At 41.6% G+C, this 144,179-nt stretch overlaps 1 protein-coding gene and 1 long non-coding RNA gene across 6 annotated transcripts; one reads left to right on the forward strand and one right to left on the reverse strand.

The window, feature by feature from the left end:
- Positions 1 to 30,650: 30,650 nt before the first annotated feature.
- Positions 30,651 to 119,935, reverse strand: KLF7 (Kruppel like factor 7). Of its 4 annotated transcripts, none has more exons than XM_032354575.1 (4): positions 119,225 to 119,932; positions 76,662 to 77,090; positions 43,165 to 43,288; positions 30,651 to 35,941 (listed from the first exon to the last, which is right to left on the reverse strand). In XM_032354575.1, the coding sequence occupies exons 1-4, from the start codon at positions 119,324 to 119,326 to the stop codon at positions 35,904 to 35,906; spliced, it is 693 nt and encodes a 230-aa protein (XP_032210466.1). In that variant the 5' UTR covers positions 119,327 to 119,932; the 3' UTR covers positions 30,651 to 35,903. The 4 variants fall into 4 exon arrangements, with proteins under 4 accessions (XP_032210466.1, XP_032210463.1, XP_032210464.1 ...); XM_032354572.1 differs by having other exon boundaries at positions 76,457 to 77,090; positions 119,225 to 119,927; XM_032354573.1 differs by having other exon boundaries at positions 76,460 to 77,090; positions 119,225 to 119,924.
- Positions 76,376 to 84,177, forward strand: LOC116597194. Of its 2 annotated transcripts, none has more exons than XR_004288489.1 (4): positions 76,376 to 76,463; positions 77,267 to 77,399; positions 78,890 to 78,941; positions 84,061 to 84,177. It is a non-coding gene; the product is annotated as an uncharacterized LOC116597194 (long non-coding RNA). The 2 variants fall into 2 exon arrangements; XR_004288490.1 differs by having other exon boundaries at positions 76,384 to 76,463; positions 77,248 to 77,399.
- Positions 119,936 to 144,179: the final 24,244 nt, after the last annotated feature.

Consider the following 144,179-nt stretch of genomic DNA (forward strand, 5'->3'; position numbering starts at 1 on the left):
TAGATCGAGCGATCAATCTCCATTATCCCGGGCTTTTTTTCATCTTCATAGTGCTATTTTTCTTCCTATGAGACATTTCAGTTCATTTCCTTGAGCCTTCTCCAGTTTAATGGCTGATTTTTAGACCAAAAAAAAGGGGGGGAAAAATCCCCCTTCCTCTAGAGGGAATGGGAAAACAGAGGAAGGAAAAAATTTTCAGAAGGGCATGTCTTAATTCTGTGTAGTGAAGAGAAGGGAAGAGGATACAGTATGAGAAAAAGATAACAGGGAGATAAATAATGTGTGTTATAGCTTGTTTCTAATGTTAAATGTTAACAGGTGCTGCCTCCTGACACTATAAAAAGATCAACTTTTTGTCTCCTTTGTAATTTGTGAACAGGTAGGCCCTGAGGACTTGAATGAGGTCATGCCAATTAACTCACCGATTCCTGCAATCAGAGTGATAATGACATCCTTAGCAACCATCCTATCACTATGGCACCAGCTTGCTGCTATAAAAACCCTTTTCATCGACACTAGTTTTAGGTTAGGTGGCCAAAGCTGTGATCCTGAAATCCACAGACTGAAAATGCACGTTAACACTCACCCCAGCCCCATCTCACTCAGGGGCAGGAGATCTTTCTTTCTCTAAAGAGGAGCCCTGAGAACGACATTTTCACTGGCTCCAAAAGCTGGGGACTGGGGCTTTCCCCAAACATCGTATAAATCATTGGTTGGTTCATTGGAAGCATCTCCTATTAAAAGAAGCTAATGAGCTTTACCTTTCAATTTCATCTTGCCTGATTACACTGTACTTACATATTTGCTACCTAAAAACTGCTTGTTACTGGATTCCCTTTATCAATAAAGACTTTATCCGTTACTTTACAGGGTGAGAACTGATACTCTAAACACAGCTAAGTGAAAATCATTGGCAACATCTAAGGGTTTCTTCCCCAGAACACTTTGAAAATTTTTAGTTCCTTGGCGATTAACTGAATACCTGTAACAAACAGACAACAGATCAGGAAGATAGAGTCAAAAAGATGTATTGGGTGGGCAAATTTATCTCAAGAAGCTTCTCCAACTCTAAGCATTTTAGTTTGAGCCAGCATTTTTTATACTGGGCCTATCCTATATGGTCCTTATTAAATTGGATGCTTTGGGAAATCCATAAAAAATCTGATACTTGTGTGTGTCCTTATTTCAAGAAACTTAAAATCTATTTGAAAAGAGAGAGCAGGGCATCTGAAAAAGAACACAGTTCTATTTCAGAAAAGAAGTCTTTACGGTGTGAGGTCTTCATAGTCATTAGACACTCTTAAAAGACCTCTGGGAGTATAAATAATAGATAAGTTTTAACATGAAAGAACCAAGGATAAAGAAGAGAAAGAAGAAGCAAAGAGTCTGATAAACAATCAGAGACTAAAGAACAACTAAACATAACAGGAGAGTAAAGAGAAGGCAGGTCAATAACCTCAGGGTCTTTGCATTGCTGTCCCCTAGGTGGAATACTCTTACTCTTCTCAAATCTTCACGTGACTCCTTCATTTTTACTTTTATATGAAAGTGTCTCACTTTATACTTTTCCATGGTTTCCATCTGCCCTTCTCCCCCCTGCAAAAACCCCTAGAACCAGGAACTCTGTCTCATCTAAAGTAGTGTTAGCACAAGGTAAGTTCTCAACAAATCTGCTGAGTGAATGAATGAATGAATGAATTGGAAGAATTAGTTGCAGGGGATGGAAATTGCCCATCAGGGAAGACAGTGTTTGATAAGAGCAATGGGAAGCATCACTGAAGTCAGCTATGTTGTCAGACCAATTCCCTCAACATCAATGACAGTGTGGGGTAGGCCTATGACTTCAGAGATGATCTGCAGAGCGGATGTTATCTGTAATGTCAGCAGTTACCATATATTTCTCATTGGAGGATATCAATTCTCCGTTTTCCTAATTGATTCCAGTAACATAGATACCCTGAGTGCTGTATACAGCTCACTGATTGCTGGGCAAACATTATTGAAGTGTCAATATTTGTTCTTTTTCCTAGAGCATCATTTTCAAAAAGACTGCAATTCATTTGGGGACACTTCTCTTATATTTAATGTACAGGGAGTGCCGGTACAAACTAAATCTTCATTTTATTATTCTTTACCCTTGCTCTGGTTACAGGAATGGCTTGACATACCAGCCACCATAGCTGTCCTTAGGCAGTTCCAGAAATGTTCCCATTGGATGCTGCTATTGGCAACTGGTATACAATGATACTTCCACCTCCTCTGACGAGCTTTGCAATTTAGAAAAGGATAATCTGGAGTGGTTTGGGCCACTGATGGTCAAGGCTCTTGATCCTTCTCTTTTAGATAGGTAGTTGACTCTCCTGTGTGACTTCTTGGTTCTCAGCCTTTTAGGTTCACCTGAACAAAGCTTTGGCCCGAAGTTCAGACTGGGACAAACAAAGGAATCATTCTGCCATTGTGCAACTGCATGATTGCAAGGCTTAACACATGCAACACACTTTGGAACATTCTCTTCCATTGTGGCCAGCAAATCTGCAGCCCCTTTTTGGTTTGCTTATTTTGCCTTAAAGAGGGGAGACTTGGCATTGGTAGAGTCAGTGACCTTGAGGCTAGGTTCTTGTAACTCATATGGGGGTGATTTTTCCTGTATTTATTTCCAGATGCAAATAGAGCCATACTCTAGCACTTTCTGTCTTCTGAGAAATTCCGTAGCATGTTTCTCCTGGAGCATGTGCCCTCCTACCTTGTTAGATTAGGGCGCTCTCTTCTAGCCTTGAACAGTCCAATTTTTCAGGGTGACATTTCCCCCTGCCTCACTGGGTGAGAATTCCAGACTTAGAATCACACTGTACCAAATCATTACTTAGAAAATATTTTGACCCAGGCCTTTGATCTTGATGTCCCTCGACTTGTGTGCTTCCATTCCTTGATACCTAAGTTGAAGAAATTAATAATTGCTTCATACATTCCAGCAACATTAATGGTAATCGAGGTGCTCTCAAAAATGAAAACAACCTGTAATGATCCCAAGATATGATCTGGTGTGGTGTGCCAGGCAGTCATATTTCTGATTAGTCATCACTGACCCACCTAGAATTTCAGTTTACTTCTAATTGTGTTTCAGATAATGCTATTCCCAGTTAGGCAGATGATCACTGTAATTTCTGGTAATGAAATGGCTAGGGAGCCCATTCTGTGCTGGGAAGAGAGCCAGAATCTGGCACTTTATAAGAAACAAGTGTTATGGTCTAGAATGGAGAGATGAAGCCAAGGTATTAGTTGAGCATTTAGAGCATGTATGAGATTGAATCTATCTAGTGCCCTCTCTCATTCTTAAGACTAATACATTTTCAAAGGGACATACCTCAGCCTGAAAGCAAGATGCTAACAGTTCTCCAGAAAGCAAAGACACTAAGAGTTTTTTCTTTTCCTTTTGCATCTTTTAATGTGCCAAAGAATCATCATTGGCCTTCCATGAAGGCAAGTCATTTTCTTGCCATGGTCAATAGTGGTTTGATCAATAACATATACAGATGGCATGGGTAAATATAATAGAGCTTTTTTTTTTTTTTTTGGTGAAAGTTATTGAAAGATTGTGGGTAAGGGTTTTCTAGATGAGGGAAAAATAAAAAGCAGCTTCCCAAAAGGTGTGGGATTGTCGTCCCCCTCCTTTTCCTGTGTTTCTAACATCTTATGCAACAGGTACACTTGTAACAAAATTATCACCTGGCTTCACATTTCTGGGTCTTTAGTCATTCCAGCTAAATGCTGAGACCCAGAACTGAAATGGCTTCTTTTCAATCTATGAAGCAGTTCCTCAGTCAATATACCTCATAGGCATGAAGATTTCTTTTTTCCTCTGAGGTTGGACTACATCTCTGTTGATGAGTCTGCAAACCTCATTTCCCAGATTGCCTCATCAACAGGCTTCTGGCCAGGTTCAGTCAGTGGAAGGGTGGAAGAGGGCAGGAGGAACAGAGGACTCAGGGTAGCTCTGTCAGCTTCGGGGGACAGTTGACAACAGTGCTTGAACTCTGTGGTTCAAGCCATCCTCCTCATACCCCTTTCTCTTATGTCCTACTTTCTAGAAGGCCGTCCCCGGCTTCTGGCCTCTGTAACATCACCTTGGACCTGTATTTCTTCAATCCTAAGCTTGGCAGCAACTTCCTGCTTTGCTGACCTCTGGGCAGCTCACCATCTCTTGTTTGGCTTCTCATCCCTTCCGCCACCTTCATAATCAATTCTTGTATTAAATTCCTTCCCTCCATTTAAAATACTTAGAAAGGAGTACTGTTTTCCTGACTTGGTCCTGCCTATCAACCCATTCTATTCTTTTCTGAGACACTTTACCGGATACAGATACAGACTACACATTTATTCAGATTTCAGATTATCTTGTCAATAATTAAAATTAGTAATACAATCACAACAATAATAGTAGCATCTCTCGCTACTCAACCAGAGTGTGTGGTGTCCGTAGAGGCAAACAGTACCATACCAAGCACATCATTCACATCATCTCATCCAATTATCTCAAAGCATTCCGAGGTGAGTAGTAGTTTTATCCCCCCATTCTCTGGATGAGAAGACTGAGTCCAAGAGAGTATAAGTAACTTCATCAAAGTGAGAGAGATAACAAGAATCAAACATTGATTTGAAAATATGTTCCTTTCAAGCCCTTAGTTTTCCAGCCGTGTGACAGTTTTGATGACCAACACTACACCCAGAAGACACAGCAATTCCAGAGCATAGTCATTAAGGTTTCCAAGTAGCGTGTCTCTGAATAACACTGTCCATTCCTTATTTTAACCTTTGAGTGTTATTCCTTCTGCTTAGAGGCATTAAAATGAGTATTTTCTATACATCAAGGACATAGAAGAAAAAAACAAAAGCCCAACACCGAGGATGGCGATTAATGGTCCTCAGGGTGCTTGTGGGGGATGAGGAGACTATCTTCTTCTCAGGGAGGGAAGCCTGGGAGCCTGCTGGATGCCTGCTGGTCTCAGCTGCCGAGTGTGCGCTCTAAGCTCCCTGCAGGCTTGGCTGTCCAGAGTTCTCAGGCTCTGATCTTTCCTTACCTAACGGCTAAGAGATAAGCTGCAGAGAAAAATTAATAAGAGTAAAGGAAGAAACAGTCCTAAGAGGAGGAAGGGAGGCTTTGAAAACAAAGGGGGATTGTCCAGACACATGTTACATCTTTCCTGCTGGTTTTCTTTTTCCCTTCCTCCTTCTGTTTGTTTTTTCTAAGCTTTGTTTCCAGACTGATTTGACTAAGCATTCCTTCCCCTTCCATGCCTAAATATGGGGGGGTGAGGGACAGGAAAAAGAGCCAAATTAGCCAAACATTTTACCTTTGGGACTGAATGATAAAAATAACAGCCCTGTTTCAGCTCTCTGAATCATTTCAACAGCACTGGAAGCATGTGGAGGACCGCCACAGGAGAGGGGCTAGGAGGAGAAGGGTTAAGGCTCTCACCCTGTATTAGAACTTGATTTATTGCAGGGATCAAGTTCGTGTTCCTCTCAGGGTCTGGTTTTGAGTAAAAGCAATGAAAACCTGCCAAGTCGGAAGTCCAAGATGGTCACGCGGCCTATGAACATGCTACATTGGCCTCTGGGAAATAGGCGCTGGTGAGAACCTGCAAGCCCACAGCTTCTTGTGGAGTGGACAAAACATCTCTGGTCGTTCCGCCCAAGGGTATGTCAAGAAATAAGGGCAGTCAATTTTCTATGATTTGAGGCTGCTTACCCAGTTTGTGATTGGTAAAAATTTCATTTTCCTGTTCTCCCCGCCTAGCTACTTGCTTCAATACTCCTTCCAAAGAGGCAGGCAATGGGAAAAGCCTGAGTACACTAGTAGATTGGCCAATGTGATTGCTTGCTTCTAAGCAACACGGGGATTGTTTCTTCAGCTGTCCTTTCCCCCCTTCCTTCCTTCCTTCCTTCCTCCTTTTCTTCCCCCTTTCTTCCTTTGAATGCACAAACATGTTTTGAATATCAAAAGATTAGGATAACCCTTACATAAAATCTAGTTTAGATCTCACTATCTAACAGACAGCAGATTTTTAATGTAACTGTGTGAAGGGGAGAAAAAGGATGATTCTTGCTCACCTTCTTGCCCAAATTGGTACACGGTACACGGTACACCGTACACGGTACATGGGTGTTAGTGCTTGAGTGGCTGCATACACACAACATCTTTTTACACCCAAAGACAACAACTGCCACAATGATTTAACACTGCAGTCAGAAAAGCTATTGAGAATGCAGCTTTTATGAAAGGGGGACACTTTTATATAAATACAAGGATGATGTGAAATGAAAAATGCAAACAAATCCAGAGATACTTCCCATAAAAGATAAGTGTCTGCTATTTTCATTATTATTAAAAAGAAACAGACTCACAGCAGATGGAGTAAGCTGAAGGAACAGGCATGCGGATTGAAAAACAAAGGAAAAGGGGAATAAATGATATCTTAACATTGGGATGTTCGCCTCAGCGGCAATTATCACTGGCATATTCTGCCCTGACAAAGGGAGACAGGAGTCGCATAAAAGGGCATTTTCACTTCTACTTCGTGGAGTTTGTGAATAACTGGCTTCCCAGGTGACAATTGCTCTGCATCCCCAAACACTTCCCTACCCCTTTGACCCCTCGAAGCCCAAGCACTTAAGACATAAAGACCCACTGGGTCCTCCGGTGTTCTTCTTTCTTTGAATTGCAAGACTGGCCTTGATGGACCTTGAGTTTGAAGGATAAAAATAGGAAAAGAAGGACTACCTCTAAGACGAAAATCTCCTTTTCAGCATTGGGTGGACCTCCAACATCAGCTGAAATGAAAACATATTCCCCTGCTCTATGAGCCTGCCAACAAAAGACCCAGACAAAGGGCCACGTGCTATCTTGAGCCACTTCAGACCCGCTGTGGAGTCCGATGGTCATCATCTCAATGTTCCTGAGGCGAGAAGGAGCTCTAGGAAAGTGCTGGTATGCTGGCTTCAGACTCTTCTTGGAGGTACTGCCTCTATAGTGGCTTCGCCTAAACATATCTCCCCAGAAGTACCAGAAATTCCATGAAGATTGGCTTGTAGCTCTGGGGTAAACTGATGGGCAATATTTGCAACTTGGAGCATCCTAAGGAGATATGATTTCAGAGAGACTAGGCTAAACATTTCTCCTTCCCCCAAAGAACTCTTTCTCCCTTTTAGGATTCCAACACTGTAGGGGTAGTTGTCATTAGTGACAAGCACCCTAATGTGGATTATTTCAAATTACATTCCTAAAAGCACATTTTTGTGAAATTATATGCAAGGCTCACTTTTCAAAGATGCTAGCAATCTCTTGGGGGAAGGACTGGGGATGAATATAAAGGTTAGAAAAAGTATAGAACAGTGCGTTCGTGCTAACTGAATTACATAAATATGAAATTTCACAATCAGGGTAGGGGTAAATCAGAAAGTTTCAGAGAGGAGGTAGGACTCAAGCTGGAAAGGCAGATAAAATAGAAGTGGAAAAATGCAGCAATCATCCTACTTTTCTCAGTGTTCACCATTTGGAGACTTTTCTTTGAGAGAATGGTATTGACTGAACTAAGACTTTGGAAGAATTAACATGAAATGCACTCTTTTGGCTCATGTTACTAGGGTCTGCCCTTAGGTTCTCACAAGTTGTCCTGCCCTTTATGCTGCCCTCCTCCTGTATATTCTACAAAGTGCAGCAGAGAAGGGATCTAAAATTCTAATTGGATCGTAATGTGGCTACACTAGCGAAAAACATTCACGACTCTGTTGGTTTTAGGAGAAAATCCAAACCTGCACACACAGTTTACAAGGCCATGCTCACACCTCCATCCCTTAGCTCTCACCTTTCCAGCATTGAATTTTAGCCATGCTCTTTCTCTTCTCAGTTAAGAGCAATAACCCCTACTCCACCTTCCTCCCTACCCCCAGGAGGGAGGCTTCAACTTCTAGGCTTCAACCTAAAGATTATTTCTCTGGGAAACCCAATTTGACCCTTTCCCTTCCCTCCTCCCCCAACTTGGTCCCTTTTAACTGCACTACATGTCAGCACTTTTCTGAATCCTGTCTCCACACTGGTGACAAATTAGCCATCGTTTCTGTTCTTGGTGGAACACCCATTCTGGTGGGAGAAGACACGAAACCAAAAAATAAACCCCAAAATATACATGATCATTTCAGATGCTGTTAAGGACCGTGATGAAATAAAACAAGATGGTGGGCCAGAGATAAATATGAGCAATGGGGGGAAGGGGGCGGAGGGTCAGTGAGTAGGGCACAGTATGTCTTGCTTCAGTGGAGTGGTCAGGGGAGTTGGGCCCCTCCAACTGTTTCCCTTGAACCTTGCACTTCCACATCACAGGTACTAATTGGCTAACGTGTGAAGAGCCATTTATTCATCTATATTACTTACGAGATTGTAAATGTAGGGGCAAGGTCTATTCATTTCTTCATTCTCCCCTAATTACTTAACATGGTGTATAATAAATATTTGTTGAATACATGAGAGATTGGAAGGGGAAAAACTTGAGGTAAATCATTAGAGTCACCCAGTTAGTTTATAAGGGCCTGAGGTAAGATCATGGTACTGAGGACAAAAAAGAGAGGCTGGAAGTGTTCAGCAGCATTATATAGAGGAAATATTAACAGGAGTTCAGGACTAACTGGACAAGGGAAGGCAGTCAGAAGAAGAAGCATAAGGGATACACCTCCTGCAAGGCTTTGGAATCAGGTTATAAGAAGAATAGGAGACAGCTAACTACTCACTAAAACCCATCTCCTTCTGGGCTCATGGCTAGATAAACCTACCCAGCCTCCTTGGCAACTAGGCCACGTGACCAAGTTCTAGCCAAGGGAATGTGAACAAAATGATGCATGCCACGTCCAGAGTTGGCCAATGTAGACTTCTCATCCAGATCTTTTCACTGGCCTTCCTCATCTGTGTGTCAGCCCCTGAGAATTCCTTGGAAGCCATGCACTGAAGGTGGCAAAGCCTCTATCTGCTTGAGTCCTGAATGACTGAACAGAGCCCACTCTTCCTCCCTCTCTGCCCATCTTGGGGTGGGGGGGTGGGTATGTTTCTACCTTGATCTTGCTAGATCAAGAAATGGTCTTAGATAAAAAAAAAATTAATAGAAATACGTAAGTTAGAAGAAAAAGATGGTTTGGGTTTGATGTGAAGAAAATGGATAGATTTGATTTTAGGAATGTGGAGTGTCAAGTTTCAGAAAAGTTTCAGTTGAAGATGTCTCAAATGATGCCTGAAAGAGATTTGACCTCAGGAGGACCAGTGACCCTTCAGGCTGCATAGCTGTGAGCTCGCTGCCATCACTCTCTTATTCTTGTTTCTTTTGGAGGCTCTTATTTGTATATTTAGTCTTACCTCATCTGCTCTGTGTGTTTCTTAATCACTAAATCATAAGATTGTGTCCAATGTCATGGGCTTGGACCCTCAATGGTCCTCGAGCATCCTAAACAGAGATGATAATTATGTGAAAGCCAATACACTGGCTGGAAGTGTAGGAAACAACTGTATATCACACTTGTAATATGATTAAGGCGACTATTCTGGAAAATAGTCTGCTTCTCTTGAATTGTAAACTCTCAGAGACCTGGATTCCTGGGATAGAAGAGAAAATCAGTCCTCTGCCCCTTGCATGGAGCCTGAAACATAGTAAGAGCTCAGCAGACGTTAGCTGTTCCTATTAATATCATCATTAACCACTCTCCTCTGGGGGGCAGGGTAAAATAGTCAGCCTAGAGCATTATGACCAACATTCTACCAAGGGGCCGTTGATCATTACAGTTAAAGCCCAGGATTTTCATGGTAGGACTTTCACTGTTGGGGGAGGGAGGAAGTGGAGGCAGAAAAACTGTGGGCCTGGGCTCCCTGCTAATGAAGAGGGTCAAATTTATACTTTAATCATTTCACCAAATGAGATGGTATCTTCAGTGGCAGAGTTCCTCCGACAGGACTGAAAGAAGCTATTCATCATACAACCTCAAACTTGTGTTCCATTTTTGGATCAGACTGCCTATGGTTCCCTAAGAATAACTATTTTTCATAAATCTTTAATTATCTTGTGAGATTAAATTGCAATGCAATCCTATATTAAGTGTTATTAGGCTAAATGTAAACACAAATTATGGGTTCAAAATATGCTATTTGAACAATTTTTAAGCTTCACTTGATTTTTCTATTACAGAGAAGCCCCCAAAAGTCAAATATGAGTCTGATAATTCCTAGCTAGAAATTCCCTTAGTGATTTTTAACCAGAGGAACATATCTAAATCACCAGCGGTATTTCTTGAAAAACAATGCCCCCTCACTCCCCAAGAGTTTGCTTCAAGTGGTTTGGATATGTCCAGTCCTGCCTCTATTCCGAAACTCTCTGGTATTCTGACCTACAGTTCTGATTAAGATCCACTGATGGAGCCCAGTTGTCTCCCTTGACTCCCCGTCCATGGCTCCTCCCACGGGTTCACAGCCTGCATGTCATTTACAAACATATGTCCTGACCTAGAGGTCCTGGGGCAGGTGTGTTTGCCCTCTTTCAATATTAGCAAGTGAGTCGTTTGTTTCTTGCAATTCTTATTAAATCAGCGCCCTGAAGCAGGACACGATGTGGTGCCTCTTAAAAGCCATGGGTATCTGGCTTCAGAAACAATGAAAGAAAAGAGCTCCCCCTCCCCCTTTTACTCTCATGAAATTTGGTTTGGGAGACATATGTCCCTAAACTTGAATTACTGATTAACTAAGAAGCTTGCTTTATGAATGGGACTTTAGTCCCTATGCCACTAGGCATGGAAATGTGCATTTTCACTTTCCTAGCATAGCAGCTTGAGTCCCATGCTCTTAGGATCCTGGAACTCTGTATCTTGCCCTTGAGGCACTCCTCCTGAAGAGGGGCTGAATTCAAATGGTTTGGCTCCTCCCTTCAGGACACACAGGATACTGGGACAGCTGGCCTCTGGTGCTCCAGGAAAAGACTGAGCATTTGTCGATGTGCCTTAGCCTCCTGGGGGACGGTAGGGGACACAGATGCTGCCTAGAAAAGGATCGACCATGTGTCATCTCTGTGCTTCCCGAGGGTCATGGCACATTAACATTGGTCTTGGTGTCTCGCAGAGGGACAGAGCATTCTGTCTCCAGATTTCATTCAAATTCTGGACTTCATGTCTGCACATTTGACACTAAATCATATCCCATCTCATGAAATCGATTATCTTATCTTCTGTTATTCTATAACTTTATATGAATGTATCTCATCTCCCCTATTAGACTGTAGGTTCTTTGGGCAGGAAAGTGTAAGCTGTTCATCTTTGTGTCCCCACAGCCTAGGGCACAGTGTGGGTTCACTGATTTCAGATCAAATGAACAGAAGAGCTCAGGAAAGTAGCCTCAGTATAATTCCTAGTTCCTGGTATTATTAACATGAAGTCACATCCAAATTTGTGATCCTTAGGCCTTGTCCCTAATTGGCATAAGATGAAAACTAATCAAGCTGATCACTGAAAATACCCCTGCTGTTAAGGGTGGCTCTCTGCAGCTAAGTAGATCGGGCCTTTGTCTGTTACTGGGAAATCATCTGTGGACATCACCATTTTGAGTTCCTGAAGTTTTTAAAATATTAGGCACACCAAGAAGAAAGATAAGAGTGACAGTGGGTGGCAAATGAGGTGCACAGTTTGGATTCTTCTTAGTTGAGGTCCAGGCGAGGTTTCAGTAGATGATATATCAATACTGAGGAAGTGAGCGCTCGGAGACACAATCGCTGAGAGTGTAAATCAGTATTACCTGGTGTAAACAGGATTAACACTCTTACTTAATCCACCAATCCTGCTTCCAGGAATTCACCTAGAGGAAGTAATATGACAAGTGGATAGAGATAGACATCAAGTTCACAGAAATTGGAAAATATTGATAACAATACAAATGTCTACTCACGAAAGATTTGTTGAGTAATTTATGATATGGCGATAATAATGCAATATTCTGGAGCCATCAAAAGGTTAAAGTAATTTTTTAATACCCTCTTTCATCATTTATAAACTGCCTTTTTAATATTTAGCACGTCTGAAATTAGGGTATGTCTTATCGTCTACAGAGCCTGCCGATTATAATCTGCAGCATTTTTTTTTTTTTGCAGATATATAACCTTACAATCACAAGTGTCTTTCATTCGTGGAAGCATGACATATTGACATGGAAATATGGCCATGATACCTGAAATTTAAAAAGAATCCTACAGAACACTGCATAGAGAAGATCCTACTATGTTACACACATGTTGATTTCTGGAAACATGCATCAAATTCCTGATAATGATAATTGGATAGGGTTATAAGATTATCTGGATAGGTTTTAACTTTCTCTCTTTTTTTTTTTTTTTTGGAAAAATTTACAATATTTCTGTGTTATTAGGAAAAAGTAAAGATATTTTCAAATGAAGCAGTTGCTCTGTTTTTTTTTCCTTTTAACACACTCTGAGGACATTACTCTAATTGAGACGCTCAGGACTTGTTCCCACAAAGGAGTCTGGTAGAGCAAATGCGGCCTTTCTCTCCAGCCTCAGTCAGCAACTTGGTCATGGCCACGGGTTCATGGTTCTTGGCTTTCAATGACGCCATCCAGACAGCTTCCTGTGGAAACAACTCGCATGGATGAGCTCCTATTTGGCCAGATTCTGTTTAGCCTACTCGCTCTGAAACCACACTTTCTTATGATGAAGGAAGGGAAGAGACTGTCAGGGAACCTGCTTGGCAAGGAGAGCACGGAGAAGGAAAAAGTGTTTGAGGAGAGGAGCTGCCTATCCTGATAATGGAAAATAAGGGACAAAGGAGGAAAAAAAACCAAGGCATTTAGAACCTGTCTTCCACTTGTCTTCTTCTTACCTGACAGCGATCTACACTTTCCAGAAGTGTGGCCATCAGCGTAATACCTCCACCAGGACTGCAGGATTGAACAGAAACTGCTCAATAGGAGGACTCAGCACTCCAGAGGGATCACTGAAAATAATCAGGGCTTTTTCATTTTTTTAACATTTAATTGTATTACATTACTTAAACCACCACCGTAATTAGATGATAACCAGAATCATTTAAATTTATTTGATGTGTGATTTTTAAATTCTTCAGCATTGCGTTAAGTATGTTATTATCAGTGAAATTAGCATCCTCACCACTTTTGCTCTCAATAACTTTCAGCTGCTATTATCTGGAATTTTAGTAGCATCTCATCAGTAAAGGCTCATTGTGGCTGTCCCGTCTGTTCCATTAATAATTTCTTAATTAAACGAGATGACAGCTGTCCCTCCTTGTCCTCACTACCTTGTCACTCTCTTTCTTTCCAAAGTAATTTTTTTCCCCCTGGTCTTCCTCATTTTTGCTCCTTATTTTTCTCCCCCCACAGACAGCTCCTGGTGTCGTTCACAAATGGATCTGGAATTTCTTCTCTGATCCTCACCCCGCCCACCCCCATCTGTTCCCTCTCTGTCTTCTTGATTTCAGTTCCATATTCATTTCTCTGCTTCAAAAGCTTTTCTCACTCCTTGCCATCCCCTATCTCTGGTCCTTTACTGTTGTCTTGGATTTCTTTTCTGCTGAGCTCTCATTTTTGCCGGAAACAATTCAATCATGATACCTTCCTTTCCTGTCCCTTCCTCTCCGTATTTTGCCTTATGTTCTAAATATCCAGTAACGGAAACACAGCCCTTACGCGAAGAGACAGACCTAGTGTCGGCTTCAACAAGGAAACCCCTGATGACCACACGACTCTCAGCTTCACAAAAACAATCCCACTGCAGCCATCCGTGTGCTTTTTTCAATTCCAGAAAGTTTCTCCCTGGCGATTTTTTCTTAATGAAAAATGGGGAACACGAACTGTGGAATAAGTAGTCTAGTTAATATCAAAATATAACTTCTGGGAGAATGTGTTTCGAAAGTAGCTCATCTTCCAGAATTGTCTTTTCCTGGAGACTCTATTGTCGTCCGTTTGAAGTCTTCCCTCTTGTTGATAAATTAATCAACTATGAACTTTAAAAAAATAGATTAAGGATTATCTTCAACTCAAGAATAAGAAAAGTGACTCAGGATTCAGCCCTTATTTTATTCAAATTGGCTTATCTATTTCTGAATTGTGTATGGAGAATCACAGAGAGAACTAAAACAGACCTCGCTTGATAGGTGAGGGCCCTGAGAAAGAAGAGCTTTTGGCTTTGTCCTGTTCGATACCCACTAGCACATATGGCTATTTAAATTTAAATTAACGCAAATTAAAAAAATTAAATGTGGCATTCCTTTATCATATCATTCCTTTATCATATTGCTTTATCATCACATTTCAAGGGCTCACGAGCTGCCGTGGCCGTGGGTCATCATACAGGAAAGTACAGATCCCCATTTTCATGTCAACAGCAAGGTCTATTGACAGCACTGGTCTGGACTATATGAGGCAGAGGTTTAAGAGTCTGGGACTCAAGTCTTCTTTGAAGCTGAAGACCCCAGTGCTCTATAATAAAATTCATTTTGTAATGTTGCCTTATAGTGTAGGACCCCGGGAGGTCATGTACAAAGGGAAAATGAATTAAATATAATTTCATATAGCTGATCACTCATGAAGAGATGCTTTTCAGCTTACAAAGCATTTTCACATCCATCATCACATTTGAAACTCACAACAGTCCTGTAGGATAGAAAAGACAGGTGTTTACATCTTTGTTTCCCAAAAGGGGGAAACAGCTTTTCAGGGAAATGAGGACTTGTCCAAAGCCACACTTCTTTGAAACAAAGTCTCCTGCTTCAAACCCCTTGATCTTTGCATCCTGTTGCAGAGCACAAGGAGAATGGATGCTATTTAAAAAAAAAAAAAATCACATGTAATAAGAACATTCTGGAAGCCAGGTACTGTGCCGAGTGTTTATGTGCATTATCTCATGTAAGCTCAGCCTGACCTTTAGTCTTAAATGTGCAAGCACTTCCTTGATCACCCCCGACCCCCGCCTTGAAAATCTACTACATTTCCACACTTACAGGGTGGAAAGTGGCACGGCGATGGCCTAGACATGAGAGAAGGACGGAGCTGAAGGTGGTTTTAGGGGAGGTAGAGAGAAAGCAAGATGCCTGCGGAATATTTTAGAGAGCAAGTTCACTGGATTCACTGATAGAGAGGGGAACAAAGCTGAGGAGCCAAGGCGTCAGGTTTTTCACAGGAGCAAGGAGATGGGTGTTGGTGCCCTTTACCGAGGCAGAGTGCTTGTGTAACAATGTAAATCGGGTACGGGTACCCCTCTGTTTAAATTCCCCAGTGAGTCCCCCCAGCCCTTAGAGCAAAGCCCCAGTCCTGAGCTTGACCGCCAGAGCAGTTCGTGTCCTCCATTTCCAGCCTCCCTCCTGCCTCCCACCAACTTTGCTTCTTAAGCTCTGGCCCCACCCAGAGCCTCCTCCTCTCTTTTCTTCCAGCTCTGCAATCCTGTCCTCTCCCTCAGCTTGGCGCTGGCCTCCTCTCCTCTTCCTTAGCTCTACAGCATGTGAAGGCTCACTCTCCTCTCCCCAGGTCTTCGTTCAAACGTCACCTCCTTAGAGAAACCTCTTCTTACCACTCCGTCTAAAGTCATACGCAAGGCCGCTCGGAGTCCACGTCACCCTCTACTTCCTCCATAGTGCTGCATCGCATTTTTAATTACTTCATTTACTTATTTCTTCTCATGGTAATTGCCTAGGAACCCTGTCACCTATGTTTTCTGAAATACCTTCCTGAACCTTGAGCAGTGCTGGGCTCCTGGTAAGTCCTCAATAAATTTGGGAATAAGTTCCATTATTATTTACATTTTACAGCTAAGGAGGTAAAAGCTTAGACAAGAATTCCCTGATCGTTTCACATGTAGGAGGTGGTACAGCCTCAAACTGATCCAAATTACATCTGCCACTAAGGTTCTTAATTAGAGATTTATGTTGTGCCTTTGTTTTTTAAAGTCCCTGAGTTGGATGGTTTGTTTATTCACTCATCAAACATTTATTGAACATTTACAGATTAAGTGCCAGGAGCAACAGGCCACTTTGAGCAAATACTGATTCTTCAAAAGTGTGTCTTCATGTTGCTTAAAATCGAGCAGGTAATTCTTTGGTGAAGTGAAAAATCATCACCAGTTCATTTTATGTTTTTTATTTGATTTGCTTACATCTACAGGTACTGATTATAACAAAAGATTCATAGGAATAAGTCCATTCATTTTTTTTTTTTTTTAAGATTTTTATTTATTTGGCAGAATACAAGCAGAGAGAGGGGAAGGCAGAGGGAGAGGGAGAAGCAAACTCCCTGCTGAGCAAGGAGCCTGACCCGGGAGTCAATCCCAGGACTCCGGGATCATGAGCTGAGCAGAAGGCAGATGCCCAACCGACTTGAGCCACCCAGCCGCCCCAGGAATAAGCTAGCTCTTGAGAGGTTATTGCTTTATCCCACTCCTCCCACCCTCCAGCTGAGAAGAATCTTTTCTTTCAGATAATCTTCTGGAATGAAGGTTTCGCAAGATATTTTAATAACTGACCAAAACAAAATATACATTGCTTATTTGGTATTATTCAAGTGGCTTGTCACAATAGACTGAATCATTAGTGACATGGATAAGATCCCTTATGCTGACACTCAAGGAAAGCCCAAAGAGGGGCAGAGGGAACCCTGCGTTGGGACCAAAGTCTAGACATAGTTCTTCTCCTGAACTACACTTAGCTAAGTCACCGTCCTCTAATAATTTCTCTTCATCAATAAAAGGGAGTGGGAAATGTATGCCCTGTCTACATGATGTCAAAATTGTGTGAATCCAGTGAAAAAGTTTGTGTAAAGTGCTCTAATAAGGTGCACCTTGGTGGTGCAGTCTGGGAAGCGGCCACCTCTTGGCTTCAGCGCAATTTGTGATCTTAGGGTCATGTGATGGAGCCTCAAGTCAGGCTTGGCACTAAATGCTGAGTGGGCTTGGGACTCTCTCTCCCTCTCCAGCCCTCCCCCTCCCCACCACGTGCTCTCTCTTTCTCTCTCAAAAATAAATAAACATATCTTTTTTTAAAAATGTTCTAAGAAACCCAAAGTGCTTTACGATGTCCTTCCTCTCATTCCAGGATGTCTCCTGCTCCATAGAGGATGGGGACGGTGGGTGGGTCATAGGTACAAGGGGACACAGAGTTCTATTCCCCTCTACAGCCTCATCTTTCACTCTTCCATGTCTTGGTTCGGCACCACTGAGCCTGTAGACATGCAGTTCCCTCTGCCTGGAGTGTCCTTTCCCTACTGATGATTTTTTTTTGGGGGTGGGGGTGGAGGTCATATTTCAAGACCTGGCTAGAACCTTACTTTCCCTGTTCCTGATATCTTCTTAGGCAGAATCATTGCTCCTTCTGTATTTTTTAGAGTGATCTGATATATTTCTTTTATTGAACTCCTGAAATTATAGTGTCATTATCTGTTTATAGCAAATGACATTGTGAGTCTCATGAGAGTTGGGATTGTCCATCCTTCACAGGATTGTCTTCTCCACACCCTTCCTCTACTAGTAGCTCATTTCTACCTTTGTCCACATGGTGATCATAGGACCCACCATGCTGATCCAGTGTAACATCACCCCTTGTCCCACTGGTTGGTTAGGAGTAAGTATTTGACCAAAGCCGAGTATCCCAACCCAAAGGGCAGAGTCATTTGGCCTAGGGTAAGCTTCTGGTCCAATTTGCAAACTGGACTGAGAAAAGGAGCCCAGTCTCTCTTGGTTTTAAAGCAATAAACTCGAGAGTTATTGGCAGCCATGTTATCTGACATGAGCACAAAAGAAGTGGAAGTGTTTAGAAAGAGAAGAATGAAATAAATGAGCTGAGAGGAATAGAGCTGAGATGGAGGGTCCTGAGCTCTGGAATCCCCCAATTCTAGTTTTTCTAGAAGCCATGTCCCGCATCTAGGGCTTCCACAAATGTATTCCAAGATCCCTATCGTGAATTGTACCCCTCATAATGAATTATTTATAATGAACTCCCCCTTGTGCATAGACCACTTCAAGTTGAATTTCTGTCACCAACAAAGATAAATAATTAAACATAAAAATACAATTCTAATTAATATATTTGCCTAGACATCTTCGAATCCTCAACATAGAACATAGTCCTTAGCTTATTGTAGTCATCAGATAAGATAATAAATGAATTAATCCTTATCCCAATCCCTGTGTCATACACTTTTCACAATACTAAATAAAAATCTTATAAATGACTGAACCAATAATGCAGTTGTGGTTTTACCTTTTAAATAAGGACTAGTTACTCTCATAAAAATATAACAAAATTGATTGTTTTGAACCAACTTCCACAATAGAATAACATCTACGAAATGAACTGAACCTCTGGGCATTGCATCACAGTAGGGTAACACTGGGCTTCAGGAAGCTCTGATCGGCCCAGAATAGATGGGGAAGACAATTAAGAGTGATGTGATCACCTCAGCTCTACTGCTTAGCCCATTTGTGACTCTGGGCAAGTCACCCAACCTCCCTGGGTTTCAGTTTCCTCATTCAAAAGACAAAGGGTAGAGAGTTAGGCTTATACAATATCTATCTTCTTGATTGCACAAGTGTATTGTGAATATTAAATGAGATAATGTTAAAAGCTATGGACAAGCTATTACAACAACAACCAAAAGAGGTATAACCTCTGTTATTATCCTATTATGTCACTAGTGAATACTTGGATAAGTCATGTTTCTTCATGTTGTACCTATGGAGAGCTGCCATTAAAGGTCTAAATAATCAAGTCAAACCAACCAGTCCTACAAGCCTATCACAGTTTCCTACTCTGAGCACTACCACCTGTGATTGGCTGGTGAAAACTACTATAAAGTTTCTTTTAGAGAGAGGTGGGGCATGTGGAGAATATCTCAGCATATTTTTCTGTAACTCTCTTTGGTGCTTCTTCCTTTTGAAAGTTTCCTTTCTTTTCCTCACCACTCACTGAGTGCTCCTTCCCAAGACAGAAGCCTTTTACAATAAAAATGGTAAGTTAGACTTGCTTGACATCTTATTTTGAAGGAAATCCAAATCATTTATCAAACAAATATTGTCCCCATTTAGGGGCTGAAGAAACTAGCCCTGTATGATGAGACTCTTGGAAAGTCACTGCTGGTAAGTGACAAAACCACAGGGAAAGTGCCGAATCTTCTCTCATATCGTCTGGGGCCCATTAACAAAGGCCCTGTTCTTTCTGTACAAAAATAACCAATGCAGGAACATCTCAAAATCCTTTCCTGCCGTCATGATGGAAATGAGTGGGCACTTAATCACTGCCCCCCTCTGTGCCGAGTTTCCTGACCCTTCTTCCTCCTGGTACTCTCTAAGAATTGCAGGAAACTGGACCTCTAATATGGAAAAAATAACACTTAGCAAAGAAAATGGCAAACACTTACACCGGGGTAGACTTTTCTGAGAACACGCTGATTGGCTTTTTGGGGCTGAAGTCTCTTGAGAAAGCAAAAGACTGAACTTGGAAAACACTCAACCCCCCTAGCTACTGCCACCCCCCAGACTCTCTGGCAATTTCAAAGTTAAGGAGAATGTGATCCAAGGCAAGGTGGGGGAGCCACAACACGTGGGTGGCTATGAAAGAGGAGAGAAAAGAGAGAGACTGCGTGCCGTGGCTGGAGCTCCTCTCATGGTCTTTCTTCCCTGACCCCAAAGCAGAGGCTGCCAGTCCAAGATTTGGGGTGAGTGTAAGCAACGTGTCCAGTTTCTCAAAGACTATGATTAGATTCAGATCCAGGAAACTGTCCCCTGAAATGTTTAAGCTTACCATCAGTGATGATGAGAGCCAGCACTTAATGGAGCCTATGGCTTGTGCTGGACATGTAGCATATGTCAGTTGCATTGTTTCCATGTTTTTAATGTGTAACATGTAGCATGCAGTAGGTACATGAGCATGTAACAGGTGTCAGTCCCATCATGTCCATGTAACAACTCACATCATTCTTAAAACCATCTTCCAGTTGTTAACAGAGGCTCAGAACGTCAACATGGGGGACCATCTGTAATTGATGTCTCATTCTGTTTCATGATGCTTTGATATTTATCTTTGGACATAAAGGCTTCCAATAGTCTTAGGACTTATTTCAAACCCAGAAAGGAAGCTCTGTTAGAAAGATCTGACACAGAAGGAGATGGAAAAGTGGACCAACTTCTCTATGCAGCCATGTCCGTGTTTTTCCATAGTGCCTAAATGTTAGGCTTTCTAAGGGTTTCACGGAGAGAAGGAAGGCTGCATTCCCCATGTGGCAGAAAAGGAAGCCAGGCATCACTAGTGCTTGCAGAGCTGTCTCGCACAACATAGCATTAAACCTGAAAGGAAGGTTTGCCTCAGAAATCCAGCGATGTCGGTGATCATGGTTTTCCTTAGTGTGTTTGTTTAATTGAGTGTAGGGAGTGTAGGGATCATAGCTGTTGCCATCTGTATACCCAGAGCCTCGCGCAGAGATTACCTAGCAATAAAGCATTCTCGATAAATTTTTGTTTAAGAAAAGAAAAGAAAGAATGAAAAGAGGATCCATTCTCTGGGACCATTCTACATGGTTTTTCTATAATTTCTGTATCAAATGTTTCTCGAAATCATCACAGAATTGAAGAATAAGAAAGGACTTACTGATTCATCTAATCTAGTCTCTTTATTTTTTAGGAAAAGAAAACGAGGTCCAGAAAGTCTAAATGATTTATTTGCCTTGGGTCACACAGCCCACCAGAGGCCTAGTTAGAGAACTGGGAAAATGTTTCCTGACGCCTCCTCCACTGTTCTTTCTGTGTGCACTGCCTCACACATGAATAGGGAAACTCATCTTTGTCTTTAGTAGAATTTTGTGTTTTTCCCCACTGTTGCAGCTTTTCTCTTGGTTCTTCTGGTGCTTTGATTTTTTTTTTTTCTCTCTCTCTCTCTTCATTCCTCAATCTTCTTAAAGGAGATGTAGCAGAAATGTGAATGAGGAGGAATTGGAGCTTCTGGTAAAGTGAGTGGGTCAATGCAAGTTTGGGAGTATATAATAAATTAAAAACATAAAAAAACAGGACTATTTGCAAGGCTGTGTTGGATATTCTGAGACACTTGACAAATGAAGAGGTAGACCCTTGTGCAGTACCCTGAAGAAGTACACCAGACATGCTAGTCTGTTCCTTCTTGCCTGTGGCCACTCACAGCTTTGGAAAGGTAGACACTATGTGCCTTGCCTCTTTGCCCCACTTCCCCTTGCAATAGCTAACAGCCAGTGATGAGCCCTAGACCTGAACTTGGCCATTTACATTTTTCCTCATGGGAAATTAGAATTGGGGCCCAGAGACCATCTGTTCCTGTGGGTAGCCAGGTGACAAGTCCTGTAGAGGCTGGGATGAAGGAACTTATTGGGGGCAGCTAGTGGGGAAGGAACGCAGGACCATATGCAATGGTTGAAGAAGCAAAGAAAACTCGTTCGTGGAAGGAAGACAGAGCATAAAATACGGAGGTGGGGGTGGGAAGCCCGAGGACTCTCAAATTCCCTCAGGGACAATTGACCCACAGTGAGTTGTCATGAAATTCCCCTGCAGCTTTTTATGAATCTTTTTATCTCGATACAATTGTAGTAAATTTTATTCTTTGCAAAGAGGGGTTGACTTCTGAGCTAGAAGAACTGGGAGAGCAAAAGGGCAGGTGAACGAATGCTGGACAGGGAAGAGCACTTTGAGAATGAGGGGAAGCAAAAGAGCCTCCAGAAACAGGGAAGGGGATCAGGGGGTCAGGGAAGACCAGTGCCTGGTACAGCCGAGGGGCGCTGGGTGAAGATGGCCGCCTTCCAGATCCCCCATTGACTCCGTGCCCAGCCTGCCTCATTTTCCATCCCCAAGAGCCAATCAGCTGCTCATCGCCGCTGCGCAGGGGGAGCATCAGAGGGATTTAATAATGGTTGGCAAATGTCAAATTACATTGAATCTAAACCAAATTCCAGACATTTAGGGCTGCATAGTCATTAACAACCAATTAGTGAACTCGCTTTTCAGTCAAAGCATTTTTTATACCCTTTCCTTTCCATGACAAGGAAACACATGCTTTGGCGGCTGAGCAATGCATCCCTCCTTGAGCTTACTCAGAGAGGGAACAATCTAGTCCCTGTTCTCTTGTGGTTTTCAGTTCCTTGCTTGTTCCCAAAAGCACTTTCAGGAGTGGAAGGAAACGTTACGTGGTGTTTGTGCATCCCATCCTGCAAAGATGAGGAATGAAGAGAAAGAGAAATGGGTCATTTTTCTCTCTTTCTTGGGAATCATGAAGTAATAAAAGGTAAAGAGGATGCGGAGAATCATCTAAAACCTTTTCTCTAGTTGGAAGCAAGGGATTCTGGATGCTGTACATTGAAGAATGATGCATACCAATTACACAGGGGGGCATTAGGTGAACTCATTTCACCTCTAATGGCCCATGTTCTGATGCAGCGGGATTACATTCCAGCAACAGAGTCGTAAACATTTACCACAAAACCAGATGACGCTCTATTGATTGCTGAGTATCTGCTTCATCCTTCCCTTTCCAAATGAGCTCAGATTTATGGCAATTCCCTTCCTGTTCCCAGAGCCAACCACCTCATCTCTGGGGTGCTACGGGTCAGAGGAAGGAGATAAGCAGGAAGCTGTGTCCATATTTTCAAGGAGAGTTTTTGCAATCATTTTGAAAATTCCCTTTTCCTCCTAGTTTTCCCTGTTAGGTCTTCCACTGGCCTATTTTTAGAATAACTTTCTCAGAATATAGAAAAACCCATATTCTCCAACTGTGACATGAATTTCTTCTTCTAGTTCAGTTGATAAAACCTGGATGTAAAACTGGGCTTAGCTCAAGGGCTGTGAGACAGCAGAGTCCTCTCGGGTCCTCAAACTTTTAATCCCAGATGACTTCTGTTTAAAAGATGAACATCAATGGCATCAAGGGGCAGTGATAAAGGAGGTAAAGTTTTAAAAAACAAAAAGAGCTTGACACAGAGAGGGTGTTGGTGTCTCAGAAACCAAGGATCGGGACCAGATTTTGATCTTATGCCCTGAGGGGGTGAGTCATTCAGGCCTGGTAATAGGCTGGCATTCCTATGCTTAGGTTAGGACTCTCCTAGAGATCATCTCAGCACAGGTCATGAGCTGTCAAGGCCAGATAAGAAAAGATAGAATTAAAACCAGCAAAGAGGAACCTGCCAATCCCCCAAAGAGTTACAGCCAGAGTTGTTTTCTAAGAAAATTCCCAGAGAAAGTCTGTTTCAACACACATTCATGAGAGGGTCCCTGGGACTTCAGCTGATCAGCTACATTGTTAGAGGTCCCCCAGTAATAACTGGTGGGAGGGCAATTTGCCTGTGTCAGACCCTAAACCAATGAGGTCTGATGAACATACTCTGAGCAAATCATAAGTACATATGAAAATCCATATTTTTACAGAATTAAAACCAGAAAACACTTACATAAAATTATAAAATGTTGCCTTGCTTTACATGTAAGTGTTCCACAGACTCTGAGGTGTTCTGAAAAGGACCCTGAGAGAACATGTTAAAATGTGGATGTCTAGGTCCTACGCCCCCAAAAATCCAATTCAGGTTTGGGATGAGACTCAGAAAATTGCATTTTTGAAAAGAACCTTTGATAATTCTGAGGTGGGTGGCCATTGGTTCACACTCTGAAAAACACCACACACAGTTGGCTTCTGTATGCATTTAAACAGAAGTCAATTTCTCAATTTCTATTTGGGGGACAATGATGTTGCAAAAACCAACCATGCCCTCCATGATGTGATGGACAAGACTGTGAGCTAAGAGAGAATATTTACATTTGGTATTTTACAATCCCGACTCTGAGATTTGTTTTATTATTATATCATGATGGTTTGCGTGTCTTTGTAGAAATGTGCAAATGGGTATGCCTGTGGCCGACACGACTTGTACAGCACGCATATCCTGAGTGACTGACCCACTGCCTGGACATCACTGTGTTGAGTAAATGAAGACGTGTTGGAATCCTCCATGTCATCCTGCAGTTTTCTAACCATACCTAGAGAAACCAGGAGAACAATCCAAACCATTCTCTTAGTAGCACCATTTAAGTGATGCTGAAAAACATACACCCTTCAACTGGGACACAGTGATGCTATAAAGATAAAGAGGAAGCAGGGAGGAGGAAGAAGGGGCACCTGGGAAGATGAGGCCAGGTCACTGGGACAACGCTGGAGAGGGAGAACGAATATAGGATTTTCTGAAGACACCAGGAGGGAGAGAGGACCGAGAAAGAAAAGAGAATAAATGGGAACAAAAATGAAAAATGAAAAAAAAAAAAAAGAAAAGAAAAGATTGGGAACAGAAAGGTATTAAAAGTTCCCAGAGCCAAAGACAAGATTCAAATTATAGCCAGTCATTAATATTGTCCTTGCATATGATATACATTAGGGTGTGATTAGTTATTTCTAAGCAGGGATGGAAAATGATTTTGTTAAAGATTTGACACGAGTGACTCCTTTAAGGTTTCGGGTGGCTTATCTGTATCTTTGTTTCTGTGAGTTCTCCAGAGCATATAAATAAGATCAGGGTGTTTATTTCTTATAGCCTGGATCTTTTGACTGGCGATCCCATAATTCCAGGTCATGTACTTCTCAGAACCATCTGCAAACTTAACCCAAAGAAGAGAGTGTGTTGTGGAGCTGCAGAAAATACATCGGCTTGCTCGTCTTTCATATTTTTTACAGTCCATCAGTGATGATCCTTTAAACATTACCCCAGAGACTCAAGCACATTCCCATTTTTATGAAGGGAACTTGAATTTTCTACTCACAAGACCACCACCCAGGAAGCTGGTGCTTCAAGAGGAGAACCCAGCCCAGCAACCGGGGGTCCATCATTGTCATTATTATCAAACCAGAGGCCACCCATTTGCTGGTAGCTGTTTCCTGTGATAAGCTCTACAGACCAGTTTCCTGTAAACTCTTATTTTGATCCTACAGCAGACTTTGCCGGCAACAAAATATTGCTTCAGTCCCTTTATGAGGTCATTTGACTGTCCTGTGGTGTTTTGTGGAGATGGACAAAGAGCTGCCCACCTGGCTGCTTACTGCTTTCTACCTCCAGTTCCCAGAGTTAGCTACCTGCTTTTACATTTTTTTCCTATCTGTAATCCCCCTACCTCTCATCTGCCTTGCACTTGAAGCTTTTTCTAGTAAAAGGAGAAAATAAACTCATGCACATTAAGGTACACACAATGGATAAGGCAAAAAGCGTTACTTCTCTCTGGCTTCTTGTAGTTTAAAAACAGGAAAGCTACTAGGCAAAAAATAAATATTTAGGAGTAGATTATCAAGTGTCTGGAAGATAGTTGGAAGAATAATTTGGGGACTGCAGTGTGTGTGTGTGTGTGTCTGTGCATGTGCGCACGCATGCGCACACATGTACAGATGGTGGCCTGGGGATTCCACGAAACATACCATGAAGGTGAGCACATTTTTGAAATCATATTTTATAGCACAAACATTTGTTTCTAGGCACTGACTATTGATTGGGGGGACGGGGCACAAGGAATAGGTGATTTCCTTGATACAGTCAATGCCTAACGTCCTGGCCTCCATTCCCTGGATAATGGCATGAATTGGCCCTGAGCCCATCCACTGAGAGTGCTTTTCCCTGAGGGAAGATGGGTGTTCTGAGGATGGGAAAAACATGGCAGAGAATGCTTGCTCACTTCACTCACGGTCACATTATCTGCTTCCTCCTAAGAGACCTCTGGGTCCTTAAGTAACTTCCCAGTCATCAAATCAGTCTTTATTAAATTTTCACATGCACTTAGTTTTAGATTCAATTTGAAATGTGCTCCAAGGAGCATCATATGGACTAAATAATTAGCTAAAGAGAAATGGAACAGAATAGATTTTAGACTATGGCACAGAACAGTGTCTCTACTACCACCAGTAGTCATTGTCTTTTAATGTGACACAATGAGGAACATTTTTATCTTGAGTTATACATTTATTTTCATTTGTATTGAAAGTGAAAATAGTCGAATCAGTGCTTTCAGGTATATTTTTGCTTAGGAGAAACTAAAACAGTAAGTTTAAAGCAGTATTTAAGTTTTCAAACTTAAGTTTAAAAGTTTAAAACAGTATTTAAGGTTTCAAAGAGTAAGTTGATTTAAAATATATATATTAAAGAAGTAATAGTGCAAAGGCATCCCAAGAATCCTGAATGTCATACTCAAGTGACAAAAATTTAAGAAATTTTGAGAAATGCTGCCAATATTAGTAGAGCATTTTTACATATCAACAATCCTGGGTTGACCTTTGTTCTGCAAAGATGTGCTAGACAGCCTTGGGCAAGTTGCAACCTCTCTGAGCCACAGTTTACTCAAGTACAACAGTATTTTTGAAAGACATCTCTAACTTCCCTGCTAACTCTGTGCATGATGATTTATCCATATTAAGGGTTATGTTCTGTAAATAATGGTGAGGAAATGGGGAAATAAAGTCAGTGTGGTCAATGGTGATGTCATGGCTAGACACAAATAAACATAAAGTTAGCTCCTGGGTTATCCAAAGGCAGTGAGTTATATAGTTGAGTCCACTGAACTGAGAGGGCACCTAGAAGCCAGCTTTGCCATTTACTCTGCTCCCTAAGCCTTCACAAAGTCATGTGCCCTCTTGAGCCCTGAGTTCTGTATTTGTGAGGACAAAGGGTCATGGTGGTGAATGATACCTATTCCATGACTATGCAGTCTTATTGGCTCAAATGCACTGATTGTGAAGTGAAAATTCTATACAAACCTAAACGTTGTTCTACCTCCTTTCTGTAAATGTCGTAGTTGTCGACATTTGTTGACATTTGACAACAAATGTCGTTGCCATTTCGTTATTTTAAAATAGTATGCTGGTATGTATAACTATATTGTGATCAGACAGGACTGTTTAAAAAGTAAAAGGTTAAGGGGCACCTGGGTGGCTCAGTCAGTTAATCATCCAACTCTTGATCTCAGTTCAGGTCTTAATCTCAGGGTTGTGAGTTCAAGACCTGCTTCGGGCTCCACGCTGGGCATGGAGCCTATATTAAAAAAAAAAAAAAATAGTAATAGGTTAAGTTCAAGACAGTCAATACTGATCATTTATAACAGTTCAGATAAAATGTTTAATGTTGGAGAAGGAATCATGAATTGGCGCATCATGGAACCCCAGAAAACCATCACCTAGTAGTCACCTCGAAATCTTGCTTCTCCTCTTCTAACCCTAAAATCAGATTGGAAGATAAGCTAGATATGCTCAATTATTTATCAACTTCACGGAGCTCTGCTTTTTCTGAGTTTCCTCTTCATTAGCTCTGAGTACCCTCAACTGGATATGCAACCTCAGATTACAACTGTCACAAGGTTTATGCGCTTCACACCCCTAGGATAGCCAGTCTACACTTTCAGATGACAGCCTGAATTGGGATTATAGTTATTTTTGCCCTTACTAAGTTACCAAGCTTGTTTCTCTGATCTGCTAGTTGACAAGGAGGTAAATATTGCTAGAAGTTGACACAAAGAGCACTTAACTTCTAATAGGGAGGGCACAGCAGAGAAGGTAGAGGCACTGAGTGTAAAGTGTGGAGTCATTTCGTGTGAGGTCAGTCATCCCAAAGCCTGGCGTCCTCCCTGAACTTATATCGCATTGCAGAAATGGGTGCTCAAAGAGGTTGTAAAGTGGGTAGTGTATTTTTAGACATACTTTAAGCAAAAGTTAAGTCTCTAAATGTGGAAGCTTCAGTTGTCTAGAATAACCCCTTATGTAAAGCATCTCATTTCCTTATATGAAGTGACTGGACTTACTACCCTCCCCTCATTCCAGCACAGTGCGGGCTGTCCTCCACTTAAAATGTCCAATTTGCTATCCTTTTGTAAGTCAGCTCATTATTACAGAATAATAACCCTTGTTCTTTCTTTTAAGATTTATTTATTTATTTTAGAGAGAGAGGGAGAGAGAGAGTGCACAAGTGGGGGCAGGGGCAGAGGGAGAGGGAGAATCCTCAAGCAGACTCCCCCCTGAGCATGGAGCCCAACATGGGGCTAGATCCCAGGGCCCTGCCTTCATGACCTGAGCTGAAATCAAGAGCCGGTCACTCAAACCAATTGAGCCACCCAGGCGCCCCATAATGGTTGTTCTAATACTGCAAAGCTATCTTATCCTTCCTCCTGCAAAGAAATTTCTAGGCTAATGACTTTGGCTATGAGAATTAAGTTACTCATCTAGTTATGGAGCATCTGTATGACCAAGCACCAGGGGACTGGCCTGTGGACTCTGGGCCAGCACTTTTCCCCTGGATCCCCGAGTTTCTCTTCAGTCAACCTTAGGTTGCCCTGTTGCCCGGTTCACTTGTTGGCTCGGGAGATGTGGCAGCTGGTATTTACAATTTTCAAAAATTTCCTGGCCCCTGCAGCACCTACTGTTCCTTGTAGCTTAAGTTTTATTAGGGTGAGGACACAATCACTCAGCACCCCTTCCAAACCCACTGCAACCGGCCTTACACCTGCTTTCCTGTTCAGAGACTGGGACATCTCGGTGCCAAGGTAGTAAGTTTGGTCACTGCCACCACAGGTTTTTGTGTGTGTGTGTGTGAAAATTTAAGGAAGAGTTTCTTGTCAGATTCATTTGATGAGGGAACTCAAGTTACTCACCATTGTATCAGTTTCCAAATCCAAAGCGTGAGAAGAAAGCTTGAGGAGTGCGGTGTCCCCGGGAAGTGAAAGAGGTGTTTAGTGTTGTTTCCAGTGAACGACACCACTTCTCCTGGGGAATCGCCCTGCAAGGGATGCTGGGATAATAACATCAGTTAGGTTCTCGACCTTTCTCCTTACTTCGATGTTCTTGCCTGGAGGTTGTGCGTGGAAGAGAAGATTTTAGTGAGTGTTCTTCTCTGGGTCTGAGAGCTTCCCCTAAGGCTTTCAACTGCCTCTTCTCCTGTTTGAGGCTGCTTATTTTTGCAACCACCTTCCTGCCCTCCATGGGGCTACTGAGGAAGTTCTCTACCTCTGGTCAGCCTTCTCTTCCTCACTTTGTTCCCAACCATCTCCTGCACGCAGACTCCCTCCTCCCCTCACCTCACCTATGCCCCCCAGGCCTTGGCCCTTCTTCCCTCCTCCACAGACGGCTTCCAGTTATCCTTTCTAAACATGCTCCTATTGAACACTGTCCCAGAACAAACTTGCCCCGTCTCTCACCAAATAAACGGCTTTCAATAAGCCTCTCCTAACCCCTGAAACAAACAACATCCCATAATCCACCTCATTCTAAAATATTGCTTTCATAACCTGCAACCATTTGCTCCCCTCCCCTCAAAGAAATGAACTGTCTTCAGAGTTCCATCTTATTTGGGCATTGAGCTACCTCAGTGAAACCATAAAACACACATACACACACATGACTGACAACCTCCGCAACCAAGAAAAATGACCCAATATAATCCGGTCTTCCCTTTCTCTCTCTGAGAATGAAAACTCTCATGGGGTATATAAGGACCCATTTGCGTCTCTTTGAGGATTTTCTTCTTCCCGACAAAATAAGCTACGGAGAAATACAGGAAGGCATTCCAAGGCCAAACACATTCTACTGTTTATTACACATATTACATTCTTAAATAAAAATGCGTCACATAACATTTTTTGCATAGATATCTTACAATATACCAATTTAAAAAAGAATTATGAAACAGACCAGTAACAAAAATAAATTTTTTCTTCATTAATAATTTTGTAACATTAACATACCACCATCATATAATACAAATAATAGTTTTAAATCTTAAGACTTTTGTACAGCAAAAAAACTTGACAAAGTAATATATTTATATATATATATAAAAAGCTTAAAAAAAATAAAATGTCAAAAAAAGGCATAACCGAGGGCTATAAGACTGGGTACTTCTGTGATATATTATAAATACCAGAGAAGGCCTGAGAGAATGTGACCGGGGGGAGGTGGGGGAGGGGAGGGGGCTGGGAGGAGGTCTCTCCGAACACACTTGTTAGACACATCTGGCAAAAAGAAAATGTATAGTGCAAAAACAAATTTCTTCAAGCAACTGTTAAGAGGATAACAGAGACTGGAAAGCAAAGTCGTGGAGACTAGGGAGTTGTGTGGTGGGAGTGGGGACAGGGTGATGAGAGAGCAGGGTGTTGGTGGGGGGGGGCGGAGATTTATGGAAAGGAAGGGGAGGCTGCAAAAACATTAAACATTTATTTTTGCCTCTGTGTTAGCAAGGAGATCTTGGCCATAATAGGTGTATTTTTCCTCCCTGGAATGAAGCAGAAGTGAAAGATAAGGAAATTAAACCAAGTCTGGGTTAAGATCGGAAATGCATGCTGGAAAAGAAAAATAAAACAAAAGGGTTGAGAACCAGCCAATGAGCCCCAAAGCCTTTCAGGACCTAGATTTGCAGAAATCATTCCGCCTCCAGTCCAAAGGCCTAGGATTCAAATGTCCCCACTCCCCCCCTCCGCCCCTCCCCTCCATGTGGAACTCCCAGTGTGGTTTCAATATACTGGCATTATAAGCATCCATCCCCCCCAAAAGATATTAGGCACTGGTGGCTACTCCTCTTAAACGTCAGTAGCCTGTTTTCCTTCTGCGAAGGTACAATAGGTACATCTGCCCACGTCTCCAGGCGTGCGCACACATACCACCCTCATTATTCTGACGTGGGGTCCATTTTATGGCAGTAGACAGAAGCTGGAGTCAAAGCAATTTACGATTCCAAAGCTTACAGTGGAAAAAAATTGTATAAACAGTCCCCAACAAAGAACGTTATCACCCTTCCCTCACGACCGCTGAGAGGGAGCCCTGTTTGAAAAGAGTATCTGGTTTGGGATATGAGTGCAGTGACGGCCTAGGAGTTCGCTCTGCCATTTTGGATACCTGTTTCCCGAGGACTTACAAACGCAAATGCAAAACACCTGAAGAATACAGTACTCTAGCGGAAGGGCGCGCAGAAGAAAGTGAATTGCAGCTTTAATTTCCCCCCTTTTCCGGGATCTATGAGGAACCAGCAGAGGGGACTGAAGAGTGTTAAAAACAAGAGAAAACCCTGAAGCCTCAGGCCATGAGTCACGGGATCTCACACTGACAAGCAGTTTTCATTTCCTTGGACACATTTTGGTTGTTCCATCTGAAGTATTCCCAAAGATCCTCACTGAGGAAAGTAGGCCATCAAAGAGGCATTGATGTACCCTCAGGCCAGCCTCTCTGGTTTCCAAACTGAGATATCACCATGTTTACCGAAATGCAACCCAGACTCAGAAATCGAACTCCCACCTCCTGCCCCTACCCCACGTTTGGCAGGTGGCCACTTCCGGAAGAGGCCAGGGAAAGCTTCCACAAGTACATTTCAAACAGGTTCTACTTAGCAAATTTTCACTTTGGCAAAGACCCGGGTGCAAAATTATGGCCAGAAATGCCGGCCCTCGTAAGATCTTTTTTTTTTTAAAAAAAGGAAAGAAACAATGAACCTGATTTTTGCAGTTAACTGTGTTGCACCTCTCCGACTTTCCCTACCTTCTTCCTTCTCCTAAAACCAACTCATGCAAAAGAGAAGACAAAAGCACTTTGCACCGAATTTTACATTTTACAAAGCGACTTCCACGGAGGAAATCATTTTGAACCAATGAAACTGATCACTAGATGTTGCCATCCTTGCCAGTGGAGTTCGTTTCCTTTGACTTCTTTGACTTTCTGATGACTTTGCCATTGAATTCAGGCATGGGGGCTAAGGGGGCCGGAATGTTCTGAATGCACTCAGTGAGCTGCCCTGAAAGTCCCATTATTTCCCCCTTTGATGCAAATGCACATGGCTAATCTGGAAGCTTATCCCCAACTACAGTCCTTAAAAAATCTTCTCTGGCTTCTAGATTCAAAGAAGATTTTTTAAAAAATAGGAATCAGTTCTGCTAATCGTGCGTGAGGTTGGCTCTCTTTTTACCCTGTTATAATCAGGCGACCTAAGATGTAAAAAGGGCACAAGGGGCACAGGAGGGGAGGAGAAGGGGGGACTTGAAGGGCTTTGCAAGGGAAAGCACGCAGAGAGAAGGAAATGGTCAGCATGAAGTTCATCTTGGGGTTTCCTATATTTTTATAAAATGCAGCTTTGTCACGGAATCTGAACATTTCTTTTTCTGGACACAGTACTCGTCACCACCAGGCTTTAATCTGGGCCAATTAACCATTAGTGGGGCAGGAGGCCAGTAGCTAGGAGAAGCATTATAATTTCATGTTTCCACGTCTTTGACTTACAGCCATGTGGCAGGAGAAAGAAGCACAACTTGAAATAAAGAAAATTGTCAATGGCTTAGAAACATGCTTTCTCTATACAGCAAACTCTGAACCCTGGATCAAATGTGCTTGAGAGAACCACCACACGAAACACCACGCCAGGTTTTTCCTTCCAAATTTGGGATCCCCAGGAATGCCAAGAGGTAACGATTTAAATGAGAAAGCAACGGTTTAGTGTGTTTTAAACGTCCAGTAAAGCACTGTTTTAAATAACCTGTCCTCCTGGGAGCCAAGTATCATCCGACGGTTATTTCTTGGAGAGCCTTTTCACTCTCGCAGGCTCTTGCCAACCACCTCTGCCATTTCAGAGATGATGGACATTTTATCGCAAATCCACTTCCAAAATGATTGGTGCTACCCTCGCTTTTATGGATAAGTAATCGTTCACAGGTGTCAATCAGGCTAGAGAAGAACAGTTTCAAAGCCATAAACTTAGCACCCACCAAATTTCAGGCCAATTCTCACAGTCCACAAGTGACTCTGAAGCAAGCAAGCCCCACCATCATGGTTCAGCGCGCCCCGCTCTGAGGAAGGTCAGGAGCACAGTACAAAGGACCTCACTGATACAAAAGAGAGAGGAATCACTGAACATTTCAGACACTGATGAGGACCAAAGGGCCTTTGTTCTGCCACATTCAAATGAGAACTTTTCAAGACCACAGATGACAACAGGGAGCAAACAAGCAATGATTACTCTTTTGCATTCTTTTTGTTTTTTTTTTTTTTAAACTTTCTTTTTAATAGAGCCTTGCATTGGTCAGTTCAAAAATTAAATTCAGTATTATAAACCCTTAATAATAGCATTTCGAGAGGCAAGAGCAGCTCCAGCTGGGGAGAGAACGTTTGTAAATCGTGGCAGCCACGGCTAATGCCATCACTGGTACGTGCGCGCATTCATGCCGGAGGCTGCTACAGAAAGGGAAATCAACGAACCAACAAAATCTGGGGTGTCTAAAGTTTCATCTAGTGCACTGACTGGAGGTGCTACAGTTTAATACAGCTGAGGTTTAAGGTCCCTCACACATCCTCCATCCAGAAAGGATGTACCACACATTCAAATATAATCCCATGATACGCCCTGATGGACTGGCCACAAAACGCACTCAAACGCAGTAGAGAACTACGAGATTGTCAGCAAGCAGTGCTCCAGAAAATGTTTCTAAGTCATGTCTAGTTTTAAATCTTTGGAATAAAACTGATTTTTTTTTTTTTTAAATACCCTCCAACTAACATATACAGAATTGCCTCCAGCAAATGGGCAGATTAATATGTGTGTGTGTTTTAGGGTGGTTTTTCTTTTTGTTTTGTTGTTGTTGTTGCTGTTGTTGGTTTTTGTTCTTGTTGTTGTTGTTGTTGCTGTTGTTGTTGCTGTTGTTTTGTTTTTTGGTCTACATTGCAAAAGGGGAAAAGAGAAAGAAAACTTTAAGGGCCGGACCTCAGAATGCCCAGGTGTCCCATCGGTAGCTACCGTGTTTGTGATCAGGAGGCTCCTTTACCCTTTGATGGGCACTTGTCAACATTTCAGGGAAATCAAAGGTTGCAGAGAGCTGAGAAACCAAATGCCAAGGATCTTGAAGGTTGCTGTCATACGTGTATTTGTGTTTCTTATATTATTATTTCCTTTTAAAGACTTCAGTTTTGCATCCCAAATAGGTATGGGGTGGCATTTGAACAGTCAGTGAGTCAAACAGTCAAAGGAGGGCAGAAGGGGAGCCAGCTGGTAGGAAGGAGCAGCAACCATGTGCGGACCAAATGCCATTTTTTGTTTTTTAGACGTGTCTTGAAGGGATGGTCCCAGAATATACAAAATATACAATCTGTCCTAATAACCACCCCGCTTGCTTGCATAGGCCATTTAATGGTCCTAAAGGCAGTCTTTGGAGTTGAGGCCAGTGCCAGCTAGCTAAGAATGCGGGTAGAGAAGACACCGATATTGGATGTGTGTGGGATGGAAAGTGAGGAATGTGTACCCCCGTGGAGTCAGCTCGCAGAGTAAATGGGAGGCCTCTGTTGATCCTGGGTGCTCTAGGTCACAGGTCATGATGGGTCTAGCCAAAAAGAATTAGAAACGTGTCTCTCCTTTCAGACCACGAGAGAAACTTCTCAACCCTTTCCTTAAATGTCCACCCTTCATTCCCACAATGGCATTTTGAATTGTGTGTTTTAGCAAGTGGGGGCGTATGAGCTCAGTGGGTATGAGAGAGGAAGATAGGATGATGTTTTCTGAAGCCACTAGACTCGGGAGGCATCCTCCATTTTCCCCACTCCTGGAAAGAGTGATATTTTTGGCTTTTTGTCAGGTCATAACCCAGAGTTAGGTTAAATATGCAGCTGCCCTTTGAGACTAGCGACATCTATGCTGAAACTGGTTATAGGGTAGCAATGACTCACAGCATGGGGTTGATCCCTATGCGCTGAGGTCATGATGCCTCAAGGGGGTGACAGAACTGTGATGTCCCATCTGATTGGCTGCTTCGAGAGCTGGACATCCAGGTGCCGAGAGAGTCCTGGAGAGGTTTAGTCCATGGAGAAAAGATAAAACATTTAAGCTTCCAAATAAGCTTTTCAAGTTTTCGTTAGCAAAAACAGAGAGATTAAAAAGAAAAAATCTAGCACTGGCAATAAGGTGAGGCTCAAGGGATATACTGTGATTTATCATCAAGGACTTTATTCTCTTGGCCACTTTGCAGTCATGCTAGAAGTTTCCAGAATCCCTAGTGCATATGGTGTGCAAGAGTCAAAAAGTAAGAAAAGAAAACTCCTCCCTTGAGAGTGAAGTCTAGAGAAATGCAGGCCAGAAAGGTGTAAGGTGTTATTCCAGAGTCTGCCGCCGCTAAGGCCGTTGGTATCGACTCGAAAGATCTCAATAGTACTAAGAAGAACCAAAACCGATCAACAGTTCTGTGAGGAAGTCGGACGCACGGAATAGTAGGACTTTTCACACACAAAGGACAAATAAACCAAGAGTTAATTTTGGCTACCAAACTGCAATTTGGTTTTCTAGGTCATTTTCCCCCAACTATTTAAAAAGAAACATTAGTGCTACACATATGCAACTTTACGACGTTGTATTCTCCTATCAAGTTGCACTGAGAAGCAAGTTAAATAAGCCCCTCTTACTGCCGTCCACCTGCAGAGACGTCACATCCATTTTCTTTGATTTCCATTGGCAACAGCGGGAAATAATTCCAATAGTGCTGAAGTAAGCAGCCAGTCTGCCTTGCTGAGTTCACCTGGTTTCCTCCTTCTTCGTCTTCTACCATCTGGCAAGGGCAAGGCATAAAGAATAGACGTATATATTTTAAATATAGCTGAGTGCATGACAGTGCGTGTGTGTGGGTCTATGTGAGTGCGTGTGTGTGTGTGCGTGTCTGTGTGTGTGTGTCTGCGTGTGTGTGTGTGTGTGTACACAGAGGTTTATGAGTGAGAACTTTCTTCTGCGAGGCAATGGATCCCCGCCTGAAGTCCAGCCCCCGGCCTCACGGCATTTCCTTCAGACAACGGCCGACGCCATGGCAACTCTGGCCTTTAGGGGTTTTAGATATGTCTCTTCATATGGAGGGCAAGATGGTCAGACCTGGAAAAACACCTAGGAAATATAAACAACAACAAGGATATAAGAGGTGTCCAGGCAACAAACTCAACTTCCAGAACCCCTTAGAAAATGATTAACCCTACCTCAAAGAAAGGCAGTACATATGTACTGAGAAACTAGGCACTGTTTGGGGAAGGTGAGCTCAAGGTCAGACTGCGTGGATTCAAGCCCCAGCTCTTCCAATCCTTGTGTGACCCTGAGCATATTGACCTCTCTGTGACTTCATTCCTCCTCAGTAAAATGGGGATAATCACAGCACTCACCTCATAGACTGGTTCTGAGGATTAAATGAGATGATCTACATAATGTGTTTAGAATATTGCCTGTCACATGGTAAATGTCAGTGAATGTTAACTATTATCATAGTGGTCATTACTAAAGAAGAACCTAATACTTGGGATGTGCTTCAGGAACACAGGACATGCCCGTATACCAGAAGAATGGTAGAAAATGATTAAATTGTTTCATCCAATGGTGCCTTCAGGTCTCTTTTACGCCAAGTCAAGAAAAAGAACGGAGAAGTGAGCTCACCTTTATTGAGAATAAGATAACATGCAAGCAAGCGCTAGGCATTTCCCCAACATGACCTAGTACCATTCTTGGCAACCTTCCATGCTGAGTGTTCACCCTTCACACTTGTGTGTACGCGTGGAAATGAAGCTGAGGCGAGGGTCATGTAGCTTGTTAGTGGAAGATTTGGGATTAAAACCCAGGCAGATATGCAAGCCCCTCTTTCGAATGCCCACCCTTTCAAACATCCAGTTTTCTTGGTCCCTGAAGGCCAACACTGAGTGCCTTCCTCAGCCTCAGAGCAAAGGTAGTGGTTATCTTCACTCCTCCCCCTTTCCTTTGGCACCAGAAACTTGATCTTCTCTTGGGTAGCTGTGCTCTGTGCTCCCAGTTGTATGGGGCTGACCCTCCTCCTACGGCTAAAGCTATGGCCATGGTGGTCATTAAGCGACAGTCATGTGAGCCATCAAGGTTCATGAGAGCCAGTCCTGGAACACTTGCTGAACCTATTCAAAAAGAGAAGCTCTTTTCCCACTGGGGCTACTGTGCTATTAAGACTGAAGGCTAAAGCTGCTGGTGTCCATATGGCCATGTGGGAAAGAGCCTGCTTGAGAATGAAGTCAACAGAGAAAAATGGGCAGTAAGATAGAAAGAGAGAGAAAGAGGCTTGATGATAACATCTGAGACCCTAGATCCAGCCAAACCTAAAGACCAATCTAATTTTGCTCTCATTAGTCAGTTGAGCTAATAAATACCCTTCAAAGCTAACACCAGACTGAGTCAAGTTTCTGCATCTGTATAATTAATGGAGTGGGCATTTCCACATCCCCGCAGCTTACAGTCTAAGGCTCTGGCTAGAATCACAGTAAAATCAGCACACGAGACAGCAATCATTCCTAACTCTGAGTGTGTGCTCTCCCTCTGGATTCTTCTCTTGAAACTGGCCAACTATTACCTGTGAAGATATTCCCAGACTCTCCCAAGGCCCAAGACATGCTCACAGTCCAGTTTCTCGTTAGGATGTTAGCAAGCTGCCCTGTTCATGTTAGAAGATTTCCTGTTCCATGCAGGATTTCCCCATGTTTGTTCTCTTAAAACAAACAAAAAACCCACCCTATCTTGTGACCCCTACATTCTCCACCCACTCTGTGTTGATTTTTTAAATAGGCACATGTACAGGATAGAACCCCAAGGAAATGAACTAAAACAGAACCGAGGCAAAATGAGAAACACCTAAGAATGGGAAGGTACAGTAGGAAATAATGTAATCTAATAATATTAAATAATTATAATTCTAATTATTACCCACTTATTTCAGGCCCTAATTTAATATAAGCAAGATATTTGGATAATCCCTTAGAATGCCACCAAAAGGGGATTTAATTTATCATAAAACAGTGACAAATATTCTTTAACAATAAGTGCTTGATGTCACTAGTATACAGAAGAGCAATACAGCCTTTAGGGAATTCAGCCGTTAACTCCCCTGACCTCTCCTGTCCTGAGGGCACATCAGTATTGCCCACTGCCCGTTCTCTTTCTTCCCTCCCTCCCTCTCCGCCTCCTTTCTGCCCTCCCTTCTTCCTTCCTTCATCCAAACAGCCCAGAGAAAGATGATCTAAGTTGGGAAGTTCTTTTTGTAGGCATTTCCTTTTTAAAGTTAACATCCTTAACAAGAACTCTATAAAGATGCCATTCTTATCTCTTCTACCAGCTGAGATAGTCATTAAAAAGAGGCAGAGCCAAAATCTGAACTTAAGCACTGTGACCCCAGAGCCCATGTTCTAGCCACATGTACTCTATAGACTGAGAAGGGAGACTGAGCTGTCAATTTCAGGAGATTATAGCAAGCAGAATAATGGGTTCCCCCCAACTTAATGTCTACACCTAATCCCCGGAAACTGTACCTATGTTAGGTTACATGGCAAAGGAGAATTAGGGCTGTGGATGAAATTAATTTGCTAATCAGGAGATTATTCCTGATTATCTGGGTTGGGTCAAGGTCATTTAGAATATCTTTAAAAACGGAAGAGGGAATTCAAAGATAGCACAGAGAGCAGCATAGGAAGACTCAACAGCTTGGATGATGGAGGGATGGGGTGAGCAGGCAAGAGATATAGGCCACCTCCGGAAGCCTCCGGAAGCTGGAAAAGATGAGGAAATGGGTTTTCTCTAGAGCTTCTAGGAAAAAGAACACATCCCTGCCAATAACCTAACTGTAGTCCAGAGTGACCTTCTAACCTATAGGTTACCTATAAGAAGGTACCTAGAAGATAAATCATTTGTAAAGTTAAATAAAGATGATACTAAATTTGTGGTGATTTTTAACAGCAGCAACTAGAAAATGAATCCAGAAGTCAGTATGGTTGGGCCTGAGCTGTGAGCACCTGTGAGAAAGTAACAAAGCAGGCGCCAGGAATCCTGCCTGTCTGAGAGAGGAAGAGAGGGATCGCAGATGGTAGTGGGGAAGGACAGGCTTTGGCCTGGGGTCCAAACCTCTTTCCTTTCCTTTCTATGTCCTGGAAACCTAAGGGAAATAGCACTCTTGATACAGAATTTCATCTGCAGACACCTTTCAGTGACCTATACATTCCAGCCTTCTATTCTGCCTTTCCCAATTGCCCACCGTGTGCTGGGCATCTAGCAATATATGTACAAGCATCTACATTTATGCTTTGAGATCTTGCAGGAAAAAAGAAAAGTTAAAAACAACAACAAGTATTTAACATGGTATGAAATCTAATCGCATTCCTCCTGAATCAAACCAGCATTGTTATTTCTTCAAATTCTCATACATATATGGTGCTTAGAATTTCGACTAGGTCCCTCACCGTGGGGGTTTTATTTAAATTCAGTACACCAGCAAGATACTTAGCCATGATTAATTTATACTTATTAATTTACACATACTGAGCTCCACATAGGAATAGTAAAGGTAACAGATAAACTCACATCTAGAAATGTGGAATCAAATGATTCTAAGGGTAATACACCCCCAGAGAGTATTTATGACTATGTAGTAGTCAGATGACCTTAAATAAGAAGGTCCTTAATGATTGAAATTTGTTCATTACAGAGAACTAGGCAAACCACTATTGTCACTTCCCTTGACTTTTGAAAAAGGCACAATTAAGTCACGTGGGCATTAAGCCAACAGCAACCCTCCAGGGCACCACCTATAACTGGATTGACTCAAAGATCAAAATGTGTCCTCTCAGCAGCCAAACATCTTGAAGGTACTACCCTGATAAGCAGTCGCCCTAAATGGCAACTTCGCTGAGTTGGCAGAACAATGGCCCGTGTATCACCACCAGTAGAAACAGCCCTGTGGACCACCACCACCAACCCCATGTGCTGTATGGGCTGGGAAACAAGCCTCATCCTTCCAGCAGCTGGTCAGACCTTGGGCTATATGGTTTAATCTGATGGCGAGGAAGTGGCAGAGTCTCACTGTTTTCTCCCCCAACCCAAACCTGAAGCAAGAGATCACAAAACCCAATGTGTTCAGAGGCTGGGCCACAAAGTAAATGAGTACAGTGGGTCAAGGACTATCAGAGTCTGTCTTTTTTTTTCCCCCCTTTTTATTTATTTATTTATTTAACTAACATATAATGTATTATTAGCCCCAGGGGTACAGGTCTGTGAACTGCCAGGTTTACACTTCACAGCACTCACCATAGCACATACCTTCAGAAACGAAGAAATATTCCTCTTCTGTAAGAGGACACAACTGGGCAAGCGTGATGATACATGGCAATGGATGGTCTGGCTTCATATTGGGAAGACCACAGGGAGTGGTGGGAACAGTGAAAAATTACTGATCACATGGCCATCACAAAGGGAGAGTGATTACTATTTAGCTTCAGAAAATTATGGCCACATGGGAATGTAAGCCCAGTATTACCAGATCTTCTGATTTTTTCAGACAAAGCCAGAGATACAGACATTTTTGTGGCATCTAGTAATTTTAAATATAAGTAAAGCAAACAAATAAAGAAAAACTCTTTTATTTTCTTTTTCAGTCTACACCATAGGCAAAATAAAAGTATAAATTGACTTGGTACATGCTTTAAAGATAGTAAGTCCCACTCCCAGCTTAGCCTCTAGAGTGGTCTGATTTCTCGAATTATAAGAAGAGGGAGGTTTCTTGGGCTTATACACACTGTATCACCTACAGGATTTAGAGTCCTGCTAAGGGCTACAGATGCCCTCTTTTCTGAAGGTAAAAGTCCTCTAAGGAATGCCAGCTCCCAGTCACGCCAGGCTTTCCTTTCATCTGCTTTGGGACCACTCCAATTCCCCACGCCACCTCCCGGACCTGCTCTATTCTTAGCACAGTCACTGCAGTTGAAACGTAAGGTGCTGCTGGTCGTGAGACACTAATGAAGATCCAACCCCTTTTTCTGACAGTGTTGAAAATGCACTTACTCTTGGCCAAAGCCCACAGGACTTTGACCCACATCCCCCCCAAATCACAATCTCCCCCAAATACCATGTCATAGAATTTGTACCATTTGCTCAGCAAATTTCTAGTTCTGGGAACTATAGAATTTGGTGAAGAAAAATAAAGCAAAAGGCTAACCAAATTACCATCTCTGACACGTCCTTCCCTGAAATACCCAGTTGGCTTGAAATAGGTCTCCATACAAATCATACAAATGGTCAGATTTAATCCTAGTACATCAACTGCTGGACAGTTGTAAACTCCTCAATAAGGCAGTTGATCTGCAGAGACGAAGACGAACTCTGGCAATTTCCCAATAAGAATTCTTTGTCCATTTCTAAGGATGAATGTAGTCCATAACACACACTCTCCACATAATAGCCTTATCACCCTTCAGGGATGGGCGACTTTTGTGTATGCCTACTACTGCCATACTTCGCCAGTTCACAGGGGATTCATCTTCATCCCAGTTGATATAATGCTCTTCTTCAAAGAACTGTGGGCAAAGAGTTACCTTCTATTCAGCTTCTTTATTAGTGGCTGGGGCTAAAGAGAAATGAACTTGAGGTGGCAACCGAGGAAAGATGTCAAATGAGGAGAAATATTACCCAGAAGCAAAACAGCCACTGATTCACATCAATTCAGGGGGCCTTGCAGGTAGAAATTAAAAAACAAAAAAAAAAACAAAAAACAGGTTGTGATCTTGGGGAGCAGAGGAGAGAGCTCCAAGGGAATGAGAGACAATAGCTTCCTAACGTGGACTTCCTCAGCTCTGGGGCGGGAGGTTATCTCTGGACTTCAGGAGGCGTGGGGGCTTTATTTAGTTCTTAAAGAATGAAGATAAGAGGAAAATAGCCTCTTCAGGAAGCAGGAAAAAAAGGAGGAAAAACATGAATGTTCCTTCATAAGCATCTTAAAGGAGCACCAAGCCAACTGGCCACCCATGAGATCTGGCCACTATTGCTCTCCACACACACACACACACACACACACACACACACCCAGGATAGAGGAAGGCCTAGTGCAGGGAGATTTGGCCACTATTGCTCTACACACACACACACACACACACACACACATGCACACACGCACCCAGGATAGAGGAAGGCCTAGTGCAGGGAGATTTGGCCACTATTGCTCTACACACACACACACACACACACACACACACACACACACACACCCCCAGGAGAGAGGAAGGCCTAGTGCAGGGAGGGGCCGGCGCAGGGACTGGGAGGCAGGATGGGAAAGCCATCCCATTTCCTCCCACGGAGAGCCAGGCCTCTATGGACATCCTGCACACCCCTCCTGCCATCCTGCAAGCTGGGGAACCCTGAGGCTTTCAGGGCTTTTATCGTATTAGAAGCATTTTTCTCATCATAACTGAGACCTTTAGTATTGCATTAAAAAGATGGTTAATTTTCTTAAGCTTCCTTTTAAACACAGAAATAGGATTAGAAGGATAACATGCTCAGATGCAAGCCCATTATTTGATTATGTCTAAACCTAATCCTGCCTTCACCTTGGCCTGCAGAGTCTCCATTTTGGGGTTTATTGGTTGATAATGCCAGGGCTGTCAGATACTATTACTTGTGTAGTATCTGTTGCTACGTGCTCTTTCTTCCACTATCAAATGCTGAAGGTTGGAAATTGAATTATAGGATAAGTTCTCAAAGGCTCGCCATCTTTTAGACCTTTGTACTTACTTTCAAAGGAAAAAGAATGATTCAGGCCCCCAAAGAATGGGTACCCTCTCTAGTAAATTCATTTCTAATAACACTCTGGAGGAAAGCCTTATGAGTAACCTTCTTTCTGTTAAGCAGGCTTTCTACTCTTTCACGTTATTAAGAATCAGGAAAACTGGTATTGATGTTAATAAAAAGATCAGAAGAAACAGCTACAGGTGACCACTCTCTGTCCTATTACTTTTCAGATTGTAGTAAAATCATCTGTCACATCATCTCCTCGAGGGCTGAACTGTGTCCTATTGCCACTGAGTGGCTCACACGATTCCTGACCCAACGCCGGTGTTCAGTAAATACTTGTGTGCCTGAACCAAGAATTCATATCATCTCTGGATTATACGCAAGAAGGCACCCTTACCTCATGGGTTTTCTCTGGAGAACGAAAAGGCAGGCGCGGGCCTGAGTGTCTGAGGCAGAGGCTTGGGATAGCCCCGGGAGCACACAGACAGCCCCCAGCCCCACCCCAACCCACCTCACCTTCTCCCCTCCCTGTCCCAGCAGCTTCTGTGTTTCTTTACCTGTCGCAGTGGTTGCATTTAAAGGGCTTTGCACCTGTGTGTTTCCTGTAGTGCCTCGTGAGCTCGTCACTTCGTGCAAAACGCCATTCACACCCTTCCCAGGAGCACTTATAAGGCTTCTCACCTGCAAGAAGAGACGGAACGACCATGATCAACAAAGGGAACAAAAGGGCCCCACGCCTGATCTGGTTCTGCCACCTATCCATCGTCTGGGAAAGAGGCGGTATAAATCATTCTTGAAAGACTACATTTCCCAGTACAGCCGGTCCCATTTTCTTTAGGCTCCTGGTATTCTGTTGTTGCTGTGACTGCTGTTGTTTTAACCTTCAGAAGTGGTTTCACAGGATCCTCTAACCTGGAGCTGTCACTTCGGTTCCCAGAGTCAGAGCATTTCCTTCAACGGGTGAGGGATCAATTTTTATTTATTTTCTATTCCCTGGAGCACTCTGACCCCCACTGTCCAAGCAGAAAGGAAATGTGCTATTTTCATCGGAACCACAAATGCTTCTAATTCTATTTTTCCCCCAGAACCTACAGTAATTTACCATTTCAGCCTTTTTTAGCCTTCTCTCTCCTACCACAGACTGGAGCCAGGGAGCTGACAGCTCAGGTCTCCCAGAACCACTGTTCTTCCAGTAAATGCGAGTGGATGGACAGTCTGGAGAGAGGGCTACGACTCAGGAGTAAAACAAAAATCACCTGAGATTCCTGGCCTTTATGTAAAAAGCAGTCACAGAGTCCTATTTAAGAAGCCCCGAACTTAACGGCTGCACACCAGTCATATTAGAGAGAGAGAAACAGAGGATTATGAAATATTTTTAAAGCCAACTTGTAAAGCAAGGTTTTAGCCACAGTGAAGCTGCTTGTAAGTACGAAATTCAAGCTCTTGTGCTCAAGTGACCTTTTTGCACAGTAAATCCAGATGGACGGGTATGTGAGAGAAAGTACACGATTTTTCCTTAGACCTTTTCCTTTGACCCATCAACGTCTGTCACCAAACATGGCAAATATTTACCATTCCAACTGTATGGTGGGCTGGTTCTGATTAAGAAGAAAAAGAATCCTAAAAACCCCACGAGATCGTGAGAGTTACTGAGCCTTCATAACTGAGAGGCAGGTTAGCGCAGTGGTCGTGAGCTCTGAAGACCTCTGTCTGGGACCCAGCTTTTTGGTGCTGCCCTTAACTGTCTAACCCCGGGCAAGTTAACAAACCTGTCTGTGTCTCTGTTCTTCTAGAGATAATACCAGTACATAACTCAAAGTATTCAAAGAGCATAACTTAATATCCACAGGTATTACATATCAATCAGAACGCTGGCTGGCTCACTTAAGATTCACATCCCTGGTAAATGCTATAAATTGCCAAACCCCAAATTCCAGGGCACACAGGTGCCCAAGTAGTGCTACGGCTGCCCCATTATTGCTCTATTTTTAATAGCCAGACCTTCATGAGGCAGGGCTTAAGGAGACACTGCACAGGTACTATACTTGACCCACTTTCTTCTTTCCACCTTTTTCCTTCCCTTTAAACCTGACTACAAAGTGCTCACAATTCTTTATTTGTATCACCTAGAATTGAACCAAACATGATTGAAAATTTTATTTCATTAAATCGATGCCCTAGTGAGCCACTGCTCTATAAGGCCCATAGAGAAGAGGAATGAGAAATACAGGTATTGCTTTTAAAAGGAACCAAGGGGACAGGAAGGAGAGCTAGAAGCACAGGAGGAAACCCATTCAGTTTTGGAAACCAGGAAAAAAAAAAAAAAGAATCACTGAGCAGTGTTAAAAGTTCACCTTCTGGATCCTTAAAGCCAAAATTTTAGAAAATTACACGTGCTGAAGAGAAGTAGCAGAAGAGGGGTTGTCAGATCAACTTTGGAGTTAACACGCCTGGGATCGGAATTCATTAAGAGTTCATTACAGAATCGGCCTCAGTGTCCTTCTCTGTTAAATGGGGCTGAGCGTCTCATGTTTGCTGTGAGGTTTAAATATGTTGTTATGTAGAGGACACATATCCTGAGCCAGATACAAGGTAAATATTCTATTAATTTCAAGTTCTCTTCTTCCCACATACACCTATATTCTCAGAAGCTGTCTAAAGGTTGTCCCCCAAAACTTCTGGAGCTCAGGCTTCAACAGCTGAGTCTGGAATCACTCTGGGCAACCTAAATATTAAAATAACAGTGTTCTTAAGTTTTAAGTATTTTCTCAGTATACTGATGGAGAATGTGCCAGAAAAACCCAGTGCTCTTTCAATCTGCTCTGAAGGAACGGGTTGCTGAGGGGAAGAAGAGACCCCAGTCGGAGAGGTGTGCCCTCCCTGAGAGGTGTGTTGGCAACATTTACTTAAAGTGATTCATTGCCCAACAGGCTCCATTACTTCAAGGAAATCTGGCACAAACAAACAAACAAACAAAAAAGGAGAATGAGGCACTTTAGAAATTCACAATACCTTCCACCCCCCTGAGGTTTTCAAAGGCAAGTCACACTGGAGGTTCCTGGAACCTGGGGGACCCAACACACCTCAAATGCAACAAGGCATCTGGAAAACCCATGACATTCTACAGCAACAAGCAGAGACATCTAGTCCCCAGAATCAATCCCACAATCGAACTAATCCGTCCATCACACGCAACCACATTTTGAAGGACAGAGGAAGGACAAAGAGAAAATGGAGGTTCAAGAGGATGTCTTCGGGTATTTTTGAAAAATTATTATTTCAAACTGTTTGGTTTTCCCCTTGGCGAATTTTTTAAAAAATAGTTTTGTTTTGTTTTGTTTTGACAATTAATATTAAGGATTTATTTGCTTCCCAGAAAATCATGTGGACTCACTTATGGAACAAACCAATTACCTATCCCGTGGCTATTTCAGTATCCCTTTTGCCAGGGTATAGACAGAGACTACAGATAGTTTGACTTGGCTTTGAGTTGTATCACCTAACATTGTTTCCTGCTAGCAGAAGCAGCTCCTTTGTGTCCTGATAGTTTACCAAGATATATTATGGTGCTTCATCAAGCTCTTTTCCAGTGTCTGATTCATTTACCTATAAATTGCCATTTCTGCAAAAACTCACTAATATGACCTTAAAATAACCAGGAACGAACTTGACCACATGAAGGAGCAGTACCTGATGCAGGCAGAGTGCAGAAATCAGAGGAGCAAGAAAATATATAGAAAAATTGGGACGAAGACTTCATATTTAGGGCTCAGAAATGGTAGCGTTAGGTTGGCCTCATTTCCAGGTTCCATGTCTGCTTCTGTAAACCAGTGTCTACTTCAAAGGCAGCAGTGAAAATCCTCTGGCAGTAGTTTGCATGGCCAAGATCACGCCTCCCTAGACACCAGCACCCACTGCTTGGGGGCAGGACCACCTATATCCACAATGCATTAGTTTTCATCTGAACAGCCTACCTAAAGATTTCTGGGTATGTCATAAAGAGCTTGGGTTTCTCTCTTTATAGAAGAATAGCCTTCTTTCTAAAAGCAAGGAAGAAGGGACGAGAAAGGGGACAGAGGGAGGGAGGGAAGGAGGAAGAAAGGGAGGAGGGAGGAAAGCGAGAAAAGGGCAGTCAATTGTAACTGGAGCAAACTTCATGCAAAATCAGCTGATTTCCTTCCTTCTGCCCTCTCTTCCACCCTGCCTCTCTCCTTGCTCCGCTCCAGGCACTATAACTGGGTAGAAAACAGAAAATGGCTTACCCTTGCCCAATGCTGTACTGTATGGCACCTGGGATAATGCCTGCCTTTCAGCTTATGGCAACTCAGTAATGATCAGAAATGTTTAGGAGAGGTCTGTAGGAGACAGGCAGATGGGATAGAGGCTTAAGACATCAGGATGCAAGTCTGGAAGGCGGAGGAAGGCGGGCACGGCACAAACCGGATGGACGGGTAGCATGCTAGTGCCTGCATAGTTCACGGGGCCAGAAATGCAGACCCTGTCAGAAACCCCCTGAACTGCAAGGGGAATATCAAAATCACTTTTGCTATGTGGAAATTAACCCCAGGAGACGTGTGTCCTCAGAGGTGATAGTAGGTCTAATCAGGTGTAAATACATTTATAGCCATCCGAGGGTTCTTAAGGAGAGCTAAGGATGCTTGAGAAACAGGACTTGACATTTAGCAAGGTTGAATCATGGCAAGAATTCATGCTCTCCCACAGAATGGCCTCTGAAATGGAATGTGGGCTAAACCAGAATGGCATTTTTTTTAGTTTCTTCCAGAGTAACTCTCTCTACATCATGATCATTAAATCTGATTGGCCAAAATGCACACAAATACCTTTGAACATGCACCTCCAATAAAAAAAGATTTATTCATGAATTGTATAAATGTACTGATGTCCTAATATGTTAGGATATTATAAAATATGCTCTCAATACAGAAATTAAGAGGAATGAGAGTAAATTAAATACAAATAGAAGGTTTACATTTTTTTTTCCTACACTCAAAAAGACTGTGTTGTACACCCTACTTTAGAGACCGCTGCCCCATAGGATAAATAGAAACAGCTTGGCTCCAAGCCCACTGGTCTTGGTGCTTCCAGACTTGGTCCCCGCTGTCCATTCTCCCTACAGCAGTACGAGGAATCCTTTGAAAATATAATCTGTGCAGGTGGGTCCTTCATGGGGGACTTTAGTCTCTATACTTCCATATGATTGGTTTTTCTGACATCCCCTGGATTCTATTTTGTGCATTTGAAATAATTCTACGAAGCGTTCCACAGACCTCACCATTCTGCCAGAGAAGTTCATGACCCAAACAAGGTTAGGAAGAAATTACAGTGTGAGTGTTGCCGTGGCTTCCTGTCATTCTCAGAATTCAAGTCAAAAGCCTGTGCAGCCCTGCAGTATAGAGTCAATACCATCTGGCCCCTTTCTAATCTTATCTCCTACTCCTGTCTCAGGGCCTTTTCACTTACTAACCCCTCTGCCTGGAATCCTTGCTCCCTCACCTCGTTCAGGTCCCGCTCGAGAGCCCTGCCCTCACCCATCCTCCATGGGGGGGGGGGTGATTCTGTCACCTTCCCCACACTTTTTTTTTTTTTTTTTTTTTTGACAGAGAGAGATCAGAAGTAGGTAGAGAGGCAGAGACAGAGAGAGAGGAGGAAGCAGGCTCCCCACCAAACAGAGAGCCCGATGCAGGACTCGATCCCAGGACCCTGGGATCATGACCTGAGCCGAAGGCAGAGGCTTCAACCCACTGAGCCACCCAGGCGCCCCACCACTTAATCACTTTGAAATTAGACAGCATGTTGTTTGCATTATTGTCTGCTTCCCCCACCAGAACATAAGTTTTCTGCAGGCATCTGTTTTGTTCACTGTGATACCAGCACTAAAGCAGGACCTGGTTCAGTCCTGTAGAATACAGTGAGTGAATAAAGCATCCTGGTTTGCAACAAAGAACCAAGTGACACAGAGGGCAGGGCAGCCTGTGTGATTTCAGCCCCTGGCTTTCTATGTATTGAAATGGCTTACAAGTAGAAAATGTTTATCTGCTGGCCAATCCTCTACTCCAGGGAATGAAGTATGGAACTACGATGGATTAAATATTTCTTCACCATCAAAGGGCACTTCAACTTCTTTTCGATCTGCCCGAGCCTAAAGAAAGGCATATCCTGAAAATCTTCCCGTAATATTCAGCTCACATCTGGGACCACAGTCTCCTGAGCAACATCCCCTCTGGGAAACCAAGTGCGTCATTTTATGGAACTCATTTGTAAAGGTTCTCGCTGAATATGTGTTTGGGAAAGCATGAGTGATACGTCAAATGTACCGCACCATAAATTTGGCTTTAAGATATAGATTGTGGAATAAAATATGAATGTGAAAAAATCGTGCATTCCAGGTCTAAAAGTCCTTTGAAAATAAACATCTTTAATGCAAATCTTCTGCATTCATTTCCTGATCTGCCAATTTTCAAGTTTCTAATCCAGTTCCTAGAGAGACTAATACCTTGACCTGTCCAGATTTCTGTTAAAATTAGTTTTATCTATTGCTTTTTACTTTTTAAAAAATGTTACTAGATTTCTGTTATCTGGGTATGTCAAGGGCCTGGTCTCTTTTAGGATTGGGATTAGGAACCTGAAATTTGGCAGATCAGGAAATGAAAAAATAAAATGGAAAGAAGGAAGAATACTTCATAATGAGTTTGTATTGCCTCTGAGTACATCTAGAGGAAATCAGCAAAGACCCAGCGATTGCTCTCACATCACACTCAGCAGCACTAGAGAATTTAAGCCACCTGGGGAATAAAGACACTGAGAGAAAATGTCACTAAGCTTTCTTAACGCTGGAAAAAGAGTAAGCAGTAAACATCACTCCACAGCTTGGCAATCCCTTCTCAGGGTATAGCAGTTGCAAGTAAAAAATACCCTAAATTATTAACTCTGTTTTGGAAAGCTGGCTCAGGGTTCCTCCCGGATTCCAGCTGAATCTTCACGATTTTCTTTTTTACACGGTATTTTAGATGAGGTGATTGTTGGAAAAGGAGACAAAGGCTTTCTATTCCAGAGCTTCAAGAGCATTTACAATAACTACATAAATCCAAATGTGTACTCATTTATTTACGTTCCATGTTGATTTTTTCATTCAACCATTACTCGCTCACCCAAAAGTTCCAAGGTGCTGGGACCCCTGAGTGGCTGAATTTGCATAAAGCAGCAGTCACTGCACTAAGCACACACTTCCTCTCTTTTCTTTTATTCATAAAACAACTAATAAAACAATAACCGGCCTAGATCAGGTTAAATCTTTACAGTCTGGGTCACCACCTTAAAGTGGTGGTTTAAAATGTGTAACCCCAAAGTTAAACCATACCCTCAATAAGGGATAGTTCCTACTTCAGAATATGGAGAGGGGCAGGAAAGAATTTTGACATAATCCCACAACTACTGACATCTGTGGTGTCTAGGACAGTAGCCACTTGCCACATGTGGCTATGACCACTTGAAATGTGGCTATGACCACTTGAAATGTGGCTAAGGTGACCAAAGAACTGAACTTCTAATTAATTTTAATTAAAATTAAAACTGAAGCATTATAAAGAACATTTTATACTCTTGTTTTGATAGGACTACATTTAACTTTAACCACTGAAAATTTAGCATATGGATTTAAATATGCTGTAAGTACATAATACACACTGGATTTCAAAGACTTGGTTTCAAAAAAGAATGTGAGATAGATCTCATTAATTTTTTTTCATATTGGCTTTATGTTGAAATGATCATAGCCCAGATATATTGGTTTAGGTAAAATATTATTATTAAAATTAATTTTATCTATTCCTTTTCACTTTTTAAACAATGTGGCTACTAGAAAATTTTAAATTACATATACAACTTGCTTTCTATTTTAGACAGCACTGTTTTAAAATATATTTTCTATATAATGCCATTATCACCTCGAGCATAAACTTTCTCCCCCGCCCAGCCCAAAAACTTGTTACCACCTTGCCTTCCAGATCCCTGAACTCTGATATGCATCTCTCCAAAACACCTCATCTGGTTCCATGGCTGAGAAGGCAGAGTCAAATACACAGACTTCTGGTCTCATCACTGATGATGAAAATACAGCCTCTTCAGTGTCAAGTTGGATTCAGTCTACACTAATTGTTGGCTCAAGTCCCTACCATGCGGTAACACTGCTCAAGATGAAAGCTAAAAGCAAAGGGTCTCTGTAGTAGAGGAGTTCCCCGGTAGGGGATGCCAATGAGTGCATACCAACTACACAAGGCCCATGTGTTTAATAAAGGCACATGCTTGACATGTAGAGGAGGAATTCCCCAAGACTTTGTAGGAACACTAGGATTGCCAGCCCTATGCTTTGATGAAACTTGAATCGTTACTCTACTGGAGAAAAATGGACTCATTATCAAAAAAAGGAATCGTCATCGAAAGCCAGATTCTTCTCATTCCGCCTTTGCTGCCTAATAGCACTGTGGCCTTGCAAAGTCAGTAAACTTCTCCTTAGGCCTTACTGTTCTTAACTGTGTGCGGAAGGAATAGAAAAAAGTCTGTCTTACTTCCCTCCTAGTTATGATGATTCAATGGAATCTAGTAAATGGAAGTGACCAAACTCATGAAGGGTGCCATCACGATGATGGTGATATCAGAAGAGGGTATGCAGGCATGCAGAGGCCAGAGAAGGCTAACGGCACAGAGATCGTGCAGCAGGACAAGGGCACAAGGGCTTCTCCGCGAGACTTAAAGAGCCCAAGCATCACTTCTCAAATCTACTTTACTTTGTGATGCACAGCCAGGAAATACACAAGATTAAACAAATCTTTGGGTGCCAGCTTCCATTTTTAATGAGTGTTCACTTCTACCAAAAGGTTTCTTTGGAAGTGAGGTGTTAGATTCTTGGTGAATTGGTTTGAAATGCTGGAGGAAGACTGGGTTGGTCATAAAAACCTGCCACTACCCCAGAAGCTGGAATTAAGTATAGCTGTTGGCAACTGGAGCTCTTTTCGTGTGCAACCACTGGTCCCAATGCATATTTCAGAAACCACAGCATGTTTCTACCAGGCCACGGGATCTCATAATATTCTCAAAGTCAAACTGAATCTTTATTTAATTAAAAATGTCAGTGTTCTAATATTTTTAGTGGGCTGGGTGAGGTATAACCCATACCATCCCCCCCCCCAAAAACAAAACAAAATACCCCAAGTCTTAGGGGTATTTATTGTAATTCTCAAAAGACTGTAAACTCACTTAAAAATGTAGACTTCAACACTCATACCTAAAGTGATATGTTCTCAAGCTGTGAAACAGGTAAGCATGACCACGTAGGGAAACTACCTACTGTTCTGGCACTGAGGTTAATTTCTTTTTTTCTGTTTCTTTCTTTCTTTCTTTTTTTGCATTTTTTCTTATGCTGGTATTATCCTTTTTGTCTTTACTGTTGCTATTCAAGATTAATATTTTTTTGAAGTTTTAAAGAAAAGTTTATTTATTTATTTATTTGGAGAGAGCACAAATGTGCATGCATGCATACCAGGGGAGGGATAGAGGGAGAGGGAAAGAGAGAATCGCAAGCAGGCTCCTCGCCCAGCACAGAGCCCAATGCGGGGCTTAATCCAATGACCCTGAGATCATGACCTGAACTGAAACCAAGAGCTGGACACTCAACTAACTGAGCTACCCAGGCACCCCTCAAGATTAATGTTTTAAAATCATTTTTATCATCTTTTTCAGAGATCACTCCAAAGAAGGTTTAATGTCAATTTGGAAATTTCAGTGTATTTTGGTGATGACCAAAGCTACGATAAAGTCAAATCTAGATATAAACTAAATTTGAAGAAAAAAGTTTTTAAAACTTTCATCTTTTTTCCTGTCAAGATGATAACGACGATACCATGTGAATTTGTTGTAAACAAATTTATAGGACACTTCTTTCACTTAGTAGTAAGGATACTATTTCCCACAATTCAATTTGATGTATTTAGATAGGAACTTGATTATTTCAAAATATGAATTTTAAACTTATGGCCAATCTTTGGTCTTTTGCATTCAAATATAAAGACAGCCATACTTCAGAGGATGTATGCAGGCACAGGCTATGACTACCACAATGACCAACTATTAATCTTTGAATCACTTTTATAAATTAAATTTTAAGAATTAAGAGAAAGACATGTTACCTTATCTCCACACATGTTCCAAACTTAGTTAATATCAGAAGTTATCAACAAGTCACGCAGAAAGTGACATCTCTAATGCAGGCCGGCATCCCTCAGTGGTAAACCAACCCAGAACAAGAACCCTTCCCCAAAGATCCAATTCACTGCAGAGGTTGGCAACTCAGGTGTATGACTTCGAGTGTGTATCGCAAGAAACAGATTCTTCTGCATGGTGGGTAGTAATATAAGGAAAAGAACAAATGTGGAGCACACAGCTTTGAGGGAAGATGGGCTTACCTGCTACCTCCCAGAGAGGACTGGAGGGGGCCTGAGGGCAGTGTGAGAGGACTGGTACCTGAGAGTCATGGAAACTGTGGGTGAATGGAGGGGAGGCTGAAACAAACCTCACTAGACCCAGGACCCAGAACCCATGGGTGTCATCGGTTGAATATATCACAGTAGTAGATGATGCCTAATCTATTGTCCTAGGCATACTGAACTTTTCACTAACTAAAAATGAGAAAATATAAATCATTTACGATGAGGATGAAAGTTAACTTTTTGCTACATGTTTGATAAATGTGAAAAGAGATGCATCAGTGGTATAGAAAACCCATGGGAGTGGATACTCCCCAAACCATCACAGATATGATTTTGGAAGCTATCAAATGATTGGCTTCAGCATCCTGAATGTGTTCTGATTAGGCTAAAGCTAATATTAGTTGTTATTCCCTGATTATATAAATGCAGACGGTGGAGAAAAAGTGAACCAAGTACATGATTATTTTATAGGCAATTTGCCCTAAAATTAAAAAGCAAAAAAGAAGGAGGAAGAGGAGGAAGAGGAGGAGGAGGAGGAGGAGGAGGAGGAGGAGGAGGAGGAGGAAGAAGAAGAAGAAGAAGAAGAAGAAGAAGAAGAAGAAGAAGAAGAAGAAGAAGAAGAAGAAAGAAGGAAAAAAAGAGAAAGAAAGAAAAAAGGAAAGAAAGAAAGAAAGAAAGGGAGGGAGGAAAAAGTAACTTTATCAATCCCCAAGAAGACCAAATTGGATAATTTACACAGAGATGAAAAAGAGATGGGCTCTCCCCTGGACCAGCTACTATTCAAGTTGAGTAGATATGGATCTAATTCTCTAGAGATTTTCAGAGGCAAATATTAAATCAGCCAAGCTTTAAACATCAATTTGTCTGCATAACTCTCTTCCAAGATGATCAAACACTGTTTTTCAGAGACTGAATTTCCTCATTAGCTAAAGCAATCCAAATATGTACCTTACCCGATGATGAAGTCTAAGAAAAGGGTAACTCAGAAGGGAAACTTAGGTGTCACAAATAATAACCTAAGACAGGTGCTCTTCACATACCACTGCCTATGCACTTAAAAACAGATGTCCACAAAGCCATCTCACTTATTTTTCTACCCTAATCTACCTTACATAAACCCCTCACTCTCCAGCATCCTCACGGAGCCCCCATACCCTGTCCCACTTTCTTGAATGTCCTCTACTAGAATGTATCCATCTACCACATGTCACCCCAGACTAGTGTTTCTCCTCCTTAGAAATCTACAGTCTTGTCAGAGTTTACAGTCTTTGGTGACTTATTTACTATGTTTTGTGAGATATTTAATTTCTTATGCCTTGATCCCTTGCCCGGCTTGCCCCACCACAACACAAGAAGTGCTTTTAACACCGGGACGCCTAACAGCACCAATTCAACAACTGTGATTAAGAACCCAGTGTGTGTCCAGGCACAGGGCTAGATGATTCTCATTTGCTTCTTTGTCATCAACTACAATGTCTAGCACAGGCTCAGGCACGTCATATGTACTCCACGTGACGCTCACTAATTAGCAGATTGGTGATCAATCAAAAATTAACAGTACAGAAAGCTTTGTGACTACTTTGTCTTCCAGATTCAAAAGCCCTAGCATGCATTATCTCTGAAATACCTCATCTCTGTCTATGGGTGAGCAGGCAAAGTCAAAAGTCTAGACTTCTGGTCTCATTCACTCATGGTGAAAATACAGCCTCTTTAATGTGACAAGCAGAGTCAATCTACATTAATTATTAGTCTAATACGTACTGAGCAACAACAGTGCTGGAGATAAAGGCTAAAAGCAAAGGATCTCTGCGTCAGAGGAGTTCCCAGGCAGGGAAGCCCCATGCCTGCATATAAACAGCATGAGGCCACAGCACCTGCAAAGACCCAGAGATGAGAGACAGTGGTTTGTTAGAGCTGAGGTAAAGGATGAGTGTATAAGGAGGTATTTCAAGAACGGCTGGAGAGGTTGTAAGAGCCATACCCTATGGAGCCTCCATGACAAGTTATTCCCCCCAGGACACTGATTGCCTTGAGGTCAGAACCCATGCTTCTACATATTTATATCCTCAGGGCCTAGTCCAGTGTGCGGTACTAGTACTTTAAAAAGCATATCCCCTGGGAAGTGATTCTAGACCAACTCTGATAGAGTTGGGTGCTGCTTCCTTTCTGTTCCTATAACTTCCTTTAGAAGAGTCTTATCATACTGCTTGAGTCACTTTTTACATGCTGTAGCCTCACAAAACCCAATGGTCCCTTCAGGAGCAGAAACCAGGTTTATTCACTCTAGTATTTCCAAGACTCAGGATGCTGAAGTCATGTCAAAGATCCCTGATGAACTTAACTAAATGAACACACACATACATGACGAGCTCTTCTCAAACCTTCTTTAAACACTGTAACCTAGATCCTCCTACATCCTCTTTTTGCTGCTCCAGAATATGCATAATTAGGGAGAAAACACAATGATTGAAGCCACCCATGGAATCTACATTAACACTCACACTCAGACACACACACACACACACACACACACACACACACGACATCCCCCCCCAAATCTGCAAACATTTCAGCACAAACATATTGACACCCACATATATAGAAACGCCCCTACACAATCTGTCAGCTGTATACCTCTAACCTTAAACAGCCTTAATTTTGTCTGTGCTAAACTCACAGCTACAGAATACTTTCTCCTTATTCTTCTACTTAATTTTCATCCTGGGACAAAAGTGTCAAGGCAATGTGACTTTTTACTTTGTTGAGGGAAAACATGCAAACGATATTAAGATATGGTTATTTTGATCCTATAAGCTTGCTTTTCCAAGTTATTAATTCCCCATGCACTTCATATTATTCCAGTAATGCACTATTCTCATAAAATGCAAAATGTAAATTATGCTTCCATTCAGAACTTCTGGCATTCCACAGGAACCTGGTTTTCATGCAGTTATTTTGATTTTGCACTGTGCCACAAATGATACTAAAATTTTTCCTTTGCCATGTTATACATTTAGAATTTCAGAACTCAAGTGTTTCATGTTCAAATGTCTGCATTGCAGGCTAAAAAGAAATTATTCTTAAGATGAAGAGCATAGTGCAACTGCCAGTTGACTTTCTATATGCATTTGCCCTTTTTCTGTAAGAGAACCCCCAAATTTTAGTTGGGCTCATTGCCACCCAAAATTAAGACTATTTCCCAGCTCCTTTGCAGTAGTGTGTTAACATATGACTAAGTTCTGGCTGACGAGATGTGAGTGGAAGTGACAAGTGCAATTTCAAGCTGTACTTTAAAAGGTTGGGACATCCTCTCCCCTTCCCACTTTCAAAATAGCTGCATGAAAAGTAGGTTCCTGGAAAGTGGGCTTGGTGGCAGCCATCTTGAATTGTGTGGACACGGGCACTTCCTGAAGGACAGAGCCCCTAAGGACTGGGGAAAAACAGGACAGAAGGAGTCTGAGCTTCTGACAACTTCCCAGAGCACTGCTGTCTGAGATTCTGGATTTTTACGTGAAACAGAAAAAAAAATCTTATATATTTTTAAAGCCTCTGCTAGCTTGCATCTCTGTTACAAACAGCTTCATCTATGCTCTTAATAATTCAAAGGGTAACAGAAACTGATGAATGAAAATGATACATGCCTAAATGGCCCACACTTACAGTATAAGCATTATTTCACATCTCAGTCACACTTTTTTTTTTTTTTTTAAACCCAGGAAGGTTACCAGAGCTTCTGTAAATGGTGTCCTATGTGTGCAAGTACAGTTTAGCTGAACATATACACAGGACTCACAATCAGGACAGCTGGGTTCTAATCCCAATTCTTCCTACTTACTTTGTGATCTTAGGAAAGTTACATACTCTCTGAGTCTCACCTTCCTTCCTGCAAAGTGGGCCTAACCCCCTCTTGGATGTTGGCCTTTCAGGACTATTGTGAAGTCTGAAGAAAAATGATTATCTGTGCAAGGGTTTTGTATAGTGTAAAGCACTTATAGGCAAGGTGGTTATTAAAATATTCCAAACAAAAATCCTCCCATTTATGCAAGGTGGCTCATATCAACACCTAGTGGCTGGACATACTTTTCCCTGCAGTTACTGTTTTTAGCTAAATGGTTAAAGATCAGTGCTATGGTCTTAGGAGCAAACTGCCTTTCATTTAACTCAATACCCCCAGCCCCATGTCTTTGATTAGAAAGCCAAAGAGTTTAGACCAAACAGTACAAACCCAACACCGCATATAGAAAGGAAGCCCAAAGCCTGTGTACCAATAAAACATGGTGTATATCTCACCATGCCTCCTATACCAGGCACTGAAATATGTTTGGCTTTTCCTACTGGCAGACTCAAACCATGATGAGATGTCTATATTTTCCTTCCTCACAGATATATACATAGAGTACAAAACTAAGTGTGAGAGAAAGACAAAATGTTATACACAAATGGGATAATAAATGTTTCTTTTCAGAGAAAGCACTCTGAATGACCATCCTGAACCAAAGACTGTGCACCCAACCATCTATTCTCAATTAATGGTAGTGTTTTACAAATCCTGGGATAATATTTAGTGAGCTCTCCTTACGTCCTGGGCACTATAGGCACCCAAGGTCTTTATGTACATTCTTTCCTTTTAATCCTCTCAATAGCTCTGTGAGACACAAGCTAGTATCTTCCCCATTTTACAGAAGAGAAAACTGAGGGTCAGAGAAATAAAGCCACTCACCAAGTTCTCCAGCTCACAAGTGGTACAGTCAAGATTTAAACAGCTTTGCCTTCAGTCCACTACCTTATTCTGACTCTTACTGAAATGCCAACAATTAAAATAGAATAAATGTTTACATTCCCTTTGGAAATATTTTCTGATAAAGCAAATCTTTCAACTGGAAAGGATGTCAGAAATATTTAGATGTACCCCTACAGTAGCTGTTCCAACTTTTTGAAAGTGGATAAGTAAATAAGTAATCTATTGTGACAAGAAGCCAGGAGTGTGAACTACAACTCAGGCCCACTCCCCTAGGCCCATCCTCAGTTCACAGAACAGTGCCCCTTGCTACGGAACCTGGATGTGGGATACGCAGTCAATTTCCCTCAGAAAATACCACATACCAACTCTACCAGTGTTTTCTCCATTTAAGTCCCCCTACTTTCTCAAAGAACATCTGTTTAGCCTGACATACCCCTAGATAAACCAAAAATGGAATCCCCGCCAGGCCAATAGTTAAGCAAGGGCTTCATTCTTAACCCATACCTAGGAGTGCCTGAGAGCCCTGCAGAGTAGAAGCATAAAATGAAGATGGCCCGTTGTTGGGATATTACCTCCAACCCCTTAGCAGAGGTGAGTTTGTCTGCTCCTCTGCCACATCCTCTCCCACGCCTAGCCCAGTTGCCTGGCACAGAGGATCTGCAGTGTGTGTCATGCAGGGAAAAAAGTCACACTAGGGCTGGAGAACCAAGCAGGGCCTCAAGATGTGCTTTAAGACCACAAGGCTTAAACATGTGCTCGGTCCAGGAGTGCCTGGGTGGCTCAGTCAGCTAAGCATCCGACCCTTATTTTCAGCTCAGGTCTTGATCTTAGGGTAGTGAGACTGAGCCCCATGTCGGGCTCTGTGCTGGGCATGGAGCCTTCTTGGGATTCTCTCTGTCCCTCTCCCTCTGTACCTCCCCAACCTGCTCTTGAGCATGCTCTCTTTCTCTCTCCTTCTCAAAAAAAAAAAAAAAAAAGATGTGCGTGGTCCAATCTGGTAGCCACTAGCTGGAGGTGGCTCTTGAGCACTTGACACTTAACATATGAGCAAACTGAATTGACATGTGTTTTAAATGTAAAATACACACTGAATTTCAAAGACTTAGTATGAAAAAAAAGAATGTAAAATTGGCCATTAACAATTGTTTATACCGACTGGTTATTGAAATGGTAAGGTTGGATATATTGAGTTAAAGTCTAGGATTAAAGTAATTAATTAGCACAGCTAGTTAATAAATTAATAATGAATAAACTAATGAAAATCTTAAAAGTTGCCAGAAAACTTATATGTAAGCATACACATGGCTTGCATTATATATTTCTATTGGACAGTGATCATGTAAGACACATTTAAGAATTTGGACTTTATCCTAAGAACAATGGTGGCCATTGTGAACCGTTAAGCTGAGGCATAATGCGATCGGACGTGACTTCTCAAAATATCACCCTGGCTACAAAATGGAGAATGGGTTGCAGAGGGAAATGAGTCAAGGAGGCTCTACACAGGCTGGGTGACAGAAGATGGCGGCCAAACTCGATGGCGTTGTCTCTAGCAGCAGAGATGGAGAGAAGTGGACTAATAGAAAGTAGTGCCAACAAGACAAGGATATTGACTGCATAAGGGGGAAAGGGAAGGGTACAGATCAGGGATGTCCCCGGGTTTCTATGGTGAAGACTGGGTGGCCATTCAGCTTCCACACCCTGATAAGCACGCATTGGGTAACAGTGGCCCATCAAGTTACCCTGGGACGGCAGCAGGCTGTCTGCATGAAGCTCCCTTGCAAGGGGCAGGAGTCAGGGATGCTCTGGGGGGCTCTGGAACCAGCGCATGCTGCTCCAAAGTGCTTCCCTTCTGAAGAGCTCCCAGAACAAGTAACTCGAGATTTTGCCAAGACAACGCATACTTTGGAAAGCTGCTGGAAATGCTGAGGGCCCCTGCTGCTGAGACCAAGAAGTAAGCTGAAAGCCCAACAACTGGGACAGGCTACAGTGGAAGCAGGGTGGGGTCTTTGCTCCCCAGGCCTCTTCCTGGCTTCCTTCCTAGGAAATTCCAGGAGACTGCAGCAGGGGAACGGGCTCTGGAGGTAGACCGGCTTCAGAAGTCAGGTCAGCGCCTGGCAAGCCGGGTACCCCTGGGCTCTTCCCGGTTGACATCTCCTCCTCCCTCCTTGGAAAAAGCCCCGCCTACCTTGGGAGGGTTCAGGACAAGGACACAGGTAGGGCACCAGCACCCTTGCCCCAAACCAGACCTGGGACCACGTGACCTTCCTCCTCGCTGGCTGCAGTACCCTCCCCACCCGCCCACAGAAAGGGGTGACAGGGGCATCGGGACCTTCCAACCTTAAGCCAGCTCACCTCTCAGAGGCGAAAGCACAATAAAACTGCAGGAGAGCTGGGCAGGCTGGTTCACTGTTCATCGCACCAAGAACCAACCACCACGTCACACGGCGGGGACAGAAGAGGCACGCTACTTTCAGGGCAAGCGTTATCATGAATAATTAAAGCAAAGCTCTGCTTATCAAACTAAATGAACAAAGGATGCCACTGACACATCAGCCACTTTTTGTTGTTGTTGTTTCAGGAGGCCCTTTATTCTCAGTTACTGCTGCTTCTAATTTGATCATCTTCAGAGGCCTCCCTATCAATTTGGGTAAATTAGCACGCTTCTCCTCCGTATGGAGCTGCGGCCGTAAATCACAAATATGAGCGTGTGTAAAGTTATACAGCATGGGCCCAGTGTAATAATAAACACATTTATATTTTATAACTGCTGTTTTCTTCACATTCGAGCTGTCTCACTGCCTGGGCCCCGGGGGCTCGCAAGCTCTCCCCCACATGCCCTGTGCACCACAGTCTTGCTTTGTGTGCAGGTTTCCTGCCCCCTCGGCTCAGCCCCCTCTCTACCAAATGCCAACCGGCTCTTCTTTGTGTCACAGCACTGGGTAAGGTGATCATACCCGCTCAGGGCACTCTGTGCGGCACAGCAGAGACACAAATGAGCAGGTGACCTTTCAAACCGTGTCAAAATGGGCTCTTGACCCAGAGACCTCAAAACTTCAAGTGGCCTCACTGTCTAAATCAGCCAGCTGAAAAGACCTATGTTTGCACAATGTGATTGTGTTTACACAAAGATTTAACGCCTCAATAGAGCAAAAGCTGTTCAGTTAATTTTAATTATTGCTTTATTCCTCCCACAACAGAGTAAAAAAAAAATTTTTTTTAAATGGTTAACAGTGAGCCGATGGTAACTGATCTCATAAGCTTTGTGCGTATGGTCTTTCCAGCCGGAGCAATGCCAGTAGTGGGAAGGAAGTATGCGAGGTTTCCTTAGCCGAAAGGATACTTTCCAATACCTGCCTTTGCTTATTAAACACTCTTTGTGGAGAAGATGGCAACAAAACAGGCTGGAGACCTGAGTGTGGTGAGAGGAAGGCACACAGAGGGGTTAAGGAAGCCTTCTGCATCAGCAGCAGCAAACTTTGCAACCAAAAGGCAAATATCAAAGGGGGATGGCGGACCGGCCACCTCTAACGATTTAGGATGGTTATTTCTTTAGCAGGTAGAATAAATAAAAGAGAAAAGTAAATTTGAAAATACAAGGGTATATAAGAACACAGGATCAGAGGGAAAAAATAAATATCTAAAGGCAAACAACCCTAAAAAAGTAGAGCCCACAGGGGTCATATGTGCCTTTCCTTCCACCTTCCAGGGATCTGTCTTTCAGTGTTAAAAAACCTTCTCTTTCTGCAGATCTCTGGAAGACAATGGAAGTGCCCGTTGCTTGGAGGTTCCTAAAGATCCTTGTGACAATGTTAGAAAAACCTCTCTTCTCCCTAACTGTGTGCTTTTGTGAACACAGAGGACAGACTCTTACACACAGCAGCAGAATCTAAACCTGAGTTTGGGGTCTTTGACCATTAGGGGATTTATAATTCCTTTATGGAGCAAGTATTTTTCTCCATAATATATTTAATATCCTCCAAAAAGTGGGGCGAAAAAGGGATAAAACACGATTATCTTTAACCCTACATTTATCATACAAATAAAAGTAAAAGCACAAATTGTTTGTTCACACTCTACCCCCCAGCGAAGCTCTGAGATAGCCGAGACAGCAATGGGCAACTTGTACACCAAGATTCATCCATTCATAGCTTCTTCCAACTTCCTGAAGGCACCTTCATTTGGATTTTCCAGTATAGTGATAAACGAGGAGTTTTAAGGTGCATTCTTTTCAGGGGTCAGGGTGAAGCTTCTGCTAATGACATCTTTCCACAAATTTTCTACAATATGCAAATACACTGGTATTAAGATATTACTTCAAGAATCAATCCCTTGCATATGTTTGCATCTTTGAAATGAGCTTTCTTTCTTAAAATGGAAAAAAGAAAAAACCAACGAAGATCAAGGATTTCTAAGTTCAATCAAAATAGACAGGATATAGGAGGATATAGGAGTATACAATATTCCTATGCATTATATGATTCCCTTTTCTTAGCTCTTCTGAACTTGCTGTCATATTGGACAACTAAGAAAATAACTCATGTGTTACTTAGGATATGTGTGCAATAAGTAGAATGACAAATATTAGACCATTTATTTTGCTGAACTATAACAATATACCTAAATTCATTTATATCCTATTTTAACTCAGGCACACTTGCCAAAAAAAAAAAAAAAAAAAAAAAAGGTTTCTAAAGGAAAAACACTGTAAGGTTGGCTCTACAGCTCAGCAGAGAAACCCGTGAAAGATCATCCTCTGAGCCTCCACTTCCTCGTCTATAAAATGGGGACAATGAGAATATTTACACCACAGGTGAGTGACAGTGAACTGACACTCGGTATGTGAAAGCACTTAGTAAACTATAAAGACTAATGCAAGTGATATTAGGGCCCATTTACTTGGGCAAAGCAATAACATGGAGGCAGCCACTCCCAGTCTGGTACCCAATTGCCTTCTCATTCCCAAGGCCAATCTGAGTAGGAATGCCTCAGCCTACCCTTTCTTTAGCCCATCTGCTCTGGGGAGTGGTCTCAGTAACAACTGCCTCTTCAGGTCATCAAGCTAAATATTCCTAATTCCCTACTGGGCCTAAAACTGAGGTCCAATAACAACTGTGATCCAAAACATGGCACTTACCATGACCCCAGGAGGCCAGCTCGCTAATCGCAATCCCTCCAAGAGGCAAGGGATAAGCTAATCTGTGTGAAAGACACAGATGTCACGTACTCCCTCCAGCCACATCCACATGTATGAGAGGAATAATGTCAGCAGTATTATCTCCAAACAGCAAGGACAATGCCGTACAATTATAATAGCATATTGTCCATTGTATGTGGGGGTGACACGTCTGACAATGTTATTTTCTATGCATGTGAATGTAGCTGAAAGGGTCAATGCATAATTCACATCTCCTGACAAAATGTAAGCATAAAGTATGTGTCCATTAGATAATGCCATTTAAATCTCTTTACCTTCGATAGAACCTTTCTCCCTGAGAACTCAGAAGGCTTCTCAGTACTTTCTGTCTGGTGTTGGTGTGAACCGGAATCATGAACGGTAGGAAACCCAGGAGCCCATCTGAATGTAATGCCGTCTTCCTAATCAAAGTTCTCTTTTCTGACTGAAAACACTTATTTCTGCACTAACAGTCAACTTTCTTTCTGGTAACAAGGAAACAATCGTTGTTAATTCAGGGAGGTTGCTATACGTCCGAGGACAGGTAGAAGATGATTGTTAGTGCCCGGTTGGCTAAGCCCACTTGTCCAAAGCTGCCCTCCCACACACCGGCCTGGCAGCTCATGTGACTCAAATCCCTGCCTCAGCAAAATCTCAAATTATTACAGGTCAGGAGCCTTCTGCAAAGTCGGGGGGGGGGGATGTTTCTTGTGAAGAGTTCCAATCACAAATGTGAAATTTAGAAAGCTAAGCATCTAGCAGAGGTGGAGAGATGCCCCTCATGTCATAAGCGGGGAGGACTAGCACATCTAAGTCCTGACAAAAATAATAAATTATACAATAGCTATACCTAGTCAACATTTAAAAGATCATAAAAGGGAACCAACACCTGGTGGGTGGTCTTAAAAGGATGAGGAAATATTTTGCACGTGGTTCAGAGGAACACAAAGACAAGCAAAGGACAGCGAAGGTGATGTGAAGCCAGGGTTTCCCAACCTTGGCACCACTGATGTTCAGGGTGTGATGATTCTTGGTGGGGGGTGTCCCATGCACTAGAGGAAATTCAGCAGCATCCCTGACTTCCATTTACCAGATGCCAGGAGAAGCAGCCCCTTCCAAGATGGGCAACCAAAACTATCTCCAGACATTGCCAAACATCCCCTGAGGGGAAAAATCAGCCCAAGTTGAGAATCACTGTATTAGGCAACTAATGATCTCACATTGGGGAGAATGGCTGGGCTAAAAGGGTTGCTCTCACATATAATGGCCTCTTTAGCCATTGAGAGGAGGCCTCAGGAACACCCCTCCACCACCACCACCCTTAAACAGTCATGCGACTTTCATGTTCCTGCTGGACCCTCATTAGCCTCACAAGTTCCTGAAGGGTCAGGGAAGGCCCGCTGGAGTGGCTCAGCTCCTGGGGGGAGCAAGCAGCCATGTGAGATGTGAGTACAAGGTGTCCCTGAAGGGCTAAGGACAGACGCCAGTGCCGCCCCTGGAGCACAGGGTTGAATCTGCCCCACGGAAGGGGTATGTTTCTGATTCACACAAAGGCATGATGAGGGTTAGCAACAGCCCTGCTGGGCAGACGGCAGCCATCAGGTTTCTCTCTTCCAGGTCTGTCAACTGATTTACCTCATATAAGAGGCAGCAGTATTACGTCGAGATGAGAATTAGGAAAGCATGCGACTGAGCCCAGAACTGAAAGGTAGGTGGAATGCCTCCTCTCCTCAACCCCCAAAGCGTGCCTGCACTCCCACAATTCCTTTCACCCAAAAAATAAAGACAGCTCACCCAGAAGAGCAGGAAGACAGGAGGTTCAGAAGTGGGTACTGGAGTTCATTCATGGCTGGGGCTTTCCATGACTACTTCAGCCTCCGAAATCCCCTGTGTGTCAGGTCTTACCGGAGCCGGAGTGCGGATATGAAACCACATCCAACGGATGGGAGAAGAGTGGTGGAAAAGACACACACCCCGAGATCTTTGGACTTTTCACTCCAGATCCTGCTTCGGGGGACCTGGGACGATCATATACCCACACATGGAAAGTTACTCTGACAATCCACCATCAACAAAAACTAAATGCTCGAACAACCAAAACCACCCCCTCCCAAAGTCAGAATATAAAACCCGTCAAGCGATGGAGGAATGTTCTGACACTTGATGGCTCCCATAATCAAATGGCTAAGTCCTTCTTAGGACTTACTTAATAAGGACTTAGAAAGCACTTCTGAGCGATTATCAACTGGAAGCAGAAATAATATTTTGACTGCTCTGTAGTTTTACTGATATAAGGTTTTCTTTGCAATTGGAAAGCTACTAGTGGTTAGCTGGTTTAGGGTCTGTAGAACACTACAATACTCTCTTCATCATCCTAGTCTAGTTTGAGGTCTCCTACCTATGTTAAGGATACTTAAGCAGAAATGATTCCACAGAGCCTAATCTGGTCTGATAGTGGCTGGGCTTGTTGCTCTGAATAGAAGTCCCCCTGCCTCACTTTCCACAGGGGATCATAGACCTCATTAGTATGGAGAACCAGTACCAGCCATTAGCGTCAAATAAGAGTTGCCTTTGCTAACTATTTCTGAGCACAGTCACACAACGTGCTCAGAGTTTTCTCAATAAGATAGCTCTTCTGCAGGGCAATGAAGCTGCCTCTTCAAGGGGCCTCAATTTGCATACCCCTTCTGGACCATTTAAAGTGAATCCTTCATGAAGTATCGCTGCACTTCTGAAGAATTCTCCCCACTCTTCCAGTGAGAAATGGAAACCTCTACTTAAATAGGAGAAACGATAGATAGAAAGGAATTATACTTCTTTTTTTAAGACCACAAGACTGATTTTAGGTTTATTTTGCACCACATTTTGTTCGTTTGCTATAAGGAAAGAAAATAAGGTGTGCAAAGCATGCATTACTTTTGGGTAAAGGCACATATCACCAAAAAGCATTTGAGACATTTACTGTGCACAACAGAGGAATGAAAGCCATAATGAAAAGTCATGGATCTAGAAGTCTCCTTTTACTCCTTCTTAATGAATAAAACAGTTCGGAAAACCTGATAGTTGCTTTTAGTCCATTTTATTTCTAACTTTATACTCTGTATGATATCAAGAAGAATGGCTACAAAAGAATCTGGTCCATTTAAGTGATAAAGTGGCACTGCCTTTATGATGTTAAAGATGCTGCTTTGTTATTAAGTTAGTAATTTTAATATTTGTGCAAATACTATCAATGCTTGTATCAAATATAAATGTGTAACAACTTGCTAGTTCAAAAGAAGCCTAAATCCATCATTTAAGTAGTCTTCAAATATCTTATTTCTTTTAAGTTACATTGAAAAGGTATGCAGAGAAAAGAAAAGACTCCAAGATTCGAACGTGTTTTCATAGCTAAAGATTTAGTTGAGAAAGCAGGATGAGGGGACGCAGGTGCCAGACATTGTGTAGAATTTGCACTTATGCTCCATTAATTGCCAGCATATCTTCCTTTTCCTTTTTCCTCCCCTCCCCCCTTTAAATCCCTTTGGAAAACAGCAGAGCAGCAGGCCCAGACTGGTACCCAGCAGCAACACCAGGAGCAGAAGTAGCCAATTAGCCTCCAGAATACAAAGAGGGGGGAAAAAAAATGATGCAGTTACCTAGCAACCAGAAAGAGCAGAAACAGCTGTGTAGCAGGCCCAGGCTGGTACCCAGGCAGAAACAGGATAGCCAATTAGCACACTGTATTTAATGCTGATGTGGTTTCCTAGTAACAGGCTGTACAAGTCTGTCTGTTGCGTTTTCTCCCTCCCTTCCTCACATTTTCCTCAATCATGCACAGTATTACTATTTGCCCTAATTACTGTTTCTCCACTGCTTCGAGCGGCCATTATTTTGTCCCCAGAGAAATTGGAAGAACTCAGAAAAAAAATCTTCCGTAATGACAGTATTTAGTTTCAAATTTAGATTAGCTGTAAGCCTTGAGACACTAAACAACAACAACAACAAAGAATGAAAAAAAAAAAAAAAAGCCAGCAAATCGCCTTGTGCCTAAATTTGTAAGTAGCCTATGGGACCTTTTCTATATGCTAATATTTATATGTAGGTGAAGCAAAAAAAAAAAAATTTAATAATGCATACTGTCATTTTGCCATACACTACATTTCCGAAGAGGCTGAATCCTCTGTGTGCTTGAGTTTATTCATATTGATTTTCTGACACTCTCTCCTGAACGCTAAGAACATAAAATGTCTTATTACCTACATCAGAGAAGGGAGATGTATCTTTTGTTGTTCTTTTAAAAATACCAATACTAGTTTCAACAAGTTCATGACCAATTGAGAATTCAGTACGAACAATCATTATTTCCTCTCTACAAGAGGACTTGAGTACAAGTAAACAGTGTGTTTGGCCCACAGTTAGGATATTCAAACGTGGTAAATTAATAATCCCAGTAATGAATTCCAGTAATGTCACCTCCAGTGAGGTGACATTAAACCCCAAGAACATACAAAATGAAGATAGAAAACTTTTAAGAAGCGACTATGCACCGCTGTTCTCAAGCATTCCTACCGCACCTTGCTGCTCTTAGAGCAGCAGACATACAGAATATGTACCAGTCCAGCTTTTCTGTGGGTTCTATTCATCAGGGCATAGATTATATAATTCTACTTTTTTTTTTTTTTTTTTTTTTTTTAGGGCATCCATTAGACTCCTAGAACCTCTCTCACTTAACAGTGCCTCCAATTGTGAAACCATTTATAGTCCTTCTTACAAAGCATTCCCTCATACGAAAATAGCCAGGGATCCAGAGGAAGACATTATATACCATATCACACTTAACTGGGCAATAATCTACCATGAAAGGAGAGGGCTTTGTCAGCTGAAGGGTTTCTGGCTTCCTTCCCTAAAACAAAAGGATCGATGGCTTCTACCAACTTTAGCTAACCTAGTGAAACAGTTGAAATTACCCTATCCCAACAAAGTTGGGATTTTAAAAAACCATATCTCACTTGCCTGAAAACAATATACCTGACAGTTTTACTTTACTGAATTCCATAAATTAAATGTCAATTATAGTAATGAAAAGAGGATGCATTCTGAAGGCAGAAATAACAAAAGAAGCCTAACTCTTATGTTTTATGGTATCAGATGAATGGCTTACAAGATAAAATGAGTTTTAAATTATAAATGCACTTTATCTTACAAACAAAATAAAAGGGGTCTAGCCTGAATGCAGGTAACTTTTGAAGGGAAGAAAGGAAAAGATGCAAAGTAAAAAAAAAAACCCAAAAACAAAAACCGGGGACCGGGAGGATTCTGCCAACTAGGTCTAGCTCAGGACAAAGCTGGGCCTACGCTCTCTAAAGAACTGGTAATGGGGTGTTCTGGTCTTCCATCCCTAAAAGCTTCTGGGGTCCAGTCCTGGATCAGTCCCTGACTCTCCTACCTCAATAAGCACAGATGGTGAAGGAGAAGGAAAGGTGAACAGAAATATGGGACAAACCATGAAAAGCTTATTCTCTCTGCAGATACTCTTAAATAATTTAAGTGGGTTGACCTCCATTATATAAGCTAGTCAGATTCTAACACTGGCAACCAAACATGGAGACACCACAGGAACGAGGAACAATTCTGTCACTGGTTGGCCAAATAACCAGCACAATAAAAGGTCACTAACTTTTCATTACTTTGAATGGTCTTGCTTCTACTCACATTAAGCTTAATAAATTGTCATGTCAATATATGACTTTTAAAAATGGTTGAAAAGAAGTTTCTCTTAGAAAATGTAGAAAATCCAGTAGCAGAAGAGAGAAGGGGAGGGAGTCAAGGTGGGAAATGGTGCCTCAGCTTCCAACCCACCCCACCTTCCCTCGCTACTTCTTGGGGATTCCTGAAATTCCACTAACAACCTCCCATAATCGAACATTAAAAAAAATAACAACAATAAGGCATTTCATTCCGACATAAAGACAGGTAATAAAGGAAGGCTTCAAAGGCAGGAAGTTGAGTCAGTGCAGGCAAGCATCAGGTGTAAGGTTCTTAGGTGGGGCCCGAAGAAGGAACTGAGATTTGGGCAAACAGGTTTGCCCCAGGCCATCCAGTTCACCTCCATCAGGGTGGGGATAAATAGAAATTGTCTGGTTGGAAGGAGCCGGGTTCTCACAATTTAATACCTGAGTCACCTGGCAGATTTGAGTCCCCCTACACATATTCCCACAGTAGCCTGGATTCCCAAAGAGTTCCATTTGCTTATTGGAACTAGCCTCCTTACCTGCAATGCCTGTATTCTCTTGATCCATTTTCGAGGTTTCAACTATAATTTCTACTAAAACTGGCTATTTTTCAAAAACAGACAATCATTTTGCAAATATATTTTCATCTCTCCTTATATTTTATCTAAGCCTTTTTAAAGGATTATTCCAGTTTAAAAACTGGTTTTTTTTTTTCATTACACATGACCTTCTTAAACTCCTTTGTTGTCTGATTCAAACAGAATCTCATCATCGTTTTAATTTCAAGAGACATAAGTATTGTCTACCCCCAGCTAATTCTTATAATGTCACTTAGCCTGTACTCTTTTAAAAAGTCCACTTAATCTCCTCAAACCTCCCAATATGTACAGGAGAACCGTGATCATCACCATCATTAACATTCTTATTATAATAGAAACAGCTTCTGTACATTATCTATTTATTAAAGAGAACAGTTTTGGTTTTAAGTTCACACTTGGCCTTCCCAATGTCACTCTTTGATTTGCACAGACTATTCACGACCTTCTTTTCGTCTTCTCCATCAAACAGAGCTGGCCTAACCTTTAAATCTTAGAATTTATAAAATTCTATTACTTCCACTGCCTTTTCTGAAGGGAGACTCCTCTTTTCTCTTCCCTCTTTCCTACTTCCCACCCCCAATCCACGCTCTCTTTTCTTTTGAGATCAGGTTCCAAATATAGTGACTTTATAAAACCATTTTCAGGTTTCTGCATCAGAAAGTAAGGTCCTCGGAGATGGAGGAAGGAACAGTGTGTAGTGTAATGGGTGTTCAAGAAATATTGTTTATGATGAAATACTTAGTAATTTCATGCTTTTTTCTTTTCCTTCCATTCTCATTTTAACATGTTTATTTACTATGACTACCAATTATCCATTAAAAGGACATCTGAAATAGGCATCCCACAAAGCCTACATTTATTACCATATTATAATAATAAAATAAATGTTCTTGCTGTGTATATGCTGAGTTTACACCATTCCATCCAATATAGGTTTACCGAAATTTATCTTCATAAATGTTAGGAGCTAGCATATCGCTAGATTATCATGTGGTGAAGCTCTAAGAATTTCTTGAATCATAAAATTCTCCTGTCAATTGTTTTCCCTCATCTCATTTACACCCGTTCTTTTCAAACTCTTTCTCTTATGCTAAATCCAAACTATCACACCCTTCTGTTAAACTCTCTCCACCTTCTGAACTGAACAGTTAACCCTTATTCTAGTTTCCATCCCATAATAGGGCTTTAATGAGTTTCTGCCTCAACACATGGATAAACTTCATTAGCAGCCATGTGTCTCAGCATATTAAAGGCCTTTTAATGCCTTAAAATTGCCCTGTTTCAGTTGCTATTGTATAAATTCAAAGAATTCTTATCTATGGGGCTGAGGAGGTTGAAAGTGTTCGACGGGCCCCCTACAGTTCCAGACTGAGGTATTTAATTTTATCCTGCTGGTATGCCTGACCTTGAATTAGGGCTTCTATTTATATAAATTAGTGTATTATCACATTGGCATCATTTGAAACGAAGAATAGTGTGAATAAACACCCTGTCCAAAAGGAGAAAAGCAACTTTTTCTGAATCGTCCCCACTGCTTCTGACCTCTGATAGGCACCCCTACTCTCATTGAGCGCTGCCTCCCTCTGCACTCTTTCTTGGAAGGGCTGTCCCTTTCCCAGGGACTGCTTACTCAGTGGCACAGCACCTGACATCTACGCTTACTTATTACCCATTTGGGGAATGACCGAGAGAACAAACAAAGTGAATAAGATGATGATCTATCGAATAGGATGCAAGCCCAAGGGACAGGAGGCCTGGGTCAAATTTTCATTCTGCCAAGGGCAGGTCAGAGAACCTGAGCTAAGGCATTTTGACACTGCTGGTTCTCAGTTTCCCCCATATGTGATAATGCTTGCCCTAATTTCAAAGGGATGGAGTATTAGCATTTGTCATTTTAAAGAGTGAATTGGGACTGTTACAACAAAGTCTCTCTTTAATTCTAAGGTAAAAAAAAAAAATGGTTTAATAGTAATGACCATAATAACAATAACTATAACCGTAACAATAATGGGCCTAGAAACGGAAGACCATCCCTTTGTAATTTCCTTGCTCTGGTTCTTAGTCACTTGATGAGGCAGTATGTTTAAGGACCCTCCCATCTTTATTCTGTTTAGAAGACACTCAAAGTGGTTTTCATTGCCAATTTGTATTTAAACTATGTTTCTCATTTCCTCCTAATAATGAGTTATTAAGAGAATAACTACTTGATTTCTTTTCCCCTTGCTCGTTAGCATAGACATTAAGAGCTCAGACTTGAGGAATACTCTTTGGTTTGAATCCTGGGCCAGCCACCTAGGAGCTGTGTGACATTGGACAAGTTACTTGACCTCTCTGGGCCTTATTCCTTCACAACTATAAAATAAGAATAGTACTTACATCATTAGATTAAAAAGGTTAGTATTTGTAAAAGACTTAGAACAATGCCTAGCATGTAACAACTGCTTCATCTTTGTTGAATAAATCAATTATATTCTAAACTTTAAAGAACTTTCATTATATGCATACAATAAATACTTCTGTTTGTCTTTTAAACATGACACTCATCTTTTTATTTATAATATTTTTAGCTACGTTTTTCATTTGAAAACAAACTATTTCCCTAAATCCGAGTTAAACTTAAAAATGGTAGCACCTTAAGACCTGCCCCACAGCAACATAAACTGTTAAACTGCACCCTTGTGTTATCTTCCCACCTAAAAAGCTCCCCTTTACATTCATTGGTACAAAATCCAGAATGTCCTCATCCATACCCACGGATTATGCTAACAGCTACCCTTGTCCATAAAAAGACTCCTCCAAGTAGAACATGTGAGAACATGGCCTTTTTTTCTCCCTCCTCTGTGACCAATGACCAATGATTTCATTGCTGGCCTTTGTCCTGACTTTATCAAACGACTCACACTGAAAAGTATAAATATGGATATGGCTTTATATGAATTTCCATATTAGAAAAATCGGCTCAATTAACAAAAAGTGCCATTTTAATCGCAGGCTTTTTTTTCTTCTTAGAAGTGATCAAGAAGAAATGTGGAAAACACTTCTTTTTCTAACATTTCAATAAATTGACTTTTGCTGAACATGAGCATATTAAAGTGATTTTTTTTAATTAAAAGTGAAGATTTCCTTTGCATCAAAATATAAGGATTTTTTAGCTGACTCAAAGAAGATGAATACACCTGTGATAATAATGATTGAATTATCCAGCAAGAAAAATATGTTACAGAAAGACCAGAAAACAGAGAGGGAAAGAAAGGTCTGTAATGGTTTGGCTGCTAAAGGACATTTTTACACACATGCCAGCACTAAGTGCTCTTCGCAATGAATAAACCATATGTCCATTTTTATATGCTTCCTTTCACTAAGATCCTGCGATTTCACAATATTCCCTTTGTCCCACTCCCTGCCTTGTCTTCCTCCTCCTTCAGCTCCCCCATCCCCAACTTCACCTCCTTGGGCAAACAGTATTTGTGCCCTAGCTACCAACTTGAACATCTGCTACCTTAAAAAAAAAAAAAATCACCTCATTGCCTCACATCCTCCAGGGCAAAAAGTTTGAAGGATTCAGCATCCTCAAAAGAACAGCCACAGAAGGGGAAAAAAAAAAAAAAAGGCATATATTTTCTAGCTCAGTAAATTCTATCTATATAAAGATTAAATGAATAACATTTAAAAAATTCTTCCGTGCAAGCAAATTCCATGTTACCAAGAATGTATTGTCTTTCTTATGCATAGAGGAAGACCCACACATTTTATTTTATTTCACTTTTGCAACTGTGTCTCCTTTTCAACATATTACCATATAGAAGAGATACAGCATATATATGACTCTGGAGAACAGAATGCCAATATTTTCCCTCTTTTTACCCGACGGTTTTCTCTTCTTAGTCTCCCCCCCGCCCCAAACACTTCCCCAGCTAAAAGATAAAGAAATATTTCCTCTGAATTAAAGTGAGCCCGGTGTTAAAATAGCTTGTCCAGATCCAACCAGAGCCCATTTTTTAAAACTCCATTTCAGCATTTGGTGGGCAGCTCTGCCCCTCCACTCGCTTATATCAGCCTCTCCCCCTACCAGAATTCCCATCGCCATATACCTTTGCCCTCAAGCTTTTACTAGTCCATTGCCTTTATATGTTTGCACTTAATTTGATTCCATCCTTCATGCTTTTTTCATTATTCTTAGTTCATCCACACCACATAAATTATCACCTTTGTTTTCAGTTCCCCATGTGCCCCATTCACACCAATTCCAAATAAATACTTCTGATCCTCATCCATTTAATCCAAATTAATTCATATTCCCTCTGCCCATCCTCCATCCTCACCTCTAGCTCCCCTCCTGTTTCTCCTTCTTATAGCACCTACGTTTCCTTCCATACTGATCTCTGAGCAAGGTTTTACAGGCAAAATGCTTCTGGAGGATGCATGATGATTGCTTTCTGTATTGTTTTAGGAAAGCCAAGGTCTACAGCGCTGCCACCTTCAATGAGCCAATGTCTGCATGTCCATTTGCACTCTACAGCTGGTGTCCCTGAGCATCATAACCTCCACACAGAGAGAGGAAAAAGCTTGTCGCTTTTTGATGGTATTTAACTTTGGCTAACTGCCTTATTTCTCATTTATGTAGAGCTGTTTTTTCACACAATCGTCACTAATCAATATCAACAGCTATCGTAATAACTACAACCAACTCCACTACTATCTTCAATGAGCTCTTAAGATCTGCCAAGTATTTTACATATATTGATTCATTTAGTCTTCAAAACAATCTAGGATATAGATAAAATTATCCCTATATTTTACAAATGACTAAGCTGAGACTCAGGGAAGATAAATCTCTTAACCAGGTCACAAAAAAAAAAGAGCCAGAACTCAGACCCAAATCCACCTACAACAAAGCCCCCACTCTTAACCACTCTGCAGCTCTGCCTTTCAATAAGGCAGGGTGCCTCCTTGAATATATTCCCCATGGGGAGGAGTCTTTCCACATCAGTCCACCATAGGGCAAGTGGTTGCAGGTGCTGGGGAACATAATGAGCTCCACCTTGATAATCACTCTGAGTAGACAATGCCCAAAAAACAAAGCACCAAATAAGGCATCCCTCCTAAGGAGGTCTCTTTCTGACACATCTGTTGGGAGAAGGGGATAGGAAAAAAGAAAAATGCTCCGGACTCCCCCTTGAAAAAAAGAATCTTGCTTCCCCAGAGCTGTCCAGCCTTCCTACTAGACAGGATGCAGCCTGTCTTCAGGTCAGTAATTCAGAAGCGTGTCCATAATCATGACTTCCATGCCCCCAACAAAGCTCAACATTCTTGCCTCATTCCGCTTTCTCTGGTTTCCTGGGGAGACCGGGAAGTGAGTCACCATCAAAGCCTGGGCTCACTGTAATGTCTTGTCATGACTTTCCTCACTGACTTGAGAAAGAAAGAAATATAAATAAAAAAATGTCCTTCAGGACAAATGTCAGAAAGGAAAAAAAGCTGACTTGAGCAGGATGCGTTAGTCTGTCTGTGGAGTGGAGCAGTCAGACTCTTGGGAAACCCTAACTGGGACTCTGCACTTGAGCCACAGGGTTCAAAAGTCGTGTTAGGAGACCTTCCCATGAACCAAGCAAGGCCCAAACAGGAAGTTAAGTGCAGAACTGGAGTACCTGCCCGAGTCCTGTGTGGCAGGGAAGCAGTGTGTTCTCGTCCTCCTATGGGTGGCACTGACTCTGAGGTTCGAAACAGTGATTTCTTCCAGACACATACTACACACCTGACTTTAGGAAAGTGCTTCTGTACTGCACAGAGATACTACATGCTCCCACAGCCCAGAGCATTAGAGGTGAGAGGGACCTTAAGCTAGTCCGTTTGATAGATCTAGAAAATGAGGCCCAGTGAGATAAAGGGACACCCTCAAGGTCAGAGCTAGTTAGCGGCAGCGTTAGAATTAGAACCCAGGTTCTTCTGCTTTTCCAGGCAACGAACTTTGCACTGCACATCTCCTTGGTTGGCACAGACCGCAACTCACCACAGAGCACCAGGAAGACCAGCCTCGAGACCACAACTCCCACCAGCCACTTCTCCGGGCTCAAACGCAATCACCCGTTTTTTCCCGACTGTACTCTTACTCTGCTGCTCCTACTTTTGGAGCTCTTCCTTAACTCAGCTGTCCTGCGCAAGCAGTATGCAAAACCATACAGGCGATACAGCCGGGACCCATTTAAAACCCACCAATGGCAGTAATTGCTCCTAGGATGCTAACACCAAGAAGGAACACCAGCCCTAAGCTTGTATCTCAGAGCACAGAACAAAGACCAGTTTCAAGGAAAATGTCAACCTCGCTCTTTTCTCTCTAAACCCCACTCTTCCAGATTACCCCATTGCTCCAACGATCAATACGATCCCAGGGAATCACTGCCGAAGTCCTGAGGAAAATGTACAGTCCCCGTCGGTCCCCACTCTCCCTTACCACACACATAGCAGTGTAATCACTTTAGCAACTTCTCAGTAACAAGCTCATTAAAAAGCAATTCTGCCATCTCTCCATAAAGCACGCGCCAGAGAACAATGCAAAAGAGGAGATGCCAATTAATTATAGAATGATCACATCTAATGAACTCTGAAACCCTCCTGCTGTTGGTGACTTTGATGAAAAATCAGGGATGCTGGGAAAACAGTGAATGGGGACGCCCCGACTACCTTGTTTAACTGTGAGCTCTTTCAAATGTGCCTCCTCAGATTCCAGGGCTGCTCAAAACTGCAGAGCTACACTCCTAAAACAATGGAAAGTGTCAGGGAGGTGACAAGTGTGTGTGTACGGTGTATGGCTGTGAGTCACACCGCCAGAGCCCCATTCAGGCCTCCCTGCAACTGCGTGCTCCGACCCGGTGGCTGGTCTTGCCTCTGAAAGGATCACACAGCCAGCGAGCGACAAGCCCATGGCCTGTGCCAGGACATCTGCAGAGCTCAAGGTCACATGCGTCACTCTGCTGCCCCGCCCCAGCCCTCCCGCTTGGCTGCCACCTCCAAGTCAGCACAGTGCCACTCCTCGGGACACGGGACGCGGGAGCCCGTCCCACCGAGAGGCTAAGGGAGGAAGGAGAAGAAGAAACCACGTGCGGCCAACTTGTACCACTACCTGTGTGAGTCCTCTGGTGGGCCTTTAGGTGGGAGCTTTTTGTATAAACTTTCCGGCACCCGTTAAACTGACAGCGGTGAACCCTCTTCTTGTTTTCGGGGCATGCCTCGGCCCCCACCCCTCCTTGCTCACTGTCGCTCTGTCCGCTTTTAACTGTCCCAGCTGCCGCCACAGCCGCCGCTGCTGTTGCCACCCCTCCCACCTTGACCGAGCCGAGCGCAGCCTTCTTGGCCACCAGTTTCAACGTCACCGTGCCATCCACGGCTGAGAGAGTCTGTGAGGTTTTGACCAGATGGCGGCTGAGCTCAGGGGACGATGGGGGCGTTAATGAGGTCACTGCGTTGAGCTGGGCCTGGTTGACGGCTGTGTAGCTGTCGAGAGAAGAGCTGGTTGGCTGGAGGCTGAGGCAGGTCTCAGATAGCAACTTGTCCCGAGAGAGTAGAATGTCCACTGCCGAGCTCTTCTCACAGATGGTGGCTTCCACAGGGAGCAGCAGCGGGTCCAAGCGCCGGAAGCTTTCCTCTATGCACGGGGGTGGAGAAGCATGGAGGAAACAGTCCAAGTCCTCACCGAAGGTCTCCGAGATCCTCCTAGGCTCCGTCTGTAGGTAGCGTTCCAATTCGAGGCATGTCTGCAGAGGGCAAGGAGGGCGGGAAAGAAACAGCCATCAGAGGCAAAGAACACCGCGAGGCCACATGTTGACAGGCAGGGCAGTAAGAGACCAAAGGAATGGTTTTGTGGCTGGAATCTGAAATTCTCCTGCTGAAAGGTCTGACCTTGTTATTTAGTCCCTGAATTCTTCTGAAGGGTTCATAAGGGTCACATCATTCAAGTTCAATGAAGGGGAACTAGAGGCCCAGAAGGGCTATCTCACACCATCAAGATCCCAGAGGACGTTCAATGATAAAATGGCCTCTTGCTCCACAACCCAAGTCAGCAGGTGAGATGCTCCAAGCATTGCTAGGAGTTCCATGTAACCAAGAAGCAAATAGAATCACAGAGTCTTCTAACCAAAACAAGACTTCCCATAGTCCAACTTAATTTTTAAATAGACTTGAGCAAGTCTCAAAAATCAATTTTCTGACTTGCTCAAAAGGACAAACCATACCCGCCCCAGCTACGAGGTGACCTCAGTCACAGTCAGCCAAGAGCAAGCCCTGCCTTGGATTCCCTAACCAGCGGGAATGGATACTGTTCTAAAGAATGCCTCTCACAGCACCTCTGATATGCAAGACAAAACTCCCATTGTTTACAGCCAGTTATTCAAAATACAATTGCTACCTGGTTTGTGGCAAGGAGCAGAAGTAAGTCCAGTTACAATGGTTTAGCATCTCTATGTGATAAAAATAAGTTCAAACACAGTTACGTGACTTGCTAAAGTTAGGACCCAATATATTTCAACATAAAGCCTTCACCTGGTAAAGAAATAGAGAAAAAGAACTGAAAAATTCAGCCATGGTAATCTTTGTAACATGGTGGAAGTGCTCTTAAGGCAAAAGTGGGTATTTAAGTTTATACTTGAAAAGCACTCCTCACTTAAGAATCCTGCTTTTCCAGAACCTTGTATAAAACCACGGTGCTAACTTGCACCATCAGCTCAATTTGCTCTGGCTTCTGGGCTTCAACAAAGAAACACTGATGGCAAATTTAGAATGAGACTAGCTCCTTCTTTACTGCCTCCCTAGTAGAGTATCTTTGATTTCAACCAGTGCTTGGATCTTGGGCTTTTATTCTGTTAAGAATATATTTTAATGATATACCTAGTTGTGTTGGATCTGTTAAAGATTTTAGTTTGGGGACATTTCAAAAGGTTGTTTTTGTCTTCTCTTTCTTATCCCATTTATTCTCCCATAAATTTCTCGATTAGGAGATGCACTAGCAATGGGGCTTACAATTTCCCAGATATAGAATCATAGAACCATGGAGCTTCAGAGCTGTTTGTCTAGATTTTATGTAGATTGTGCTTCTCTAACATGTTCACATGTCAGCATTTTACCTGTTTTTCTCAGACTGCATGTGATAGCCATTCCATGCTCACTACTTTGATAAGATTCTAGCTGCCTACCTAGGGTTAGCATTTAACCTCGAGGCCAGAATCCATTGATGGTCACCGCCTTTGGTATCTCTGCCAGCTTGCCCTTCCTGGCTACCAAACCCCACCTGTATCCTTATGACATCAAGGGCCCACCTCCTCCCACCCTGCTTGTCTCACTCCACTCCTGTTCTCTGAATAACTCAAACTCTACATGCCAAGTTCTTTCCTATTTGCCAAAGTATCCAACACCACCTTATATACTTTGACCTTCAAAATCTTTAAATTATTGCTTATATTCTTCCACTGGTTATATATTTGTCTTATGTCTTCTGTTTATTTTTTGTTGTTATTTTTTATTGAGGTATAATTGACCTATAAAATTATATTCATTTCAGGTGTACGACATAATGATTCCATATTTGTATACACTTCGAAAGGATCACCACAGTAAGTCTCGTTACCAGAAGACTGGTTTTTAATCAGCCTTATGGTAAAACTCTGCATTAAGAATAAGAAAAACAGATTTTTAACTATGAATCAACTTTGGGTTACATCTTTGACTTTTAATAGCATAAACCAATGAATGATTCTAATCTTCATTCAACACTCATGGCATATGTTTTTGTTCAACTACTGTGTCCACAGCAAAGTGAAAAGCTTTCTGTGTGTTGGAAGGAGACCATATTAATAGATCCATGTGATGTAAGTGCAGGATAAATAATTAGAAGCCTAAAATGACATGGATTTACAAAGCAAAGTGATACCAAATAAAATACTATAAAGTATGTTGATAAATTCTTAGGGGATGAGTGGGAAAGGAGGTCTACACTCTATAATATGAAGGCATTCATCAAGGAAAGCTTATTGGAAAAGTCAGTTTTGATTCTATTTTATTTATTGATTAAATAACAGCTCTGGCTGAGTAGCTTCCCACCACTTTATATACGAAACCAATACTACTGAATTCTTAGGTTTAGAAATTTACATTATCCTCAGTTGCCCCTTTCTGAATTCCATGTCTCAAAAATTTTCCCTTTCCTTTTTCCATCTCATTGCTAGAAATTGTCATTTACTTCTCTCCAATACTGAACAATACTGAAACCCTCGGGCTTAGCTCCAGTCAATTCACTTCTGAATTATGAGATCTTACTCCTAAAACCTCCATTAAAGCTTCCTTTCCTTTTTAAAACCCTCACCTACCAAGCACAGTACCTGGCACCCAACAGATACATATATATATCAAACAAAGATAAAATCAACTTTATATTATTACTTTGATTACTTTAACTCCTCCATTCCATGAAAATCATCTCCTGACTCCCTAATCTGGATGATGCTGAGGCTAGCAATCTTAGAAATGACCACTAATAAATGTCTTCTGGAACACAACTGTAATCCTTCTTTAGCTTTGTCCAACCAGATTTTTGAGACATGGATATGTTTCAGGTAAAAATCAGCCGAATCATGGGTTATAAGTTGTCCTTGAGGCAGTTCCCTGCCTCACACGCAAAGACTATTTCACAACCTAGTCACCACTGTCTTTCAATAGTTTTTGTATGTCATGTCTTCTTATATACTTTCTAGCTCAAAGATTTGAAAGCCACTGAGAAATTGTTGTGATGGTTAAGAAGCTTAGATCTCTTCATATTCAGAGTTCTGGGAAACAGATTCTAAACACATTTACATACTTTTCTGGTAAGGTTAAAAAATAATCTACCCAGTATGTCCTAGTTTAAATCCCAGGAGCACACAGGTCACAATAATGATCTAAAGATAGAGACAATCTACTAAAATGTGGAAAATGCTGGACCACATAAGAGCAGCTATCACTTGCAACCCTAATACAGGGCATTCTTATTCTATCTGAGAAAGAGAGGTATGAGTACCGATCAGAATGGACTGGATAGCCCTATGAAATCATTTCGAAATGATTTTTGTCTTGAGAAATCCACTTCTTATAATATTCTACTTAGATGAGAAGATTTTGTGAACCAGAAACTCATCAGAAGTGGTGGAAATTAAAATGTCAAGAATGAAGAGAATTTTCATGTTAGATTATTTCTAAGCCAAAGAGAAAGTTTACCCCCAATGTTTTTTTTTTTTTTAAAGATTTTATTTATTCATTTGACACAGAGAGATCACAAGTAGGCAGAGAGGCAGGCAGAGAGAGAGAGAGAGGAGGAAGCAGGCTCCCCGCGGAGCAGAGAACCCGATGCGGGACTCGATCCCAGGACCCTGAGATCATGACTCGAGCCGAAGACAGCGGCTTAACCCAATACAAAGGACTTCCTTAAGAAATGCCTATAATGTTTAATTAAAATCTGAGGTATTTACTCATAGATATTAATACATACATGCAGAGAGGTATATATAGAAATAAATGTGTCTATCTATCTATGAGTATATATACATATATTTCCTAGCTCTGTCTTTACAAAAAGTCTACAGGAAAGACACCCCAATAGCAGTAAGCACACCTAATATACAGATCTTGGTTTCTTATGTCATTATACAAAGGATAATGGTAATAAAAGGATAAAGGGAAACCAGGGCACCTTGGAGAAATAGTTGATTCGAAGTCTGGTTCAAAGAAAATATAAGATGAGTCTAGAATATCTTCTGGTACTAGAAGGTAAGAAGTGTTCATAAAGAGATAGAGCTATGTCAAAAAAAAAAAAAAAAACCTCAGAAGCCAATTTGAAGGAGCCCTTAATAACCAAATCTGGACAATATGAGCAACAGAAATGAATAGTGATGATGGGATTTTAATACATGGAATAAAATTAATATCTATAAATCCATGGTGATATAAATAAATATTGAATCAATAAACAATTGGAGATGGTTAGCTTCTCCTTACAGTGAAATTATAATTAATAAACATAGAAGGGATAATGGAAATAGAAAATCACCATTAGGCAAACAAAAAATAACAATGACTACAGGCAAGAAACACCAATGGATGCTAAAATTAGTACAGGAGCATATAATGAAAAACAAGATATTTGATTAGTCTCAAACCATCCCTCTCAGCAAAATATTAGTTAACTACAAAGACAAAAATAATAATTTTACAGTGAAGAAGCCTAGCATGCACCACTTTAGATATATGATCAAAGTTAGTAGCACCCATAATAAGGTATACTGATATCATGTAACCTGGTATGAAGGCTGAAAAATACATAACCTCAATGTAATCATGAGAAAACAGAACCATCCAAATGGAGGGCCATTGTACAAAATAACGGGCTATTATTCTTTAAAAATATCAAGATCATGGGGGCAACAGGGTGGCACAGTCAGTTAAACATCTGACTCTTGGTTTCAGCTCAGGTCATAACCTCAGGATCATGAGATCAAGCCCTACACTGGGCTCCGTGCTCAGTGTGGAGTCTGCCTGAGATTCTCTCTCCTTCTCCTTCTGTCCCTCCTACTTGTGTACTCTCTCTCTCTCTCTCCAAAAATAAATAAATCTTTGAAAACAAATACCAAGATCATGTATAACAAAGGAGATTGTACAGAAGACATTAAAAAGCTTTCCCAGATCAGAGGAGACTAAGGAGATATGATAACTAAATGCAACTGATTTTGAAGAGAAATAAGACATTGATGGAAAAAATAATTTAATACAAATAAAGTGTACAGATTAATTAATAGTGTTGTGTCAATATTAATTTCCTGGTTCTGATCATTGTATTATGGTCAATAACATTAAGGGAAACTGGGCAAAGTGTATACAGGAACTCTATGTACAATTTTTGCAACTTTTTTGTAAGTCCAAATAATTTTGAGAGAGAGAGAGAGAAGAAAAAGAAGAAGAAACAACCATTAGCAAAATAGGAGTGTCTCCAGATTGTATATTTGCATGTAAAGTTCAACTATTTGTTTATGTACGAGAACCAGAGATTTACTCTGTCCCAATGACACTCTAACCAGCAAACTCCAAGTCAGGAGTCCATGGATGTCAATTTAATTACATAAACTACGCCTTGCCAATACTTCTTCACCTTGGAGATACAAGGCTTCCCTCGACCTGACCTAACAATACAAGAGGGATCAGCCACTGGAGCAACCTCCATCCCCTCAAACATCCACTACAGTCAACAACAGGAAGGAAATGTGCCCAACTGCAAAGTGATTTTCTTACTATTTATAAGGTACATAAGAGCTTTGTGAAGACTCTCCAACATCTTAACTTTGAATGTGGCTTATTCTCCTAGTTACCTAAGAAGTTTTCACTTGAAATTGGTTTTGAAATGATCATCCTACAAACTTTTTTAATACTCTCTCTATTTTGTTCATATTACTTCTTGGAACATGCTTATTAAAAGTGACAATATGGGATGCCTGGGTGGCTCAGCTGGTTAAGCGTCTGCTTTTGGCTCAGGTCATGATCCCAGAGTCGGGGGATCGAGTCCCACGTTGGCCTCCATGCTCAGCAGAGAGCCCACTTCTCCCTCCGCTTGGACTCTCCCTGCTTGTGCTCTCTCTCTCCCTCTTTGACAAATTTATTTATTTTATTTATTTATAAAATCTTTTAAAAAAATATTTAAAAACTCAAAAAAAAAAAAGTGATAATCTAAGACCTAGTTAGAAAATTAAAAATACTCAATCCTCTTACTGCCATGCCTACTACTTCTGTGACAGGCTCCAAAGGCAAAAATTGACAGAGAACAGGATAACCCAAGTCTCGTAGCACAAATTAAGATCACCAAAATCCCCCACATTGTTGGCAAGAGGTAGTTACTTTCATGGGATCAAAAAATAACAAGAAATTTGGCCATATATGGGCATGATGATGCCAAGTTTACCAAATGGTTTTCATTAAACTTGCTCTTCTCTCTTCATAAATTAGATTAAATTTGCCATTCACGACTGCAAACATCTCCAGTCCCTTTTGCCATTTCCCCCACAACTCTCCTAAAGGTTTCCTTTACCTATTTTTCTACTCTTTACTTTCCCTCACATTCATATGCTTCACACAATCTTTCAATTTCCCTCCCACTAATCATTGTTTCATTCAGAGTTCAACATAAAGTCTATTTGCTTTAGGAAGTCTAGGAAAAAAATGGAGTTAAGAAAATATGCTGACTGCCAAGTGTTGAAAGACACACCACCTCAATCCTGGATACAACTAAACAGTGTCTCCAAAACGAATCTATCAGTCCATAGATTGGTGGTATGCCTGGTTTATTAAGATTATAATCTCCTTGTGGTTTTAGTAGCATTTTCCTAATAACTAGTGATGTTGAGCATCTTTTCATGTACCTGTTCACCTACTCAAGTCCTTTGCTCATTTTTTAACTGGGTCATTTGTTTCCTTGCTATTGAGTTATGAGTTCTTTATGCATCTGGGGAATTAACTCCTTATCAGATACACCGTTGGCAACTACTCCCCCCCACCACCAGTTTTCTTTTCACTTTGTTGATGATTCTTTTGCTTTTTAGTTTGACGTAGTCCCACTTGTTTATTTTTTATTTTGTTGCTTCTGCTCTAGGTGTCATATCCCTAAAAATCATTACCAAGACACAGGTCAAGGACTTTAATTCCTATGTTTCCTTCTAGAATGGTCATCATCAAAAGACAAGAGATATCAAATGCTGGCATGGATGCAGAGAAAAGGGAACCCTTGTGCACTGCTGGTGGATTGTGAATTGGTGCAGCCACTATAAAAAACAGTACGGAGGAGCCTCAAAAAATTAAAAATAGAACTACCATATGATCCAGCAATTCCATTTCTGGGAATATATCCAAAGGAAACAAAAACACTAAGTCAAAAAGATATCTGCACCCCCATGTTCATAGCAGCATTATTTATAATAGCTGAGGCATGGAAACAACCTAAGTGTCCACTATTAGATGAATGGATAAAGTTGCAGAATGCATATACAATGGAATATTATTTAGCCATTAAAAAAAGACAAGGAAACCCTACCATTTGTGACAACATGGGTGGACCATAAAAGAATTATGCTTAGTGAAATAAGTCAGACAGAGGAAGCAATATGTTGTATGATCTCACTTACATGTGGAATATAAAAACAAACAAAAACAAAAACAAACTCATAGAAAAAGTGATCAAACTTGTTACCAGAGGTGGCGGAGGGGTGGGAGGAGAGGATATTGGAAAAGGTGGTCAAAAGGTTTTAAGATACATAAGAACTAGAAATAAAATGTACAACATGATGACTACAGCTAACACTGCTGTGTGATAATAAGAAAAGTTGTTAAGAGAGTACATCCTAAAGATTCTCATCATAAGGACAATTTTTCCTTGGTTTTTTTTTTCTTTCTTCTTATTTTATCTATATGAGAAGATGGAGGTTGGGTGAACCTCTTGTGGTAATCGTTTCACAATATATGTAAGTCAAACCACCATGGTGTACGCCCTAAATTTACATAGTGATATATACCAATTATTTCTCAATAAGAAGAAAAAAAACTTAACAAATTTTTAAAAATGACAATCTTCTTAAAAACGATGATCATATTCCTTATGCACATGGGTACTCAAACAATAAAAATAATCTTATAGAACAAAATTTCTCCCTCTGCTATCTCAGATGGCAAAGACACTTCAGTGTTAAAAGTGGTGTAAAGTTGTAAGAGTTAGAACTTTGCAAAAGAATGAGCAACAACCCCCATCCATAACCACCTCACAACTCCCATGCACAACCATCACCATATCTACATCCATGTCCACATGGGCACACTCTAGTCCAGTCTCAATGTCATCCCTTTACAAACCAAGTGTTTAGAACATAAAAAGTTCTTGTTTTCATTTCTGTCTTTTAATCTGAACATAAGAAAAGTCATTTGTCCAATATTTTTGCCATCACTCATTACTGTGTCATGATGATTAATTACTTGGCATCTTTGGATCCATGAATACTCAAGTTGATGAATCAATAAAGAAAAAAGAAATTGCATTTTGTGAATTTTTTTTTCTGGAATAATATAGAGTCAATGAAATAAAAAGCCACCTACTACTACCTATGTTTATACTCAATTAGTCACCTGTGGTCCTTTTAACCAGCTACTTTTAATCCCTATCATTCTACCTATATTATTTACCTAAAATATCCAAGAGTTAAAATGGGAAAATATAAAGCAAATTGGGGAAAGAATATAAATACAAAAATAAGAAGAAATATAGTTTAACACAATAGAAACTTGCAAAGTCATGTCCTTTTGAGATCAGACCTGGACCTAATGATGATGATGATGATGATGATGACAAAGATGACAGTGATGATGGTGATTGCTTCTAGCAAGGAAGGGGTGAACTCTAGTTCCCAGAAAGAATGCAGACCAAGGTAATTGCACAAGCAGGTGACTGCACTTGGCTGCCCATGGGAGCCCCTTCCTGACATTTATTATGTGTGGTTTTATCACGTGCTATTAACCATGGTGCCACCATCCCGAGAGAGCATGAAGTGCAGAAACAGGGAGATGAATCCCTTACTTTCCTCCTGGGATTGGCCCAAAGCTTAATTACTTTTTTGTAGTTTGAAATCTTCGCACACATCCCAGAATGGAAATACAAAGTGACACAAAACAAGCTACTGGATAGCAGGAAAATCTGAGCTTCCTTTTAAGTGATCTAAAATACGCCAATTTTTTTCTAACACCTTATTAGATATCTGTATACTGCACACTTTTTAACAAAATCTTTATTCCTCTGACTCCTGAAACCAACTCTGTAGGATTGCAAAGACTGGTATTTATGAGAATTCTGTGATTTTTTTCCCCCGTTTAAAGACGATATGATGCAATGGCTCTGATACATTTCTAGTCTTTTAAAATTAGGTCAGAGTTGAAAGATGGGAAAGGAAGCAGACAGCATGGTCAGAGAGTTCTAGTGCCATTTTTCTCAGGAGTGAGAGAAGAGGTAAGAAGCAGCAAGGTTATGATTAATAAGTTCAGTTAAGCCCATGGGAGAACCGCAGACACCAAGTAGCTGAACTTTATTGCCCATCTTCCTGAGTTTCAACATTTCAAAGTGAGTTTGAGGAGGAGAATATAATACTAACTCATGGCAGAGTCTCTTTAGAGCCAGTGACAAGAATAAACTATGTAAGTGTCAAAAAATGGGTCCTTTTAAACAAATATTTACTTTTTCTTGACTTTCATTGCCAAGAAATATTAGAGTGGAAGGCTAGGACAGAATGATTTTGTCTAGAAAATACAAGTAAGTAATTATATAGGATAAGAAGTGAGAATCTATCTCTTCTTGCATGTTTCAGCTATTAGGCTAAAAAAAAAAATACCCCAATCCCACATCAATAGCACACCCCAGAGGTGCAACAGCATTACGCATCACTGCCAGCACTGCCCAACTCCACAAAAATAACCCCAGGACTGTAACCCACGTCAGATCGTATGCCTTCCCTCTGTTTCTCACATCAACTGGTTGCTGGAGATGAAACCAAATTAAATATTTCCCTCTCGTCCTTTGTAAATTATGAGAGACAATGCTGTGAAAATTAATTGAATTCTAAACAAACATGAAAGTTGGGAAATTTCTCCCAAAACCTCTTCAGCATCTCTCCTCTCTGAACTATTTTTAACATTCAAAGAAAATATTTGTTTGTATATTTTTCTTTGGGGAGGCAAGGGGAGGACGGAGAGAAGATGAAAGGCCTGGGAGTGGGCGCTGTCTTTGAAATAAGCGGCCTCAAATACCCCTTTCATCTTCCAAGGACTCCTTACATACCGCGCATAAAAGAAATCCCCAAACCAACTCCAATCTAAATTAAATATTGAGGTGCATTCTACAATCACGGAACCTCTGCAGAGCTGGGTCCCAGGTTTCAAGCTCCTTGAAGAAAGGCACTGGTGTCCCCCATACCTCCAACAACTTGAAAAAGTACTTCCTCCTTCAGAAAGCCTCAAAATTAAGTGTCCATCAGGAACAGGATGGCCCATGCCCTGAGATGGCTTCTTACCTCGGTTCAGGGTTGTTTCCCCAGATGCTACCTGTTACAGCATACCGATTCCGAGTCTGTCATATTAGCCTCTACCCACAACTGCTGCGCCTACCCTCCATCAGCCCTTTAGAAGTGTCCCTCACGATTACCAGGCCGCTGGACTAGAACTAAATTCAAACTTGGGAGTACTCCTGTACAGCGGAATCACATGGGATGCTTGGGTCTGTTATCATACCAACCCTCTACTTGGTTTGACACACACTGAAGAAAACCCCACGTTACATTATAGCTTGAAAATTAGTTTCAAGAGATGCCTGTGCTTTGGTCATTATGCTTTCACGGAGGAAATGAAATTCACGCCTTAAGAGTCAATGAAAAGAAATCATCCTACACTGGAACAAAGCCCTAGATGCGGGCTTCCAATGAGGTCTGAGGAAGAAACAAATACAGAAGAGGCACTCCCAAAGGAAAACCCATCATCATACATGAGAGTGCCAACCAGTCCTTGCTCAGGAAGGGAGGCACGCTATCCCCACACCTCCTGAAAGCCCAAGGCCTTGGGAGAAGGCCTCCCCTCTGAGAAGTGATGGCTTCCCAAGAACAACAATGGCCCTGACAGTTTTTCAGCTCCACCATTAATTTTCCATAAAGAGCAGTTTTCTCGATGAGCGCTTGTGTCAGGCAGGGCCTGATGCTTCAGAAACCTGTAATTATTCTTGGCTCCCCACCCCCCACAGCCTCTGCACCTGTGTCAGTTCAAGGCACCAGCTGGTCATGTCTTGCCTCCTGCCTCTTAAGGGGGTGGGGTGGGGGTGGGGGTACGAGAGCCTTCATTGAAAACCCAAACTCACATTACTTGTCTCTTCTTCCAAAATGCAAAAACAAAACAAAAAATTTAAACTCACCAGTCTCATCCCTTCCCCCAACGGGTCTTGCCAAAAGAAACAAATAAACATTAATTGGCTAGAGAGCCTTCATTCAAACCAAAATTACTGAAAAACACAGTAACAGGGAAAGGTCTGACAAGGGGTTATTAATCCTGTTTTACAACCCACTCTTACTCAACCCCCGCCTGCTCCCGTTAACTTTGCACACATATGCACACACCCTCCCCAAACTCCAGGGGCCCCTTTGCACTGAGTGGCCAAGATGGGAACATGCCGAACCCATTACATCATCTCCCCTGCCTCTCCCAAATCACTTGCACAGGCTGACTCAGGCTACTGGGAAGTTTTTTTTTTTAAAGCAAAACTCATTTCATTGACTCCCTTCTGGAATATTGCTATATCCTTCTCAGTTGGATTAATTAAATACACTTTTCCCCTAACCCCCCATAAAAATATATACATGACTGCTTCTTTTACCCCAAAGCACAGCTGCACACATGTACAATGTACAGACACATGTGTGTTGTGCATGTACTCCCTCACACACACTCTCTCTCTCTCACACACACACACACACACACCCCCCAAGTGTGAATTTCCCAAAGCCAACAGGTTCAAATCCCTTGGGGATTCGCAATTCAGTGGCTGGTGATCATAGAGGATATTTTCAAATCCAAGAGAGTTTTCAGAAACTCCCACTGTGGAAACGTAAAGCTGATGTGGGAGCACTCACTAGGAGGGATATTTGCTCTACTCCTCAGACTGTGTAAAACGGCAGCCCAAAATACAATGAAACCAAGCCCTAAACTGCTTTTCCTGCTATGGATGGTTGTATATTTACTTAATTTGAGGTACTCAGAATCAACTTCCCAAAATATTTAAGGCGACTGTGTATGTTCCATTGTGCTGCTCATTCCAGGTAAGGAAACAGAGCGCCCTGTGCACATGAAGGGATAGAAGACAAGGGGTTAGGAGTATTGGCCTTGGAGCCACACTGCCTGGATCCAAAATTAGGTGACACTATTTACCAGCTTGCAATGCTGTTGGGCAAGTTACTTAACCCCTCTGTGCCTCAGCTTCCTCACCTGTCATATAAGAGTGTGTGAGGGTCCAATCATTTGATACATGTCAAGTGCTTATAATAGCACCTAAAACCCATACTATGTCTCCTGTGGCTGTTACCTAGCTAGTGTTATTTCACTGCACTTCCAAGAAGACAGTAAATATAATCAAATGTAACAATGACACAGAAAGGGAAGATTAAAAAAAATGCCAAATAATTATCAAAGTAAAATAAACCCATTGTATATAATAGGGGACTCTGGCTGGGTGACATATCTCACTGAGGGTTCAGTTTTATCCTCTCCCAGGCAAATGGGCTGGACTTCTAAGGAACTTACTAGTCCAGAGTTCTACGTTGCTGTGAAATAACAATAGAAGGTAGAGACCAAAAGTGAGAATGGCTCATTTAGAACAGACTCAAAGGAATGAACACAGGCTCTGCTGCCCAGTCGTGTGGTGATAGGAAGGAGGTTGGAGACTCTAGAAGATGGTTCTTGGCCAGGACACAGTGGAACTAATTCTCTGGTTCCCCAAGGAGATCAGCCTCACCAGCATCTAAACATAAACTTTACTGGAATGGAGGTTCCTCGGACACCTGGAATACTACTGAATCATGGCCTGTCTCAAGGATTTATCGAATGAGTGAATGAATCAATCAATCAATGGAAAAACTCCTAAACAAGGTGGTCAAAAGTCAACAGTGGTCACAATCCTGGGCAGGCAAGAGTACCAGAGTATGATGAAAGCCAAAAATTCTTCCTTCTTAGAATAAAGGACATCAGAAACAAAGTATATGCATTTATTACCAACATTTCTTGTAGGATATAGCAGTATTTTAAGATCCAACTATAGGTGATATTTACTTGTCTCCTTGGTGTTTTCATTTGAGTAAAGAAATCTTTAAATGTTTACTGTCTGGGATACATCCAGTAATCTCAACTTAGAGGCACATTTAAGTTCTTAAAATGCTATAGGGCAACCCTGGGAATATGTACCGGGGTAGAAAGTAAAAACCATTTCCTCACCTAAGAGAGTATCTCCCTCTCTTCTGCTATGTCCTTTTTTTCTCATCTGACCTCCAGAAACCACCAGGAAGAGAAGCAATGAAGACAAATAGATAAGATGCAATTTTCAACTCTCATTCTTTATTGATGAAAAGAACCTGACCTAGGAATCAGGCTTGATCTCCACTTTCCCCACACTGTCTCTACCCTCTCCACTAACTAAACTACTGAACCTGAACAGGGCGTTCACTTTCTTCTCTGCAAAATGAGTGAACCATACTCTCATAGACCACTTCTAGCTCAAACTACTTGCTGACCCCCCTTCCGTAGCCTGCCATCACACATACTCCTTGCCATGGCCCATTAGCTCCTACAGGATCTGGCCCTGTTCTCCTCATCTCTGAGCCCTCTCTCACTCACACAAACAGACCAGGCTCATACCTTTCTCAGAGCCACAGTGCCACTGTTCCACAGGTCATTGCATACCTGCTTCCTTTTAAATCTGTTATGTTTGGGCTTAATTGCCAACTATTCAGCATCCTTCTTTGATCTGCCTAAAGTAGCCCAAACAGCCTATTTGCTCTCCATCACACTACCTTGTTTTATTTGCTTTTCACGAAGCCCTGGAAAGATCCAAATTATTTATTTGCATGTTTATTCTCTATCTTTCTCTACTGGGATGGAGGTACCAAGAGAGTAGAGAGTTAGTCTCATGTGTCAAGGAATCTAGTACAATACCTGGAAAAGACACCCAAAACATACTAGCCGAATGAATGAACAAGTGAACCAGCCAAGCCATTAATTGATCTTGGAATTCCAAGGAAGACTAGCTGGTCTACCCTAAATCTGTCCTACAATGTCTACTTTATTGGGATGAAGGCTTCATCATCATTTCTCCTCCTCAGCTCAACGTTCAGCACTGAGATGTCACTCCCTGATGTGCATTCATCAAAAGGGAGTAAAATGGAGCCTCTTCTCAAGACAAAGAGATCAATCTTGGGTCCTTAAATCTGTCCATTTCAAACAGATGCCAAAAGGAAATTTCTTCCCAGCAGTCCACGTTGCATCATATGCTCCAAGTGTTACTCTCGCTTGGATGAACAAAACCCACCCCTCGCCTGGCCTCTGCACCAGGTGCTTATTAACTGGTGCCTTGAGGGAATAGACTAAAGGTCGAGGCTCAATCCACTTTATATCATGTATTCCCATTTCTATCACCTGAAAAGGCCTCCCTAAGAAAGGCAACTCTGGCCACTGGTCTCCAAAGCACATTAGTGGTCACATCAGTTTGGTTCCCAACATTGGCATCCGTATTACCAGCAGTCCTTAAAAGAAGAGGTTCATTCAAATCTAGCAGTCATCAAGAACTTGTGTTTTCTGTCACCCTAAATAGTGTCACACACCACTTACATAGGTGAGGTCCCTAGAAATTCCCGTTTGGGCACATTCTGGTGACTTTCCCACAAATTCCTAAACACAAAAGAATTTCATTCCTCTCCATTCCCTTTAAGAATTTTACATAAAAAGATATCTCTACTGAGAGGTGTATTTATTTCGGGATCATTATTTCACAGATACGGAGCCCTCAAACACTAAACCTGGAAGTGAGCCAAAATCCAATTAAGAGGGTATGGCGTTTGAACTAGGCAAGAACTAAGGGTGAGAATGTTGAATATAGCTGTACAGGGTTTGTGTCTGTGCATGCACACGTGTGTCACTGACAATGAAATGTAGATTCTTTTTCATGTATTTCCGAATGCCTTTCTCTAAACCTATCATTGTTCCCAGAGCCACAAAGCTGGTCCTTTTCTTGTTCATTATGTTAGGCAATAGGAATCTTTCACATGCTGGCTGGACAAAGGTGGGGGGAAATGAAGAGAATGTTTTCCATCATGGAAAGAAAAGTATAACTGTGCTTGGCCCATTTTGGAGCCGCATAACAATGTTGCAGGTTTCAAATGAACAATTCAACCCAATTTGACAGGGAAGAATCGAGTGCTGGGGCCTTGACATTTGGATTCCAGTAGCTCGGGCCCCTTGCTTAACCTCAGGTGGCTCAGCTGATATCGGGTGACACGCACTTTCAGGCACACCAGATCCTCACTGCAGAAGAGACACTAATTTGAATCATCACTGCCATCCCCTCTCCCCATTGTTCCTGTCTGAACCAATTTCCATACAGTTTCAAAGAAATCATCAGCCCATGCAAAGGGGAAATCCCAAAGGAACAAGAACTACATTAGCAGCATAAGGGGGGAAATCTAATTTCCAATCCAGTTGCTTTGTTGTTTCAACCTCTAAGGAAGGTTCCTACATATGCACAACATAAATTAAGTTTTAAAACACCACCGTGATTCAAAATTAACAAAAACTCTCATGGGGGAAAAGGTGGTTCTTGGTACAAATCTCCTTATACAATGAGGGTCAACTCTACCCAGAGCTTGTGGGTGGTCTGTGTCTTTGAGATCTCAATCATCTCAACCAACAAAATATTTTAGAACAGGATATATTCACTGAAACCAACAGACTTGATGGTAAATGAATTCTCAGTCAAAGCAGTACCCACATTAAGAATTCTTAAACTACCTTGTTGACAGAACTCACCAAGACATATTCTAAACACTGAAATGGTCCAAATTAAGGATTCCTTTTTGGCATGACAGGCTATGCCAATACAATTTCCTAGTACCCTACTTGCTGGAATAAAATTCATGGCAAGACACCAGTGTGACTACATCATTAATTAACTTGAACCACATACCGGAACATTGCTGCTAATAAAACTCCCCTATAAAGAAAACATGTTTTCTCTACTGAGAATCCTGGAATGTGGGCCCCAGCAGAGACACTGCCTTAATTAAGAAGATACTTTGATGTTGCTTCTCTACCTGAAATTTGGTCATATTTGGCTGGATCTTCAATAACTTGAGTTCTTGAATGTGCTTTTTGGAAAAAGAAAATGAAAATGACATCCACACTATCAGGATGTACAAACAACTATGTGAATGAAAGGATCACTTTCAATAAGGTAGGGGTGCTTTATCTATGCAGTTCTTAAAAGCACAATCTGAGCTCTCAACCCACAATCCACTGAATCAGAGATCTATAGAAACCTTCCATTTTCTCTAGAAAACAGGCTGACAGAATCAGGAACAGAGTCATAACTACAGCAGCCAGATGAAACAGGAACTTTTCTAATCCAATCCACATGAAATGACATCTATTTTTTTTACAGAGAATGCCTATATAACTTCTGAAAATGCTTATCAACATTGGTCATGTAACCTTGGAGTCCCCAAGTGAGTCCCCTGGGTGAGACCACCCAGGCAGCACAGACTAAAATCCCCATCCTATTTATGGGGAGCCTAACCTAGTAAAGAAGCCAGCAGCCAGATGAAACAGGAACTTTTCTAATCCAATCCACATGAAATGACATCTATTTTTTTATAGAGAATGCCTATATAACTTCTGAAAATGCTTATCAACATTGATCATGTAACCTTGGAGTCCCCAGGTGAGTCCCCTGGGTGAGACCACCCAGGCAGCACAGACTAAAATCCCCATCTTATTTATGGGGAGCCTAACCTAGTAAAGAAAACTGGGTTTTCCACAGTTCTGTAGCCATACTATCAATAAGGCCAGAAACAGAACCAGAAGTTTCTTGGTGACTTTCTGGCTTTTTCTGGTCCAACTCTAAACCCTCTACCAGGACCTCAAAACATTCTAGAAATTCAATGAACCATCATCCCTCAGTAACCCTGAAGGAATAGGATCCTTGACCAAGGTTCAGATCTCCCCAAACTGGAGACACAACACTTTATCACAAGCTTCTCAACTACATATCTCTGTGTAATTTCTCCCCAGTAAGACTGGAAGAAGAGCCTTGGTTTTAACACCACCCTTTATTAAGAGATTCCCGAGGTTTCTCTGATGGCTCTATATCTTGCTTGGATTGTTACAAGTAAATAGGATTTCAATCATTCCAACCCATCCATATCAAGTGTCATTGTTGAGAAAGAAAGAAATGAAACTAATATCATTTTTTTTTGAGAATTGAGAGAACTTATCATAATTGTTTACTGAGGACCTAATTTTATTTGTTTATTCGATAATATCAAATAAATAAAAACTAGAAGTCATAAATTTTTTAAAGGGGAATTCAAGCCTGTTATCCAACATTTAATAGAAAACATCCTAATTGTAATAAATATAAAAATACAAATTTAAGTAAACCAGATTCAATATTTGTCTCATCCAGTGTCCTTCGGTACAGTGGTTCTTGGACCATTTTTTAACACCATCCTTATCAATCACTCTTCTTTTGTTCAAGAGTCAAACAGAAAACACAGCTTTAAAAAGGACATGAAAGGAATAGAAACAGCAAGAAGAGGAGAAAAAATAGCAGCAGTGGAAAATAGATGAACAGCAAGCACCTCATTCCTATGTAAAAATCCTGGACGCCAATAGCTCTTATCAGGTTACACATCTCTAACCAAGGGAATCCATCAAACTTTGGACATATCAGCTCAAGGGCAAAACTGACATTTGGCCCTGTTCCCTACATGAAACCTGAACATTAATTTTAAAGTGGGTTTTGTTTACAATCATCTGGTAGTAACAAACTAGAAAAGAAGATGGTCAGTGGGTGAAGAACATTACTGTGATTCAGAAATGTGTGCTGGTAGAAAACCATCTTTGTTTAAAAAAAATCAGGTTAATTTAATATTATATTGGGATCCCCTACCTAATCAATCTGATTGGTTCCTTCAACTTTGGGATTTTTTTTTTTAAATAAATACAGAAGGTCAAAGGCAGTGCACCGTCATGGAGAGAGTATAGACCAAAGTTGGGAAGACTTTAACCAGCTCGTCCTCTGTAATTACCTTTGGCCTTCCTCAAGTCAGCTCCTCTTTGGTCTTTGGCTTCTCATGATCAAATCTTGCTTGCCTAAGGGAAACAAGGCATGAGGACGATGGGATATACTACTCTGATCCCTCTGTCTGTAGGGGTGCCATGTGTCCAACTATCTCAATTTCAGACTCTGGACTGCAGTTTCTGCCCCGCCTCTTAGAATAAAAGGTCCCATGATACAAGACCACATGGTTGTCCTTGAAGTGCTGAAGTAGACACGTGTTGTTTCTACAGATGCTTTCCTCCAGAAGTTAACAATGCCCTTTCTGTTAAATCTAGGTCAAGATTCACAAACTCAAATACCTACAGGGACCTAGAGGATCGCACCCCTTAGAAAATTGGCAAGGAATATGACTATAGGGACGGGTGGGAACTATGGTGAACACTCCCCACAGTTTTCCATCCAATCCCTTATTTAAGGAGAAACCCAGCTTTCAGCAGTCTTCTACTCAGCCACTCTTGCCTGGCACCACTCAGCCTAAATCTCTGCTCTTAACAAGAATCCTGTCACAAGAATGGAAATCTGCAGAGGCGGCACCATGAAATGTCATGCAGGAGACAGTAAGAACTATGACAAATCTCTAAGAGCCTGGAGGTCTGGCACCAAGTTTTAAACTTCCCTTGGGTTAACACAGAGCGTTTGGCATAATCAGCTGCTTAATAAATACTTCTTAAATGACTGTTTTAAAATCTTAATTAAGAGCCACTATTACCTCTCACTGAGTGCTCTTCTCTGGAGTGACTTGATCAGACTGGTAGATTGTCCAACAGGCTAATGACCAAGGAGAAAGAACTCTTCTAGGATAAGCAGGTTACACCCACTAGAACTTTGCTGGCCTTTCACGGAGAAGGTAGTATATCTTCTATTTCTTTTAAATAAATTTAACAGTTATTTACTAAGCTTGCCACTTTATACCAAATGCTTTGCTAGAGACTTCAGGGAATCCTGGAGTTCAATATCTGCTGGCAAAGGGCCCATGGTATAGTAGGAAAAGAGGGACAGAAATGCAAACAATTAAAGATAACAAGGTATATGAGCGTCTAATAAATAGAGTAAACAAAGTGTTATGGCAATATAAGGAAGGAACAATTCACTCTCCTGGAGAGGTCAGTGAAGGCCATACGAAGAAATCACACTTGAGCTAGACCTTGCAAAATGAGTGAGCTTTTGTCAAGTGGAGAAAGGGAGCAATGGCATTCTAGAAAGCACATAGGACATGAGCAATAGTGCAGACACAGGAAAGCACCCCTGTGTATTTGGAAAAGGATGAGCAGTCTAGGGGTTCTGATGCATGGGGTACATGTGATAGGGCAGCAAGAAATGCATCTCCAGGGCCTAGAAAATGCCAAATATTTCTGGCTGATAATGCTCTGGCCTCAGGGCCTTCCCTCTCCCTTGTCACCCCTGTTGGCTCTGGCTTCAGCCTTTATACTTACAAATAGTAGCGGCTGTTTCTCTAGCTGCTCGGTAGTTCAGGGAAAGACTAAGAGCTCAAAAGACAGCAGTGAAGCCCAGTGGTCATATTAATGTTGCCCAGTAATATTCCTGAACCTAAATGATTGAAACGATCATCTAAGGCACTTTCCTTTTCAGATTTATACACCTAATTTAAAGCACACATATAACACTCCTTAAAATGAGAAAAAAAGAAGACAGAAATAAATATTACACCCCCCCCCAATCTTAGTTTTAAAAAAAAAAGCTACTGAATCAAGCACAGATTTAATTCAGCCCTGAGTATCCTGGAGGCCAAGGCAAAAAGGCCCACAACATGTTAAGAAATTCTCATCATCAAATAAAAGAAATATCAGTTCGTCGGAGATCACTTGATCTGTGCACACCAGGTTTAAAGCAACAGAAGAGGACAAGAAAATGTGAAAAATGAGGAAGAAAGAACAAAGGAATAAAGGGGATAATTTAAAAACATATCTCCCACCACCTTTTTTTTTTTTTTAAAGACGTAAAATTCCCTCATTAAAAACCATCAAATGTTTTGGTGGTGAGGGGGACCAAAGGTTCAGTGCCTGGATATGTTTTTCTCTTTTGTAGTCTCTCTCTGTTGATGTTTTTCTGGCTTTCTAAGCAAAGAGGAAACCTCACCCATTCCTGTAGACATGCATTTATGACCACATTCTCCTGGCCAGTAACCCTCTGTGGCTCCTTGAGGCACTTCTCAAGGGTGGAGCATCAGCAACTGGATCTGTTTCTGAAGCTACTTCTCCTACCTCTCAGGTTGAACACTGGCGAGCTCCGTGAGGGCTTCAGGGCAGAGCTAACTCATTAAGTACAAAATGTGCAGGCACATTTGACCTTTGGAAATCCAGCCCTGGTTGGAAGCTTCCAGATTCAAAACAAAAGCTCCAGGGCTGGATAAAGAGTTGGAGGAAGCGCTCTGTGAGTGCTGGGCCCATCCCCCACCTATCCCCCAGTGACTGAGAGGCTCACAAAATCAATAGAGCAGCATTATTAACTTTGCAATATCATAAGAGAAGGAAGGCTTCATTCTCTGCCCGGGTAGAGAGAGAAGACAGGGAGAAAAGGGCTGGCTTCAAGGAAAAGGATGCTTCATTAAAGTCTTAACTCTGGGGAGGCAGCTGCCATGTTAGTTCAACAGATGAATCTGGTGTTGACAGCCTCCCATAACAATGTTGCCCTTGGTCAGGAGTTAGAGTGAAAGAAAGTACAGCTGGACAAAGCAAGGTCTGCATGGCAAAGGGTTTCTGTGTGGTACCAACTTTTACAAGGTAATGCCAGGGGACTAACCAAAGATAACATTGTCAATACATCATTCAGATGTGACAGTCTGCAGTCGCGGATTTTAAAGCATCCCATTGTTGCTAATTTTTCACTCAGTTTTCCTGGATTACCTACAAGTACCAAAATAAACATGTTAAGTGTTTCCACCAAAAGAAAATACAGAGCTATTGTTATACCTGAATGGAAATGAAAGCACCAACTCTATACTCGTGTCCCCTCTAATTTGCTGAGGACTCCCACTCAGCTGGGAGACCACTGCCCACTCACAGGTCAAACGCCCCAGTTCCACTGCTTCCACAACTGAGTCAGTGTCACCAACAAACCCTGTGCACACCCAAAGACCAGGGAGGGGTTCACTTCATCTTTCCCTTAATACCACATACACGTTAGTCTCTCCTTTATCCTGCCACCATCCCTCAACAGTGATAGTAACTAGCATTGCCAGGCTGCAAATTGGCAGACATTAAAGGTAAACTAAATTTGCAGATATAGCTTCATTCCAAAGTCCTTCATCCAATCATACAGATCAAGCAAATGTCTTATCTTTGTAGAGTCATTATTGCCTTCAGCTTCTCCATCTAGATAGTAGGTTAAGCATCCCCTATTGCAAATCATACCTACATCAATTCAATCCACTGGCTGCTAAAGAAGTATCACACTTGTCAGAAAGTTTTTTCCTTTTAACCACATACCAAGCCAAAATCAGACAAATACAGCTTGATACATTTATTGATACTATTCACATCACTCAACAGGGACAATGACAACTTGCCAATCACTCCTGGGGAAGAACCTGAGGAAAGAAATGCTCATAATATCTATATAAAAAAAAAAAAAAAAAACCTGGCACCAACTGCTGACCAAAGCCACCTCTTGAGTTTATGTATACAGACTTTGTTACAAAGGATGTGCAAAAAGGTATCATAAAGGCCTCTGCTGACACGCATAGTCAAAATGTCTTGCCTGCTGCTATTTGCTATGCAACATGGAAAGACTCTTAACTCTTCCTTTTCTTTACTTCCGTCATTTTCTTACCTGTGTAAGGAATAACATAAATGTATTAAACAAGAAGGTTACAAACAAAACCTTTAACCAGTAATACACTTACTCAATGCCAACAATCTCTCTAGAATATGGAATGTAAGGACTTCTTTACTTAGCAAGACTAAAACTCCAGCCACAGACATAGCAGGGAAGTTAGAAACCCAAGAGACTTGTAGTAAATGAAATAAAAGTATCTAAAGGTTCTAAGTTTTGTCCACCCCAAATGTCTGTTCCATTTTAGATTCCTTTTGAGTGGTAACTGTAAACTTCCAGGAAAACATTTTGAGAACATTTGGGGGAAGTATATAAAAGAGCTGTGAGATGAACAGGAAAATTCCTTGACTATTTCTGATGCGACTGAGAAAGTCACTAAAGAAATATTCTCTCTTGGTATCCTGTTCTTTTCCTTATATCCCGTCATGATATATACTTCTGGGTGTATTTATCTTCTGGGCCCACTGCTAGACTCTAAACTCCACAAGAGCAGGGACAATGTCTACCTGGGTCACTACTGTATCCTGAGCACCTAGTTCAGTGCTTAGCACATAGAAAGCCCTCAGAAAATAGGAAGGGAAAGAGAAAGAGAGGGAGGAATTGAATGTATGAATTAAAGAGAACCAGGAGAGTGATGCCATCAAGAAAGCGTCATGGGTTGTTCTTGACTTCACTCCCTGTCATAAGAGGAGCAACTAACAACTATTGATAAACAAGACACCACTGAGAAACTCCTAAAGAAAGAGAACCCCCCAACCAAAAAAAATCACAGAAGAAAAATGAAGCGCCTCTACAAAATTAAGCACTCTATACTTCGTTCCCAATAATCTCAAAGGTTTACTATGTCCCAGTATGATTATCCTAATATGTTCATCCCCTGTTAATGGATGACATAATCTGATCATCAAGGCCAGTTGACTTCAGGGACTAGGGCTGAGTTCTGTTCTGATGTGAAATAGCCAAGAAAAGGCAGGTGGACAGATGGACAGGTCAGGGACAAAGTAGTCCCCATAGCCAGAGCGTTTTAGAGACATGGGCTTCTTCTGTTCTATTCTCTCCACCTATACCACTCTTCCATTAAGACTTCTGCTCTCTATAGTCCTCAATTTCTTCCCATTTTCAGTTACAGGTGAGGTTGGTAGAATTCAAAACCCACTAGAACCAAATATACTTTGGGTCACTCCCCTTCCCTCACTACTCCCAGTCTCTCTCTGGCAGGGGCTTCCTACGTACCAGGGCCAAGGATAGGGGACCCTTGATCCTTTTCCCTGAGTCAGACAAACCAATGTAAAACCATCTCTGAGACCTCCTGTCTTCTTTCCTGCACCCTGAGCCCTTCCCCTTACTTTGTGGGGCTCCTTCCTCCCCTCCTCTAGAGGCATGCTGCTCCCTCTTCGTCAGACTTCATTTTGGGGTAGGGGGAAGCCCTTCCCTTGTACTTTGTTTCCCTGAGGGCTCTCCTCCCCCAGAAATAACTGCTTTTCAGAATATCCTAGAAGCAAAGCTTCTCAATTTCCTTTTACCTCCTTTATTCACTCCTGCTCGGGTAAGAAAGTAACTGGTGATTGAAAGGAAAGGTAAGGTAAGGAAAGAGGAAAGTAGGGGGAAAGGAAAGGAAAGGAGGAGGAGGAGGAGGAGGAGGAGAGGGAGAAGAAGAAGAAGAAGAGGAGTAGGAGGAGGAGAAGGGGAAAGAGAAAGAAAGGAAAAACAGTGCAGTGCTCACTCATCTCTGTTCAACCTGACCCCTTCCTGGAGGGCTTGGTTCTATCAGATGCCATGTGGGAAGCACCTTGGGAACAGGTAGGCCTGGGGAATCCTGGTGAACTGCTGTTTGGTGGACCACACACCTTCCTGGATGGGTCTGCCCCTAAGCTACAGGGTAAATACTGGGAAGCCAGAATGAAATGGCCCTTCCCAACTGGGTCTAAATCCAATTTTATCAATGATAAACCTGATATTTAACCTCTCTCTCTCTCTATGGTTCTTGTATCTATTTTCTAAAATAGGTTAGGGAGGGGAGAAGCAGACTTCATTTACTGATTGCATGAAAGAACAGCAATTGTGCTATAATTATAGATAATTTTTAACATTCCAAATTATCGATCTTTCCAAGAAGCTTGGTAGTTTTTAAAGTAACATATAAGACTTAAAAAAAAGAAAACGAAACAAAAAACCATAAAACAAGAAAAACATAAGTGGCCCATTATTCCATCACCTGGACTGCTCTTTAAAAAAAAAAAAGAAAGTAATGAACATACGCAAAAGCAAAGACATTTCAATGGAACAGAAAGGATATAAAACGTAAAGATGGGGTACCTGGGTGGCTCAGTCATTAAGCATCTGCCTTTGGCTCAGGTCATGATCCCAGAGTCCTGCGATCAATACCGCATCAGGCTCCCTGCTCTGCAGGAACCCTGCCTCTCCCTCTCCCACTCCCCCTGCTTGTGTTCCCCTCTCACTATGTCTGTCAAATAAACAAATAAAACCTTTTTTTAAAAAAAGTCCCTTTCTTCACCCCCCAGTACCCTCTCCCTCCTTCTCCCCCAAACTGGCAACAAGTACTTATGTATATTCTTCTATTTGAAATGCTAAGCATATCAGCATGTATAATAGACATTTTTATTCTCTTTTTTCCTCCTTTGCAGAAGATAATTGGCTTTTCATTTTAACAGCCATGAGACCCCAGTTGCAAAGAGGCTGGGGTGGGGGAGGCCTGGATTCCTTCTAGCTTGCCACTCTACACCCACTCATAGCTCCCTCCACACCCACCTTTTCTAGGTGATTCCTCCTCCCACACTCACCCCATTCCCTTAGAGCTAAGTGCCTCAGAAGAAACCAAGCCATCACTGGATAACTATATAATCACATGTCACCATTGGGAGAAGCTGGGTAGAAGGTGAATGGGAGTCTGAATTATTTTTGCAACTCACTGTTGAGTCTATAATCATTTCAAAATAAAAAGTGTTTTTAAAAGGGAAAATAAGTCAGTGCTTCATGGAGAAAGCCACAGCAGAGGAACCCTAAAGCAGGAGAGGAGGAGGAGGAGGAGGAGGAAACAACAATGACCAAGTTCTCTGATAACATAATGTGCTGAAGACCAATGTCAGCCCCTGGCCTCTGCTCCCTGCACAGTGTCCTCTGGCCAGGGCTGCAGATCAGCCAGCTCTTGAAATGTTTTAGGACTGGTTTGCTTTTCTTTAAAGAACAAAACAATGTTTTCCAATAAAGCTCTTTGTTATGAACTTGGAAATGTTACCACTAGATCTAAAGCATTTTATGCTGTCTTTTTTTTTTTTAATAGTTGAGTGTGTTTCTATCCTCTTTAAAAAAATCAAAACTAAACCTTAAAAGTACATAAATATTTAATTTTGCAGAAAAAGGTATGGCTCTCCAGATGGGGAGTCGTCCAATTCGTGATCTCAAGCATTTTATGGCCACACTTCCCTGCAAATCACACTGACGGGCAAAAACCCAGCTGCATACTCAAGTGTTTTGTCACATTCCTGACCCCAGAATCAAATTTCTCACGTGGCAGGTTGAGCCAAAGGGATGTCCTGACAAGTCCCTAGAGAAGTGGGTTGACCCTCTTCATCTTTACTTTTCCTTGAAAGTCTGGAGCTAGAGCGACCTGGAAGCTATGAGCTTCAGGGACCTCAACCCACCCTACCTGCTGTCAGGGGATAGCTGTGTCTGAGATCTGACCCAACAGACAGAGCAAGAGAGGTCTATGCCAAGCTACCATACAGGCTGCTCCCCAGGGCCATCCCAGGTGCAAACTTCTACTTCTCATGGGGATAAAAACAACAGAGCCACTCCACCCCAGAAGAGATGGACTAAACTCTGGTGGCCCCTCACAAGCAGAGATCTAAGTGTGCCCACATTTCCACCAGTGCTTCAGGTGAGGCAGTATTGAGCAGACCTTTGACCTAACATTCTGGTCTCCTAAATCCTCATCAGTATGGCGCCTCTCTTAAGTGATGCAGAGATCTCAGCATCCTTAGTGGAGTCAGTGTGGTCCTTATCAGAGAGATCAACCTCCCATCTTATCTAAAGTTACCTCCTACTAGGGTTGCCCTAGGCTGGGATAAGAGTTCATGTTCCAGACAGCACGCATGGTGATCTGTCACTCCAGTACCTATGTGACATAAGCTGGGTTTCCTTGGAAGTCAAGCTAAGAAGTCATGGTAAGTCTTGGACTTCCTACTCAGGTAAGTCCCCATCTTCTTATCATCTAACAACATGTGACAGTACATTGTTAATGAGTCATTTTAGCCACACAGACTTCCACTTTCAGAAGCAAACTCTCCCCAGAATTCTCACTTCTACACAAACCCCAAACCAATCTTTATCCTTGGGTATTAACACACACACACACACACACACACACACACACACACACACAAACTGTTTCATGCATGGTAAAATGCTCTAATTTTTAAAAATGCACCTAAAAATTAAGCAAATTTGTTATATTTATCCAGAAGTTTTGACATGCCATAGATTATAAACCAAATTTACTTTTTCAAAGTTTATGTAAAAACTAGTGCACGTGTGTGTGTGCGCACATGCGCACACACACACGCACACACAGAAATGTCCCCACTTTTAGACAACCAGTAGGAAAAGTTTTTCCAAGTGCTGTATGTCACAAGTTATAGCCTTATTTGAACAAATAAAAAGCTACTCCTCAGAAAACTGAACAGAAATCATAGGGAAGAAGAAAGCCAACAAGAAGTGCTAGTTTAAAGGTTGAAACAAAAGCCTTTCCTACCACAGAATAGAAAACAATAACGTTGTATAGCATGTGACAGTTTACAAGTCACCTTCACATCCATATATCATTTGATTATGACAATCCTATTATTATAATCCCCATATTGCAGATGGGAAGATGCAGTTTAGCAATTTGCCTGGTCTATACTTCCAAAGTCAGGACAAAATTCCAGGTTTTCTGACTCCAAATCTCTTGAATTTTCTACCACACCAGTATTTCTCAAATTTAATTTTCATTCCACCTCTATGCATTTTTACCAAATCAATACTCCATCTGTACAATCATTTCCCTATCATTTTCTTTTTTAATTGCCTAAGATGTTATGTATTAAGGTTGCATATATCTTAAAATACTTTTCCTGTAAATGTTTATTCATAAAAGATAACCATAAAATTAAAAACAACAAACCAAAATGGTATTATTAACTTATAGCTGGATGTTTGTCTGCCAGAAGCTCTGGTTCTGAGATCTGTTCTCTCTTTATGAGAAGAGGAAGATGAAAAAGGAAAAGAGGAAGAAGACAAGGAAGAGGAGGAGGAGGAGGGGAGAGAGAAAGTGAGAAAGCAAAAAAGCAAAAAGAGAAAATGGAGAAGGAGGAAGAGAAGAAAGAAAGATTATCAAGCCTTTGGTGCTATCACAAAGTTGAGTCTTTCTCCTTGAGTTAGTCACAAGGATTGAAAAAAAAATCTGAAAAGGGAAAAATATTGCTTCCCATGGTAATTTGTTGTTATTTAACACTGCGCTCTTGAAACTTAAGTAGTGCAACCCACCCTTTGAGAGGCATTGCCTTGAACCATGCTGCACCACACGCTGTGTTAACATGAGAATATATTTAAACTATTGAAAAGGGGCTCCCAATTCTTGAAGGTCCAATATTGGCTCAGACTGAAATAATGATCTCTAAGGCTCAGGGAGGTTACCTGTAAACTGAGGAGGGGGAAGAGAGATTGTAATGAGGTGTCTCATGCTCTTCAAATTCTAATATTCTTCATATTCTATATTCTAAATTCTAATATCTAATGGGTGGCTCAGTTGGTTGGGCGACTGCCTTCGGCTCAGGTCATGATCCTGGACTTCCAGGATCGAGTCCCGCCTCGGGCTCCCAGCTCCTTGGGGAGTCTGCTTCTCCCTCTGACCTTCTCCTCTCTCATGCTCTCTCTCACTCATTCTCTCTCAAATAAATAAATAAAATAAAATAAAATAAATCTAGCCTCTACGAAGAGGGAGCACAAAGAGGAGATCATGGAAGTAAAAGCAGGAGGAAAAAGTAGGCAGACACATAATAGGTAGGAAAACAAAGGTGTTTTTGTTTTTGTTTTTGTTTTGTTTTGTTTTGTTTGCATTCTGCTTCTCTTTCATAGGAAAACTGTGCAAGGACATTTTAAGTCCACATGCCTGTTTTTTGTTTGTTTGTTTTTTTCCCCTTTTCTTTTCCTTCCTTCCTTGAAATATTTTTTTTTGGAAATATTTTAATGGTAAGCTAATTCACACAGTAAAATAGCTATTAGTTTAAAAAGTATTTAATATGTATAGTAACAGGATAATGATGCTGGGCCTTTACTTAGCACTCAAGTTTTTAAAAAGGAAAAAAAAAAAAGGAAAAGGCACTGGGAGATTGGAGAAAGGAAGGAGGAACCCTCAGCATCAAGTATTTCAAAGAAATGGCTTTTTTAAACAGGAAAAGTACGACCCTGAAATTCACCATCTGGTCAACCAAAGTGATATCCTTAGTAATATAAGGGAGCCAATATAAAATAATAAATTTTTTTAAATACCTCTAATGTAGAACAGCATCCTGAAAGCATTAGAAAATGAAGGCCAAGTGCCTTGCTGGCAGTATTTGCGTGCCAAGGGTAGGAAGAAAGCAAATTACTTGATTCTCAGGAAAGTACTTTATTATAATGTCCTGGACTTCTTCACACAAAAAGCATCATTTCCTCCGTGAAACAAGTCATATAAAATCCACCTCAACAAAAAATAAGCAGTTAAAGCAATTAATGGGATTCTGTACAACATGCCTCTATGTCAGGCTGAGAAACCTGTTATGTGTTTCTCTTCCTCAAAAAGGACTTTTTCCCACCACTGACCAACTGGGTCTCCAGGAGTGACAAAAGAAACCCTGACAATAGCAGCCATTTGGTAATGAGGGCTATCCGACCAAAAAATACTTTTTGTTTGGTATCGTCCCATTTTGCTCTCACTTAGACCAAGAAGGGGGATGGATGCAAGCTCAGGAAACTCAGTTTCCAAATTGGAAAATGTTGCAAATACCAATAAGGAAGGAACATGCTCTGGAGCAACTGCTCAGCCCAGGCAGGGAGAGGGGTAAACCAGATGGCCTTTTCCATCCCAGATTTCAAAGATCTTCAACAGAACCTGGATGACTAGGAGAAATTCAGATGCAATTTGGAAGCTGCTCTATAAAATAGAATCCCAAACAAAGACATTCAGGAAGGCAGAGAAATCTAAGACACAATGAAAATGAATTCTGGGGGAGAGTATAAAGCAATCCAGCTTGAGACTGGGGTGGACAAATAAAGGTTGTTCCCAAATCATAGAATTTTGAGGGGGAGGAGGTGTCTCAGAGAGCTGCCAGACTAGGACTCACAAGTCCAAACGTATGCTGTCCAGGCCAGAGATCAGAAATGAAGTTAGGTAGAAATAATGGAGATAAGGTTAACTGATGAGCACACAATCTGTCTAAAAACATTCAAATTAAAAAGAAAATTGAAATATGTATGCTGGCCAAATAAAACACGTCTTTAAGCCAGTTCAGCCTAGGAGCTTCCTGTTTGTGTCCCTGATAATCTAACTCTTCCTAGCTCTACCCTAAACTAAGTTCTAGCCAGAAGGAAAGAGATCACATCATTTGAAGATAAGCACAAAACAGTGGGTATATGTGGCAGAGCCAAAATGGTAGGATTATGTTCCACACTGAGATGATGTTAAATAGAAAAAAAATTAAATGATACTAAAGCAAAAATCCTCTGCATGTCTTTGGTTCAGGTATACTAAGTTCACGTGAGAACAAATTACCATCTAGTTAAACTCAAAGCTACTGAACTCTGGGGAAGATATATGTAGAGAGAGGCTGTTCAAAACAAAGCAAAACAAAAACACCTAAGTAATCAGAAAGTCAGACAGTTAAATCTGTAGTTAAATTTGTCACAATGGCCCTGGATTAGATATGGCAAATGGAGTGGGGTACTTAGAACGCTTACGGCTTGTTTTTTAAAATACGTTTTTTAAAGTTACATGTTCAAGTTTCCTTCTAGATACTTCTCAATAGCAAGATAAGAAAAATCCTTTCCATTCCTGGTATTGGTTGATGTATAGTTTAAAAAAAAAAAAAATCAGATGTGAAAAAAGAAAAAGAGTTTAGGATTTTTTTTTTTAATGAAATTCCAGGAAAAAGATCTCATTGATATATTAAGTGGTGTGAAGACTTCCCAGGAAATCTTTGAAGTGGGGAGAAGGATGAGGACATTCTCCCTTGGGATAGCTGGAAGCAGGCTAGAGAAAGAACTGGAAATGTTCTTTCCAGGAGCCCCCCTCCTGCCTGCCATGGGGCCCGCCTTCCCTGGTTTCTATGTATCAAAGAAAACACAAATACACACACTCCTCAGAAAGAGGAAATGCAGTCTGTGCACCCGGCTGGCATCTCTGAAATAAATCTCTCCATAGGTGCTGGGCTAAACCTTCAATATGAGGAAATAATCTTTGAGTTTTATGGCAGCATATGCATGATTCTTCCCCTCCCCCATAAAACTCCCAACATGAACAACCACATCAAATTATTGCTTTTCAGAGGCCAATTCAAAAACGCCCTACTTTATCACAGAAAGAATATTCCTTGTGTATGTGAGTGCTTCCATTATGTCTTATTTGAAGGAGGAAAATGAAATAAAAATCCTATCTGAGATATTTATAGATCTCATAAAACCTGATTCACTCTCATAAGCTGCTATAAGCTCAGTCATCAGGTAAGGCAGAAATGGCAGGTGTAGTAACCAGCACTGTATTATGTTATATATGCCTAATTCTGGCTCTTAAAAAAAAATAACCCCACATGTTGGAAAAACTTAAGGGAAGTAAGTCGTAAGTAAGACTGGAGATTTAAAAAAAGGGGAATGGGTTTGGAAATGTGCATGAGCAGGCCAGCCAAATTTCAACATGTCACATAGGCCCAGTTTCAGGGGACAATGGGTATGCTGGTCTTTCCCCAGTTCTAAGTACGAGTGACTTCATAAGAGTTTCCCTGTGGGATGGATAAAGGAATACTGTGCACAATGCCCAGACCTCTCTCTTGCCCTGCTTTCCATCATTCACCTTCTCTTAGACACTCCAGGATCACTGGTGTCATAGATCAGTGTTACCATTTAGAAAAAGAGCCTGTGCCACTTTGCACTGCTATTGAGGAGAGGAAAGATAGTTGAAAATGGAGAAGAAATGAGCGTTTGTTAAGTGGATGCTAATGCCAGACATTCGGCCAGAGAGTCAACATGCCTACCCTTATGGAAGCAGTATTAACTCCATTCCACAAATGACAGAATGAGGCTCAGAGATACTATTTCAAGGTTTCAGCTCTGCCTTATTCCAAAACCTCCATGTAATTTGACTATCACCAAACACTGTGACCTGAAGGAGATATAGCATAGTCCACTCCTTTTACAGATGAAAAAACCAAGCCCCAGGAAGAAGACAGACCAGAGAATTATTCAAATCCCTACAGGTCCATCAGTTGCCAGGCCATGACCTTAAAGCTTCTGTCCTGGTGTCTCCTATCTCAACAAGCATCAGTATAAATGTTAAAAATTCAGAGTATTGAGCACACTGCCTGGTTGGATCCTCACGTCCAAGTTGTGTGACCTCAGGCGAGTCATTTAATACCTCCAACCTCAAAGTCTCCATCTGTAAAATGGAGATATGCAGAATCTGTATCTCACAGAGTTGGGAGGATTAAATAAAATGCTGCATATGATGAGTTCAAATGAGATCATTTTCAGGGAATAGTTGATATATATTGGATATTATAATAATATCTAATACCTAATATCATAATAATGCTTATTATGACGACAGGAAGAGTCACCAAAAGGAAAGCGGGAAGAGGAGAGTACGCTCCATGGACACTGGTTTTGCAGTTGCTTTGCAACTGCGAAAAAGACAACTTGCTTAATCTTCCTCTGCTTCAATTTTCTCACCTCCGAATGGGAAATTCTGTAATATCTCCCTGCTCCTTAGTTACAGAAAGAATGTGCTAATGACAAGAGACCATGAGCAACACACTCGGAGCCCTTCGACTGAACCCTTAATACAGAGGCTTGTTAGACTCTCCAAGTAAATAGCAAAATCCCCATCATGGAGGAAATGATCTTTTGGTCTATACTAAAAACAAAAACAAAAACAAACAAACGAACAAACAAACAGAAACCCAGGAACCTTGATGTAGAGAGGCAAATGCACAGGTAAGGGCTGAATAATCTCAGAACAGCAACTCGGTTTGCTGTTGAGCAGCATGTCCGGTGGCTCACAGGAGAATCAGCCCCAAGTAGGGCCTCCTTGCAGCAGCCCCCTCCTCCCACCATAGGCAGGAACTGGGGTCTATGAACAGGGTCTATAGTGGCCATCTGTACAAACACTGAAAGCTCAAAAGGTGTGGGTAGGGGGAATCTATTTCCACTCCTTTGTACATTGACAAATTTGCCACCTCTCCAAAAATAAGAGCCAGCGCTCTGACCACTCCATTGAATTCCCGCGAACCGCTCCGGAAGGTGAGCCTGTGAGCAGGGTCAGGAGCAGGTAGGCACTCCCTTGCACAGCAACTGCTCCACAGCTAATTGCCGTTTTCACAGCTGGGTTGAGCTTTCCAAAAGGCATCCTTCAACCCTAAGCTCTGAGCTCCTCTCATGATGTTCTTTCTTGCCAACCATACCCCCATCAAAGACAGTTTATAGATAAAAGGATGTAGCTATAGTACATACATTTTTGCAAACATCACAGTGTGAAACAGAGGCATTTCTAAGGCTTCTTTGTGAAGATCACCACATGCCATGGTCATTACCACAAGAGCTAAGCCTTCCACGGACAAGGAGGCAGCCTCCTTGCCTGAATGTCCTCAGTGGCAATTCTTCCACAGTTTATTTTTGCTCCTCTTACTAGAAACATGGGTCCTTTGAAATCCTTTAGAAACAGAGTCTACTTCCAAACAGTGAGGTCAGTAAGAAATATGGAGAGCTGCTACCTAATGCCTACCTGGCAGAACCCACAGATGTCCATGCATGCACCCATCCCTTTAAAACCACAGAGCAGGCTGAGGTAAGTGGAAACTCATGGTCGAGGGCCTGCCGAGAATGAATTATTTGAAGCACGGCATGGCTGCAACTGAATGCCCAACACCACAAAGGTACCAGAAACGGAATTTGACCAGGTTAAGCAAACCTCTACTGGGTCACAGGAATGTGAGCCAAATGGGACTGCATTTGACACTTGAAGGCAAGGGAAAGCAAAACAAGGAGGATGAAACAACGCTTGGGCCATCACGATTAACCACTGCGCTGGACGAAGTACATCCACCAGCACTGTCCTGCTTTATTCTAAACCTCCATTATTACACTTGGACTCCAAGTTACACTAGAAAGCAGGAATTTCCATATAAGCAGCAGGCACCTGCAACTCTGACATATCTGACATTAATTCTCCATAGCTTAATGGCTCAAAGCCTTGGCGTCATATTGGAATAACCTGGAAGCTTTAAAAAACACTGATGCCTGGATTCTACCTAAAGGGATACTGACTTGATTGGTCTGGGGTGCAGCCATACTTGAAAACCATTGCTGCAGACGTACTCAAATTTTAACACACCATCATATCATAATCCCTACATATCAACTGAATGCCTACTGTGTACAAGGGTCTCTATGAACCTAAAGGGTTGTATATTAAAAGCTGATTATCAAAATTATAAGCAAGGCATTAACTCTGCTCTACATCAAACAACCTAACTGGAAACAAGTGAACAGGAAAAAAAGACAAGAGAAGTAAGGAAGGAAGGAAGGAAATAGAGGGAGGGAAGAAGGAAGGAAGAAATAAAGAAAGGGAGAAAGAAAAAAAGAGGGAAGGAGGGAAATAAAGAGAAAGTCTACTACGAAACAAAACTAAAAGGCATCATGAAAAATTAAAGAGTTCTACACAAGAGTGTAGAAATAGTAACAGTTACTATCGGCCAAGGAAGGGAAAGGAGTTTCCTGGAAGATGCGGCAACCATCTGAAAGTTAAAGGATGCGTAGAATTTGGACAAACATAATCAGAGGGGAAAAGGCAGAAAGAAATAAAAAGCTGAAGGAAATGACAGAAATAAAGACCGGGTCAGGAAAAAGTACAGTGATCCAGTTTGGATGGCACTTACTGCACATAAAAGAGGGAAACGTGATGATTACCCAGGCCAAGCTGAACATCCTAGAACATCCTGACTCTTAGAAGTTTGGCCTCGTTCTATGTGCAACAGGGAGACATCAAGAGCTTGAAAACATGGTGATGAGGTAGAAACTCAGTCAGGGGTGGTCAGGGCTACCCTGCAGAATGGGAGAAGGAGCAGGAAGGTGAAGGCCACGGTGAGGTAGTGCAGTGGGGTTCTCATCTGCCTGGATGCAAGGGAAGAGCGTAGCCAAAGATGACTAGAGCTTCAAACATAGATCACAAGAAGAAAGATCATCTCAATAAAATAGACTAGGCAGCCAGGAAAGGAGGAAAGATGTTGCTGAGTTCAAGCTTTGTGACACAGTCAGCTGAGGTGATCATGTGACAACCCCGAAAGCCTTTCATATCCATCCCATGTTTGCAATCCATCCCCACATTGGGGACCTGAAAGTCAGGAAAATATCTGCAGTTGGAGATTCAGGATACAGCTCTGAAGAAATGAAGAAGTCTCCATTTGGAGAGGAAACTGCAGTTTCTAAGATTGTAGAGATGAAACAGATGAGCGAGATGAGTTCCCACAGAGACTTCGCACCATCGTAAGTCCCCAAGATTGGGTAGACAAGGTCAACATATCAACAGGCAAAAGGGGTGAAGAGCACCCTATGTTTCCCTTCCTTCAGAGGTATACTGTGGACTTAGGCCCACTTCATCTACTAGCCCCAAAGGGACATTTTGAAAAGTGCGCAGAAGCTGACTTTCTTCCCAACTGCTTAGCTCAATATGTCGCATTTTGGGGGATTCAAATTTGTAAAATATTACAACCTCAACGCCCATCCAGCCTACTCTAGTAATTTTTAAAAACTTCAAAAAAAATTTTTCCTGAATTGGCACATGACTGCTGTTACCATTTTGTGCGGTCTCTTTGTTGGCAAGCTGTCAGAGAAAAAGCCATTTCACATTGGATGCTTTCTTCATTAAAACCCCCGTTCTACTGTCCATCCCAAAGCCCTACCATAACATCCTGCACACTCTTTACTCCCACTCTACCTGTTATCACTGAAGTGACAGACTTTTTTTAAAGCAAAACTAGAGTTGTAATTGGGGGCTTTTTTTTTTTTCCCCAGGACAGTGTACATTTTCCAGATTACCACACATTATTATAAAAGTGGAAAAGGGATTCAGTCAGACTCATAAGCCTTCACCAGGATACTCAATAGCTTGGTTTAAGTCCCAGACAATTCCAGGATCCCATGTACCCGTGGTGTTCTAAGTAAAAAAGGGGGATTTTCTTGTTCCCTTTAAGGGGAGGGAGGGAGAGAGAGAGGAGGTAAGAATGAGAAGTGACTCCAAGTACACCCAGACAGTGTAACCAAAAGCAAGTAAACTGATGTGGGCATCCGAAAAGGGTCCTGAGTCCTGGAAGAGCCATCAGTGTTAACAACAGCTATGACCTTGGAGGGTTCAATGTTTCACCTGCTTTAACAACCACTTGGTCCAACACTAGCATCTTAGAACTGAAGAAACCCAGACCCCTTTCATGATTTGAAATTCCAAGATTCTATGTTCCTAGGTTTATACAAGGCCTGGGGCCTGACTTTCAATATGACCCTCAGGAAATGTCAATAAACCCATATTCAGAAATAGATATCACATGTGGCTCTACATTCATTATTTTAATTACATCTAATCATTTCCGAATGACATGGATGCTGTTTCCTGGCCATTACAGACATGTGTATTCACACTGTATATTCATCTGCCCTAAAAAACGCCGCCAGCCCCAACGTGCCATTAGCTAAAAGAGCAACAGGACTTAGTAAATCTCAAGCATGTTTTATAAACAAGGTTGTGGCAAAAGTGGGTAAATACAGACGAGCACAGGTTAGTGTTCAAAAACTCACAGGACTTAAAATTTCTTTTTTTGGCAATTACGTTCTGATTCTGTATCACTTATTTTTGAACATGCTTACTCTCCCCTATTGGAGTCAAGCTTATAGGCCAGACTCTATACGTGCATTGTCACCCAAAGAGTATTTTTGTAAATAACCACAATTAAGGAATGAAGGATTTACTGTGGGATATTTTCTATATTTTAACATAAACAAAGGAAATCTCACAAGGTGTGACTGACTGCACCCACCAGCTCAACCAGGAATGGTATCACTATGAAATCAGAAGTCCCCCACACCTCAAGCAGGCTGACACCAGGCCCATATTCCAAGGTTGCAGCTGACCCTTGGCTGTAATACCAATCGACCACATGTGTGGTGGATAGGGCTACTAGAAGTTGCTCTAATGGAGGCAGAAATGACCACAATAACAGGACACTTAGCAAGTCCTCTGTCACACCAAAATGCCAAGTGAGGAAAACAAAAAGGACTCAAGGCAGTAGAACTCATTCTCCAAATCAGCAGCTGCAGATAAAGGCAACCCAAGATCATGACCTTTTTTAGGTAAAAGCATGTGCTGGTAATGGCAAGACTTCATTTATTTTGGGAACTCTTAAACTAAATTGAAAAAGGGTGGTTTCTCAAGTGGATGTTCTAGGGTGAGCACACAACAGAATGGGGTGGCGGAGCGCCTTGGGCCGGCCTGCCCAGGTTACATGTGACATTAATGATGAGACACTGTACTGTTCCACTGGCTAAAACCATTAGTAGTTGTAAAGCTTCCTACTCACTGTACTTGTGAAGATCCAGGAGTCTGGGTTAAAAGGCTTCTACTTGTTTACGCTAAGTAAGCATTCAGATGAATCAGGAAAACAAAGGGATTTGTTCTGTATAGAGACTAACTCTCCACCCCTCACTTCTGGCACCACTCAGGTTAAATTGTGGAGCTGTCCTAAACTTTCAGCAAATCCCGATTCCAATACACATGCTCACGGATATACTGAGTGCACCAGAATCACAAAGGCGTTCTCTGCATTGGCCAGTGACAGGGTCCAGCATAGGCGAAGAAAAGAAAAGAAAACCCTTGCACACTACTACAAACTGCAGAGATAGGGGGCATCAGCTATTCCAACAACATGAGCCAGTGGGGGCAGGCCAGAGTAAACGGTACTCTTCTTCGCGCAATGGGCACGGAGTGATTCAAGAAGACTGCAATGCCTTCTTGTACTCAGAAAGTTAAAATCAGGAATCCTCTGAAGGGACAAGAATCTGAAGATTTATAAGAGGGGCTACTAAAAGCCCCATTAGGACCCTCTCTAAACTCTTCCCATTTAAGCGGAAAGGCAAATAGCCCCCACTGGCATTTATATTTAGAATGGGCTGGAAGAGAGGAAGAGCCCACATCTGAAGGTCTCGGACATACCCATGACATAAATCATTTCAGGGTAAGGCTGTCACCGTGCATCTTCTGCTCTGCCCTTTAAATGGATTGGACCCCAACATCACATTCTCCTCGGGGTAGGGAGTGGGGGGTGGGAGTTTCATGGAGAACAAAGAAGTCACCACTTCCTTTATCCTCCCACGAAAGACAGATGTAGTAAAAATATCTGCAGTGTAACATCCACTCACTTTAAAATACTGAACTGCAAACAGGTAGACCGAATGATAATGTTTGTGAGCCCCTAAATCTACACAAAGATGTATCTACTAAAAAGAACATGGAAACCAGTCTATTAAAGAAAGGCTAAGTGTGTGATTGATTGCACTCACATGTGCTCTCATTTGTAAAGCTACATTTAGTGGTTGCAACCTTATATAGAAAATCTGAAAAACGGGACAGTTTTCATATTTTTTTTTCATCACTGTTTCAAATAAAAAAAAAGATTTATGGTAACTGAAGAGCACACAAATAACATACAAAAAGAAAAAAAAAAAAAGCCAGCTATTTTATCCTTTCAGTGTGGTTAGCAAGGCTCCTTTGTGTCTACAAATTTCCCTGGGTGGTGCTGTTGCCAAGAAATTCTAATTCATGACAAGGTTTTCTGCAAATTGGGGACAGAGGCAAACCTGCAGATGCAGAGACCCTATAGTTGGCTTTGTCTTTCTGGCTGAGACAGCACCTGGCTGCTCAGGCCTGTAGAAGTCAGTGCAAAGGCAAGATCACCATAAAGAGGAAGAAGCAATGTAGCTCACAGAACAAACCCCATCCCTTGTATCATGAGGCTGTTCTTGGAAGGCAACCATTTTTGTAGGTTGTCCCCTAGAGATGCCTCATATCAAAGGCCCTTGTAAAAAGCGTTCCACAGTGCCTGAAACCAAGATGAAATTGCAGTGTTATGGGGACACTTTAGTTCGTACAGTAGCCAAGTATGCCATTAGTTTAAAACAATGGGGGAATGGGGGAGGAGGGAGGAATGTTCTATGATTTATTTATTTGTTTCCAGTAGCAGTGGAAAATTTTCTCTGAGCAAAAAGGAGGCCTGAAACTGACCCCATCTGCCAATTATGAATCAGCATTAACAACAAGCATAATTCCATAAGAGTTCTCAAGTAAACATACCATGCTCCTCAATGGCATGGAGCAAAGCTAAGTGCAAATAGGACTCAGAACTTCATTACTTGACCTGCACTCGTGAAGGAGCAGACTAGGTATACAAAATCTATCCAAATTCTACAAGTCTTTGTAGCTTCTTGGGAAAAAATAACCAAGAGTATCATACCAAATCCTTTTCATTTTCCAAGTCAGCAGTAAGTCCAGAAAAATCACGACTTCTACAGCCAACAAAACTCATGAATCATCAAGTGGCACCCTATAAGCTACTCCGGCTTCTGTCCTACCTTTGACTTTTTCCTACTTTTGCTCAGATGGCTCTTGGAAAATTTCCTGCAAGTTTCCGAAGAACCGAAGGCTGGTAGCCTTAAGAGTTGTGCGTCAGCTGAATTCCATAAAATAACAGACCACATAAGCACAGTGTAATTTACAGTTATATGACAGGCAGAGATGATGTTACTTGGGCCGAGTGCTTAAGTATGCAGTCAGAGCCCAGGAATGGAGAGCTGTTAATGCAGGATGTGCATCTGGATTTTAAAATTACACCGGCAATGATTTTCAGAGTTGGAGCTGTAGGTTGCTAAAGACATCACTGCCTGAAAGCCCAATGTCAAAATGACAACCCCCGTGACAGGAGGACCATCCCAAGCTCACTGACTGTTAAGCAGGACAATTATTCCAGGCCACAGTTTAAAATAAAATCCCCAAAGAGTCCATCCTTAATTTTCAAATGCCCAGATGTTCTTGGGTTTATTATCCAAGCCACTCTTTCTCTACAAACCAAATCAGATTATTGGAATCTCTGTATTTCGCTCATCTCCTCAAGGCCAGGTACACTGTTCACTTTCAGAGAACATCTAATAATTGCTCCTCATCTGACCTCTAAAATCTGATTACCCCAGAGTATCAGGAAACTTCCTCCTGCCTGGGGGTTCTTTGTAGCAATCTTCTTAAGCCATTTTGAGCAAAGGAGTCTCAAAATTTCACCATGTGATGGTTGACTTGGCCCCGACAGTTGCATATAACCATCCCCCCTCCTTACACAGAAGCAGCAAGAGGGACAGGCCGGCAGGGGCGGGGGCAGGAGAGGGAGGAAGGAAGAGATGGAGGTTGGAGGTTTTGTCATCAGCATGAACTTAGAGTCACAGTCACCTTTCAAGAGAGCAGTTGTGACTACAGGGACCAGAGCAGAGAGCTCCTTAGAGTGATATCTTCTTTAGCAGAGCTTCCCCACAAGTTATATTTTAGTGTGGCCTATGAGCATGCCTCTCAAATAGCTTGGCAAAGGGTTTTAAGGTAAGAGTAGTTGCTGGTTGGGGAGGGTTAAGTCAAGAAGGAGGGAGGTGTGTGTATTGGGGGTTGGGTGGGGGATGAGATTCCTTGGCCTGCAGATAGAAACTGAGCTAGAGGTTCCTTGACAGAGGCAAGTAGAAAGGGTTATGGAGAGGAGGGGGAAGGAAAGCACAGAAGAAGGCTTCCGAGGAAACAATAGATCTAATGCATCCCCTAATTATCAAACCAGTGATGTTTCTTTACAGATCCAGACTCTCTCCTGGATGGTCTAACCAGATCTAGAAAAGCAGGTTTCCTCTGGAGAGGCCTTCCCCCAAAGCAGGCTTTACTACTGTGAAAACTTGAACCAAAACAAAGTTGTGTGATTCATCAGGAGGGAACGCTGTAACAAATAAAGCCAACTTTTTTTCCCTCCAACACTGCTTAACAGTTAGTCACAAACAAGGGCTGCCTTGGGCAGGCTGACTAAATCAACAGATTCCCTACCCTAACCTGTCTAGACAGTTGTTAATATGCAACCGGTTTGACACCAGTGGGCTGACAACGTGAAAGGAAAGCTATTTCAGAAAATGAAACTCTGGCAACATTTTGGCTTCCTTAGCATGTGAAATAAAAGGAGGACAAGATCAGACTCTTCCTGAGATAGTCTCATTAGGGATGAGGGAAAGGATGCACTGAAGGAACGCCTTGCGCTATGAATGCGTGAACTATGTGTGCACTCAGAGACAAAGTCGAGGGTCTCTGCCGGCATCCTTGGACAGCAATGGATTGTGGCCACACAGACAGCAGAGGCCAGCACCTGGAGGAAAACTCACCGCCTCTAATAAGGGCAGAAGAGCAACTAGTAACAAAGGTACAGTCAGAGGATCGGCTTTGCCTCTCCGCTCCCTATACGCAAACCCAAACCTCACTCGCTAAAGCAGCAACTGTTACATCCCCGCCTCAAGCTGGCAAATCCCGCTTCGGATCTGGCAGAGGAAATTCAGCCGTTCATTAGCCTTAACAAGCTGCTGTCACTGGGTGAAGTTACATGAACAGCCACACACCAAGCCTCTCGCAGTCCTCCCCAAGGGCAGGCTGGTTTCTTCAAGACGGACTGTGCGAGTTCACACTTCCAATGTGCAAATCCAGACTGTCTTCTTGGACGTTCCATGGTGCACACTGGAGTATTTTTAAAGAATACCCATGCCCCCCCCCCGCCCCCCACCCACCATCTTTCCTGCAGAGTGTCCCTTCAGCACTTCCTAATCCTTGCTGAGAAAACGACTGTTTCCGCAGCCGATCTAGCACTTTCCACTGACCAGCACTTTCTTTATTCCACTTCACAAAGCCCAGGGAACTTGTCACCAGACCCACTTTGCCCTCAGTGGGATGCCTAGCCAACTTGGCATCAGTGCCCTTCAGCATCTTAGGAGTTTCTTAACTAGTCCTCTAAGACAAAGTCAGAGGCGTGGAAGCACACACCACCCTTTGTCAGAGGCTGTGCCTTCTAACCAGGGAGGGACAACCCCCCCAAACAAAAAAGAGAAAACAAGGATACATATGGAGGCATTGCACTGGGGAAATCTACAGTGCATGGTCAGCATTAGAGAGATACATCTTCCCATCGTCCTCCTAGATATCCTTGAGTATCTTTTGTCACTGGGCTCCTCTCCCTTCTGCCCACCTTCTCATCTCAAAATCAGTTTCTTTCTTTTATTGACACTCGCTCATTACTGGGAAAACACTCCGCTAGGCTCCTACCTCCTGACCCCCATCTGACGGTCGTCAGCACCAGTTGAAAGAACTGAACCTGACTTAAGGTACCAAGCAGGTAGAGCTCCAGCATGTAGGGACGCAGTATCCTGTCATCCATGGCCCATAAAGCCCCAGACCAGCTTCCCACCCGGTTCCTCCGAACCCCAGAAGTTACGCAGGTCTGTGCTGGGGACAGTGAGCCCGACAACGTGTGCGCAAGGATGTGTGTTGGTGACTGAAACGCAGGCAGCTCAGACCGGCTGCTCAGCTCAGCACACTAAGGGGTTAGAGGGTGGGTGGAGAGGTAAGCGCAGAGGACTGTTTCCGAAAACATTTCAGACAACAAACAGCCAAAAAAGGGGGTAAAAAATAAAACAAACAAACAAAAAAAAAATTCAACCCCAAGCCCACACCAACGCAGCCCCTGCGTCTCCGCCGCCACCACACGATTTACACAAGTAATTTAAATCATTCACCTGCTGCCAGGTCTCCTCCAGGGATGGCAAAGCTGAGAAGTAGCCGGTGTCGTGGACAAGTTGTAGCTCCTGGAATATACTATAACTAGCCAACACGTCCATGCTGCTGCTGCCGGGCAAAACGGGAGGAGAAACCCTCCCCCGAACACAGTTGGGTCTGTTTGTTTGTCAGTCTGTCTGGCTCACCCCCCAAGAAGGCAGACATCCAGTGGCCCTTTTGTTTTGTTTTGTTTCAGTCAACTAAAAAGGAAAAAAAAAATCAATGCAGGAGAGAGGAAGAGAGGAGGTGAGAGAGGAGAGAGTGAGTGGGGTGGATGGAGAGAGGCATCCAGCATGTACAAGTGCAGACGGCTGCCAGGAAAAGGGGACTTCTCCACGGGAGTAACAATTCCCTTCCAGGGCTCTAATCACTCCAGCTCGTGGATCAGGAAGGGGGATGCAAACTCACTGACACGAAGCTGCCATCTATTTCTGCAGCGCTGTTCGCTCCTAATGCAATCTTTGCTCTTTATTTTGGGAGGTTGCATTTTTTTTTTTCTCGCGATCGCTTCTCTCCCCCCCTTCCCTTCCCTCCCCACCCCCCACCCCATCCTTGCTAGTTTGTAGTCTCTCCCCCCCCCTCCTTTTCTCCTCCTCCTGCTCTTCCCCCTCCCCAAACTACCCCCCCCTCCGCCCAGCGCTCCGCGCAGCCGTGGGATCTCGGAGGAGGGCGTCCATTAGGCCGCGTGTGACCATGTAAGGTAAACAGGGGGCTCATGAAGTCACTGAGGACCAATGGGGAGCGCGGAGCGGGGTCCGGGGCGGGGCTTGGCTCGGGCGGCGAGCGCCGATTGGCAGACTGCGGATCTCCCTGCTGCCTTACAAGGCGGTGCGAGGCGAGCTATTTTTAGAGGGCTATATAAGGGGGCTGAGGCGGCTGCGCGGCGGCCGGGGAGCGCGAGCGCGAGGGACGGGGAGGGCCGCGGCGACACTCACGCCGGCTCCCGGGACGCCGAGGCGGCCGGGCTTGGGCCACGCGGCGGCCTCCGACCCTCGCTCCGGTGCCTGGCGGAGCCCTGGGCGCCCGGAGCCTGCGCCTCTCGGAGGGGTGGGGTCGCGTGTCGCCGTCCTGGCGGTGACGCGGCCGGTCAGGAGGTGAAAGTCCAGAATGCGGGGTTAGGATGCCTCCTGGAGGAGGAGCGGGGCGGGAGCCTGGCGGAGCCGCCGTCGGGGGTGGGGGAGGAGGCACTGACACTTCCTACTCGGCCTCCCTCCGGGGCCCGGGGGCGGAGAGCCGCGAGGGAGAGGCGTGCAAAGGAGGGCCTCACTTAATAGAAAACAAACCGAGGGGGGGAAAAAAAGCAAAAGGCACCAAAAGCCCCCTCACAAATTGCCCACAACCAGCCCGGACGCTGGAAAAAGCGCCCGAGGAGGAAGTGGCACACAATGGAACCGAACAAAGGGGAACAGCGTCGAGCGAGCAACCTGCGCCCGCCCCCCGCGCGCAGCGCGCAGTCCCCGCCCCGCCCCGCCCCGCCCCGCCCGCGCCACGGTGCGCGCTGCCGCCCCCCGCCCGCCCGCGCTGCGCTGGGACCCCGCGGGGGTTCCGCGCCGGGAGCCAGTCTCCCAGTTAGGGTTGATCGAAAGGGGACGTTTCGCTGGAGTGTGAGTCACAGAGAATGGAAGACGCCCGGGTAGACGCCGAGCGCTGGCAGGAGCCGGCCGCTTGGGGATGGGGGGATGGTGTTCAAACCTGAAGCTCCCCGAAGTGGCTTCGGGAGAAGTGTCTGCCGAGCTGCGGTGGTGACAGGCGAAACCGGATCGGACTCTGGAGCTGGCGGATAGAAATATATAGATGGAGATACTTTTATCTCTTACATGAAACTTTGCACAACACTTTTTTTTTTTTTTTTTTAAGGTTCGACTAGTTGTTTGACCTTATGTGGTTAGTGTCATTCAGGTTTCCCCCAAAATGCTCTGTAAACTGAGCTTACATTTTTGGAATGACTGCAGAATTCGGTACTTACTCAGATGAGAAACTTAATTCCGCACGTAAGGAAAGAAACACGTCCACTTTAATCGCCCCTCTCGGCTTTCCCTCCTGAATATGTGGGACTCCATATCATAATATTTACGAAACTCTGCTTTATAGAATTAGCACAATTCGAAATTCAGTACTTGCCAGGGAAAATCAAACAGGAATTACTGGATTTGAGGAAAGTCTAGTTTATTTACTTTGTGATGTCTGGAATTCTGTTGGTCAGATCTACAGCATCTATTGTAGGAATTTAATCGGCATATTTGCTGGAGTTTATGTGCATGGGATGTGCAAAGATGTTAGCGCATTTAATATGATACATACGCATTTGTGGTGCTAGGGCATAAATGGCATAAAAAGGTTAAACGCCATACATGAATAGGGTGATATCATGCTAGCATACATATGTGTTAGCACCAGTATGAGAAGGCCTCTCTTTGAAAGGCCAGATGGGCCCTTCCCAGAAGTAGAAAACCACTTAGAGCCATCACATCCCAATTAATGCATTAACTTGATCCTTATGGTCACTGGTGCTGCTGCTTGCTAGCCATGTGACTTTGAGCTTACGGGCTCTAATTACCCATCTCAGAAATCTAGAGGGTGGTATCTGCCTTGCCTGGTTGTTAGGAAGAATCAAAGTAACATTTGCAACTCACCTAGCATTGTATATGGGGCTTTTGGGTAGATTCTAAATGTTAGCTATCATTATCTCCTGGTTTTAGCTAAATAAACTAAATAATATATCTGAACTAATCAGACCCATGCGGGGACATACCAGAGTCTTAGAGAAAGAGGAGAGGTAGAAGCCCCTTGCCAGTTGTTATAAGTATTACAAATGTAATGTTCCTGTTGTGTGGGGGGATGGGGAAGAGGCCACTGAAAAATGCTGGGGTAGAAAACAAGTTCTTCAGTGAATAGGGGAAGGAAAGGAACTTAGACATAGGGAACTCAAGAGGCAGAAGGCAAGGCAAAACCAAAGCATGTAATTTGATGTTTGAACTCAAGTGAACTTAATTTCTGTTTTTCGTATTACACCATTACCATTTTTAACAAAATATGATATTCTTCTTAACTTTTAAGTTTGATGATTTTACAGATAATAGTTAGCTAAACACTTCCAGTGTGCCAGGCTGTATGGGCACATAAACGCTTTTTACATGCAATGTCTCATTTCATCCTCACGACAATGTGAGGTAGATACTTTTTTTTTATCTCCAGCTTTATGGATGAGAATACCCAGGCTTAGAAATATCAAGTTGGTCAAGATCACACAGCTAGGAAGCGGCTGAGCAGGGATTCAAATCCAGAAGCATCTGACTTTCAAGGCTGTACTTTATGGGGATCTCTGGGTGGGGAAAGACTTTAAGTGTCTTGTTTCAAGTCAAGGTTTGTTTATAAAAATGCTTGGGCATAGAGAAGGGGGGCTTCCTTTGAGGTTTTTTTCTCCATGTAAATATCAGTCATCCAGTAGACAGAAGAACTCAACCAAAATCTTATAAATTCTGAAGACCTCATGACTTTTTTCAAAGCTTTATAGAATATTTTAGAATGCATTCTAAGAGATTTATGCAATGAGGCACTCCTAAAGTCACATTTTTAATATCAGTCATATTTATCTACTTTTATGGCCTTGAGACCCTAGGTTCACATTGTAAAACACATGCAAAGAATCTGAATGTATAAAATAATCAACAAATTAAGATCACAGGGGAACTTTGGCAGTCAAACAAACCAGTAATGAACAGCATGTCTATAAGTACCACATTTTGAATGTTTTCTCTGTACCTGGCATATTATACATGTTCTTCTCATTTGGTGTTCACCACAATCTTGTGATGGAGTGGTCATTGCTTGATTTTCACAGATGAACATATCAAAGTTCAGAGAAGGCACACAATTTGCCCATTACTGTAAGTCTGTTAAGTGACAGAAGAAGATTCAAATAAAGGTCTGAATCCAAGATGACTCCAAAGTCTGTGTCCTCTGCATATGTTATCTTACAAGACACTAATACTACTTTTAATAATATCACTTTCTGGAAGTTATCCCATAGGAAACAGCTAAGAGTAAATAATATTAACCTGTCTCCCCCAGCAAAACTAAGAAATGGAACTATTTTGTGAACAACACAGTAAAAATGTAGTATGTAAATAAATACAACCAAGATACCAGACTGTTTCTACTAGAAAAGTCTGATTCATTAGTACGGGAAGTCCTTATTAGCATTGTGTGATTAGCATTGGTAAAGCCTCCTTAAAATAATTCTATTTAAAACAGGGACTAAATTTCAGAGAAATTGGTGAAAAGTGGACTTTATTTGAAAATAAAACTCAGTGTTATTAAAATATATTTAACCTATCTTCTATGGAACAAAATTTATGTTGTAAGTACGACTATGTGCTAATTATGGAATGAATAAACAATAAATCAAGAATATTATTGCTGGCTTAATTTTCTTCTAACAGATATGAATCACCTTACAACATGCTTTATTTCATATTTGACTTTTAGGCCATAATCAAAAAGAGGGTTGTTTTGTGAAAATGTTTGAGGGCTTCATCCGTTTTCCCAGGGATCTCACTTAATTTTTTGATATTCGCAGTATTCTCTTCATTTCTTCGGAAACATCAATATAGTCATCATCCCTGTTGACTTTACCTTCACTTGTTTGTTTTACTCCGTAGAACCTTGTTTGCCAGTTCCTTTACCAACCTCACTTCCATTGATACCATGAAACCTTACACCTTTTGCAAGATTTGCAATTTCACTTCACAATAGAACTGAATATTTGCATTGAGTCATAAATGGTTACCACAATGGGGAATGAAGGAGGGGAGTCTAATGTTTAAAAGATTTTTGGACAGGGAACTAATTTATAGGTCGCCATATCATTAATAAATATTTTGATCTACTTATGACTTTTGCTTCCCTTTACAATCTCACTACAGTGAAAGAAAGTGTGAACTTAGGGAGCCTGACTGTCAAAGAGGTGCAGGTTAGTAAACAAGACTGAGAGAAACAGTTTGAGTCTGGAAGAAAAAGTATGTGCATATGTGCCATACAATAAATGATGTACATATGTACATATAACCAGAGAGTTGTTTCATGCTTGAAAAAAAAGATGGCATCTTCTTCAGGCCTTTCATATCTTAGATAAAATATTCCTCAAGGATAGATATCTCCTTTTGTTTTTATTCTGTACTCACTTTCTGCTCATAATTTGGTTTCCCCACTTGTTCTGCCTGCAGGGAAAGAATGTACTGGCTACAACCAGAGGAGCCTGGTGCTCGTTGTGACAGTTTCAGTTGTTTTGTCAATACAAAGACATTTTAGTTATAATTGTATTTTTTGTGAGTGTAGTTAGCATGGGTCTGGCTCCCTGGATGTGTTCAATATTGAGACTCTGACATGTTGAGGTTTCTGGACATGATGGGCAGAAAGAAAGAGAGAGGGAAGAAGGAAAGAAGGAAAGAAAGGAAGAAGGGAGGGGGAGAAAGGGAGGGTGGGAGGAAAATCTTGGTCTTAATGAATTCACCAAAATTTCTTGGCAGATAGTTTATTGTTGTTACTGTGGCTATTGGCTTTTCAGAATTCTTTAGGTATATTATAGCTTAATTAAAAAAATTTTTAATGGAATATTAAAGCCAACCTTGAATGTTGAATTCTTCATCATATTGGATCACACTAATGGGGTAAAGAGAGGACCTAAGGTGCACTGCTGGTGATGGCATGTTGCTCTGATTCAAGTTGTCTGTTGCTTAGCAAAAACTGACTCACTATAGTGATAAAGGTAAGGAAAGCAAAAATTTCTTTAAAAGTTTATTGTCGGAAATGCTCTGCCCAGAGCTTAGAACTGGACAGTTAATGTCATTATGACCTGTGGTGCATCCTTCCTATGGAGAGCAATATCTGTAGTCACTTTTCCAGCTTGAGCCACCAGGACTTAGAAGTGTCAGTATCCTCTAATGAAAGACAAAATCATCATCTAAATTCAATGAGTTATTCAATATATATTATGTAAAACATTCATATTATCCAAAACATTTGGTCATTTAACATGCTGTAGAATGCATACATTGAAAACAGAGGTATAAGCAAAGACACATTACCAACATTAGTGGTATTATATCTCGGAAGTTTGAAAAAGCATTGGAAATATCTAGTCCAACTTTCACAGACCACTACTTCCTTCTGCAACATTCCTTCCAGGAGATGCCCAGTTGCTCCAAAGATGGGGAAATCCCAGCAGGCACTGGGATAAACCACTATGACTAACCCTAGCTCATTTTCTTCCTCTAAGAATAGCCTCACAAGCTACTTAGGGGGCTCTGGACAAAGATTTAGGGAAAAAGGTCAGCAGAAGATGAGAAAAGATTTTTAAATAATAAAAAGAATTCCTTTGGCTATGTAATGATAGAAATGCCAAGACAGTTGTGAAGCTAGTGAGAAATTAAGTTGCTAATGTTTTCGGGATTAGTAATAACCCTTTGCAGCGTGTGAGGCACAGTTTGTACAATTGTGTGATATTTCATCCTGGGTATTTTTTTGTTGTTGAGACATGTTGAATACAACCCAGCATTGCTATTAATATGTTATATATCATTGTCAATATTTTATCAGAGTATTATCATTTTTCTTTTGAACATGCCATTTCCAAAGGTTTGGTACACACTTAATGGGATTTAACAGCAAGTATCTCAGATTTTGTAATAGAAATCAATGGGGGAATAGGATTGATTTGATAGAAAGTCTCTGTGCCGCAAACTTTGCTGACAGTGGCCATTCCTTTAAGTGAGAGATACCTATTCCACAAGTGCCCAATGATGAGTTTTTATGTGTATGATAGATCTGGGTAGTTGGAAAGATTAATAATGTCAGCAGCAGTTTTTTGCTGACTGGTTGCTCATTTGAATTTCCCTGAATTTTCTTTACCAGAAGGATGCTCATTTGAATGGTTAGAATAGTCCGCTGAGTCACAGTGTTTAATATTGGTTACTGCTCTTTCCAGGAGTTAGCAAGGCGAATGCCCTGGCCTTCCACTTAGGTGATCTAAATGGGGGGTTGGGAGGTTTGTTTCAATGTCCACCATAGCTTCACGTCCCTCTGTCAGCTCTCAGCTCTCCCTGCAATGCTCACAGACCGTCCTAAGCAAATGTGGTCATGTTTTACAGAGAGTCACTTCATCTTGGCCTCTCAAGCAGGCTGGGTCTTTGCTTTGCTTCAGTGGTTGATCATTACTTGAGAAGGTAGGACAGTCCTACTGATGAAGACCAAAAGGCAGCGTAACTCCTAGAGGTTCTCTCCCTCCACCCTGTGTCCAAATGTGAAATTCTACCCAGCTCTCTTTGTGCCACACATTAATCTGTCCATGGTCTTTCTGTAATACCGATTCTTGAGTGTTGAGGTTTGTCTGTGTTAAATTGATGCCGAGTGTAAATGTCCTTTCCACATGTTCACGAGCATTGATCTCTTTAGAAATGAGACATTTCTTTTCTTTTCTTTTAAGATTTTATTTATTTATTTAACAGAGAGAGAGAGAGAGAGAGAGAGAGAGATCACAAGTAGGCAGAGAGGCAGGCGGGGGTGGGGGTGGGGAGGGAAGCAGGCTCCCTGCTTTGCAGAAAGCCCAATTCGGGCTCAATCCCAGGACCCTGAGATCATGACCTGAGTCGAAGGCAGAGACTTAACCCACTAAGCCACCCAGGTGCCCCGAGATGAGACATTTCTAGGGAACATTTGTTTGCTCACCCTACAGAGAATCTAATATCTGTTATAGTACACATAAACTTTTTAAAACCCAACTTAAAAGAGATCACACAAAATGTTGTTAGTAAAATTTTAAAATAATATTCCTCTTTCTCTAGTACTGTTTGGACACTGTGTTGTTTGTGCTGGCTTCTGTTAAGTTAGCCTAAATAGGAGGAAATGGCTTTACCTCAAATGATGTCAAATGTGGTTAAAAGAAAATAGAAGATCTAAGGCACTTAGCAAAAATGGCTGTAATTAAAATTACCAACATCTGCATAAAGTACATGAGACACACTGTCAAAGAACCCACCTCACAGAGTGATTTGGAGACTATATATATATATATATATATTTAAGATTTTATTTATTTATTTGAGAGAGAGAGAGAGTGAGAGAGCACACGAGGGGTGGGGAAGGAGCAGAGGGAGAGGAACAAGCAAACTCCATGCTGAGCCCAGAGCCCAACACAGAGCTCAGTCCCATAACTCTGAGACCATGACCTGAGCCAAAACCAAGAGTTGGATGCTCAACCAACTGAACCACTGGGGTGCCCCAGAGATGATATATTTTTTAAAATAAGGTGTGTCCCAGTCTATCAGGAAACAGTGGCTATTACATTTGTTACATTTTAAGAGAGATTGTAATCTTGAATATTAGAACATTTCACAAAGTGGTGTAATAACAGACTTTTCTGGGAACTAGTAACAAGTTCAGCAAAAGGAAAGCTAGAGAACAAGAATTTGTTAAATTTAAGTTTTTTTCACACAGACCTGGAATAAAGAATGTCCTGATGCTAAATGGCCTTTAAAGATCACTTAGACAGAATATAAAGAGATCTATGTTAGCAAACTTGAAAATAAGTATTTGACAACCCTGAATTTCCTCTTTGTTTTGTCTTTACCATAGCAACCTTCTGACCTATAATTTGGTCTTCTGAGTGGACTTACTTATATGAGATTGCCTTTTGTAAACTTGTAGCATCTATTTTTATTTACGTACATATTTTATTATTTTTCTATTTTCAGAGAGGAAGTATGAATAAAGACAATAAAACACTGAAATGATAATACAAAAAACCGTTAGCATTAACTAAAAGACAGGAGTCGAGTACTAAAGGGAGAGGGAAGAAGAAAAGTATTAAGGATCCATTACCATTTCAGCTGTGTCTCCTATTAAAACTGACCAAGCTATGTTGTTACTTATAAATTATTTCCTTGTAAATTTGCCTAATGTGAACCCATACCCCTAGAGCACAGAGTCTCACCTCTATGAAGTTAATTATTTGGTATAAGTTGGCAAAACTGAGCTTCATATTTTTCAATTCTGTTGACTCCACTAAGATGACCAAGTAGTCTTATTTAAAGACATATAATTTCATTTACTCAACAGTTATTGAGCACCTGTTCTGTCAAACACTAGACTGGTGGTTGGTCTATAATGAGGACTGAGATATGATTCTTACCTTTCCAGAACTGACGTGTTAAACAAAGATACAAATAAAAACTAGTATGGATAATATGGCACACTAGATAATTGGGACAGACTTTCTCTATGTAAAAATAACCAAAATTCTAGGACATAAGCAATGATGAGCTGACAAGATAATAAGGAATAATTGAGCTAAAAAAATCTAAATGAAAGTGAGATTCAACATAGTTTCTGGCATAGAACACTCTTAAACTCAATATTCCCATCCCTGGCTGTATATTAAATAGAGCTTAAAAAATACCAGTGAGTGATGTGGCTTCTAGCAAACTTGTACTAGCTAGTGTTGGTTGAGCACCAATCCCCATCCTCAACTTCTAAAAGCAACTGGGAAATCTAGAAAAAATTTAAAAATTACATGGTGATGGTACTGTAGAAGTAACAATGGAGCATGAACTCACCAAGCCCAGATCCTGAAAAGAAAAGATGCCAAAGAGATAAGCCCCAAAATCAGCATGGTTTTATGCCATTGCAGTAATTACCTAAGAGAAAGTTGAGCTATGAAGCTGAGCAGAAAATATAGTGAAAAGGAAGGTAAGCAAAGGTTTTATGAAATCCAAAAGTCTGGGGGTATAAGTATTAGAGTTTAGCCAAGAGGTTGAAGAAATGTGAGGGGCAGAAAAAGACTATCCCTTACCAGGAATGAAGTCTGACTTTGAGCTATAACAATACCTGATTGGAGCAAAGTAATCCCCTTTCTTCAAGCTGCCTTCAGAAGAAGAAAATAAATCCTCTCTGTAAAAAAATAATCCAGAACTGGAACTCACTCTACAATTTTTTATACTCAACGTCCAATACTCTTTAAAAACATAAAAAGGTAAAAATTCTCCAAACCAAGATTTAAAAAATTTAATAAAAACAGGCCCATAGGAAATCTAATATTGTTATTATTAGACTTGCCCTTTGAAACAACTGTCATTAACATAAATAAGAAATTGAAAGATAAGAAGGGAAATTTTAGCCTAGAATTGGAGACTATAACAAAAAATGAATTTCTGGAACTAAAAATCACAATTGGAAATAAAAATTTAATGGAAGGGTTTGAGGTGTTTCAACTTAACTGGATCACATTGTGCCCAGGTATTTCTGAATGTGTCTGTGAAGGTGATTCAGGATGAGTTCAGCATTTGAATCAGTGGACTTGGTAAGCAGTTTGCCCGCCCCGTGTGGATTGGGCACTATCCAATCCCTTGAAGGTCTGAGAACAAAAAGATAGAAAAAGAAAGAATTTGGCCTTTTCTGCCTGACTGCTTGAGCTGGGACATTGATCCAACTTGGAATCTACATCATTGCTTTCCCTGGATCTCGGGCTTTTGGACTTGAACTGAATTACACTACCGGCTTTCCTGGGTCTCCAGCTTGGAGATGGCAAATTGTGGGACTTGTCAACCTTCATAATTGTGTGAACCAATTCTTTATAATAAATTTCTTCATATACAGCTCCTACCTAGATACATACATACTGATGTATGTATCTAGATGTATAGATATATAGATACAAACTATTGGTGCTGTTTCTCTAGAAAGCCCTGACTAATACAGAGTTTAACAATATATTAAAAACAGGTGAGATAATTGGAAGTTGGTAAGCAAGAAATATTCAGGTAAAAGGATAGGGATGCAAAAGGTGATGAAAAGGGAAAAAAGTGCAAAAGGTAAATGGGGCGAGGTGAAACATTCTCCCATCTATATCACTGGATTCCATAAAAATAGATAGAAAGATTTGGAGACAAGCAACATGTGAGGGCTTGAAGACTGAGAATTTTCCAATATTGAACAAAAAACATCTAAATCCATGGATATCCATCCCCAAGTTGGATAATACAACTAAACTATTGCTAAGCGATTCATGGGGAAATTTCTATCAAAGAGAAAATCTGAAAAGCATTTACATAAGAGACACTTCATTTTCAAGAGTACAAAGATAGGACTTCATTCTTCACTCGCAACAGAAGCATTGGAAGAAAAGACAATGGAATGGCATATTCAAAGTCCTACAAGAAAATAGCTGCCAATTTAGATTTCTATACCCACTAAAAATGGAAAACATCCTCCAAAAATTGCTGGGGGCAGATCTTCTCTAAAGTAATACTAAGGACAGTTCTTCATCACAAGGATAAGGTACCAGATGAAGATATGATGAATGGTTGCGGGGGAGGGAGGGAGGAATGTAAATGCTTGTTTAAAACAATAGTAATTAGGTCTATGAGGTTTTAAATTACATGAAATTAAAATAGCACAAAAGTAGAGGAGTAAATGAAGTTAAAATAGTCTAATACCCTTGCATCATCCCAGTCATCTCAGGGCGTAGAAAAAGTACTAATGTGTATTAGACTTCAACAAATCAAAGAAAAATGCTATAATTTCTAAGGTAACCTAAAAAAAAATTTAAGGATTTTACATAACAAGCTAATAAAAGAGAAGAAATAAAATGATTAATTCAGGAAAGGAGACCAAAAGAAATAAGGTAAGTAGTAAAAAATAGAAAATAAAAAGGAAGATGGTATATTTAAATCCCAAAATTTCAGTTATTTCAATCATTGCAAATAGATTAAAATATCCAATTAAAAGACAGTGTCTAACTAAGTAAAAAATAAAGCTCAAGTATAATGAAATTTCCATTTTTGTAGTTTGAAATGGTCTAATATTGACAGTTCTAAGTACTTCTATCAGAAATGGATGCTATTTATAATAGATATTTATTAAACATGAGGGGAAAGGTTGAGAATGAAAGGAAGAAAAATGATAGACCATGCAAATTTAACTAAAACAAGGTTGTCTTAGCTCTAAGAATATTCAGCAAATCAGATTTTAGGTTAGTAAACAAAGTAGACATAGAAAGGTACCTTATAATACAATAGTCCACTTAAAGATACAGCATTTCTAGATCTATTGATACAGACTCAAAATGATTAAGTAAACTGGAAGAAGTAGAGAAAAAATAGAAAAATCTACAGTCACACTGATAGAGTTTAATTTTTTTTGATAACTGATAGAACAAACAGACAAAAATCAGTAAAGATACAAAGACTTGAGCATAAAGATGTCTCTCTACCTAATTACCAAATAGAACCTGGCACTTAATGCTCATAGAAAAAACACTTTCAACTGCATGCAGAAAAGTTACCAAAATAGACCATATATTGTGCCATATACAAGTCTCAGCAAATTTCAAAGAGTGAAAACTATACAGAATAGATGATCTCACCACAATGATATTTAAGCCAGAAATAAATAATAAAAAGATAACTGTAGAGTCCTCATGTATTTGGAAATTAGGAAATACACTACTAAATAACCTATGAGTTAAAGACAATATCACAGAAAAAAAAAATTTTTGAACTACTTAAACATGATATATAGACAGATATGCAAGCAAGGATAGTAAAATGCTAGTGATAGAATATGGATGGTTATTCACTGGGAAATTTTGTTGCTTTCAGTTCAAATTTCCTTTGTGTCAAAAATCTTTTTAGGTTCTTGATTTTGTAGTATAACACTTAAAATTACATGTCACCTACAAATTGGATAGGCCTAATAATAACAGCTAACTATATAAGGACTCCTAGGTACCAAGCACTGTTCTGAGTGTTTACATGTGTTATATCATGCTCACAACAACCCTCTGAGTTAGGTACTAATCATATACCCATTATGCATATTTAAAAGCTGAGGCACAGGGAAGTGAAGCTGTGGGCCACATAGTTTCTATGTATGAGCTGAATCCACAGCCTGCATGCTTAGTCTCTACCCTATGCTTTGCCCCCTCAGATCTCTGAGGGCAACTTATACAGACAAGACTAAAATGCTGAACCCTTTTAAAGACTATCCTCCAAACTGAGACTCCGCTGGGGGGAACTATAAAGCCAATGGACCATTTATCACCTTCTATAGCTTGTCATCTTGTGTATGAGGGCAAAATGAAGGATTTCACTGGCTACTTTGTTTAGATATACCATGTCCACAACCCTGATGCCTGACTAGGTCATCCTCAAATAGGGATATTGTGCTATTTGGGCCTGAATCCATTTGGGGGCATAGATGCTAGTTTCTGAAGATAATGGCTTCCTTTTTGGGGACTATGGAAGCCATTAGTTTAATAACTGATATCAAAATTTTGCAAGAAATGATGTCTAGAATCAAAATATAATCTGGGGTGATTGGGTAGCACAGTTGATAAAACGTCTGATTCTTGGTTTCGGCTCAGGTCATGATCTCAGAGTGGCAAGATTGAGCTCCAAGTTGGGCTCCACACTGAGCATGGACTTGACTTGAGATTCTTCCTCCTTCTCCCTCTGGCTGGATGCTCTCTCTAAAAGAAATAATAACACATTTTAAAAAAGAAGAAGAAAAATATAATCTGACCCAGGAGGGGACTTTGGTGGGTCTCTAAATAGATTGTTATAAGAATACCCATGTTACTAAGAAAAAAGGATTCTTGGCCATGGGTCTACCTCCTGGGTACCCCTAACACTGTTTTATAGATTTAGTTAATTCTTAGATCATAGCTCACTCAGTTCTAATGTCTTCCAGGTAAGTCTACACTCTACCTGTAATTGTCTCTGGTTGTATGTCTTTCCTTCCAACTTCTACACATCCTTTTAGAAGCTGAGCTTATTGAAGATATCCCCAAGATAGGGCAGAATCTTTAGGTATTTTTACATAATCTCATCAGTAGAGTCACTCATTGATATATTGTCAGAATTTCAGTTTTGAAAGTGTCCTATTCCTCTTGGGTTCAGCTTCTCTTTCAATAATAGAGACCTTGCTACTAACAGTGTGTTCCTGGGACACCTGGGTGACTCAGTCAGTTAAGTGTCTGACTTTTGATTTCCACTCAGGTCATAATCTCAGGGTCATGAGTTGGAACCCTGAGTTGGACTCAACACTGGGCTCTGAACTCAGCATGGATTCTTCTTGTCTTTCTCCCTGTGCTCCTCCCCCTGCTCTCACTCTTAATCTCTCTCTCAAATAAATAAATAAATAAAATCCTTTAAAAAAATAATAAGATGGATTATGATCCTTGGACCAGCAGCATTGACATAGCTGACGTTTGTTAGAATTGCACATTGGCAAACCACACCCCAGACCTACCGAATTGCAATATACATTTTAACAAAATGCCCATGTGATCCGTGTACACACAAAGTTTGAGAAGTGTTGTTATAGGTCAAGGACTTATGTCCTCTCTTTTTCTGAACTTGTGGTAAATGACTTCCTAAAGCACCCATTTCCCTAGGGCCACACCCACCAACCTGCCTCCTATTTATTCTGAGATCATGGGTTTTTCTCCTGTGGTGGCACTTCCACTTTATCAGTTGGTGTCTTCTTGCCAGTAAGATTTGGATTCAGAGGAACAACTGTTCCCCTTTCATTTCCCCAAACTTCTAAGAGAAGTCTATTTTGTTCCAACTCTCCTTTATTTCCAAGATGAGGAAGCTGAAATGTCTCCTCTTTAATCATCTTTTCACATCTGAATAGACAATCATACATTCAAGTACATTTTCATCTCTGATATTGTACTTGGTCCTCACAGCAGTCCTATGATGTAGCTAGTCTTAAAATGTTCAGAGCGCTGCTAATTATTCCCATTTGTCAGATAAGAAAGCTGAGGCTTAGAGGTTAAAGCAGTTCTTCTGAAACCATATAGCAAGTAGGCGCAACCTCAGTGCAAGTATCCAGACCCCTTGCTTCCTTGTCACCGCACAACTGTATCTCCAAAGTATTGCTTCAAACATCTGAGTAGTGTTGAAGGCAGAGTTACCCACCCTAGCACCACTTACCAAGCACAAACACTCTCTCCCCTGTGGAGAATGCTTTCAGTTTTCCAGCCAACTGCTTTTTAAATTTGCTACCAGAAACTTAATGCCTCCATTAGAGTATGTTCAGCTACCTGCATATTTACTTCTTGTAATTAGGGGATGTTCAAGGGCACTATTCTGGCAAGTGAGGTGTAAGTGGTAGTTTCATGGGCTGTATGAGTTTGCTAGGGCTATCATAACAACGTGCCATTGACAATGGCTTAAAAACCAGAAATGTATTGTCTCACAGCTCAGGAGGCTAGAAGTCTGAAATCAAGGTGTGTGCAAGGTCTGTTCCCTCCAAGTGCTATGAAGGAAAAATCTGCTCCCAGTATCTTGACTTGCAGATGAGTGCCCCGCTCACAAGGTGTTCCCCCTGTCTGCACATTTCTGTGTCCAAATGTGTCCAGTATGACACAAGTCATACTGGGTTAGGACCCACACGAGTGACGAAATTTTAACTTGATTACCTCTGTAAATATCCTATCTCCAAATAACATCACTTTCTGAGGTCCTGGGGATTAATACTCCAAAATATTCTTGGAGGGATGGGGAGACACAATTCAACCCATAACATGAGAGGAGTATGGATTTGGAGGTGTACTTTTGCTTTCCTCACAAAAGAGGATAGCCATGATGTGATGTCCTCCCACTGTCCTTCCTTTGTGTTTTATATTATGCCTCTATAGCTGGAACCACTTGGCTTTATTGGGATTAGGAAAGAAAGACCAAAAGGGTTAAGGAGTTGAGCCAGCATGAAGAAATGCCTGACTCTTCGTATCTGTTACGTGAGGAAAATTATTGCTTTTGCCAAAGTCCTCGCAGTGAGGTTTCCCATGACTTATAGCCAAACACATTCCTAATATATTTTGCCATTCTCAAATAACTGGCTTTATAGCAGTTTATCAAATGATACAGTAATCCAGAGTAAAAGAGCTAGTTATGGTCAGGCTATGTTTACAAATGACTTAGATTGAGAAAGAGGTTGAAGAAACCGAATAATGAAAGTATCATACCTTGACAGACATTTTGAAAGCAATGTTTATGAAAAATATGTACCTTGGAGGCTGTCCACCCATGGCCTTCAAACTCACCTTTGTTGCTAGTTCTTGAAGGTGACTGATATCTTCCATCTTCCAATGTTGTTCTCGACAAGCCAATAAAAAAAGATCCTGCCTGTTGTTCTTAGCATTTATACCAAGGCTCTGGTGTGAGAGGATGAGGTCATGACTTGTTACCCTCAACAGTGGACATTTTAGTAAGTCGCTCCATGTACTTCTTTGACGACTGCCCATGAGATCATCTCTGCAGTTACAATTTATAGTCTTAAATGCACTTCTGTTCCCTTTCACATGCTGTGCCCTGTCATGATCTCTTTTGGGATTCTTTGCAGAGCTAAAGGAGTCTGACAACTAGTGGTGGTCGTGACTCCAGATATTGTAACGAGGAAGTGCTGGGGAGAAACAAGTCCATTGCCAATGAGCCAGGCAGGATGTCCTCTGTACAGGACAGGGGCTCCAACAGATAAGGCAGGAGAGGCATCTCACAAGCAAAATTTAAGGAGGCGCTCACTTTCAACACTGCATGGAACATAGCCAGCACTTCTTAATGTTCACCCTGGGCATTTGTCCTGCCTTCAAGTAAGAATGATCTCCAAGGGACACTCTTATGTTTTATTACTTTCAGTGGAATCACTGTACTCCTAAAAACACATTCGCAGAAAAAAAGAGAATCTTTCTTCCTCATATCCAGACATTTAACTTTTTTTAAAAAGATTTTATTTTATTATTTTTTATTTATTTCTTTTCAGTGTAACAGAATTCATTGTTTATGCACCACATCCAGCACTCCATGCAATACTTACCCTCCTTAATACCCAGCACCTGGCTCCCCCAACCTCCCACCCCCCCCCGCCCTTTCAAAACCCTCAGATTGTTTTTCAGAGTCCATAGTCTCTCATGGTTCATCTCCCCTTCCAATTTCCCTCAACTCCCTTCTCCTCTCCATCTCCCCATGTCCTCCATGCTATTTGTTATGCTCCACAAATAAGTGAAACCATATGATAATTGACTCTCTCTGCTTGACTTATTTCACTCAGCATAATCTCTTCCAGTCCCGCCATGTTGCTACAAAAGTTGGGTATTCATCCTTTCTGATGGAGGCATAATACTCGGTAGTGTATATGGACCACATCTTCCTTATCCATCATGTCCGTTGAAGGACATCTTGGTTCTTTCCATAATTTGGCAACCATGGCCATTGCTGCTATAAACATTGGGGTACAGATGGCTCTTCTTTTCACTATATCTGTATCTTTGGGGTAAATACCCAGACATTTAGCTTTTTACAGTGGTAATTCAAATGAATGAGTACCTATGCACTGAAACTCAAAAGATATTGTATTTATACTATCTGTAACACTAAGAAATTCTGCAATGTAGGTACCGTCTGGATCCCACTTTGTAGCTGAGACCAAGAGAAATTCAGTGGCTGGCCCCTTGGCCCCACAGAAGACGGGGCCACGCTAACAGGTGTCTACCTTTTCCATTCCCATCCCCTCTGCCTGCATCCTGCCCTCCCTTGAGGCTGGGAAATCCCTGCTTTCTCAGCGTTGCTTGTTTTAATTCCCTCAATCCCCACAAATTCTACCTCTTCATCTCTCGGTCAGATTTCTCTTACTTAACTAAAAGATATCATTATTGCTTTGCTTTTGCGGTTTCTTGATCTTTTCCAGCTTAAAAAAAAATTCATTGAGTTTGAGAGTAGATCAGTATGTCAAGTTTTCTCAAAACATTCTTTAAAGCCATTTTCTGACTTAAATGTCTAGAGGGCAGAGCTAAATGGGGCCACCAGGTAAGAAAGCAGGACGGCTCCACACACTTTAGAGGGGAGGAGGAGGGAGAAAATGGAAAGGAAAAATCTTATTAGGTTTTGTAGGTCAGGGAAATCCTTTCTAGCCTGGATTTTTAAACCTTCTGAATTTTAATTGAAAGTATTTCTCCAGGGTATTTACTTTAACATGACTGTGCACTCTCAAAAAAATATTCCCTATTCATATTAGAAAAATATTACAAATTCCAGGAAGAGAAGATTGCATTAGATGGAAGAATACAATGATGAGCCCTTTCTGCTTTGGACAGTAACCGTGAAATTGCTGGCAACCATAAAAGCTGCCAGACTTCTATTGAGCATGTCTGCTGGGAAAATCCCAAAGCTCATGGGTATGATACATGACTGCATACTCCCACCTAGAAATTACCATTAATTCTTACAAGAAGTAGACAGTACTCCTTTCAAGATTTATGACCATCCACACCAGAAAATGCCCCCAAATTAGAAAGTAAAAAATTGATTTTAACATATCTGGGGGCTATTGTAGAAAGGTATGAAAATTAATGAACAAAACTTGGAGTCATACTGATTTTCAGTTTTGGCCTCAAATGCGAAATATTGTTTATTCTTTGTACAGTTCACACATACACACACACACACACACACATACACACACTCCCCGTCTCTCTCCCTCTCTCTTTCAAAGATAGAAATTCTCAATTGTTTTCTTATAACAAATGGAAAATCAAGTGATAGGCAAATGTCACTACTCATCTTCTCTTAATTCAAGCATATTTCTTTATCCAAACCAGAAATTACTCTATTCTCTTTTTTTCTTCAAATAGACATATTACAACAACTGTCATTGTTAGTAGAAATTCAGTTTATAATAATAGGCTTGTTTAAATAGAGCTTTTTGTATTTCTGGCTCAATATATTTTTTAGTATTATATCTTCTCATCTTCATTATGTTCCTATAAAGGAGGTTACTTATAATTTCTGATTTATAGATCTAAAAATTACAGCACTGAAAAGCAAGATGACAAAATGCAAGGTCAAATGGTCATGAAAAATTGGTCCTTTAACTCACTTCCTCGATTCAAATTACTTAGCTCTCTTTAAAGATAGAAAATGGAGTATAGTAATATAGAAAAAAGAATTTTCAATTGAAAGAGGGTTTCAGCATAAGAATACATTTCCAAACTAGTGATCTTCCTTTCCAAATGCCTTTAAATATAGTACACAGGACTGCGTATTTAGATGGTTTCAAAGCTGACCCACCTGATTCAGGGAATTTACCGGACAACCTTTTAAGGACTCTGAGTAGAATTCTTATGATGCTATGACTAAGTGATCATGCCTTGACTGCTTCATGTACCTCTTACTCACATTTTCCCAGCACTTTGCTTAGGAGGAATCATGCTGGCCCCTCCTTGGAAGCATACTTTCCCACAGTACTTCAGAGTTTTTGTCGCAGTTCCCCCTGCCGCTGCAATGTCCCCACTTGACACTGTGCTGTCTGCTGTGGGGTTAGAGGCAAATTCCCCTTCCCCAGGACTCCAAGCTGGAAGTGGTCTCCATGCTAATGAAGGACGCACGATATGACTGTTTCTTGGCCATCCATTCCAACTTACTGCCCTAGGTAGAGGGGCCCCCTCTCTCCAGTTTGTGGCTTGATTCATTGGAGCCAACTCCCTCCCCACCTCCAACTTTGGTTCTGTTCTGCAAGTCTCAGGGATCTTTGTAGTCACAGGAGGCTCAGAGATAATATATGAGCATGGCCATGACCTCCACTGTCAGCATTTAGAATATGGGATGACTCAGCCCAGCCATGAAATGAGAAGGTGGAGGGGACTGCAGACTTGAAGGCAGACATCCACTATGCACAATGTGAGAGACAGCTAACGACTCACCTTAGCCGTAGCCCGGTACAAGTGGCACAAATCAATCTAACACTTGGGCTCGCTGGGTTCCAGTTTTACTTAGGCACATTCTTTGCTTCAATTTTCACACTTAGACCTAACAGCTTTTTTTTCCCAGTAATGACCCAGTGCATTGGGAATGTATTCCCTGCTTTTACCTACAACACAACTATTGAACAGTTATTGGTTTCTGGTCTAGCATCCTGAGTTGCCTGCTTTGGTAACCCTACTCTGGTTTTCCTCTGAGCCTTAGAGTGGGGTCGATCCCTTCTCAGCTCTAGGCATGAAGCGTGTGCACTAAGCCTGGCCCATTTTTTCCCTGGATTATGTGGATGATTCAGGGTAAACACAAATCCAAGTGAATCTCAGGACTTTACCAGATGTGACCTGAAGAGACTTGTTCTAGCTCTATCCCTCTGAGGTGTTGGGAGCCTAAGCCACCAAGCCACACCATATAGAGCCTAAGAAAGAGCCAGCCCAAAGGAAGAAATAAAGTAGAGCCCAAAAACTGGATGCTAGTGGTTTGGTTGAGGATGGAATCTCACTGATGTGAAGCTGTACCTATGCCTACATGTCTAGTAACCAAATCCCTTTTTAGCTTAAGCCTGTTTGAGTTGAGTCTTCTGTCACAATTTCAATAAGAAATGCACTAACTGGCATATTATCTCATTTTTTTCTCACTGCTTATATTTGCATAAACACTGGCTGAGCTAATATATAATATTGCTTTAAACAGCAAATGAGCTAATGCATATAAAGGAAACTTCAAGAGTATAAACAAATATGAAAACATAAAAGATTATTGTTGATCTACCATAAAGGTAGCCTCCTCTTGCCATTTTGTCTCCTCAATCACAATGTTTAAAATCTGATTTTTATGAAGAAATTGTACAAACTGATGGATGAAAAAAGTCCTAACTCATTAAATGTTATTTGACTGAATTTTTCTTCCATTCCTTTTGGAACTGAGCTCAGCAAAACATAAAACCAAGTGAACAAACCCCTCATCCTAAACTCCTCTCACTCTCTTACTCTCCACCTTGTGCACCAAGTCTGTCAAATGCTTCCTTAATGTCTACGTAGTCCACTCAGCTCTTGCCACCTCTGTTCCCACTACCTTAAACCAGATCCTCATTATTCCTGCATGATTTGTTGAAATTGGATTGTGGTGTACACGTCCGAGGAAGAAAACACAGGAAGAGTTTTAGGTTTTGTTGTAATATTGGTTACACATTTGCTGCATGAGAGCCAAAACAACAGTACACATTTATTATTTCACACTATTTCTGTGGTGCAATGTTCAAGAGCGACTGAGCTAGATGGTTCTGATTCAGGGTCTCTCATGAGGTGTCTGTGAAGATGCTGACTGGGGCTGCAGTTGTCCAAAAGCATGACTAGGGCTGGAGAATTGCTTCCAGTTTGACTTACTCAGAGACCTAGTAAGTTAGTGTTGATTGTTGGTAGGAGGCATCTTCTATGCCACACGGTCCTCTTCATAGGGTTGTTGAGTGTCCTCATGACATAGCAGCAGGCTTACCCTAGAGCAAATGACCCAAGAGAGAGCAATAAAGAAGCCACAGTTTTATAAGCAAGCCTTGAAATGCACACTTCATCATTTCCACAATGCTGACTTGGTTACACAGGTCAGCCCTATCTCATATGGGAAGGGATAAAACAGGGCATAAAAACCAAGAGGCAGGGTTCATGGTGGGGGGGGGGGAGTCATCCTGCCAGCTGGCTATCACAACAGGGGATGGTGAAGGCTTCTGTCTGGGATGTTCAGGTGTGAACATGAAGTATTTATATAGTATCAAGGTGGCTGGAGGTAGACAGCAGAGAGTTGCATTTGTGAATTGTGATGCAGAAAAGAGATATGCCCTGGGTGTCATCAGCACATAGATGGCAGCCGAACATATGAGAGTGAATAAGAGCACAAAGATGGAGTGAGAAAAACACAAAAAACAAAACCACCAAGATCTGAGGATGGACAGAGAATGAAGAGTTTGCACAGAAGACTACGAAAAAAACTAGAAAAGTGGAAAAGCCACGATAGAGTAATATTGTCAAAACCAAGTGAGTTTCAAGGAAGGAATATCTCTAACTTCCCAGTGAAAACCAGAATTCCAGGATCCCACTGAAAGTTGTAATGATACTGGGTTTGCTGAGGGACTGATACACTTGAAATAGACTGGGGAAAATCTACAAGTCTTTAGAAGTTGATACTAATAGATTTGTTAAGTTTCTCATTGTCTGAATTGTTTTGTGTGATTTTTGGTGGAGGTGATTAATTTTGTTCATTTTGCTTTACAAGTTGAGTATTTTAGTTTTCTATACATTCTGTCTATGTGGTTTTTTATATTCTTTCCTGATGATTAAAAGAATATTCATCCTTATCTGGTGTATCAGACTTGGTTATAACCTCTTATATTCTCCTATCTCTTGAGGCAGTAATCATCCCATTCTCTATGATTTTGAGGACTCCAGAATCTCTAGACAACCTCTCTGGTCTACGACATCATGAGATACCATAGTTTGCAAAAATTCTGTCAGGCTTATGGTTTTTGGTTGGTTGGTTGGTTGGTGCTTTGCTCATCTATAATATCAGAATAAAGCTTTCAGAAACATACCTTTAATAGAAATATGAACTAATTATGAATATATTAGATGTTTCATTTGCTTATTTTGCCTTTGAAAGCCTTCAGGTTAGATCTGTGTGGCTTAGAGGTTTGTTTTGCTTAGGACTATTTTAGTCAATCTATGATCTATTTATCCTGCACCTGACCAAATATATTTGCTCTGACCCATTTCATAAATAGCTGTTTGCTGTTTACTTTCCACGGAGAAAAGTGCTTGGTCAGCTAAGGGAAATACTGCAAATGTTAGCAAGAGAATCTTGTGTGGCAGCTAAGCAATCAACTGCATTTTGACCCTCTTCTCTATATTCTGAAAAATTCAAGTTCAAGTCCTTCAAGTGAAATTGAATCAAGGGAAAATAAACCAAATTCATGTTGATTTATAAATCATATTCTTTCCGTGAAAATGAAACCTACAAATAAGATTAAAACTTGTACTCCTGAATACCTTATAAAAGTAATTGGCAGTACTAATATCCCCAATTTTCTTTTCTCACCATCTCTCATTACAGAAAAAGCACAGGGAACATTTCATTCATATCTGGAATGAAGCCACTTCTGGCATGGGAAGCAACAAAATTTATTTAACAACTACACAATAAAACATTCCAGAATAATGAATAAAGACAATCCAAACCAAAAGCAGCTACTGTCCAGTGTGCATTTACCTGTAACTTACCAGGAATGCTGGAATGTTGACATGATTGGCCAGCCATCACCTTAGAGAATGTCACTATTTGTGGGTTGAAGTTCATATGTTGAAGTCTCAACTCAACCACTGTCTCAGAATGACTATATTTAGAGAGATGGCCTTTCATGAGATAAAATGAGAGAGAAAGTCAGTAAGGTGGACCCTACCCCCCTATGACTGGTATGTCCTTATATCTGTCCTTATCAGAAGACACAGATAGATTAGAACACAGATACACACAGTGTAAAGACAATGCACAGACACAGGAAGATGGTAGCCATCTACAAATTTAGGAGAGAGGCCTTGGAAGAAAGCGATCCTACCGACACCCCGATCTCAGGCCTTTAGCCTCCAGAACCCTGAAGATATAAATTTCTGATGTTTAAGCCACCCAGTCTGTGGTGCTTTGTATGGCAGTCCTGGAAGACGGGTCCACCCGCAGGGTTAGGTACAAATGGCACTGCAGCCTGGATTTACAGGGGATTGCATCTCCGAATCCCAGAAATACCAGCTACATTAGGCAGTGAGGCTCTCTCTGCTCCTGACCCCTTCAGCTCAACACCCTCCACTCCAGAGTCTCAGGTCCATTCCCTCTTGGATCTGGCTTTTTTTTTTTTTTTTTAAGCCACATATAGCATATTACAATCTAAACTAGCCCAAACAATAAGCAGCTAGAGAGCTATGTTTCTTTCAGCATGTGCCCACACACATGCAAACACAGTTTCCATGTTAATAACTAATAAATATTCCAGTAAGTGTTCTAATGGCCAACAAGAGGCAGATTCTTAGCAGCCAAGGTACTCTTTCTAATGAGCTACAGGGGAGAAATTCCAAGTCTACTTACGTTACTCCCCTTCAGTGGTATATTAAGACAGGGATTTAATATGAATCTGTCAGGTATAGTCAAAAGCTTCTTCCAGACATTTTTCTTTTTTTGGTTTCTTAATTTAATTCAGAATATATATTTGGGAGAATGCCCACAAACATGAATTAAACATAGGAAGTGGAGACCATTAACATACGAACTAAAATAAGTGCTATAAAGCAATTTTTTAATCTGAATTAAATTACCCCAGTTAGTGCAGAATGTTTATGGAATTTTTGCTCGTTAGGGCAACAGAGTTCTCTCTGGACCTCCCAACTTCTCTGGAAGGGAGTGGCGGAAAGAACAGGGAGAGGAGTTGCAATCTACAAACGGAGAGACAGAGGCTGGCTCCACTTCATTTAAGGCAGGGTCTCAAAGTCATTACCCGGCGCTCCTAAGAAAATTGTAAGCATGCACCCCCAAAGTACATCTTTTTATTCATTTCTTTGTAAGTGATAAACTTGTACGACTGCAGTCATACACTAGATACACTGTAAAGCATACACCAAAAATAGAGATTCGCACAGGACGAGTTTAAAATTTGTTCTCTTGTCGTGGATCAGCCTGTCTTCTCTCTTGAAACACTGGATTATTGACCGATGTGGGAGCAGGGGCCAGATTCCTGGGCTCCCTCCCATACATCTCTCTGCTCATCCCTCCTCTCTCCAGTTTAAAAAGTATGTACTTTCATACGTGAGAAGGGGTGCATGCCGTGCACTACATATTCAGGGCCACAGCATGATCTTTCTAGAAACTCCCTGCAGATTAGCCATTAAACACAAACATATGGGCTTTTTTCTTTTCTTTTGACTAGGCAATATCTATCCCCATGGAACCATTGGTCCAAATACTCAAGTTTAACTGGAATTACGCTCTAAGGTAGAGACATATGTTGCACTTAACTATAACAGTAGAAGAAAATGATAAAAAGTTATGGGAATGAGCTCAGCATTAAATGTTT

The sequence above is a fragment of the Mustela erminea genome, chromosome 8, assembly GCF_009829155.1.
Source record: "Mustela erminea isolate mMusErm1 chromosome 8, mMusErm1.Pri, whole genome shotgun sequence".
In the NCBI taxonomy this organism is placed as follows: domain Eukaryota; kingdom Metazoa; phylum Chordata; class Mammalia; order Carnivora; family Mustelidae; genus Mustela; species Mustela erminea.

What these genes read in the sequence shown, in the direction of transcription:
- KLF7 (XM_032354571.1), bottom strand. Translation starts at nt 119,326, where the DNA reads ATGGACGTGTTGGCTAGTTATAGTATATTCCAGGAGCTACAACTTGTC. An exon ending in TGGAGGAGACCTGGCAGCAG is followed by an intron (nt 77,091 to 119,224) that starts GTGAATGATTTA and finishes TGCCCTCTGCAG; the next exon opens with ACATGCCTCGAATTGGAACG.